The sequence below is a fragment of the Oncorhynchus mykiss genome, chromosome 10 (assembly GCF_013265735.2).
Source record: "Oncorhynchus mykiss isolate Arlee chromosome 10, USDA_OmykA_1.1, whole genome shotgun sequence".
NCBI classification, from domain to species: domain Eukaryota; kingdom Metazoa; phylum Chordata; class Actinopteri; order Salmoniformes; family Salmonidae; genus Oncorhynchus; species Oncorhynchus mykiss.
The window spans coordinates 45,954,600-46,098,778 of NC_048574.1; the positions used below are offsets into that span (position 1 = coordinate 45,954,600).

At 43.7% G+C, this 144,179-nt stretch overlaps 6 protein-coding genes, 1 long non-coding RNA gene and 2 pseudogenes across 19 annotated transcripts; 8 read left to right on the plus strand and 1 right to left on the minus strand.

Annotated features, from left to right (window-relative positions):
• Positions 1–4,892: 4,892 nt before the first annotated feature.
• Positions 4,893–18,664, plus strand: LOC110533122 (cell wall protein DAN4-like). The gene is made up of 6 exons (XM_021617213.2): positions 4,893–5,130; positions 12,035–12,135; positions 13,400–14,005; positions 14,119–14,193; positions 17,127–17,174; positions 18,579–18,664. The coding sequence occupies exons 1-6, from the start codon at positions 5,042–5,044 to the stop codon at positions 18,662–18,664; spliced, it is 1,005 nt and encodes a 334-aa protein (XP_021472888.2). The 5' UTR covers positions 4,893–5,041.
• A 102-nt stretch (positions 18,665–18,766) lies between these two features.
• Positions 18,767–19,575, plus strand: LOC118966786. Its single transcript, XR_005053678.1, has 3 exons — positions 18,767–19,167; positions 19,377–19,422; positions 19,537–19,575. It is a non-coding gene; the product is annotated as an uncharacterized LOC118966786 (long non-coding RNA).
• A 3,184-nt stretch (positions 19,576–22,759) lies between these two features.
• LOC110533123 (mucin-5AC) lies at positions 22,760–25,302 on the plus strand. The gene is made up of 6 exons (XM_021617214.2): positions 22,760–22,888; positions 23,084–23,856; positions 23,960–24,185; positions 24,453–24,606; positions 24,846–25,013; positions 25,147–25,302. The coding sequence occupies exons 2-6, from the start codon at positions 23,121–23,123 to the stop codon at positions 25,300–25,302; spliced, it is 1,440 nt and encodes a 479-aa protein (XP_021472889.2). The 5' UTR covers positions 22,760–22,888; positions 23,084–23,120.
• LOC110533124 (adhesion G-protein coupled receptor G2-like) lies at positions 25,157–31,500 on the plus strand. The gene is made up of 9 exons (XM_036989353.1): positions 25,157–25,269; positions 25,425–26,418; positions 26,526–26,650; positions 26,776–27,047; positions 27,173–27,275; positions 27,488–27,771; positions 27,903–28,004; positions 28,129–28,284; positions 30,664–31,500. Exons 3-9 carry the CDS (start codon positions 26,529–26,531, stop codon positions 30,771–30,773), a joined length of 1,149 nt encoding a protein of 382 aa, XP_036845248.1. The 5' UTR covers positions 25,157–25,269; positions 25,425–26,418; positions 26,526–26,528; the 3' UTR covers positions 30,774–31,500.
• A 1,600-nt stretch (positions 31,501–33,100) lies between these two features.
• gabrr3a (gamma-aminobutyric acid type A receptor subunit rho3a) lies at positions 33,101–55,557 on the minus strand. 3 transcript variants are annotated; one of them, XM_036990467.1, is made up of 10 exons: positions 43,353–43,486; positions 42,973–43,077; positions 42,209–42,321; positions 39,954–40,021; positions 39,043–39,266; positions 38,699–38,781; positions 37,962–38,099; positions 37,376–37,528; positions 34,947–35,140; positions 33,101–34,720 (listed from the first exon to the last, which is right to left on the minus strand). In XM_036990467.1, the coding sequence occupies exons 3-10, from the start codon at positions 42,303–42,305 to the stop codon at positions 34,409–34,411; spliced, it is 1,269 nt and encodes a 422-aa protein (XP_036846362.1). In that variant the 5' UTR covers positions 42,306–42,321; positions 42,973–43,077; positions 43,353–43,486; the 3' UTR covers positions 33,101–34,408. The 3 variants fall into 3 exon arrangements, with proteins under 3 accessions (XP_036846362.1, XP_036846361.1, XP_021474383.1); XM_036990466.1 differs by lacking the exons at positions 42,973–43,077; positions 43,353–43,486 and adding an exon at positions 54,632–55,557; XM_021618708.2 differs by lacking the exon at positions 42,973–43,077 and having other exon boundaries at positions 43,353–44,044.
• Positions 53,606–67,147, plus strand: LOC110534061 (butyrophilin-like protein 2). Of its 3 annotated transcripts, XM_036990468.1 has the most exons (8): positions 53,923–54,381; positions 56,582–56,893; positions 57,238–57,504; positions 64,448–64,786; positions 64,917–65,048; positions 65,261–65,323; positions 66,795–66,881; positions 67,044–67,147. In XM_036990468.1, exons 1-7 carry the CDS (start codon positions 54,303–54,305, stop codon positions 66,863–66,865), a joined length of 1,263 nt encoding a protein of 420 aa, XP_036846363.1. In that variant the 5' UTR covers positions 53,923–54,302; the 3' UTR covers positions 66,866–66,881; positions 67,044–67,147. The 3 variants fall into 3 exon arrangements, with proteins under 3 accessions (XP_036846364.1, XP_036846363.1, XP_021474384.2); XM_036990469.1 differs by lacking the exon at positions 53,923–54,381 and adding an exon at positions 53,606–53,815 and having other exon boundaries at positions 66,795–67,121; XM_021618709.2 differs by having other exon boundaries at positions 53,924–54,381; positions 66,795–67,121.
• Positions 67,148–71,445: 4,298 nt separating this feature from the next.
• Positions 71,446–72,292, plus strand: LOC110533125 (annotated as a pseudogene).
• A 3,418-nt stretch (positions 72,293–75,710) lies between these two features.
• Positions 75,711–87,050, plus strand: LOC110534062 (annotated as a pseudogene).
• A 26,755-nt stretch (positions 87,051–113,805) lies between these two features.
• Positions 113,806–135,214, plus strand: phldb2a (pleckstrin homology-like domain, family B, member 2a). Of its 9 annotated transcripts, none has more exons than XM_036990472.1 (17): positions 113,806–113,962; positions 116,809–116,917; positions 117,754–118,790; positions 119,432–119,773; positions 123,597–123,737; positions 124,023–124,160; positions 124,630–124,758; positions 126,934–127,200; positions 127,278–127,367; positions 127,565–127,699; positions 127,873–127,972; positions 128,636–128,834; positions 129,994–130,084; positions 130,164–130,280; positions 132,530–132,749; positions 132,972–133,057; positions 133,184–135,214. In XM_036990472.1, the coding sequence occupies exons 1-17, from the start codon at positions 113,945–113,947 to the stop codon at positions 133,322–133,324; spliced, it is 3,360 nt and encodes a 1,119-aa protein (XP_036846367.1). In that variant the 5' UTR covers positions 113,806–113,944; the 3' UTR covers positions 133,325–135,214. The 9 variants fall into 9 exon arrangements, with proteins under 9 accessions (XP_036846367.1, XP_021474386.2, XP_036846366.1 ...); XM_021618711.2 differs by having other exon boundaries at positions 113,807–113,962; positions 130,164–130,310; XM_036990471.1 differs by having other exon boundaries at positions 113,807–113,962; positions 128,639–128,834; positions 130,164–130,310.
• The last annotated feature ends 8,965 nt before the right edge of the window (positions 135,215–144,179 follow it).

The following is a 144,179-nucleotide window of genomic DNA, read 5'->3' on the forward strand; positions in this document are numbered from 1 at the left end:
TGTGTTTTGCACTGTCAACGACAGAGTGCAGCAGGTTACCGCTTCTTTTCTTTTCTTTACTGTTTGGCTCCTGTTCAGGAGTCTAAAGCTGTGTCGCTGCCATCTGGTGGTGGCTAAGGTAGTTGCTGAGGTTCCAGGTGTGTGGGTGTTCTCAGTGGACTCTACACTGCTGATTCATTTGTCGCCTGACCCATGCCGGGATAACCTCACTATCGTAGGGCTTGAGGCGGTCGTGGTGCATTATCCCTCTGTGCAGTTTTCCTTGTATCTCATACAGCACAGTGCCACTGCATACAGAGACAACGTAGGGGCTCTTCCAGGGTGCTTGGAGTATATTTTATTTTGACGCTGCTCAGAGATGCTCCCTTGAAGTTATGTGTGCTTCCTCTAGATCCAGGTTGTAGAGGAACTCTGGGACTTCCATCCTGTCAGACCTGTCCTCTGCTGCATCAGACCAGATATCCCAAGGTTGATGGGCCGCTGTTCCAAGCATCAGACTATTTGTAGTGAACCCAGTGATTGCATGCTGGGAGCTGCTGTAAGGGAACATCAGGATTGGCAACCGTTCATCCCAGTTTCACAGATTCTGGTCCATGTAGCACCGGATCATCTGGAGTAGCGTACGGTTGAACCGCTCCACCTGACCGTTGGAAGCGGGATGATAGGGAGTTTTCCTTCTCTTTGAGATCTGCAATTGCCTGAACACACTCTTGAACAGGAAACATTCAAAGTTTCAACCTTGGTCTGTGTGCAGTTCGAGTGGGGCACTGACGCAAGCGAAGTCCTATACCAGTCTCTTGGCAGTAGTTTCAGCTCCTTGGTCAGGAACAGGAAAAGCTTCAACCCACAGAGTAAACTGGTCGCTGATGAGGAGGATGTACTTGTTTCCAGAACTACACTACCAGTCCAAAGTTTTAGAACACCTACACATTCAATGGTTTTTCTTCATTTGTACCATTTTCTACATTGTATAATAATAGTGAAGACATCAAAACTATGAAATAACACATATGGAATCATGTAATAACCAAAAAAGTGTTAAACAAATCAAAATATGTTTTATATTTGAGATTCTTCAAATAGTCACCCTTTGCCTTGATGACTGCTTTGCACACTCTTGGCATTCTCTCAACCAGCTTCATGAGGTAGTCACCTGGAATGCATTTTAATTAACAGGTGTGCCTCCTTAAAAGTTAATTTATGGAATTCCTTTCCTTCTTAATGCGTTTGAGCCAATCAGTTGTGTTGTGACAAGGTAGGAGTGGTATACAGAACATAACCCTATTTGGCAAAAGACCAAGTCCATGTTATGGCAAGAACAGCTCAAATTAGCAAAGAGAAACAATGGTCCATTGTTACTTTAAGACATGAAAGTCAGTTAATCTGGAAAATGTCAAGAACTTTGAAAGTTTCTTCAAGTGCAGACACAAATACCATCAAGAACTATGATGATACTGGCTCTCATGAGGACCGCCACAGGAATGGAAGACCCAAAGTTACCTCTGCTACAGAGGATAAGTTCATTAGAGTTACCAGCCTCAGAAATTGCAGCCCAAATAAATATATATATATATTTTTTAAAGCAAGCATTCAGACAAATCAATGGGTTCTGCACACTGTAGGGTATCCGGGTGCCTATATTAGGCACATGGCTTTAATCATTTTTTGGGGTCAAACTATATTCTACCTTTTATTTCTCATGAGTGTTCATGTTGATCAATATTTAGTCTATGCTGGCCTATTGTAAATGATCAAATAAATATTAAATGATCAATACATACAATTCTGAACATATTGTCATTTATAGTGTTAATGTAGAGGCACCAATACGTTGTCGAGTACACAGTTTTTATGTACATTCCCTTATGTCTAAGCTTCTAAAGTGACTTTGGCTACTAATTCTTGTGAGGAAGTGTATTAGTGACCTGTGTTCTGTAATTAGTTACAAAACAATAGAAATGCAATTGTGTATTGCTGCTGTTTGTCTGGTATCCATAATCATCTCTGTTGACCATGAGAGCATTTTGCAGAGAAAATGGGTTGAGGCATACTATTTAGGCTCAGAATGACACGTGGCCCATTGTTTACCTTGTTACCTGGCAGCGACCACAAGGGGCCTTTCAAAGAGCTGTACGTCAAGGCGAGCTCATGAATATAAGCACCCCGCACACTCAAACTGTTCTTTCAGGTTCCTGATAGTTATAAATGAGAGAAAAGGTACAATTTCTTAAATTCGGGGGCATTTTAATAGCGTAAAATATTGTGGGTAATGTTTTGGTCATTCAAAGGCTATTTTCACTTTGGAAATAGGATGACTGAGCTGGACCTTTTTAAAGCCTGTCTTTCCCAGCACCTCTGTGGTCGGTCTTTGTTTGGTCTTCATAAAGAGGTGTGGAGACTGTACTCTATTTCAGAGGCACGAAATTCCAGTCTGAATTCCAGGACCTGTGATAACGTATAAAGTATAAAGGTGCATTCAAGTGCACACATGGACACGCAACATGGCTCTTGTTACATCAGAGGAGGATATGTTCAGAGTTGGGTCTGTATCCCATTTATCACACATAATAACACACATTACAGTTGCTGATGAGTTTGACATTACAGTAGCTGAGGAACAGTTCCATATGATTTCAACATCTTTCTGACCGCACCCCTTTTGATTTGAACAAAACCTTCCAGAAATGTTTGGCCATGGTAGAAGTGGTCAGAAGACACAAATCTGTCATCACTAGAAAAATAATGAATAAAAGGTTTAGTTTGATATCATTTGAAAGCTTACAAACAGGGTTGTCAAACTAGTTCATAATTTATTGAAATAAAAGTTCATACAAATTGTCATTTTTTTTGACACCTTTTACATCAATTATATAAATGCGTAAACCCTGATATTTTAATTAAGAATTAATTAATGTCAGAATGCTATTCCCTGCATGCTGCTGCTTCTTTCACAGCTGTGGCTCTGAAGTACTTAACATGTCATAAGTACTGTAATCTCTCATGCTGGCTGAGCCCTTGATTGAGGTGAAAGCAGTGCAGCCTCTCCCTACCTCACAGGTGAGTAAACGTTGTGCAATGGACCCTGGAAACTTTATCACAGCCAATGAGGACCGTCGATGTGGATGGGGGCGTGTTCTATCTGCTGTCTCCTGAGGTCCACGATCAGCTCCTTCGTTTTGTTGACGTTGAGGGAGAGGTTATTTTCCTGGCACCGCGACAGGAATGATGCATGTCCAACTCTGAACGTATCCCCCTCTGACGTAGCAACAGCTGACACGTCAGAGGAGGCTGGTGGGAGGAGCTATAGGGGGAAGGGCTCAGTGTAATGACTGGAATAAATGGAACGATATCAAACATATAATACTATAGGCTTTTTGTTTTATTTTGTTCTACTGTATTATTGACTGTATGTTTTGTTTATTCCATGTGTAACTGTGTTGTTGTATGTGTCGAATTGCTACGCTTTATCTTGGCCAGGTCGCAGTTGCAAATGAGAACATGTTCTCAACTAGCCTACCTGGTTAAATAAAGGTGAAATAAAATAAAATACAAAAATATGGAAATCACGTTTGACTCCGGTCCATTTTTCCATTCCATTGCAATGAACCTGTCCTCCTATAGCTCCCCCTACCAGCCTCCTCTGACACACATATGTTCAACATCATCCTCAACTTTATTTAAAGTGCATTTCAAGTTTGATTTGATTTAGTCCTATTCTTAAAATTATATTTGTGGTTGAGATGGTGAATCCAACATATCAATGATTAATTTGTAGACAAACTGGAATTAAAGCCAGACTAAGTCAGTGGCACAGACGGAACTATCCAAGCAGTAGATGCGTCTTTTAAATGTTGATATTTGGTTGTGTTGTCAACCAAACACAATTCAATATTCCTTTTGTAATATACAGTAAATTGCCTAAAGTTAAGTCTATCTTACAAACGTATGTAACGTTAAACTTTAAAACGAGTACCAGATCCATGAGCACATTTTGATTTTACTCTAACTATATAATCATTATTATTTAATCACATAAAGAATGCATGTTTAAGATGACATGCCTAGGTTGTCGCAGGTCTGTGGAGATTTTCACAATTGCTGTAGTAATCTGTACAGAATCTCAAACGGCATTGATCACTTGCACAATGTACTTTTTTAATGCAATCTCCACTACAATCCAGGTCATTTGATTCTGCTATTAGATGAAGCACAGTGATAACACGTCAATAATCGGTTGTGTACATCAAACAAAACAGCCAACTTTGTATTTCTTTTTGAACTAAATTGTGCTTTTAAATGGTTGAAAATTCAACAAACTTTTGGCTGCCTTTTTGAGTGGGCGATTATAGGTCATAATCTCATTGATCAATGTCTCAACCAAATATTACCCAATTATCCATGCTGAAATGACATAGTGTGCCCAGTGAGTTGTCTCTAACTCCACATTACTTAGATCCTGTACTTACTTCCAACTCCATTAATATAGAAATACAATTGAATACCATATCATATTAAAGTTTAACAGGCTAGTTAGTAATATGAGAACTGAAGAGACGTTAAGGGACAGATTCACTAAGCAGTTACATCCTGCAAACTTTAACACCTGTTATATTCCAGAAAGAATTATACATATAAGTTAAAACACTATCATAAAAAGTTGGGAAAAAAGTTAGCAGATTGACAATATGTAGGCTAACTTTTCTTTCTTAAAAGTTTTGTTTGTGTCTTAGCCAGGCACATATTTCAGAACAGGCTTTGGCGTTTTAGGGGCGTGTCCCACCTGCCACCTAACGATGGTGAGAAAGTCCCAGAAACTTCACATTGGCTCAACAGCCTGTACATTTTTTTCTCAACAACAGCTGGGAAACATTTGGGATTTCATTTGTGCTGTATATGCTTATTTAAGGACCATTGTTGATATTCTATTGGTCTGTAAAGGGGAAGGACAATCATAAACTTGCTTTATTTAATTATTCTCTCAGGGGGGGTCAGTGCTGAAAGTAGCTTAAATCTGGATTGTTGAATTGCCGATGAGAAACAAATGTTTTATGGAGATGAGGACAATCCCGACAAGGTTCCAGCTATGCGGTGTGGTGGAGTACGCTGTGTCCGTATGCAGTGCTTTACCAGGTAAAATCTATTCCTCACAGAATCTTTCTCTCCGTTCAGAACATAGACCTACAGTAGGCTACCTATAAGTCCAGGGGTCATTGACTTGATATTGACTGTTCAATTAGCACTGAGGGTGAATAGCATTTCTTGTTGTCCTTTATGGCAGTTTTTTTTTTACAAGGATAATTAAACGTGGATATCAAAATTATATTAGGTTGAGGTAGCCAGGATGAGATTACAGTGTTGTTCGTTTTTTCTATCACTTTGGTGCAATTTCCACAACTACATGGTACATTTTCACAACTGTAAGCACAACAATCAAAACAGATCATCAAAATGGTTTAAAAACTCGAAGCACATTTTCAATTGACTGAGTGCAACAAACCAAATCACTAAGTAACTTGTTTACTGCACTAAATCACTCTTTCAATTTGGATACATATTCAATATGCTTTTCAAAATGCAATATGCACTTTACTTTGATATGATTTCCTTGTCATTAGTTTACAATACAATTAAATATCACTTATTCAAACTGCTCAAAACTGATAACTACTGAACCAAAATGATGTAGTGCCTAGTTAACTGCTCAAAACTTTACATTTCTATATTTATACCTCATAAATGTATCCTTTTGACAAATTTATGTTGGAAGGTTAAACCAAATCATGTATGGATGTGGCTGTAAATACTACATCATTCTCCTTCAGCCAGTGTGATTCAATTGGAGAATGTGGTAAAATTCACTCTATATGCCACCATTTGGAATTATAGTATAGTCTACAATGCACTGCTGAAATACCTGGGTTGTATTTAAAAACATATTCCCCCTCATTATTTGTATTTCATTGATACACTGTAAGCTGAAGAAGCACAGACACAGGCGATACTGTATCAGTTGACAAGTCACGTAGAAAAGGTGATCTTGTACAATGTTTCATGGGGCAGAAAGGGCATACAACATCGTGCAATCCTTTTACAGAAGCCATTCGCTTTAAAATACCCATATTTCTGATTATTTGTCTTATGTACTGTATAAAGATAATGAAAGGCTAGGAGTTTTTTCCTTGCCACTGTGCTTCTACACCTGCATTGCTTGCTTTTTAGGTGTTTTAGGCTGGGTTTCTGTACAGCACTTTGTGACATCAGCTGATGTGAGAAGGGCTATATCAATACATTTGATTTGATTTGAAACTGTACTGTAAAAAGATAATGAAACTGTAAGACTGACATATTTCTCAAATAAAATAAATGTTGCATGTCAAGTTATAGTCAAATACTTTATGGAAGATGATGTTCAGCACTTAAAAAAAAAACGTGTTGAAATGTGTATCTTGTATTTTTATGCTATTGCATTAAATGGTAGTTAAAATGACTAAATGGTGAGCTTATTATTTAGCAACAAAACCGACGCGTGCACAACTATGAGGCAATACAGACTGAGTTGGCTTAGACTTGACATGTAAAATGTTGTTAGTCTCCTAATGTTTATTGAAAACATAAATACATTTGCACAATGAGCACGTGTCTCTCAAACACATAGTTACAGTTGTTGGTTAGCTAGCTAGTGTTTTGCCATATTAGCATAGACATGACATCAGTCAAAACACTTTACACACTCGTACAAATAACAGCTTGTGGCATTGTAGATTTTAATGTGTGTGTGTGTGTGCTTGCATGCATGTGAGGGATTGTGTGATCAGATTAATTGTATTAATGTTTCGGGACACTTTTGATAGTGTAAATTCAGGTGTGTCAGAACAGGCATACAGTAATGCGTTTGCTTTAGAATTATTTACGACTTACTTGTGTTACGTAACACATTAGATGAAGGCTTCCCCTATTGTGTTAAATATCCATTTGTAATGGCTACAAAGATATCACAGGTATTAAAAACAACATTTGTTTAATGCTGAGAGATCACGTCACAGTTTAGTGTGAACCCCTTTCACCTCCACCCAACACAGGGTGTAATGTTCTCCAGCACACAACACAGAAGACCAGGACAGGTAAGTATACTCAAGTAACCTCCCCTCAGGTAGGTTACCCTCCCTGACTACCTCAGGTAAATAGCGGGCAAATGTGACACTGTATTATTCGGATACAGCACTGCAACAAGATAGTTATTCTAAGGGAAGGCACTGCAACAAGATAGTTATTCTAAGAGAAGGCACTGCAAACAATATGATTAAAGGCACTACAATCTCGCTCTGGTGCTGCACACAACATGAGACCCATCCTTGGCCCGGCTCTACTCTACCCTGCCAACCCCTCTAATGGATTCTACTGCTGTGGGACAAAATAGGGAGGGGGAAAGACAGACAGAACAACATATCCAGTAGAAAGGGATGTTATAGGTTCTCGATTTCTAGGGCCCAACGAGAACCATATCCCCTCAAAATAAAATAAACGTCTCTGTATGGCGTTATCCAGATCCACACTGCTCCCTGTCCTGGAATTCACCCCGTCTGAGACTGCTTGGTGACGTCAACAATGGACCCGGCTCCACTGCAAAATGAGGGGAAGACAGACGGCAGGGAAACCTGCCAACAATAGTGGCTTTCAGTGGCGTGGCAAAAGGGCCCATAATAAGAAAGAGTGGTGTAAGGGGAACAGGAAGAATCATGTCCCTTACTTGGCGGAGCTAAAGCTCCTTGATGTGCGTTGTACCAATGTCTCTCTCGGTCCTCTGCTCTTGGATTACCACTCAGCTCCACAGCCCCAGTTCATCGTCAGCGCAGCTGCCCTCTTCCTCACTCAAATATGCAAATAAGACTTTTCGTTCCATAGACACTGGTCCAGTGCAATCACAGCAAACAACCAAACAGACAAGACATGGAAACTTGCGTAGGAGACCGATCCCCACAAAGAGAAATTCTCTGCTCAACTCCCAGCCCCAAACGCCACAAAACACAGGGCTTTTAAAGGAAATTACAGCCAATCTCCAGCTACCTGTCTGGTTAGCCAATTTGCAGGAGGTGAGTCTGATCCCCCCCAGCCCCACCACAGGTCTGTGGAGTTGCATCTGGCCGCGGTCTGAAGATCGGGTAGGGGCAAGGCCGCACATGGTTCCGATGAATTGTCCGCATTGGTCCCCCTTCCTCTGATCGGATACGAATGACTGGCAGGCAGACCAGGCCAAAGGTGTCCTAGAATGACAAAAGGCTGTGGTTGCTATCGGGTGGCTAGTTATCGGGTGGCAACCCTGATCACGTTGTCGGAAGTTCCCCAGTAACACCCGTTCACTAGCCATCAATGGAAGGTCCTTCGCCTGCTTGTTATACCAGTATTTGTCTTGCACCTGCGGGTCCTTGCATTGACCTGACTGTAGGCCCGTCATAGCTGGTCATGATGGTGCCTCACCCATCCATCTAGGCCAATCCACAGCATTGGGGCCTTCACCACTGAAATCACATCAACAGGAAGATGGGCATGCCTGCCACACATTACAAAGAATGGGGTAAGTCCGGTGCTGCTATGTTCAGTGTTGTTGTATGCCTGCAGAAGCATGGGTAACTGCTCTGGCCAACGCATCTGCTCATCTTGCCCCAGGGACCCAAGGAGAGATAACAATGTTTGATTAAACCCCTCACATGCCCCAGTGCCCTGAGGGTGGTACATAATGGTTCAGATCTCCTTGATGCAGGGGAGAGGATATGCATCCTTGTGGGTCAGGGCGTTGAGTCGGTGGTAGTCTACACAGAACCTTCAGGTCCCATCCGTTTTCTTCACCAGTACCATTGGTGTAGACAAGAGACTTGAGCTTTATGTGATTACCCCAGAATAGCATCCCTGCCATTAGGGGTCTCCGCGTACAGGCTTGGTGGAATTGATCGGTGTCATACTCGGCTATGGATGGCAGTACCTGTGGGAATGTGATGTAGGACCGAATTAGACTTACCGAAATCTTCCTCATGGGCAGAGAACACACTTGACCAATGGGCTAGGAGTGCATTGAGCCTTTGTTGCAGTGTTGACCCCAGTTCCTCTACCAGTGGGATGTTTACAGGGGGTTGGCCATCAGGCTGTAGCTGGACTGTCTGCACATCCACCTCAATATTACCTGGTGTTTGGGTGTGTAGCACCAGGTCTCGCTCTCCACAGATCTGAGAAGGTTCCAAGAGGGTCACTGTGGCCAGTGGGTGTCGCCTTGGTATCTCAAGGGGGTAAGGTTTTAAGTTCAGCAGTCGCAAGGGTAGCCTTCCTCCTTGCACTCAATACTGTGCATGCAATTCGCCTCTCAACTCCATCACCAGGTTCCTCCACCAAGGCATGACAGTCTTTGGAGGAGCTCCCTCCAACAAGTCTGGGCCACAGAAACTTCTCACTGATAGCTGGAATCCCATTGGGGTCCCCATTGGACAGGCGTTCAGTAAATGGTCCCCCCTCAGGCTCAATGGTCTGCATGACTCGTATGCATGACTCGTCTGCAGACAGCAAAAGCATTCTGACACTCTTTCCTGGCAACTGCCCCCAAGGTGGTGTTGAACCCAGTGACGCCCTGGGAGACTCCTTGGAACAACTCCTTCCAGTATTGGGCTATAACATTCATCCCAAGGATCCCTTAGTCTACCCCCAAGACAGTCGTCCTTGACAATCATAACCCCGTTGGCTGGAACTTGCACTCTCTCCCACAACAAAATAATTGACCGCATAGCTGACATAAGGCCATTGACTGCCTTCAACATGAGCCAGCGGAGGTCTGACAAATCCTGCATGGAGAGATGGCCAAGCCACTTCTGAAAAAAACTGAGACTGAACATTGTTACTTGGGACCCTGTATCCAACATATATGGTATTTTTTATTCTGCTTACCTCCACTAGCTCAGCACGCATGTTCTCCTCCCATTGCTCCTAGTCTGCATTGGTCACAGCAGCTGGGGCGCCACCTGTATTGGGAACAGTACGGCAAACCTGGCAGTCCTTTTCCGCCATCTCTCAGGCCAGCGACTCAGACCCACGACTAACCTGAGTGAATGCCATCCCTTACTGTCGCCGCGCATACCTTTGGAGCTCCTGTTTCAGAGGGCCCTCCGTTAGACCTTTAACGAATTGGTTCCGAAGAGTTGTTTCATCCTTGGCAGAGCCGTCCGGTTCTGATTGGAGCCATAGGCTAAACAGCTCCCGTGTATGCAGGAGGTAGTCTCCCATAGACTCATCTCCCCTCTGGTTACAGTCAAAGAAGTGGCACATGAGAGTGATTGTAGGGGTGAGGCTGGTCAAAAGACAAACCGGTCCTATAATGCAGCCCACGAAGAAGGTGAGATCCTCTGGGCTTGACGAAACATGGTTTGTCTTTGCACTGCCATCTAGAGCCCCCATGATGAAATCAACGTGCTGCTATCCTGCCAGTCCTTGCGAACTCAATATGGCTTCGATTTGTGCCCCCCACTCCCAAAATCTAACTCCATTACCCTCAGAAGAACTTTTGGGAACCCAGGGTGAACACATGAACCAAGGCATTGCTACAGGATAAAACTGAGGTAGTGGGCCTGCCCCTGAAGGACTAGAGCCTTCTGCCCCCTGTGCTCCATCTCCTAGCTGATCCATAGCCCCCTGTGCAAGAGAAGTGCGCTCGGAGAAATTCTGATGACAACAGCACTTAAAGAGGTGTCACAGTTTAGTGTGAACCCCTTTTTACTCCACCCAACACAATATTTAATGTTCTCCAACACAAAACTTCAACACAGAAGACCAGGACAGATAGTAAGTATGCTCAAGGTAAGTTTTATTTTAAATTCATGGGTTAACATGGATTAGATCGCATTTTCTGACCTCCCACAGCAGACTGTACGATTTCCCCAGACTGTGTCGACACAATAGCCTCCCCTCAGGTAGGTTACCCTCCCTCAGCAGAAGTTACACTACAACACACTGCACACTGAAATGTTCTGATATGGCACTGCAACAATATGGTAAAAGGCACCACAAATCTCACCCCACTGCACACAGAATTATTCTACGGCACTGCAACAAGATAGGATTGGTGGGGCCCCCATGAGACGGTTGAGCTAACGTAGGCTAATTTGATTAGCATGAGGTAAGTAACAAAAACATTTCCCAGGACATAGACATATCTGATATTGGCAGAAAGCTTAAATTCTTGTCTATCTAACTACACTGTCCAATTTACAGTAGCTATTACAGTGAAATAATACCATGCTATTGTTTGAGGAGAGTGCACAGTTATGAACTTGAACATGTATAAATAAACCAATTAGGCACATTTGGGCAGTCAACACAATTTTGAACAGAAAAGCAATGGTTCATTGGATCAGTCTAAAACGTTGCACATACACTGCTGCCATCTAGTGGCCAAAATTTAAATTGCGCCTGGGCTGGAATAATACAGTTTGGCCTTTCTCTTGCATTTCAAAGATGGTACAAAAAATATGTTTTTTTCTTTGTATTATCTTTTACCAGATCTAATGTGTTATATTCTCCTACAATAATTGAACATTTTCACAAACGTCAAAGTGTTTCCTTTCAAATGGTATCAAGAATATGCATATCCTTGCTCCAGGTCCTGAGCTACAGGCAGTTAGATTTGGGTATGTAATTGTAGGCAAAAATTGAAAAAAAGGGCAGATCCTTAAGAGGTTGGGATGGCACTGCAAGCAATATGGTGAAAGGCACAAAGGTGCAATGCCTCTCTCGGTCTTCGGCTCTCAGATCACCACTCAGCTCCACAGCCCCAGTTCATTGTCAGCACATCATATCAATCAGTTTGGTTTCACCACACCACCACTATCTCAGTAGTGCAGTCAAAGTAGTGTGATCAAATTCAATGTATTTTCTTTCATATGTGGTAAAGGATCGTCTCATCAGAGTTAATACAGAGTTTCTTTAACAATGAAGCCTCTGCATTACACACTTGATTTATGAGTAGTTAACATTGATCCTGTGATCTGTCGTTATACAGAAAGATGACCAGATCCACAGATCTCCTACACATGGGAATTAGGACACATCCAAGGCTCCTCCGGGTATCCTTCCTAGTCCTTCTTCTTCATGCAGCCATAGGTGAGGTCTTATTATAGGGTAAATCCGTTAGAATTCAATCACTTTTTGACAGCATCCCTTTTGATTTAAACAAAAGTTTCCAAATATGTCTCTGCCCATTGAAAAAATGGACAGAAAGTGACTTTTTGGACCTGAAGTTGACCCATTTTGCATACCCCATCATACCATGAGACATCCATCACTGGAAAAGATAAACGGTTAAGTTTGATATAATTTAAAAGCTTACAAACAGTGTTAAACTATTTTAGAATTTATTTGATCAAAAACTACGCAAACTCCGATTTAAAAAAAATATGTGCTTATGTTGTAGCTTAAACCCTATTTCACATAATCTGAGGTTTTTCCGTTGTGCCCGCCATTGGTTGAGCCACAATATGCTCTTGAATACGGGGTTGTCATTTCAAAAATCAACATAGAATTCATATCCCTTCAGACCACCGCAATTTAGCTGGTACACCATTGACATTTTAATTGAATTGACATTTTAACTTCTAATTACGAACACCAAGATGACCACCGGTCCACCCACTGTCAAATTTGAACTTCAATGGTCATGTCTATTCTATTAGCTATATTTATATGATGTCAATGGGTTGCCTATGGAGGATTGACAGTATCATTTAAAACAACAGATATTCACATTCAAGTCAACATTCTCTGATGTGTGGACCTCCAACCATCATTGTGGTACCATTTGTAAGTTTACATTTCAATTGTATTCCCATTTTAGTACATTTATCAGCCAAAACATGACACCCACCCTGTATTCAAGAGCATGCTGTGGCTCAACTGATGGTGGGCACAACACAAAAACCTCAGATCATGTTAAGTTCGGTCTAAGCTACAACCTATGCAATATTTTTTTTAAATCTACGTTTACAAGTTTTTAGATAATTTATGTTAAAGGTTTAAAAAAACACATAAAAAAAACAATGTTTTTTTTCAGAAATTGTAAAATCGTTTGTAAAGCTTTTAAATTGTATCAATCTCAACCGTTTATCTTTTCCAGTGATGAAGACATGGATGTCTTATGGTATGGTGGGGTATGCAAAATGGGTCAACTTTCAGCACCTTTATCTCCTGAATGACTTGGCATCCAGGTCCAAGAAGTCCCTCTCCTAGCAGCGTAGTTTCTTATGTTGTCATTAGGTTTCATGCTGAGAGATGTTGAATGATCTGTTTCTGTTGTCAGGACATTCGTTTGCACAAAGTTTTCCATCTTCACCCTCTCCACCATCATTAACACATCCTTCACTCTCTGCAGCCTCTGCCCCACCTCCTTCCCTATCTACCCCGCCATCTTTGTCCTCACCGCCATCAAATGCACAGCTTAAAACAACAACCACACCACCTACACCAAATACTACCATATCAACTAAAACTACCGCGCCTTCTACACCAAATACAACCAAAACAATAACTTCAACCACAACCTCTACACCAACTACATCCACACCAACCGTGTCAGCTACAACAACCACATCTACTACAACATCTACCACCCAAAGTACTGTAGCATCAACCATGTCACATACTAACACAGCAACTACACCCTATCCAACCACATCAGCTACAACCACGACACCTGCAGCTTCGTCAACTATACCATCCACAGCTACATTAACCACCACTTACATTCCTTCATCTAACACTCTAAACACATCAACAGTCGTGGTGCCCATGTCGAATGCAGCAGCACCAAATGCATCCACCACCCCACCCCCCACATCACATACAACCCCTCACCCATCACCACTGCACACTGCCTCATCCAACATGACTAGTGGACCAATGGCGTCCACTGTGCCATCTCCATCCACTACCTCTACGCTGCACTCAACCTCACCCATCATGTTGTCCACCGCTAACAGTAAGTTCGATCATTCTTACTACAGTAGCCTATGTTAAAATCGGATCTTTCAGCTCCACGCGTTGTATTGTACAGAGTCGGCTAGCTAATCGTCTCCTGGGTCTCCATTTCAGTGACCTCGAAAAATGACACATTTCCGGGACACTCCACGCCTTTACCAACAACAGTCACCTCTAACGTCACTACAGGTAAGTCAACAGCCTGAGTAATGGTGGAGGGGTGTAATCACAATGAGTAATCATATGATTTATGACAGATGATGTCTTAGTATAACATAGGTGTTTGTGTGGAGCTATACAGTGCTTTCAGAAAGTAGTCACACTTTTTGAATTCTTCCACATGTTGTTGTGTTACAGCCTGAATTCAATTTGTTTTTTTTCCTAACCCATCTACACACAATACCTGTAATGACAGTGAAAACATGTTTTTAGACATATTTGAAAATATGAAATGAATATGAAATGAAATACAGAAATATCACATTTACATAAATATTCAAACCCCTGAGTCAATACTACCTTTGGCAGTGATTACAGCTGTGAGCCTTTCTGCATAAGTCTATAAGAGCTTTAGACACCTGGATTGCGCAACACTTGCCCATTATTCTTTTCAGAATTATTCAAGCTCGGTCAAATTGGTTGTTGACTGTGCTTAATTTGAGCCGGATCCTGCCATAACAGGATCCCGCACCTCTCAGATTTGACTTTTGTTTGTTCCGGCACCTATTTTCCCGGACCCAGTACCTCTTGGAGCGGCAGGTAGCCTAGTGGTTACAGCGTTGGGCCAGTAACCGAAAGGTTGCTGGATCGAATCCCTGAGCTGACAAGGTGAAAATCTATTCTGCCCCCGAACAAGGCAGGTAACCCACTGTTCCCTGGTAGGCTATCATTATAAATAAGAATTTGTTCTTAACTGGCTTACCTAGTTAAATTTAAAAAACTATTGCCCCTTCCTTTATTTTGATTTATTAATTGTTTCACTGTTTATTCTAATAAAAGCGATCAGTGTTAAATGAAGTAGCCTCCTCGTTATTTCTCCCGATCCCCAAAAATACCATCACGTAAAAGCGTGGCGATCCTTCTGCGTAATCATCCTATCCTGCCACAATTCCAGACCTGCTCTCTTATTTGTACATATAGGTTATGGGGAGGTAAGATCTTGACACAGGTCTTGGTAGTGGTGGACAGCGAGTGAAGAGGTCCCTATGTAATCCTGCCATGTAGCCTAGTTTAGTCCTCTCCCTACTGAATTTGAAAAGTGGGAAAGCCCGTTCAAAAATCCAGAGAGTTCAGAAAAGTCCAGAGAATGATTGTGAATTGTGTTCTGATATTGTGATATGTGTTCTACTGCTACGTTGTTGTCTAGAAAATTAGGCTATAATAAATTCGGACTTGTGTAAGCCCCAAAGCTATCAAATCAAATCAAAAAGAATTTGATTTGTCACATACACATCACCACGCTGTCTGTGTGGGTGGACCATTTCAGTTTGTCGTTGATGTGTACACCGAGGAACTTAAAACTTACTACCCTCTCCACTACTGTCCCGTCGATGTGGATAGGGGGGGGGGGGGGGTCCCTCTGCTGTTTCCTGAAATCCACGATAATCTCCTTTGTTTTGTTGACGTTGAGTGTGAGGTTATTTTCCTGACACCACACTCCAAGGGCCCTCACCTCCTCCCTGTAGGCCGTCTCGTTGTTGTTGGTAATCAAGCCTACCACTGTAGTGTTGTCTGCAAACTTGATGATTCAGTTGGGGGCGTGCATGGCCACGCAGTCGTGGGTGAACAGGGAGTACAGGAGAGGGCTCAGAACGCACCCTTGTGGGGCCCCAGTGTTGAGGATCAGAGGGTTGTTACCTACCCTCATCACCTGGGGGCGGCCCGTCAGGAAGTCCAGTACCCAGTTGCAAAGGGTAGGGTCGAGACCCAGGGTCTCACGCTTGATGACGAGTATGGAGGGTACTATGGTGTTAAATGCTGAGCTGTAGTCGATGAACAGCATTCTCACATAGGTATTCCTCTTGTCCAGATGGGTTAGGGCAGTGTGCAGTGTGATTGTGATTGCGTCGTCTGTGGACCTATTGGGGCGGTAAGCAAATTGTAGTGGGTCTAAGGTGACAGGTAGGGTGGAGGTGATATGGCCCTTGACTAGTCTCTCAAAGCACTTCATGATGACAGAAGTGAGTGCTACGGGGCGATAGTCATTTAGTTCAGTTACCTTGGCTTTCTTGGGAACAGGAACAATGGTGGCCCTCTTGAAGCATGTGGGAACAGCAGACTGGGATAAGGCTTGATATGTCCGTAAACACGCCAGCCAGCTGGTCTGCGCATGCTCTGAGGACGCGGCTGGGGATGCCGTCTGGGCCTTGCGAGGGTTAACACGTTTAAATGTTTTACTCACGTCGGCTGCAGTGAAGGAGAGTCCTCAGGTTTTAGTAGCAGGCCGTGTCAGTGGCACCTGTATTGTCCTCAAAGTGAGCAAAGAAGTTGTTTAGTCTGTCTGGGCGCAATATACTGAAGTATGTGGGCATACTGCAGTGACGTCTAAAATGCGTTGAATGAATCAGCACCTTGGAGAGTGCTGTTCGTTTCACCACCATAGATTGTAGGCTACTTGCATTGGAAAACCTCCCTGGTCTTTGTGGTTGAATTTGTGTTTGAAATTAACTGCTCGACTGAGGGACCTTACAGATAATTGTATGTGTAGGGTACAGAAATAAGGTATTCATTAAAAAATAATTGTTAACACTATTATTACACACAGAGAGAGTCCATGCAACTTATTATGTGACTGGTTAAGCACATTTTCACTACTGAACTTATTTGGGCTTGCCATAACAAAGGGGTTGAATACTTATTGACTCAAGACATTTCAGCTTTACATTTTTAATTAAGTTGTAAAAATGTTAAAAAAACAAAAACATGATTTCACTTTAACATTATGGGGTATTGTGTGTAGGCCAGTGACAAAAATGTCAATTTAATCCATTTAAAATTCAGGCCATAACAATTTTTTTGGGGGAAAAAGTCAATGGCTGTGAATACTTTCTGAAGGCAATGTAAATGTTGCATCATGGTTATGCACTGATCCTCACCTATCTCCTCTCCCACCTCTATTTCAGAGCCAGCAAAGGTGCATTGCAATTTCTCACAGCTCTGTGCCAATCAGTGTAAGTTCAATGAATCATGCTTATAATATGAATATATGATATTGCTGCAATAGTCTCTCATGTCCACTGTTATTTTACTCTTTTTAAATGTTTTAATTTATCTCTTAATTTTATTATTGTCTATCTAAATGTTTTATTTGTCTAGAAAAGTGTTTTATTCTTTGCATTTTTTTTGTAAGAAATGTGCTATATAAATAAAGTTTGATTGATTGATTATACACTGAACAAAAATATAAACTGTCACATACGATGACGCTGGAGGAACGAAGCAGGTAAGGAATGGACATGGAACGAGACAGGAACAGCGTCAGCAAACGAGAAACACAGGCAAAAACAATCAATGCAGCAGCGGGGAACAGAGCTGGGGAACTGACAAATACAGGGGGGGGGGGGGGGGGGGGGGGCAGACATGACATAAACACAACATGTAAAGTGTTGGTCCCATATTTCATGAGCTGTAATAAAAGATCCCGAAAATGTGCCATACGTACAAAAAGCTTATTTCTCTACAATTGTTTGCACAAATTTGTTTACATCCCAGTTAGTGAACATTTCTCCTTTGCCAACATAATCCATCCACCTGACAGGTGTGGCATATCATGAAGCTGATTGAACAGCATGATCATTACACAGGTGCACCTTGTGCTGGAGAAATGTGCTCTTCGCGGATAAGTCCCGGTTTCAACTGTAATGGGTAGATGGCAGACAGCGTGTATGGCATCGTGTGGGTTTGCTGATGTCAACGTTGTGAACAGAGTGTCCTATGGTGGCGGTGGGGTTATGGTATGGGCAGGCATAAGCTACAGACAACGAACACAGTTGCATTTTATCGATGGCAATTTTAACTCACAGAGATACCGTGACAATATCGTGAGGCCCATTGTGCCATTCATCCACCGCCATCACCTCATTTTTCAGCATGATAATGCACGGCCCCATGTCGCAAGGATCTGTACACAGTTCCTGGAAGCTGAAAAGGTCCCAGTTCTTCCATGGCCTGCATACTCACCAGACATGTCACCCATTGAGCATGTTTGGGATGCTCTGGATCAATGTGTACGACAGCGTGTTCCAGTTCCAGCAACTTCGCACAGCCATTGAAGAGGAGTGGGACAACATTCCACAGGCCACATTCAACAGCCGGATCAACTCTATGCGAAGGAGATGTGTCACGCTGCATGAGGCAAATGGTGGTCACACCAGATACAGATTTTCTGATCCTCACCCCTACTTTTTTAAGGTATCTGTGACTAACAGATGCATATCTTTAAATCCATAGATCAGGGCCTAATTCATTATTTTCAATTGACTGATTTCCTTATATGAACTGTTACTCATTGATATTCAGTGTATAATATGAATTTGACATGTGCTATAATCTAATTGAATGTGTATGTCTTACAGCTGTTTACTATTGGATGGTCCTTGCTGTGGACGTGACTGGAGACCTGAAGAGTGAAACAGACATCAGTGACTGGGTAGGCTTGTGAATGATTCTTGACTGACTGATGTGTGATGAATTGTGTTGAAACTGTACATTTGCTTAGTAATACGTCAAAAGTGACAGCACTGTTTTCCTTTTTCAGTTGTGGGATCTATTTCATACTCACTTGGACACCTGCGAGCCCTACCAACCTGAACAATCAAATGGCACAAACTCGACAGACACACTGCGAACCACCTCAGTCAGTCCAGCATATCCCACCCCCTACAACGTGACCACACGGTCATACAACTTCACCGTAGCAACACCATCCCAGAACTTCACCACGACATCACAAACGCTGAACTACAGCTCGACCCCCTCGCACGACTTCAGCATGACGGCCTTGACAACAAACATGACAACCATGCTTTACAATCACAGTATTACTACTCCTTCACACAACCATGGCATGACTACCACACTCTACAACCATAGCATGACTACACCATCACACAACTACAGCACGACAACTCATTCTCCCAGCTGTACCATGTCTGCCACCACTAGGTAAAGTACTCAGTCACATGTCATTATTGTTCATTAATATCAATATTAAGTAGATATATATACAGTAGATATATAAAGTATATATATATATATACAGTAGATATATATAGTATATAGTATATATATACAGTATATACAGTAGATGTGCAGAATATGAACTAACATCTCTGTTCTAAGCTAACTCTGTTCATTAATTGTCTGTTCTGCAGTAAAGAGCACAAAGGTGGAAATATGACTGCCGCCAGCCTGTTTCAAGTAAGACTCCATCTCTCGCCAGACCAACCTGCCTTAATGTGCATGTGAACCTAAGGGGGTACTTTTTCTTTCTGTGAAAGCGTGTGAGTTGAATCAAAACTCGTATCTTTACAGGACATTGAAGTGACGTGCGTCAATAAAACGAGGATCAGGTTAGTTGAAATACTCATTTCAATACCTCGGGTCAGCATCCTCTGTCTCGCTCCACCTCTTAATACTGCCCCCCTATTCCTCCAGGAGGACTAACTGTACTGTGCTTCTGAAGCTGAGGAAGCCCACATTTCCCTGCTGTGTTCAGCGGGCCATTTGGTTGGCTGCGGAGAACAGCCCCATACGAGCCGATATTGTGGGAAACAGAGTGGGTGAGTGACATTGACCTGAATGTAAATCTGAAATCTCTCACAGAAATGTAAATATCCTTATCAGAGCCTCTCGTCTGTTGCTTGTTGATTGTAGGTAAGGGTTTGTCTCATTGCGCAGGCCAACTGCCTCCAGTCGGTTCTGCGAAGTGCAATGGCTCCCTCAATGGGACCCTCCCTCTCCCAAACACTTGTCAATTTCCAGGGTCTGTTAATATCTCATGGTAAGCTGGACAAGTACATGCAATGCTGTTGTTTCTGTGTTTGCAGAATTTCTATAGAATAAATAGGGTATCCATCTTCTCATACGAACATGTTTTTATCTTACAGTGGACATTGCGGGACTGTTTATGTTCCTCTTGGGAATCAAACCCAAATGGATGATGGCAAGCCCCCTAAACCCCCCATTGGTATAAACGGTTTTATTTACCCATGTGATAATACTCATTATCCACATTCCCTTGCCGTTTCAACCCTCAGTGGGTTTTTAAAACACACACGTATCTGTATCTTGATAAGCACCGTATTCCTGCTTTTCAGAGGCGAAGATTTTCTGCAACTGCTTCGCTTATTGCGATGGTACAGGTAAGTGAAATAGAAAAGAAATCAACTGATGAGTTCGCTGACACTGCGATGGACCCACGTTTTCATCACCCACCATGTGATAACTCTCTCTCCCTCCCTCTCTCTTTAGCTGCATGCTACACCTTGGACGTACAGATCACAGATTCTGCTCTGCACATTTCAAACATCTTCTCTCTGGTGAGCTAGTGCAAATATGCATATACAGGTAACTGCCAAAATAATGGAAACGCTTGAGTAAATGAGGGATACAAAGTATATTGAAAGTGGGTGCTGCCACACAAGTGTGGTTCCTGAGTTAATTAAGGAATCAACAACCCATCATGCTTAGGGTCATGTATAAAAATGCTGGGCAGGCCATCATTTTGGTTACCATGGCTATGCCCCCATAGGATGACGTTGTCACCATTCACAGGGCACGAGTGGTCACTGAATCTTTGTCGAGCATGAAAACGATGTAAACCATATGCCATAGCCATCTGTCACCAGATCTCAACCCAATTGAACACTCATGGGAGATTCTGGAGCGGTGCATGAGACAGTGTTTTCCACCACCATCAACAAAACACCAAATTATAGAATTTCTTGTTGGAAGAATGGGGTCACATCTCTCCAATATAGTTCCAGACACTTGTGGAATCTATACCAAGGTACATTGAAGCTGTGCTGGCTCGTGGTGGCCCAATGCCCTATTAAGACACGATGATGCTATTTCCTTTATTTTAGCAGTTACCTGTATGTGTATATATATGTGTGTGTGTGTGCATGCTTGCGCACTGTCTGTGTGCATGCATATACACTGAGTGTACAAAACATTAGGAACACTTTCCTAATATTGAGTTGCACCTGATTCTGCCCTCAAGAACAGCCTCAATTTGTTGGGGCATGGATTCTACAAGATGTTGAAAGCGTTCCACAGGGAAGCTGACTCATGTTGACTCCAATGCTTCCCACAGTTGTGTCAAGTTGGCTGGATATTCTTTAGGTTGTGGACCATTCTTACGAAACACACACGGGAAACTATTTTTGAGTGAAAAACCCAGCAGCGTTGCAGTTCTTGACACACTCAAACTGATGCGCCTGGCACCTGCTACCATGCCCCCTTCAACGGCCCTTAAATCTTTTGTCTTATCCATTTACCCTCTGAATGGCACACCTACAAATCAAGCCAAATCACATTTGTTTATATAGCCCTACATCAGCTGAAATATCAAAGTGCTGTACAGAAACCCAACCTAAAACCCCAAACAGCAAGCAATGCAGGTGTAGAAGCACGGTGGCTAGGAAAAACTCCCTAGAAAGGCCAAAACCTAGGAAGAAACCTAGAGAGGAACCAAGCTATGAGGGGTGGCCAGTCCTCTTCTGGCTGTGCCGGGTGGAGATTATAACAGAACATGGCCAAGATGTTCAAATGTTCATAGTGGATTTAACAAGTGACATCGATAAGGGCTCATAGCTTTCACCTGGGTTCACCTGGTCAGTCTATGTCATGGAAAGAGCAGGTGTCCCTAATGTTTTGTCCACTCCGTGTATATGTGTGTGTGTTTAAAACCTACCAGCCTGTATTAATTACTTCTTCCCCAGGTTAAACAGCTAAGACATCCACCACCCTGTCACAACACCTCAGCGACAGAGTATGTCCTAATTTCTTCATTCGTTTTAATACAGTTTTCCCTCTGCTTAACGTCAAATATTCTCACACTTTCTAATTCGATCATCACAGCCTTAATGAACCCCAACAGTACCTATAGCACCAAACCTCCCACACCACGTTTGATATTTTCCTGACATAATTCTCTGTTACAGTCCCCCTAGTCCTCTGCTCATCATATCGACTATCTTTCAGGTAATTTTGCATTGGGGATAATAACCCAACACCACAATGAACTCTCATTGTTTTATGTTGCTCTGTAAATAAACCATATGCTAACTTATTGTCACACACTCCTGGTGTGACGTCGTGTGTGGCCTTAAGACCTGTTCTGTGTTCTTTTCACACAGTGTGCTTACGTAAAATGCTTTAGCACGGAGACAAAGTGAGTTCCCATAAATACTTGCAGGCCCATAAACCTTTACAGTACATTCAAGACAGCTGCCCTCGATGTGCAGTGATGGTGGTCTTAATACTTATTAATAACTACACGGTTACTGTTTCCTTACCAGTCTCCAAAGCTGCAGGGTTATCGTGGGCCTTGGACATTCAGTGCCTATATGTGCAGTCAGTACTGCATTGATGACTGTGTTCAGTGATGAACATGGCATTGACTATGACGGAAAGGTGACACGATCAGGTGAGTAGCCCCACCATGGAAAGTGGAGGCAGAGAGCATCCGTGTAGTCGTTCATGTACGTTATACAATATGTGTCTGGCTGCTTGTTTGTGTCCATACATCTCACACAGGAATTTGTAGCTGGCCAGGATCCAGTGGAGATCTATTGAATTCGACTTTCAGCTCGGCGGAGAGCTGCCTCAACCACTCGGAGTTCTGGACGACTGTAGAGGAGAGCCATGACAAATTTGTCTGGTCAGTCCAATCTGGCGTTGTGTGCTTCAAAGACGGCAAAACCCTTGTTACACATTTTGTAATCATGTTAAACACTGTAAATGACGGAGAGTAAGCACGTTGCACATTGTTATATGTACATTTAAGTTGTAACACTTCACCAATTACTGGATATGGACTAAAGATGTACATTTATCGGTTCTTTTCTCTTTTTAGCAAACAAGGAGAAGTTGTGTGCGTGCTCCCAAATGAAATGTGTGACAGATACCCCACACCTCCTCTCACTTCACCCAGCCCAATAGCCAGCACTACTTTGCCTGCAACAACAACACAGTCTCCTCCACCCAACACCACTCTACAACAAAACACCACCTCCCTCCCATTGAACACAACATTACCTCCACCCAACAGCACCTCTACAGCGCCAAATACTACAACATCAGCTCCTAATACAACAACATCAGCTCCAAATACTACATCAGCAGCTCCAAATACTACAACATCAGCTCCAAATACTACATCAGCATCTCCAAATACAACAACATCAGCTCCTAATACAACAACATCAGCTCCTAATACAACAACGTCAGCTCCTAATACAACAACGTCAGCTCCTAATACAACAACGTCAGCTCCTAATACAACAACTTCAGCTCCTAATACAACAACGTCAGCTCCTAATACAACAACGTCAGCTCCTAATACTACAACATCTGCTCCTAATACAACAACGTCAGCTCCAAATACTACAACATCAGCTCCAAATACTACAACATCAGCTCCTAGCACCATTGTCACACCACAAACCAACACAATGACAACCATCCACCCCATTCATCCTTCGCTAAACACCTCCACAACCAGGACCATTGCCACAACTCCCCCGGGTAATACCACTGCAAACTCATCAACACCCGTCCTTCCACCAGTAAACACCGCAACAGCCTCCCCAAAGACCACCACGACAGCCGTGATAACAACCACCGCAGGTAACCACTGGGATTCTAACCCACTCTGACCTTTGATCTATACTGCTGTTACATTCATTTCCATTGAACATACTTGTTTTTTTATGGATCCCTTTTCCCACAGCACAAAACACCACAGAAGCCAGTAATGAAGAGCAGGCCAACCAGTTGCTGGATCTGACAAGCGACGTGTCCAAGCTCAACTCCTCCCAGGTGGACCAGCTGGTATCCCAGCTAGAGGCCCTGCTTGCTGGGCCCAATGTCAGCCTGGCTCTGGGGAAAACCTCTGTCACGATCGTTAGCAACCTGCTGGGTGTCTCCTCTGACACCCTGGCCTCCTCCTCCACCAAGTGAGCTGACTGGAGCTAAACAATGTACAGTTGTTCAGTTGTTCTGCCTGTTGTGCTGCCTGTTGAGCTGCCTGTTGAGCTGCCTGTTGTGCTGCCAGTAGTGCTGCCTGTTGAGCTGCCTGTTGTGCTGCCTGTTGAGGTGTACCTGAAAGGATTACTTATACAAAGCCTGTAAAGAGACTGTGGCTACATTTTCTTGAAACTGAAAGAAAACTTAGCAATGGCTTTGCTAGGCTGCACGTCCGTAACAGTTCATTTTTCTACCAGGATCATTGGGATTGTTGATACTGTGGGCCTGAAGCTGGTTGTTCAGGAAGACGCTACGATTTTAACCGAATCGGTCGCTCTCGCCGTCAAAACGGTGGACGGCACTGATTTCCAGCGAACATCTTTCTCCATCCGAGACCCCAACAGTGTGCAGGTATGACCTAAACCTTCTAGTAAGGAAACACTGAATAGGAAATACTGTAACCTTGGTTGCCCTCAAAATGCATGCAAATCTAATGTAAGACACCCTTCACTCTGCATGTATTATCTTTGCACAGCACAGTATGATCTGGTATGGTACTCCCTGTACAGTGTGAGGCCCTGCTGGTATGTCAACTCATAACCCCTGTTTATTGCTATGTTTTAACCATAGAGAAATGTGTCCCCTTGTAGATCCGTGGAGACAACAGAGCCAGGAGGAGTGTGAGAGCAGAGGCTTCCTCCCTCCCTCAGGGGTCCGTCACATTCCCCTCTTCCCTCACAGCGAACCTCTCCCCTGAGCAGCAGCTACAGGCCTCCAGACTCCAGTTCAACTTCTACCAGAAGAGCACTGTGTTCCAGGTACCCCAAAACCGTACCCTATTCCACTGTACGATCTGCTAGAGTAGAATTGAAGCATGACAGAGTTGAAAAACCCCTACACCCTAGTGGACTAGTGTAGTAATTGTCAGATTCTTTCCATGCTGTTTCTCAGGACCGAGCCCTGGGAGACAGCAAGCTGAATAGTGGAATCCTGGGGGCCAGTGTGGCCAACCTGTCAATCAAGTCTCTGCAGGAGGACGTGGTCATCACCCTGAGAAACACTGAACCTGTCTTAGTGAGTCCAGCAAACACCACACTGTACATTTGAGTCAAAACCGCATGCCTTGCGTCCTGGATGTGACATCTTTGAGAAAGCATTTCATGTCTGTCACTTTGTCATCCCAATGAATCCTTGACACACTGTCGTCTATTGATCATTTGTCCACACAGGCACATTTCGTGGTGGCATGTGTTTTCTGGGACTTTGGCATGAATGGTAAGCGTTCCGCTTGTGTCAAATCAACATCAACTGTTGTGGTGAACAGCAGCTGGAGACTAACAGTGAAACGCTAACTTGCGGGTCCTTTTCCACCAACGCAGAGTTAAAGGTACAAAATAGAAAATAGAAATAGTGAGACGAGAAACAAATGGACGGTGAATAACGAATCACAATCAACATTTCAAATGACATGGCTATGTACAGGGAGTACCAGTTGGTACCGAGTCAATGTGCAGGGGTACAAGGGGATTGAGGTAGCTATGTACATATAGGTAAGGGTAAAGTGACTGGGCAACAGGATTAGATAATAGACTGAGCTGTAGCAGCCGCATATGTCGAGAGTGTGAAAGTCTATATGTGTGTGAGTGTGTGTGTGTGTGTGGCATCAGTATGCATGTGCGCGCATGTTATGGATGTGCGGGTGTATGTGTGTGTTGGTGTGTTAGTGTAAGTATGTGTGAGCGTGTGGGTAGAGGCCAGTGTTGGTGCATAGGGTCAGTTCAAGAGAGTTAGTTAAAATAAGGGTCAATGCAGGTTGTTCTGGTTGCCATTTGATGAGCTATTTAGCGGCCTTGTTTAGCAGTCTTATGGCTTTGGGGGGGTAGAAGCTGTTCAGGGTCCTGTTGGTTCCAAACTCGGTGCACTAGTACCGCTTGTCTTGCGGTAGCAGAGAGAACAGTATGACTTGGGTGACTGGAGTCTTTGCAAAAAATGTTTGGCCTTCCTCTGACACCGCCTGGTATAGAGGTCCTGGATGGCAGGGAGCTCGAGCCCAGTGATGCATGAAACGAAGGCTACCTCTTAAAATGAATAGAATTGTTTTAAAAAAAAAATCTGATAGATGGCTCAGGAGGCTGGAACCGGGATGGCTGCTCTGTCAGGAACAGCACAGATAATGAGACTGTCTGTGTCTGCAACCATCTCACCTGCTTCGGTGTTCTACTGGTGAGTCCATTCTGAGATAGAGGGTTGTAATGGGATCTCTCCCATTCAGTCTTTGTCAACAGAATGATTTAATGTGTATTACATGTTTTTGGTGTTTCTTCTCACAGGACATGTCCAGAACGGGCATAACCAGTTGTCTCCAGGCCACAATCCTCACCTACATCACCTACATTGGCTGTGGTATCTCCGCCATCTTCCTCTCCATCACTCTGCTCACCTACCTGGCATTTGGGTGAGTCTGAGTGCAGGATATCCATGATGACACCCACCTGGAGGGCTGCTCTAAATACAAAGACATATAAACAAGCTCGAATCAGTGCAACATCAATCTTAATGCGTTTCAATGTGTTCCTGTAGGAAACTGCGTAAGGACATGCCATCTAAGATCCTGATCCAGCTGTGTGTGGCTCTGTTGTTTTTGAACCTGGTGTTCCTGGTGGATGGTTGGCTGGCCCTCTACCCTGACGCTGTGGGCCTCTGCATCTCCACCGCCTGGTTCCTGCACTACTTCCTGCTGGCTTCCTTCACCTGGATGGGCCTGGAGGCCGTCCACATGTACCTGGCCCTCGTCAAGGTCTTCAACACATACATACCACGTTACATGCTCAAGTTCTCGCTCCTTGGCTGGGGTAGGTGAAGAAAGGATTCTGTCTGTTTTCTTCTTCTTCTCATGTTAGTGAAGAACAGCCACCGTGTGCAAGTAAACGTGACCGTTTCTTACGGTTTCAATGCAGTCTGTTGTCTCTCAACCTAGGAACTCCACTCCTTGTGGTCATTGTCGTCATTGCTGTTGACGAGGACAACTACGGACTAGTTGGCTACGGAAAGTACGTAGATGGCTCCCGCACAGATGACTTGTGAGTCCCTTGCATTTTGTTCACTATTCAACATGCCGATTTACAGTTGGAGTCTTTGTATGAAGCGCGTGTATGTGCATCATGAAATGCATACTCACATTTGCGTAATAGGACAGCTGATAGGTCTACACCTTATTATCCATATATATATTATTTATTAATGTTATACTGTATTGTAAGCCATATATCTTCTCTCCGTTCTTCTCCCACAGCTGCTGGCTGAAGAACGACATTGCCTTCTACGTAACCGTTGTGGCTTATTTCTGTGTCATCTTCCTGATGAATCTCGTCATGTTTGCGGTAGTGATGGTTCAGCTGTGTCGGATAAAGAGGCAGAACCCCGACAACAAGAAGCACCGTAACGGGCTGCAGGACCTGCGCAGTGTGGTTGGAGTCACAGTACTCCTGGGTCTCACCTGGGGCTTTGCCTTCTTCGCCTGGGGGCCCGTCAACCTGCCCTTCATGTACCTCTTTTGCATCTTCAACTCCTTTCAAGGTGAGATTTCGAGCTCCTTCAGATCTGCCCTAAATGCTGTATTCTCAGAGAGGACAGACGGTGCGTGTGGGGTTTCATGGGGAAGTGTGTAACCAGTTGGTACTTAATCTGGAGCTTGTGTTCTTTTGCAGGGTTCTTCATCTTTGTGTTCCACTGCGCTGTGAAGGAGAACGTGAGGAGGCAGTGGAGGACTTATCTCTGCTGTGGTAGACTGAGACTGGCGGAGAACTCAGGTAAGACCTGTTGACCTACACCTTGTAATAAAACAGTGACCTACATGTGGTTAATTTATGAAATCACAGTGCTCTAGGGTAAAAGAGCAGAACGTTTCATCTCATTCGTCTTTTCTCATCACAGAGTGGAGCCGCACCGCAACACAGAAGACAGGGAAGAAGTCATTGCCAGTGACCAGAGCCACTTCCCTCCACTCCGACAACTCCTCCCAGTTCAACAATTCCTCCATCTTCTCCTTCTTGTCCAATGACTCCTCAGAGCGACCCAGTGGAGGAATAGGTAGGCATTGGGAACCAGGGAGGGGGAATCAGGGTTTGTTAACAACCAATATGAGTCAGAAAACAGTAAAGAAATATATATATTTTTTACATGCTGGTCTACTCTTGTGCCATGTCATCATATTAAAACCATTGTATGCAGAGCTGGGGATGGCTTAGCAAGCCTTCATCTCCATCTCACTAATTACCTATGTAACCCCTGAACTCTGTGACGGGCTCTGAGATGACCTTTACTTTACAGCAGTGGTGTAAAGTACCTAGGTAAAAATACTTTAAAGTACTACTTAAGTAGTTTTTTGAGTATTTGTACTTTACTTTACTATTTATATTTTGACAAGTTTTACTTTTAATTCACTACATTCCTATGAAAATAATGTACTTTTTACTCCATACATTTTCCTTAACACCCAAAAGTACTCGTTACAATTTGAATGCTTAGGAGTACAGGAAAATGGTCCAATTCACGCACTTGTCAAGAGAGCGTCCATGGTCATCCCTATTGCTTCTGATCTGGCAGACTCACTAAACACAAATACTTAGTTTGTAAATGATATCTGAGTGTTGGAGTGTGCCCCTGGCTGTATAAGGAAATAGTGCCGTCTCATTTGCTTAATATAAGGAATGCACTTATGACAATTGACTACTTTTTCTACCACTGTACTTAAGTATGTTTAAAACCAGATACTTTTAGACTTTTGCTCAAGTAGTATTTTACTGTGTGACTTTCACTTTTACTTGGGGTATCTTCACTTTTACTCAATTATGAGGATTAGGATTTAGTCAATTTAGCCAAGCCAATCAAATGGTTACTGCATCTAACTGCACCCCCACCAATACCTCTAGTTTAGTTGCTGCTTCCCTGATTCCATCGGTCATAAGTGACACTGCTCCCTTGTTGCTTGTTTTCTTTTCTTAATGAAAAAGGCCTTTCATCGGTTCTGCTGCCAGACATTGGAAAGAATGTCATACATTTAGTTATAAACAGTGAATCACCAGAATAATTTGGCCCTTGAATATAGGACACTGGAAGTCTAATCACCATAACCAGCTGACTTTATATGTGGTCCTTCAACGCAGAGGAGTTAATCTCAGAAATACACTACATGACCTATGTGGACACCTGCTCGTCAAAATCTCATTCCAAAATCATGGGCATTAATGTGGAGTTGGTCCCCCCTTTGCTGCTATAACAGCCTCCACTCTTCTGGGAAGGCTTTCCGCTCGAACATTGCTGCGGGGACTTGCCACCATTCAGCCACAAGAGCATTAGGTCGGGCACTGATGTTGGGCGATTAGGCCTGGCTCCCAGTCGGTATTCCAATTCATCCCAAAGGTGTTTGATGGGGTTGAGGTCAGGGCTCTGTGCAGGCCAGTCAAGTTCTTCCACACCGATCTCGACAAACCATTTCTGTATGGACCTCGCTTTGTCATGCTGAAACAGGAAAGGGCCCTCCCTAAACTATTGCTAAAAAGTTGGAAGCACAGAATTGTCTGGAATGTCATTGTATGCTGTAGTGTTAAGATTTCCCTTCACTGGAACTAAGGGGCCTAGCCCGAACCATAAAAAAACAGCCCCAGACCATTATTCCTCCTCCACCAAACTTTACAGTTGGCACTATGAATTCGGGCAGGTAGCGTTCTCCTGGCATCCGCCAAACCCCTATTCGTCCGTCAGACTGCCAGATGGTGAAGCGTGATTTAACACTCCAGAGAATGCGTTTCCACTGCTCCAAAGTCCAATGGTGGCGACCTTTACACCACTCCAATCAACGCTTTGCATTGCACATGGTGAGCTTAGGCTTGTGTGCGGGTGCTTGGCCATGGAAACCCATTTCATGAAGCTCCCGACTAACAGTTCTTGTGCTGACATTGCTTCCAGAGGCAGTTTGGAACTCGATAGTGAGTGTTGCAACCGAGGACAGACGATTTTTATGCGCTTCAGCACTCGGCGGTCCGTTCTATGTGCTTGTGTGTGCACAATAACCACTTTGCGACCACTTTGCGGCCGAGCCGTTGTTGCTTATAGACATTTACGCTTCACAGTAACAGCATTTACAGTTGACCAGGGCAGCTCTAGCAGGGCAGAACTCTTACGAACTGACTTGTTGTAATGGTGGCATCCTTTGACGGTGCCACATTGGCCTTACTGAAGAGCTCAGTGACTTTCATTCTACTGCCAATGTTTGTCTATGGAGATTGCATGGCTGTGTGCTCAATTTTATACACCTGTCAGCAACAGGTGCGGCTGAAATAGCCGACTCCATGAATTTGAAGGGGTGTCTACATACTTTTGTATATATACATAGTGTCCCTCTCTAATGATTTGGATATAGTAACTTGTGTGCAGGATAATCTGTAACTCTGATGTGTCCTATTGCAGGTAGTCCATTTGATGACAGATCCATCACTGCCCTGGAAGAGCCCAACTCAGACGTGGTCCTCAACGAGATAAACAGCCAGTTTAGGAGTCCGAGTTCGAGAGCACCCTGACACCTGTGAAAAACTAGGGGCTCTATTCAATCTGTATCACGAAGATCACTTTACAGATTGTGCAATAGAAATATCAAAGTCATTTCCGATTGCGCCGACATATGTTCACCGTGAATGCCGTCTTGGTTAACATGGGAACGTTGCCTTTAAATTTCAATCACGCTCTAACGCTAAACTTCTGCGATATGGATGGCGGAGGCCTCCGGGTAGGCTGGTGGGGGAGGGACACGGTGTGACACGGTGTGTTTCATAATAGTTTTGAAGAATATATGAAATAGTTGCATGTTAGTGTTACATTTTGTAGTATAACGGAAAGGTGTGACAGATCACCCTGAAGAGATGGGACATCACCAAAGAGCTTGCATGCTCATGGATTCCATCTGGTTGACCTGGCAATACTATCATGAACTCGCCTGGGCTGGCACCTATGATTGTGAATAATGCATGTACTGAAAGGGTATCTAGCACAGAGAAAACCCCCACTCATAGATCCTCATGAGGCGCATCCTTTGACCGCATTTTACATACTTAATTTTTTTCTCTGCATTCTTCAGACCCGTAAGTTAAATGAAGGTTAAATTTAAAAAATTGACAAAAATAAGCTAATACCAACACTGTGTCGCTATCTGTTTTCATCTTTTAGATTTAGCTCTTTTATACTCTATTCAGAATCAAGATATTTTCATGAGATGTACAGTACCAGTCAAAGTTTGGACACACCTACTCATTCCAGGGTTTTTCTATATTTTTACTACTTTCTACACTGTAGAATAATATTGAAGACATCACAACTATGAAATAACACGTGTAATCATGTAGCAACCAAAAAAGTGGTGAATAAATCAAAATATATTTTATATTTCAGATTCTTCAAAGTAGCCACCCTTTGCCTTGATGACAGCTTTGCACACTCTTGGCATTCTCTCAACCAGCTTCATATGGTAGTCACCTGGAATGCATTTCAATTAACAGGTGTGCCTTGTAAAAAGCTAATTTGTGGAATTTCTTTCCTTCTTAATGCGTTTGAACCAATTAGTTTTGTTGTGACAAGGTAGGGGTGTATACAGAAGATAGCCCTATTTGGTAAAAGACCAAGTCCATATTATGGCAAGAACAAGTCAAAGAAGCAAAGAGAAACGACAGTCCATCCTTACTTTAAGACATGAAGGTCAGTCAATGAGTAAAATGTAATGTTTCTTCAAGTGCAGTCGCAAAAACCATCAAGCGCTAGGATGAAACCTGCTCTCATGAGGACCGCCATAGGAAAGGAAGACCCAGAGTTACCTCTGCTGCAGAGGATAAGTTCATTAGAGTTAACTGCACCTTAAAAATTGCAGCCCAAATAAATGCTTCAAAGAGTTCAAGTAACTGACACGTCTCAACATTAACTGTTTTGAGGAGACTGCATGAATCAGGCCTTCATGGTCAAATTGATGCAAAGAAACCACTACTAAAGGACACCAATATGAAGAAGAGACTTGCTTGGGCCAAGAAACACGAGCAATGGGCATTAGACTGGTGGAAATTTGTTCTTCGGTCTGATGAGTCCAAATTTGAGATTTTTGGTTCCAACCGCCGTGTCTTTGTGAGACGCAGAGTAGGTGAACGGATGAGCTCTGCATGTGTAGTTCCCACCATGAAGCATGGAGGAGGTGGTGTGATGGTGTGGGGGTGCTTTGCTGGTGTCGTGATTTATTTACAATTCAAGACACACTTAACCAGCATGGCTACCACATCATTCTGCAGCGATTCTCCATCCCATCTGGCTTGCGCTTAGTGGGACAATCATTTGTTTTCAACAGGATAATGACCCAACACACCTCCAGGCTGTGTAAGGGGTATTTGACCAAGAAGGTGAGTGATGGAGTGCTGCATCAGATGACCTGACCTCCACAATCACCCGACCTCAACCCAATTGAGATGGTTTGAGTTGAACCTCAGAGTGAAGGAAAAGCAGCCAACAACTGCTCAGCATATGTGGGAACTCCTTCAAGACTGTTGGGAAAGCATTCCAGGTGAAGCTGGTTGAGAGAATGCCAAGAGTGTGCAAATCTGTCATCAAGGCAAAGGGTGCCTACTTTGAAGAATCTAAAATGTGAAATATTTTTTGATTTGTTTAACACTTTTTTGGTTACTACATGATATGTGTTATTTCATAGTTTTGATGTCTTCAATATTATTCTACAATGTAGAAAATAGTAAAAATAAAGAAAAACCCTTGAATGAGTAGATGTTCTAAAACCTTTGACTGGTACTGTATGTTCATTTTTTAAAGAATCACAATAATGAATGTATAATTAAATGTCATTTCACCAATAACAAATTTATAAATTAAAATAAATGTTTTATTTTAAGCTAATTTGATATAGTATTTTTTTTACTTATATTCACTGATTTGACAGACACATGCATGTATACATTCATTTTCATGCACATTTAAATTCATACTACTCACATTAACTAAATGTATAAACCAGTGGACAAAAAACAACTGTCCATTACAGTTGGGGTTGCAAACGGAGAGTATATTACTGGAAACTTTCAAAGTTGACCAGTAAACTACCACCATTTTTTTAGTAACTTTTTAAAGGATTAAATGTAATTTATCACAAGACATCTAGTGGCCCTTTTTGGGTACTTCAGATTACCACAGGTGTCTGTCATTATCTCTGGCCATCTGTGTGGCCTTATCACGTGTAAAACATTTAAAATACTCAAATAAGATGATTCTAAAATTATACAAATCTGTAAAACATTATCCTAAATATAAACCAGCAATTTAATGAATACCATTGGTGTTTAATATGAGAGTTTCAGCATCAAATATCCATTAGGTTTTCTTTACACGCTTTTATTATTTTATTATTTTACTATTTCAATATGTATTTGTAGAATTTTTTGGCACCAAACTGGTGGCAGTTGTGAAAAAAGTCAATAGTTGGAAGAGTTGCAGTGTTTCAGAGTTTATTGAAATTATTTTTTCAAAAGTTAGATTACCAAAGTTACCATTGCCATAGATGACCTGTTAATTAATCTGTCATTTTTGGTGAATTACCAGTATGCAACCTGTATTACAATAGAAACACTCCCATGAACAGTACCACCAACTTCCCATCTGAATGCAGATTTCTAATAAAAAGCAGGTTTACTCAGTAGTCTCTTTTCTTCAGTTCGGCTTGACAGTCCAGAACTCCCACAATGCACTCTGGTAGACACCAATGGTTTAGGTCATAATCCAATGGGTGGAAGAATACAACGGCTTGATGATGATGCTGTTGTCAGTGTGAATAACCTATTAGATCATGTATGGTAGTATAATTCTGCAGTATAATTCTGCAATACAGTTCTGTAGTATAGCTATGTAGTGCAGTTATGCAGTGTAGTTCTGTAGTATAGTACTGTGGTGTAGTTATCTAGTATAGTTATGGAATATAGTTCTCTAGTATGGTTCTCTAGTATGGTTCTCTAGTATGGTTATGCAGTATGGTTCTGCAGTATGGTTCTGCAGTATGGTTCTGCAGTATGGTTATTCAGAGTAGTTCTGCAGTGTAGTTCTGCAGTATAGTTCTCTAGTGTAGTTCTGCAGTGTAGTTCTGCAGTGTAGTTCTATCAATATTTATTAGTAGAGTACACACTCATGAGTACAAGCTCCAGTAGATGATGTTGAACATCAGGTAGGTCATGGGGAAGACGACTCTGGAGTAGGAGTCAATCATGTAGCTGTTACTCATAATGAAGCTGAGGTTGTGTTTGATGGATTTTTTGCGTCGTAGCCTGGTGCCCTCTGTGGGTGGGGGCTCTGCAGCAGAGTTCCTCGACGTGGCCGTCCGACTCCGCTCTGTGTTGGGGGTGCTGAGGAGCTCTGGGAAGGGTGTCAGGTCAATGTCATTGTCATGGTAACATCCGTCAAAAGCCATAGTTTGAGTGGCATTGAAATCTGCAGGGATCTGTGGAGAGAGGAGGGAGTTTACGGTATATGATTTTCTGACAGTGGAACACATTAAGACCAGTAGGGGGAGATACAGACATAGTTAGTGTCACAGCCTAATTTGGTGCCATTATCGTGGCTCTGACATTGTGGTAGCATGGGTATATTCCATGTTTTATAATACACCAATTTACAAGAACCCAACTGTGACTTATTTGACCCCACACTCTATAAGTTTCAGTGACCTTTCCCCCCTTGAGCTTCTTCATCTCCTCCACAGTGGTGAAGTAGTTGACAGCGGCGTACTCAATGACGGACAGGAAGACGAACAGAAAGCTGGCCCACAGGTAGATGTCCACAGCTTTTACATAAGACACCTGAGGCATGGAGGCTGACACGCCTGTGATGATGGTGGACATGGTCAGAACTGTTGTGATACCTGGAGGGGGAGAGAAAAAAAGGGAGATTAGTTGATTATTAAGTTGATAAGGTATACATCTTGATCAATCCGTTTTTTTTTTTTTTAAAGCCTTCTTTTACCACCACAACCTTTCGGCCTTTGATGATGAAAAGAGGGTGGGGCAAATGCATGGAAAATAATTAGCTGTGTGGGGGTTTAGCATAGATGGATGGAAAGTCAAACAAGGGCTAGAGAAAACCGTGTAGCAGCTACATCCCACTGGGCACAAACTGGTTGAATAAACGCTGTTCCAACGTCATTTGTAAATGTATCGTGACGTGGAATCTACGTTAAATATACATTGGATTGGAAAAAAAGTTATCAACTTTTGTTTTGAGGCTGATATTTAAAAATACAGGATTATGTCAACATAGACAAACCTTGTATAAAATAGGTTGAATTTGTATCTTTGAAACAACGTCAGACCTTTAACGTTAAATCCACTATAAAAAAAATACATAAACTGGGAGAATTGATCTATATCTACAGCAAACTTTTTCTCCGCAATTTCGTGATATCCAATTGGTAGTTAACGTCTTGGCCCATCACGGCAACTCCCGTACGGACTTGGGAGAGGCAAAGGTCGAGAACCATGCGTCCTCCGAAACACGACCCTGCCAAGCTGCACTGTTTCTTGACATTGCTCGCTTAACCTGGATGCCAGCCGCGCCAAAGTGTTGAAGGAAACACCGTGCAACTGGCGACCGAAGTCAGCTTGCTGGCCCACCACAAGGAGTCGCTAGAGCTTAATGGGACGAGGACATCCCGGCTGGCCAAACCCTCCCCTAACCCAGACGACGCCGGGCCAATCATGGGTCTCCTGGTCACGGCTGGCTCAGATGGAACTATCCAAGTAGTAGACACATTTAAATGTTGATATTTGGTTGTGGTGTCAACCAAAGACAATTCAATATTACTTTTCTAATAAAGTAACAACTACAAGCAATTACTTTTATTTATTGAACCTTTATTTAACCAGGCAAGTCAATTAAGAACAAAACTAATGTGACATTCAACCTTAAAATATGTTTTTGTGGACTGTAGTATACTGTAGTATTAACTGTAATGTTTTTGTGTTATTATCTTTGCCATAGAAGTGTGGACTTTCTCCTTGAGGAAACCTAATAGTGAAAGAGCACATTTTCCATAACCTGTAGGTAGGATTGGAGTCTGAACGAATAGTTCAGTGCCTCTTCTCTTTTCTATAACGTGTATGGAACACAATCTATAGTCTATACTTGGCATGTACTTATGGGTGGCACAAATTGTGATATGGCGGAGGGGAATAGGCAGGGTATATGCAAATTCAATATTGTAGTATTTACTTTAGTTAAAGAAGTGTAGTGTTTTTGAGGACATTACCGTAGTATTTAGTACAGTGTTTTTAGGGGGATAATACTGTAGTATTTACAATAGTATTCCACTACAACATTATATAGTAAGTACTAAACATGATCGAAGGATACTACTAGTATTTTACAGTATACTACAGTTTACTACATCATTCTACAGTAAGTACTGTAGTATTGAGTGTTGCAGAGTGAAATAAGGCCAGCCTTTGTTACGGCATCATGATCCTCCAGCAACCTGCCGTACTCCAAGCACACTCCCCTCCCCCCACCCCCACCCCCCTCACACACACACACACACCCTGCTGCATTAGCAAAGTCAACATCTATTCACAAATCTAAGTGCAGCATTTACTCTGTCCTTTTATCTCGCTCTCTCTTGCTCTTCCCTCTTTTTTCCCCCTTTTTCTCTTTCTTTCCGACACAATTACACAAACAAGCTCTGGCACACATGCACACACAGGGACCTTGCCTGGTGCAGGTGACTTGAGTCATGCGCAGAACTGAAATGCTTTGTCACTGTGCTCAGTTTCAGTTGTCCTCTCTCTGGGTTAATGAGTCTCTGAGCAGTTCTGCAGCAGGCTCAAAGCAGTAGGCTCACATTCACTCGCCCACATAAAATGAACACAACAGGAAATTGTTGCACAACCCTCCCCCCTTTCACCTTACAGTAATCACAGAGATGTGACATGGCTGAGGAAGGTAAATCCCCACCACCCACTTTACTTTCTGGAGATGAATCAAGTATGTTGTGCAGAAAATGATGGCTTTGTGATCCGTCTCTGCTCAGTCTTTAAGCTTTGATTATTTTACAGAGATCCCCCCCTCGAAACCCCACATACAAGTGAGAGTATCAGTACTGTACCCAGTGACACTCTGGCAGGCACAGCCCTCCTGTCAATCCAGAAGGACACCCAGGAGAGCATCACCATCAGCATGGTGGGGAAATAGGTCTGCAGCATGAAGAAGAAGATGTGCCTCCTGAGGATGAAGTTTATGTAGAGCCTGTTATACCAACCTGAGAGAGAGCGAGAGAGAGAGAGAGAGAGAGAGAGAGAGAGCGAGAGAGAGAAGGGCTCTGATATCTCATTTCTGGAGGAACAGTTTACTCACCATCCTTCTGGGTAATCAGAGGTCATTATGAGACACAGGAGGGTATCTAGTCAAAATTATAGTCACATGGGACATCACATGGCTATGATGTAATGGACACTGGAACTACTGAGAGTTGGGCAGGATTCCACACTGACACTCTGTGGAGGAAAATCTCCTAACCTCTCCCTGTCCTCAGACTGTCAGAGTGGAATCAGAAGCAGGAGGGTTTGGGGTGTTGGCTTTGGATCTTACAGAGCCGTTTTACGTAATAATAAGGAGGAGTTGGACAGCGGAGAAGGACAGAGAAACAGTACTGTAGGCCCCAAAGCACCAGGCTACAAAACAAGCACACATACCCGTGCTGCTGTAGAAGGCAAGCCCGTAGGAAGGGTGGAATTCTTCAATAAAAAACTGTGAGAGAACGATCTCATCAGTCCTTAATGAATCATTCCCGTTCTTCCAGTAGAGCATGAGGTCGTTCTCATTGTACGCATCTTCAAGAGAGGAGAGAACAGGGGGAGAAGGTGACTCCTTCATGTGGCCTCTCTTAGAAGAATCATGGGCTATGTCCCTCAGAGGAGAGGAGACACTGAGATTCACTACTACCACTACTACCACCTCTCGTCTGAGACCAGACCCATGCTTTCTGTGCGTGTGCGCGTGCGTGTTCGTTTGCCGATCATTTGTGTGTGTCCATGCGTGTCTCTGTCTGTTTGTCTGTGTGTCTGTGTTCTAATCTGGGTAAGGTGCACTGCCTCCTGAGGCTGGGTTTAACACAATCATGACAATTGCAACATCAGTGTGACAGAATGTCTCTGATGAGAAATGACCGACTTTAATTCAACTGTAGCTGCTGCTCCTTATACGGATGAATCAGGACAGGTAAATCCTGCATCAAAAAGACATGCATTACAGACACAAACTGACCTGACCCCGACTTTTGAATGTTATTTCACCTATATGAAAAGAGGAGGGTCAATGCTACCATATTGCGTGCTTATTGTGTTGCACGTAGACATATGTTAGGTATATGTGAGGACGTACATGGCATTACACCCAGGGCAACCACATAGCCTTATTGTTTTATACTCACAGCTCTCCAGTTCCAGTGAGCATTTCTGTGTGTCCAAAGGAAAACTACTGAAGTCCATGGCGCAAAGAGCAGTCACAGTGATCCTGAAACACAGGGCCTAGTTATTAATGATATAGCAGTTGCAGAAAACATACCGTGGCCACATAACGTGGTCTGCAGAGAGATCAGAACTCTCTGTGATAGGCGATGCACTTCCTCTTTTCTTGTTGATATTGTAGGCTGAAAGACACAAGATGGTCTACTCCCCCCATGTTTCTTATGTGTACAAAGCACCAATACTATAGAATAGTACACGCTAAAGGCCTTATGGTCCCTGTGTTAAAGGAGGGCCATTCTCTGTGTACCTGACACTGTAGAGAATGTTGCCGTCAGGGTACACCCTCAGCATGATGTTCTCCATGGTCGTGTCATGGATGAAGGAACGTTTGGAGTGGACAAAGAACACGTCCGGCACCCAGATCTTCTTCACCAGCCGAGCGTCAAATGTCCGGCTCTTTTTGCTGCTGGAAGGAAAGGCCAGCCGGTCGTCCTGCCAGTAGTGTCTCAGGTACAGAGTCATGGTGAAGTCCTGCACAAACACACCAAAGCTCAGGTCCAATGGACAAACTATCACATAATCAAAACGTGGGCAATTGTGCAATGATGGAAGTAAGACTCAATAACGGTTCACCCAGATTCTTTGTATATAGGGTGATGAGCGACAGGATCATGCAGGTTAATAGTGTTTACAGTGCTAGTGTTAATTGGGACCAGAACATCAATGATCCATTGAAGTTAGAGTCTAGAACATAGCGGAAACAATAACACAACAGTAAAGTGGTCATCCTGCCTCTGTTTTGGTAAAAAGCCGAGGGAGGGGCGTGGAGAAATGTGACCACTCTTAAACGGACGCAAGGACTGACCATCCGTGATATCAAAATTATAGTTTTAAACGTGTTTGGAGGCTTTGTAGTGTTTGTTTACATGCACATTGTTTACAAACATTGGAGTAAAACCATGCATTATTCTGGGTTCTGACGGTGTATGACAGTATGACTAAGCTTATGAGGCATTTATAAGTTATAATCTTCAAGAATTAACAGGTATAAAAAAAATATATGTAGCAATATAATGTAGCAATAGAGTGGAGCGGGGTTCCAGTATGAGAGAGTGCATGAGAAGTTGTCTCACTGTGAGCGAGAAAGAGAGTGAATGGCAGTGTGTTAGTCACATACACACACACACACACATCGTTTACAATGTTATAGACACTTACCATGTTGACTTCAGATATACTGTCAATGCTTTCCACCTGCACGTCTATGCCCACAGGAATAGCTGCCCCTACAGTGGTGAATAAACAGCCCGAATCAGTAAACAGCTTGAGATTTCATACGTCTACCCTGACAGGGCAAGCACATTGAATGTTAGGCTTTTGGCCGTGTCATAGTCATATAGTAGTCAACGCGCAAGGCCTTAGAATGTCTGACTCAGCCGGAAACGATCTTTTATGACCCAGTCTCACTGGTTTTGATTAGCCTAAGACCTATCATCCATATATCATCTCATCTGTCTGCATGTGGTCTTACTTACACCAGTTTTTTAAAATTGTATTTAAATATCCTCTTTAAGACCTAAATATTTGTAAATCCACCCAAACACTATAAAGTTAAGACAAACAGATAGTCAGTAAGAGAAAACCCCAAATAATGTTTTCACAGAGGATCTTGGCACTATGCTGGGCCTCAAAGGACATCCTGAAACCCTGTGGTCACACTGGAGGCTGTGGTGTTGAAGGACTACATCAGCTAAGCCCTATGTTGTGATTATCCTGTCCATTTCCGTGTAGATGCAGGGTCATGACATCACTCTTCACGCTAAACACAGCTGCAGGCTAATGGGGTCCCACACAACGTCAAAGACACACCAGTAGTCCCACGCCTCCCCTCCAGACAGACACAGCCTTCTCCTCACTCAGGGACGCAAGAGACGCCGTGTCACCAATCTCATGAAGGCCTTTTCTCTCCTTATCTCCTTTCCTTCATAAATCCTAACCGTATAATACCTGTTGCATTAATCTACAATCAAGTCACAGCTATCTATAATCACAGCCTTGTTCAGGAGGTTTTCCTGATCATGTGACCAGTCCAGAAATGGGTTCTTCGGCTGTCCTTAATTTCAATTCCAGACAAATTTACCCCACATCGCTTAGACCACACAGACACAAACACAGACAACGCACAGGGATAGTTCGGAATAGAAAATGTCCAAATGGAAACACAAATGGACAGAAATCCATAACATGTCATCACACTAGATTTACAAATATGTACCTAAACAGTCATTAGTACTGCCTACGACATAGAATGTTATGTAAATACATATTTCAATGACAGTTGATTTACAGTGGGACCCCACACACTGACACACATGCAAGCATTCAGAAACGTGATCAATAGTTTATTATAAACTGGGTGGTTTGAGCCCTGAACGCTGATTGGCTGAAAGCCATGGTATGTCAGACTGTATACCACGGGTATGACGAAACGTTCATTTTTACTGCTCTAATTACGTTGCTAACCAGTTTATAATAGCGATAAGGCACCTCGGGGTCTGTGGTATATTGCCAAAATACCACGGCTAAGGGCTATATCCACCAATAGAGTAGTGGCCTGAGGGGACACACTTAATGTGTTGTGAAAAGTGTTATGAAATGGAATGTCACGTAATATTTTGAATTGTATATAACTGCCTTAATGTTGCTGGACCCCACGAAGAGTAGATGCCTTGGCAACACCTAATGGGGATCCTTAATAATACAAATACAAAATCCAGGCACTCCAGGTTGCATCGAGCATGAGAACAGCCCTTAGCCGTGTTATATTGGCCATATACCACACCCAATCGGACCTTATTGCTTAAATCTAAGATTGTCTAATCATCACCCAATGAACACACTGCTGTAGTACTGTATGCATGGAACTCTTTGCTGTCCTGGACTTTCCAATAAGATGCAGCATTTGGTATTGTTTCAGAAAGCGTGGCTTATAATCCAGATTACTCTAGTTCTAAAAACATCTGTGTACTCGGCCGCAGGCTGTCATTGTCTGCTAGGCTCTGCAGACAATCTGGGTCAGTGACTTTTGGGGGGGGGGATGGGGTGTTATCGAAGATGACACTATAACCTACATTCTGTTCCAGGAGAGAGAATACAAGCTAGCGTCAAATGCTGCCTATTACAGAACCTAAACTCTGTGGCACGTTATGGACTATCTATAATTTTATATCTGTAACAAATTACGGTAGGTAGAGCTCTATTACCCCCCCACCCCTATCTTGCCTCTTCCCTCTCTCTGATAATGACCCTTGATTTTACCCATTCAGGCCTAATTAATGAGTCCAACCCAACACATGGTGGGAAAAAGCACACACACACCCAGTCACAACCAAACCGCACATTATCATAGTTCAACCACATGAAAATACATTGATTGCCCATCAGGCCAAAGGATATTGGGTGGGTGGTCTTACCTCCAAAGCCAGGCCTCATTGCAAAGTCATGGTCCTCGATACGGAGCAGCTGTTCAGATTTAATTAGCAGGGACTTGGTGCTGTCAGACTTTTTCATCTTAAAGTCTATTCGTCTGCGGAGCAAAGAGGACACAGATCAGCATATCAGATGTTTTATTTCCTAAGAAATACACACTCACACCAAATGGCAAGCGCACGTGCACACACACACACACACACACACACTAAAGGAAGCAACATCTGCTCTGGGGTTTTTGCTGTTGAGAATAATTAACTGCACTTTAACCATCTGATTAAAACCAAAAGTAAGAGTATACGTGACGCTCTTCACTAATGATTTAGCAGCAAACTGAGTCAGTGCTATGACGGTACAATAATTGGTCCTGGGAGATTATATAGACTTCCCAAAGCTCTCATATAACAGTTAGTCTGGGTCAAAGGACATAATGAATGTCTCCAATTTGGTTGACAACACACTCATCACTCGCAAAGTTTCTAAATAGCATCATACGATAAACTTCCGTAAACTGATACTTTCATTTTCATAATACATAAACATATCTGCTCCAACAAATCTTTCCCATACCACCCAAACACAATCATCTCCCCTATTATTGCAAATGATACTCAAGTGTACAGTCCAACCCCTTATTAACACAACTCCCCCTATCATTACCCACAAACTACTGCTTTTCTCTTACGTGGTGCCCCCACCAAAACACAGCTTCCCTGACATTACCTCTAAGCCCCTGTGGTCACCTCACCTGCCCTTTATCCAGAATGCACTGCTGTAATGTCATCCGTCCCAGCACACATTGGAGATCGCGCATGCCACCATGGTAAATTCACCATCAATATTCTATTTTTTTCTTGAATTCATAAAGATTAGATTAATACCAACAAACCACGAATAGTACTATGTGATGAACAATACATCTCCCCAAAATAACCTTTTAACCATATCAATCAGAAAACAGATCAACAGAACAGTAACATCCTGTGGTGTGTGTATTACCAAATGTAACTTTCTACCAGAACTAAACACAATCCGGTTTCAAACCAAACAGAACAGACAAGCAAACTGAACCCTTGACAAGAACATAACACAACTCCAGTGGGACCGCAACCCTAAACTCTGGCTCACCCTCCGTGTTGGTTCTTGCTGTTCTCCCCAAGGTACACGTCCTTGTGCTTCCTCTTGTTGGGTTGGTGGCTGCCGTTGTGCAGAGTGACAGGCAACAGCCAGGCCAGGCACATCAGCCTGAAGGCCAGGAGCACCAGGTTCATGTCTGAGGCTGGAAGAGCAGAAGCAACCAGGAGGTGCTCCCACTGCGTCTCGAGTCTATCTCACAGCAATCCTCCAGGTCAGTGGGACGCCACTACTGTCCCCATCCGGCGGCCCATCCATATCCCAGCAGCAACCATATACACCTCACCAAAAACACATGCAGAGCTCTGAAAGATCTGAGTTATCCAACCCTCTGTTACATGCTGCACGTTGATCCAAGCATCCAATGATCGGCTCCAGTGCCACAAACTGTTCCCCCAGCTTGTGTTTTCGCCTGCCCGTGCCCTAGTGCCAGTTCGTTCCCCTGACTCGTGTTTCTATGCTACTCAGGGCACATCCTGTTGTTCCTGCCCTCCTCTCTCCACTCCCTCTGATTAAAATCAAATATCAATATATTCATATAATGACAAAGGAATGACGTTAATTCCTCTGTAATCTTCTTATCTGTGGTCGCTGAAATCTTTCAGTAACCTACAAACTGGAGCCAGGGGAGGGCGGGGTGTGGATAATACAACCAACAGTTTCTAAACATGATTTCCCCCCCCCCCCCCCCCAGATAAAAATAAAAAGCTTGTAGCCCACATTCAGTGTATGCATCAAGGGTTTTCCATGGAATTGCACGGAGATTGTGACGGCAACAGGAATAGATTTCAACACACAGTGATCTTCAGAAGTATTGGGACAGCAACACATTTGTGTTGTTATTTTGGCTCTGTACTCCAGCAGTTTGGATTTGAACTGATACCAAAAGTATTGGGACAAATTCACTTATAGGTGTATTAAACTAGCCAAAAGTTTAGCATTTGGTCCCATATTCCTAGCATGTAATGATTACATCAAGCTTGTGACTCTACAAACTTGTTTCTAAACACTTCTACGTTAAATGTTGACTTTACAAGGATTACTGATAGTCCTGAATGAATTATGAATAATGATGAGTGAGAAAGTTGCAGACGCACAAATATCATACCATGTTTAGAAACATATTCTATTGTTATTTACAATAAAAGTGATTCCAAAATGACACAATACATTATTTACCATACATTTCTATTGGGCACAAAAGAAAAATATCTGTAACACAACCAAAACAAACAGCAAATGCATCCAACAAGTGTGTAGAGTCACAATATTGATGTAATCATTGCGTGCTAGGAATATGGGACCAAATACTACACTTTTGACTACTTAAATACACCTAGAAGTGAATTTGTCCCAATACTTTTGCTCCTAAAAATGGGGGGACGATGTATAAAAAGTGCTGTAATTTATAAACGGTTTATCCGATATGGACACAAATACCCTCAAATTAAAACTCACAGTCTGCACTTTAACCCCATAGTCCAAAGTGCTGGAGTAAAGCGACAAAACAACACAAAATGTGTCACTGTCCCAATACTTTTGGAGTTCACTGTAGGTCTGTTCCACATGCTTGTTCTGAACTGATTTGTATAAAAGCTGCTATGCTTTTTTGGATAGCTTCTATGGATTTATTTAAACCATTGATCATAAAAGAGGTTTAAAATATGCCAATATTTTCAGTTGCTTTCCTGTCTGCACAACAAAACTATTTATTGTGCTCCTGTAAACCTATCCTATTTTCCAGTGTCTCCCAAATGCCAGTGGTTTTAACCTCACTGTCATGCAATCTGCTAACTCCAAATATTTACATCATATCACTTCATCCTCCTAGATCCTCCTCTTAACATCTGCAAAGCATCAACATCCAGCTAATCTGGAAGAATGGGGATAGATTGCCAAATGCCAACCATCGAATGTTGAGCATCTGTGAGCCAAAATGAGGTGAGGGAGAGATAGAGGAGCTATATTTGAGATAATGAGCACGGATAATGAAAGAGGAACAGAGACCTCTAAATTGGTGGATTATTACAGGAATATTAATAGTAATAAGTAATAGTGTTTACAGGGGCATAGGCATGGGGGTGCCAGGCCCACCCAATCAGATTTTTTTTCTCTACTTGACAGTGTTCCAAATGGGACATAATTAGTATTTTTACTTAAACACAGTACTTTACTTGGGCAGGAGCTCACTGGAGCTGATTATCAGCACCTAAAATGTTCTTCTGCTTGAGTTCCTGCACCTCCTATAGAATACTAGCTCAAAGGTATTAAGGAGTCCCTGTTCCCAAGAACGCCAAGGTAACCTGCCTAAATGACTACCGCCCCGGAGCACTCACGTCTGTAGCCATGAAGTGCTTTGAAAGGCTGGTCATGGCTAAAATCAACACCATCATTCTGGAAACCCTAGACCCACTACAATTCACAAACTGCCCAAACAGATCCACAGATGACACAATGTCAAACTCACTCCACACGGCCCTTTCCAAACCTGAACAAAAGGAACACCTACGTGAGAATGCTGTTCATTGACTACAGCTCAGCGTTCAACACCATAGTGCCCTCAAAGCTCATCACTAAGCTAAGGACCCTGGGGCTAAACACCTCCCTCTGCAACTGGATCATGGACTTCCTGACGGGCCGCCCCCCAGGTGGTAAGGGTAGGTAACAACACATCCGCCACGCTGATCTTCAATACGGGGGCCCCTCAGGGGTGAGTGCTCAGTCTCCTCCTGTACTCCCTGTTCACTCATGATTGCATGGCCAGGCACGACTCCAACACCATCATCAAGTTTGCCGATGACACAACAGTGGTAGGCCTGATCATCAACAACGATGAGACAGCCTATATAGGGAAGAGGTCAGATACCTGGCCGTGTGGTGCCAGGACAAAAACATCTGCCTTAACGTGATCAAGAAAAAGGAGATAATTGTGGACTACAGGAAAAGGAGCACGCCCCCATTCTCATCGATGGGGCTGCAGTGGAGCAGGTTGAGAGCTTCAAGTTCCTTGGTGTCCACATCACAAACAAACTAGCATGGTCCAAACACACTGTCACGCCCTGACCATAGAGATACTTTTATTCTCTGTGTTTGTTTGGTCAGGGTGTGACTCGGGTGGGAGAGTCTATGCTTTCTGGTTCTTTGTTTTTGGCCGGGTATGATTCTCAATCAGGGACAACTGTCTATCGTTGTCTCCAATTGGGAATCACACTTAGGCAGCCTTTTTTCCTTTTCTCATTTGTGGGTTGTTGTCTTCATTTAATGCATGTATAGCCTTACGGAGCTTCACATTCGTTTTTGTTGTTTATTGTTTTGTTGGTGACATTTAAAAAATAAAGAAAAATGTACGATCACCACGCTGCACCTTGGTCCGGTCATTTTCAAGACGACGTTCGTGACAGAACAACCCACCACAAACGGACCAAGCGGCGTGGTCGGGAGGAGCAGACAGAGTGGACATGGGAAGACATTCTGGAAGGAAAGGGATCCTGGACGTGGGAGGAGATCCTGGCTGGAAAGGATCGCCTGCCATGGAAGCAGGTGGAAGCAGCGAGGAAGGCGGAGGCAGCTAGTAAAGGGGCCCAGCGTTACACAGGGTCACGGCTGGCAAGGAAGACCGGGAGGCCACTCCCCCCAAAAAATTGGGGGAGGCACATGGGGAGGTACATGGGGAGGCTGGCGGAGCTAACGCCCCGTGCTCACGGTAGGGAGCGTGGTACTGGTCAAGCACCGTGTTATGTGGTGAAGCGCACGGTCTCTCCAGTGTGCGTTCACAGCCCGCTATATTCCAGCTCCTCGCATTGGCCGGGCGAAAGTAACCATCCAGCCAGGACGGGTTGTGCCACCTCTACGCTTGAGACCTTCAGTGTGTCTCTACGGCCCAGTGTATCCGGTGCCTGCTCCACGCACCAGGCTTCCAGTGCATCTCCCCAGTCCGGTGAGACCTGTTCATGTTCCGCGTACCAGGCCTCCAGTATGTCTCCCCAGGCTGGTAAGCCCTGTGGCAGCTCCACGCACCAGGCTTCCAAGACATCTCCTCAGTCCAGTGAGACCTGTTCCAGCTCCACGTTCGAAGCCTCCAGTGATGATCCATGGCACGAAGCCTCCAGTGATGATCCATGGCACGAAGCCTCCAGTGATGATCCATGGCACGAAACCTCCAGTGATGATCCATGGCATGAAGCCTCCAGTGATGATCCATGGCACGAAGCCTCCGGTGATGATCCATGGCACGAAGCCTCCGGTGATGATCCATGGCACGGAGCCTGCAGTGAGGATACATAGCACGAAGTCTCCAGCGTTGATGCGTGGTCCGGAGCCTCTAGCGACGGTCCCCAGTACGGGGCCTGCAACGAGGGTCCCCAGTCTGGGGCCTACAACGAGGGTCCCCAGTCCGGGACCTGCGGCGAGGGTCCCCAGTCTGGAGCCTGCGGCGAGGGTCCCCAGTCCGGGGTCGGCGACGAGGGTCCCCGCACCAGAGGCGCCACCAAGATAGATACCCACCCGGACCCTCCCCTATAGTGTCAGGTTTGAGTCCGCAACTTTGGGGCACCACGCCCTGACCGTAGAGATCCTTTTCTTCTCTATGCTTGTTTGGTCAGGGTGTGACTCGGGTGGGAAGTCTATGCTTTCTGGTTCTTTTTTTTTGGCCGGGTATGATTCTCAATCAGGGACAGCTGTCTATCGTTGTCTCTGATTGGGAATCATACTTAGGCAGCCTTTTTCCTTTTCTCATTTGTGGGTTGTTGTCTTCATTTAATGCATGTATAGCCTTACGGAGCTTCACTGTCATTTTTGTTGTTTATTGTTTTGTTGGCGACATTTAAAAAGAAAGAAAAATGTACCTTCACAACGCTGCACCTTGGTCCGGTCATTTTCCAGACGATGTTCGTGACACAAACTAAGACAGTCGTGAAGAGGGCACGACAAAGCCAATTCCCCCCCAGGAGACTGAAACGATTTGGCATAGGTCCTCAGTTTATACAGCTGCACCATCGAGAGCATCCTGACTGCTCGGCCGCTGACCACAAGTCACTACAGAGGGTAGTGTGTACGGCCAAGTACATCACTGGGGCCCAGCTTCCTGCCAACCTAGTGGTTAGAGCGTTGGACTAGTAACCGGAAGGTTGCAAGTTCAAACCCCCGAGCTGACAAGGTACAAATATGTCGTTCTGCCCCTGAACAGGCAGTTAACCCACTGTTCCTAGGCCGTCATTGAAAATAAGAATTTGTTCTTAACTGACTTGCCTAGTTAAATAAAGGTAAATAAATATACCAGGCAGTGTCAGAGGAAGGCCCTAGAAATTGTCAAAGACTCCAGCCACCGTAGTCCATGGACTGTTCTCTCTACTACTTTACGGCAAGCGGTACTGGCGCGACAAGTCTTGGTCCAAAAGGTTTCTTAACAGATTCTACCTCAAGCCATAAGACTCCTGAACAGCTAATCATAGGGTTACCCTGACCCCTCTTTTACGCTGCTGTTACTCTCTGTTTACTATCTATGCATAGTCACTTTAACGCTACCTTCATGTGCATATTACCTCAATTACCTCGACAAACCGGTACCCCCTGTATATAGCCTCGTTATTGTTATTTTACTGATGCTGTTTAATTATTTGTTAATTTTATTTTACATTTTTTACTTATCTATTTTTTACTTAAAACTTAAAGCATTGTTGGTTAAGGGCTTGTATGTAAGCATTTCACTGTAAGGTCTACTACACCTGTTATATTCGGCGCATTTGACAAATACAATGCGATTAGATCTTTTTTTGATTTGATGCTGCCACCACCATGCTTTACCGTAGGGATGGTGCCAGGTTTCCTCCAGATGTGACGCTTTGCATTCAGGTCAAAGAGTTCAATATTGGTTTTATCAAACAAGAGAATCTGGTTTCTCATGGTCTGAGAGTCCTTTAGGTGCCTTTTGGCAAACTCCAGCAGGCTGTCATGTGCCTTTTACTGAGGAGTGGCTTCCGTCTGGCCACTCTACCATAAAGGCCTGTTTGGTGGAGTGCTGCAGAGATGGTTGTCCTTCTGGAATGTTCTCCCATCTCCACAGAGGAATTCTGGAGCGCTGTCAGAGTGACCATCTGGGTCTTGGTCACCTCCCTGACGAAGGCCCTTCTTCCTCGATTGCTCAGTTTGGCGGCCAGCTCTAGGAGTAGTCTTGGTGGTTCCAAACTTCTTCCTTTTAAGAATGATGGAGGCCACTGTGTTCTTGGGGACCTTCAATTCTGAAGACATTTTTTTGATACCCTTCCCCAGATCTGTGCCTCAACACAGTCCTGTCTCAGAGCTCTACAGACAATTTCTTCGACCTCATGGCTTGGTTTTGCTCTGACATGCACTGTCAACTGTGGGACCTTATATAGATAGGTGTGTGCCTTTCCAAATCATGTCCAATCAATTGAATTTACCACAGGTGGACTCCAATCAAGTTGTAGAAACATCTCAAGGATGACTAATGGAAACAGGATGCACCTGAGTCTTAAGGCTCTCTTGAAGTTTTTCAACATTTTGTTAAAAATCGCGCAACATTTCAACGTCCTGCTACTCATGCCAGGAATATAGTATATGCATATGATTAGTATGTGTGGATAGAAAACACTCTGATGGTTAAATCATGTCTGTGACTATAACAGAACGTGAACAGCAAGCAAAATCCCAAGAAAAACCTGGTCACAAAAAATATATATATATATATATTCATCCGCCAGTCTCTGAATTGTCTATGGCAAGAGAAAATAGATAGCGACCAGTTGACAGTTCCTACAGCTTCCACACTATGTCTCCAGTACTGGCAATTTCATTGGATTTAACCCTTGGTGGAATGAGAAATAGGCACTTCCTGTCATCCAGTAAACAGGAAGAGGCTTATGGGAGAGAGACAATGGACGATGATTTCAAGAGTAGCTGCTATTGAATACAGATCGCCCCGTGATCAATTTGATCGATTATTAACGTTTACAAATACCTAAAGTTGGGTTACAAAAGTAGTTTGAAGTGTTTTGTCAAAGTTTATAGGCAACTTTTTTCATTTAAAAAAATGACGTTGCGTTTTGGAAAGCTGTTTTTTCCTGGATCAGACGGGCTATATAAATGGACATTTTGGGTATACATGGACGGATTTAATCTGAAAAAATACCAAATGGTGATGTTTATGGGACATATAGGAGTGCTAACAAAGAAGCTCGTCAAAGGTAATGAATGTTTTATATTTTATTTCTGCGTTTTGTGTAGCGCCGGCTACGCTAATTATTTTGTTTTACGTCCCCTTCAGGTATTTCGGGGGGTTGCATGCTATCAGATAATAGCTTCGCATGCTTTCGCCGAAAAGCATTTAAAAAATCTGACATGTTGGCTAGATTCACAACGAGTGTAGCTTTAATTCAGTACCCTGCATGTGTGTTTTAATGAAAGTTTGAGTTTTAGCGAGTACTATTAGCATTTGGCGCTACGCATTTCCATTTCCTGTTGGCTAGGTGAGACGCTGGCGTCTCGGTGGCTGTAAGAGGATTTATTAAGAATACGGCTGTAATGTAAGAAAATGTTGAAAAAGTCATGTTAGGTGGAGCGACACAGGGGAACCCAAGAGCAGACTCAGATGAGGAAACAGGGATGAATGAACCAAGATATTTATTGTAACACAGGGAGATATGGAGTGCAGATCCAGGGAAGCTCGGATGAGTTGTAGAAAACCAGATGTGGAGACTAAGGTTAAAATGAGCTGGGTAGAACCGGGTAACCAGGTACGGAGGGGAATCCAAGGTAGTGGTGGTGAGCTAAATCCAGAACAGGGTAGAAGGGAAGGGTGGTGAGATGTGGAACGGGAGACAGGAGCCAGAGACAGAGACAGAGCGGTAAACTGCAATGAGAGGATAAACAGTGTCAGGCAGGGAAACAGGCACAGCAGAGTAACAGGATCTTGAATAATCATAAATAGCTAGAAGCATGAACTGACTGAGCAGAGATTACGATCTGGCAGAGTGGAAGTGGTAGGACTGAGTATTTGTAGAGGTCTTGATTATGGAACGAGTTGCAGCTGGTAGGGATCTGCTCTGACTCCAGCACACCTGTCTCCAACCACACAATCACACAGAGAGAGAGAGAGAGAGTGTGTACTGGGGGAGTAAGTGCAGGTCAAGAAGACACCGGATGAACACAAGAGGGCGAAGCAGGAGCAGATGTGACAAATCAAGGGGTCTGAATACTTTCCGAATGCACTGTATATACACTACCGTTCAAAAGTTTGGAGTCACTTAGAAATGTCCTTGTTTTGAAAGAAAAGCACATTTTATGTCCATTAAAATAACATCAAATTGATCAGAAATACAGTGCAGACATATATAAATGACTACTGTAGCTGGAAACGGCAGGTTTTTTATGGAATATCAACATAGGCGTTCGGAGGCCCATTATCAGCAACCATGTTCCAATGGCAATTTGTGTTAGTTAGCCCTGCTGACCCTGCCATCAATGGATTTCTGCCCATGCCACTGAATAGTATAGTAATAGTACTCTTCCATGATCATGATCATTCATAGAATACAACCGTGAATATATCCACGAAAGGAACAGAAATGTGTATGTACTCTCCATGTTTCTGTGCTGGTTGTGTGGATTATAAAGTTGAACTAAAATAGTGGTCTCATTGCTGCTTTTATATGATTAGATATTGGCTATGCAAAGTCTATAGTTCAAGGCTATCAGTGCATGTTTTCCAGTTTTTACAACAATGATTTCCTTTACTGACTAATGTAGGCCAGTCATGAATGTCAGGCCAGTTAAATGTTGGCTCTTATCAACCAGAGAGTCTGCTAATGTCACCACAAGGGGTTTTGGATTACTGCTGGTAATATGCATAGGTATAATTGCCTGGGAATGGATGGAAACAAGGTTTAGTCACTGGATTATAACCAGAATTAAACCACATTACACAGAGAGAAAAGAAAATACATTATAGTGATGACTAAACACACATTATTAGAAAATGTAAAAAAAGAATACACCAGAGGAAGTATAAAAGTGAGTCAGGAAGAGACTGGTAGAGAATCAATGATCAAATGAAAGCGCCCACAGCCTAATCCCAGTCCAGTGGCATGCTCCTTTAATCTGGGATTAGTGTTGATTGAGGGCAGAGATGAGTGCCGCCATCTTTAAGAGGCATTGACGTGGAGCTGGGGTTTCCCCTCACACGCGCCTCCTAAGGACCGCAAAGGAGAGGTGTAGCTACACATCATGGAGTAAATACATGATCATCTCTCAATCACTCGCTGTTGGTTAATCATGGCAACAGAGTGAGGCCTCCACACTAAAACATTTTTGCTATGATAGACAGATGCTCTGGCGCATTACAAACCCCAACCACTCATTATTGACACACAATTCTGCTTTGAAATGATTGTGTTTTTTCTCTGTGCTCATCTCTGTTTATCAGCTACTATGGGATAAATAGGACACTTATCATTAGTGACTCATCATAATGTGGCATTGTTATGGTTTTATTTCACCCCTTGGAGGCCAATGACACTGAACACAAGGAACTAACGTGAGAAAACACGTTGCATCATCCACCGTGAGGGCAAACTTCCTGAAAGGTTCCTGAACGTTAGGTGCCTTCAGCCACAGCAATAAATAGATTAGGATTCAGGTTTAGTGTGGTCTGTGATCGTGTGTGTATAACACAGTGGCAGTAGTGCCCAGTGGGAGGCAGACAGAAACAACAATGACTGAATATGTTCCACATTGAACTATAATTGGCCTTGTAGTTAACCTCATGCCTGCCTGCTAGTGGCAGGGCACTTTGACATCCCACTTTTCTTGTCCAAACCAGTTCTCCATGATTAATGAAGGTATTGAAGGCTTGAGAGATAAAGAACATGCCTTTCATGGAACTAGAAGATACAAGAAAATATACTGTTTCAGTGGAAACTACAATATGAAAAGAACAGTATACCTAGTCTATTGTGTGCACAGTTATTACTCAGAGAAGGTGTGAGATGTAAAATGGTGACACACAGAGTGACATGGAAAGAAATCAATCAGATGACAAGAGGTTCTATGAGGCACTGAGTGTGAGGGGTGGGGAAGGGGTGGGGAGGTTTGACAGGGAGATAAGAGGGAAAGAGACATTTCCAAGTAACACAGTGTAACCATTGATTCCACCGTGCCTCGATGCCTCTGTAGATGGGTTTGTATTTCAGGAAAGCCTGTCTGCCCTGCCGCTCCCTCCTTCTCGCTCTCTCTTCCTGTTACACACCCTCTTTTCTCACTGTGAGAGGAGCTAGTTTCTCTGACAGGGAAACTGCTTTTCTGCTCTGACACAAGTGGTTCCAGGTGGGCCCTTTCGTATGTCTGTGGCAGTGAGTTTCAGACTCATTGGCTCTCATTTGTGTTTACAAGGATATTTTCCATCTGGATCCTTTAAAGTGACAGCAAAGCAAAGTGACAGGCAGGTAAGAAGCAAAGAGGCGTTTCCAAGTAACACATTGTAACCAATGATTCCACCGTGCCTCTGCCTCTGTAGAAGGGGGTGTATTTCAAACCAGCCTGTCTGCCCTGCCGCTCCCTCCTTCTCGCTCTCCCTTCCTCTTACAGTCCCTCTCTTCTCACTGTGAGAGGAGCTAGTTTCTCTGACAGGGAAACTGCTTTTCTGCTCTGACACAAGTGGTTCCAGGTGGGCCCTTTCGTATGTCTGTGGCAGTGAGTTTCAGACTCATTGGCTCTCATTTGTGTTTACAAGGATATTTTCCATCTGGATCCTTTAACCTTTAAAGTGACAGCAAGTGATTTTGATCTACACCATCCCAGAGGCTGAAATGTGAGATATAAGAGAGACCAAGACACTAATTGTGATTCAGAGCTCCTAATTGCTTTAAGATTGCTACTGATTGGAATCAGGACGGGAGTCAACAGCAACCATACTTGTGACTTTGTGAATGAATGAGAATGGTAAAGGCACTTGCTCAAGCTTTTTTGAGGTTGCTGTGGATTCTCACCTTGGCAAAGTGTAAGATCCCAGGTAAGGATAAGACCCCTCTATCCTCTTTTAAAGGTAGTAGTGCAATAATTGTCAGGATAGGCTCATGGGTCAAGGTTTAAGGCACGGGATGTCTTTAGTGTAAGGAAACAAATAATCTGACTACTGTATGCCTTTAAACACTTACATTCGATCTAATCTTAAAATACATCTATATCTAAAAACATTTCTTACCCCAGGACACTTCAATGGGTGAGTGTCCAGGAAAATAAAGACAAGCAAACTTACTTACCTGGTTCTGATGGAGGTGATTACGGCAAAATGTAAACCTGCTTGCATGATGTGTCCCGTCAATAAATCATCAGATCTATGCAGAAACAATGTACTCCTTTTTCTTTATTTTCCTGGATAGTCACCAGTTTGAAGTGTCCTGGGGTAAGGAATGAGAGTCACCAGTTTGAAGTGTCCTGGGGTAAGGAATCATAGTCACCAGTTCAAAGTGTCCTGGGGTAAGGAATGTTTCCCTTTTTGTTCAAGCGGGGCTGAAGAGTGTTTTGGTACACTTTTTTCTTTCTACATCTCTTGTTCATGGAACAGATGCTTTTTGCATTGTGTCCCTTTCACTGCACAAGAAATCCCAGTTCTTCTGGGCAAAACTAAAACGAGACAGACATCTGAAAAAAGAACAAGAACTATAACATGTGGTCCTAAAAGGAGAGGGATTTTCCATAAGACAAATCCAGTGTAAAGTATTAGTTTAAAGATGATGTTTTGACCAGGAGTTTTATGAATACAAACAACCATTCCTATACAACAGAAATGACATGTGGTCACTGCACTGTTCCTGTAACTTGTCGATGAAGTCTCTATCCATCCTCAGCAAATCTGAGAATGTATGAAGTAAAAACCTCCTTCAAGGCAATGCTGAGCCTCTATTGCTGTGCATGTGGAAATACGTTGTCCACATCCCTGTAAATCCTTGAGAGGTGGTCAGTCAGTGGGCAGTGAGCAGGAGTCGAGATGTGTTCCCTCTGAGGAATCCAGTTGCCCATGGCGTCTGGGATAGCTGGCCCGCTGGCCCTCCGCATGCCTCTGTTTGTTCTGGTTGGGAGACTAGGGAGGCCGGGTCCCACTGCCCTGTTCAGTATTTAGACTGGCCAGACCATGCTGGGACCCAGGTCAGCTGTCTCTTCGGTTTGGAATGTTGCTGAGGAGATGAAAGACGTCTACTCTGAGGAGAAGCTCACAGTCTCACAGGGACGTCCTTGACTCTTCACACATTTGCACACATGCTAATTCTATATAGTCATGCACTCTATTTGACTCGGAGTGGGTGCCCTGTCTGTGAAGGACTTCACTGGTGTTACCACTGTTATTTTGGCAGTAAAAAGCCCATACATTCACCTGTGAACGTGGATGTTACATTTACTCATTCACAGTGCAATGTCTTGTCGCAACCACATTTAGTGCAAAACAAATGGCTGAAAAGAACGGATGTTGAGAATAGGCTGTGTGATTACCAGTTTCAAGGGTATTATCTAATACTTATCCAGTGTCAAACTCTGCATTTAACTCAAATTGTAATGTATGTATGTAATGTTTGGCTTTAGAAGTGCCACCATAACCATAGGTGCCGGCGCTCACTGTGAGTTGTGTGGTGGCTAAAATGCTGGGACTGCATGTTACAGTTGGGTAAGACTAAACATAGTGAATGTTTCAGAACCGTGAGAGTAACACAACCTATAGCAAGATGGTAAGAGGGGGAGAAAAGTTCACTCATTACCATGAGGATTCAGTACACGTCATAGGTGATATACCGGTATGGAAAGGACACACTGTGAGTAGGTGTTGTGGGCTGAAAGAAAAAGATAGGAATGGAGAGAACATTTTGTTCATTCCGCCTTCTACTGCAGTGAGCTAAATAGGGGGCCACACATAGTGTTTCTTGGTGGTCTTAAATCTACTTTGAAACAAAATTAGATACCTTAAACACATAGTTATGGGCTTTAAAAAATAATACACCTCTACCATACCAGATATGGAGTTGAAATGTATTACATTTTGAGTTTGCATCGAAATATTGCACTTTATATACGTCACAGAAGACTGAAATAAAAAATATAACAAAACCGTTTGACATAGCAACACTGGATTTTTTTGCGGGTTTTTTGAGAGAATGTTAACTAATTATTAAATGAAGGTCACATTTTCCCAAACTGTTCTCTCTCTACTTCTCCCTTAGATGCCCATTTGACATGCCTGTTCTCAGAAGACTGTGTGCTACCCTGCAGCTTCAAACCCAGCGGAAATGAGATCATCAGCTGGTACCGCCAGGAGTTACTCCTCCTCAGCCACTCCCATCAGGGTGGAGACCAGTCGGACCAGACTCCCAAGGACCACCGTACCAGGATGTACCTGCTTCAGGACCAGCTCTCCCGGGGCAACGCCTCGCTCCACCTCAGCCAGTGTGGCATCAAGGACCGAGGTCGCTACAGGTGTCTGGTCAACAGCACTCTGGGACAACAGGAGTCCTTTATCATCATGAAAGTGGAGGGTTAGTAGTACCGCTGGCGCTAGTATCGAGGCTAGAGTATGCTGCTGAGTATCCACTTCACATATCAAATTCTTTCAGCATAGCTTGTGGTAAAATACCCTCTGTTAAGAGACATGAATCATTGTTTGTCGACCAGCTACCGCTGTATTGGAGCTATTAGAGCTAGAGCCAAATTGCTAAACTGATGCCAAGCCAAGAGTCAAGTATTTGCTTTTGTTATTGGTTTTGTGACTTTGCTGTACAAAAACTTTTTGAATGGTTTTTGCTCTCAAATTCACTGTTTGTAGTGAAACCACTCAAGGCTATTACTCTCTAACCTTGGCTCTCTGTCACTGTTATTCCAGCTCCCATCAAGATGGTTACTATGGAGATAAGTAAGAACACAGAGATTCAGTGCCTGTCTAAGGATATCTTCCCTGCTCCCCGTGTGCAATGGTCCACTCTGCCACCTAAAGCCAACCTGAGATCCACCACACATATGGCACCCAACACTGAGGGCCTCTACTCTGTTCAGAGCAAACTGAGAATGTTTGGAAATACCCCCACTTACGTCTGCACCGTTAATTCCACATATGGATCACAGTCATGGAAGAGCTCACTACAAAAAGGAGGTATGGCATAATCAGCATTGTCTTTCTCTCTTTCTCATTTTGCAGATGCATAGTTTATGGTTGATAAATTATCATGAAAACAGTAATACACTGCTGGGAGTGACTGTTATTAAAAAAATAAAACGATTATTTAACCTTTATTTAACTGGGCAAGTCAGTTAAGAACAAATTCTTATTTACAATGACGGTCTACCAAAAGGCTACAGGCCTCCTGCGGGGACGGGGGCTGGGATTAAAATGAAACACTACATAAAGAGAGACCTAAGACAACAACACAGCATGGAAGCAACACAACATGACAACAACATGGTAGCAACACAACATGGCAGCAGCAAAACATGGTAGCCTCACAAAACAGGGTACAAACATTATTGGGCACAGACAACAGCACAAAGGGTAAGAAAGTAGGGACAACAATGCATCCTGCAAAGCAGCCACACCTGTCAAGATGGCCACCATTGTTCCTATAACCAAGAAGGTAAAGATAACTGAACTAAATGACTAGCACTGACTTCTGTCATCATGAAGCGCTTTGAGAGACTAGTCAAGGATTATATCACCTCCACCTTACCAGTGTCATGACGTGGCCCTTTCTGGGTGTAGATCGTGGCTCCCCCCCCTCGCTCTCCCTCTCTCTCCTAAACCCAGGTTTTGTTATCTCAGGTCATAAATTCCTGGCAGAGACTCTCTCCCCCTGGTCATGCCGAAAGAGAGGGAGAGAGCATAGGGAGAGAACAAAGGACTTCACTTGGCAAAACTCCTAAATCCCCAAAATGGGAGAATTAAACAATATTTCTACTTTTGAGAATGTGTAAATGGTCCGTGGACACTTAAGGGACAGTTATGACAAGTGTGTTTCATTTGGTGATCTCATGAAGGACAGGAAACACACATAACGGTATCTCTTAAAGTGTACATTTCCCAGCTGTCAGGTTTACATCTAAATATTGTGAAAGGTATGTGATTAAACATTAACCTATTTGTGAAAAGATGTGATGTGATATGAACATTCTAAATGAGAGTTTGGATTTTCATATGAAGATTAACTAGTCATTGGCCACACCCCCGTGAGCCCAGACATCACATTAGGCATCAAAGGATTAAACCTGCTCCTGAAGAAATTCACACATGATCATAACATGCCAGGTGACGCTAGAAGTGGTTTAAACTACAACTCTATCAAAGGACAAGACTATACCAACGTGGAGCATTGGCTACACGGCTGGAAATGATTAAACTCTGAAAATGGTTCAACTCTGGGACTATCGATTCACTACAGAAGGAGCAAATTCTAGACGACACTAATTACTAGTCTGCAGCTAGAAATGACGTAAACCTTGAACGTGAATAAAGAGAACTGCTGAAGCATCTATTCTATGAGAAGATTTCTGAATGGTACTATGAAGTTTCCATTCTAACCACCTACAACCACCTACGACTTTGATCTTCCGGGAAACACAACCAGAGACTTTTCTGTTGACTCTCTCCAGCAGATGGACCTGCGACCACAGAGAGAGACAGCAAGAAATACACCCGGAAATATGTAAATTGCAATTTATTTTCGGATGAGCGGTCGTTCATGTAAAGTATTAGCAATTTATATGAGTGTAGTAATCCTCTATGAGTTTCACGCTCTTGAACTGCCACACCCCTTTTCTTTGTCTACCAAGCCGTCATATCGGTTTCGTCCGCTAGAGACCTTTTCTTTGTATTATGTAGCAACCAATGTATGAACTAATTGTGTATTTTCATTTATTTCTATGATTAGTTAGTTAGTAAATAAATACCCAAGCCAATTTGTATATCTCTGATTCATAATTTACATAATTCATAGACTTTTGACGTTTCGAATGAGACTGACGGAAGGTAAAGATTAATAATCATTAATAGAAGACTAGATAAGCTATGAAAATATCTGAAGAGTCGATTCGGGAAATAGAGACTATAGCATTTTCCCGTTTTCCCCCGACTTCCTAGTTGATTAAAGATTACATGATTGTTTTAATCAGGTAATAATAGTTACAAATAGAGAACTGATTTGATAAAATAACAGTCTTCACATTTAATGATAGTAAAGACACGACACCGGCCACCTTAGACCCTCTTCAGTTTGCATACCGCCCTAACAGGTCCACAGACGATGCAATCGCCATCATACTGCACACTGCCCTATCCCATCTGGAGAAGAGGAATACCTATGTAAGAATTCCATTCATTGACTTCAGCTCAGCATTCAACACCATAGTACACTCCAAGCTCATCATCAAGCTGGAGGCCCTGGGCCTCAACCCCACCCTGTGCAATTGGGTCCTGGACTTTCTGATGGACCGCCCCCAGGAAGTGAAGGTAGGAAACAACATCTCCACCTCGCTGGCCCTCAACAGCGAGGTGGAGGGTGCGTGCTCAGGGTGCGTGCTCAGCCCCCTCCTGTACTCCCTGTTCACCCATGACTGTGTGGCCATACACGCCTCCAACTCAATCATCAAGTTTGCAGACGACACAACAGTAGTGGGCTTAATTACCAACAACGACGAGACAGCCTACAGGGAGGAGGTGAGGGCACTCGGAGTGTGGTGTCAGGAAAACAACCTCTCACTAAATGTCAACAAAACAAAGATGATCGTGGACTTCAGGAAAGAGCAGAGGGAGCACCCCCTATCCACTTCGAAGGGACAGCAGTGAAGAAAGTGGAAAGTTTTAAGTTCCTCGGTGTACACATCAATGACAAACTGAAATAGTCCACCAACACAGACAGTGTGGTGAAGAAGGTGCAACAGCATCTCTACAACCTCAAGAGGCTGAAGAAATTTGGCTTGTCACCCAAAACCCTGACTAACTTTTACAGATCCACAATCGAGAGCATCATGTCGGGCTGTATCACAGCCTGGTATGGCAACTGCTCTGCCCTCAACTGCAAGGCTCTCCAGAGGGTGCTGCGGTCTGCACAACGCATCCCTGGGGAAATTACCTATAGCACCTGGTGTCACAGGAAGGCAAAAGAAGATCAAAGACAACAACCACCCGAGCCACTGCCTGTTCACACCACTACCATCCAGAAGGCGAGGTCAGTACAGGTGCATCAAAGCGGGGACTGAGAAGCTGTTCTTCAGTCTCTATTTCAAGGCCATCAGACTGGTAAACAGCAATCACAAACTCAGAAAGGCTGCTGCCAACATGGAGACCCAAACACTGGCCTCTTTAACAAATAGATCACTAGTCACTTGCACTGTCGGAACCAGAAGCACAAGCATTTCGCTACACTCGCATTAACATCTTCTAACCATGTTTGTGTAACAAATAAAATTTGATTTGTCAGTGTGAGTGTCCATGATTGAGTCTGATTGAGTCTTTGAATTAAGAGCTGCTGTGAACTGAAAAGACGAGCGACCCAAGGATGTTTGTGCTTTGGGGACCTTTAACAGAATGTGACTGGCAGAACGGGTGTTTTATGTGAAGGATGATGGCTGCAGTAGATATCTCAAATGGGGGAGTGAGGCCTAAGAGGGTTTTATAAATAAGCATCAACCAGTGGGTCTAGCGACGGGCATGCAGAGATGACCAGTTTTCAGAGGAGTATAGAGTGCGGTGATGTGTCCTATAAGTGGCATTGGTGGCAAATCTGATGGCCGAATGGTAAAGAACATCTAGCCGAATGGTAAGAACATCTAACATCTAGTCATTTGAATCAGGGTTAGTTTGGCAGCTGGGGTGAAAGAGGAGCGATTACGATAGAGGAAGCCAAGTCTAGATTTAACTTTAGCCTGCAGCTTTGATATGTGCTGAGAGAAGGACAGTGCACCGTCTAGCCATACTCTCAAGTACTTGTATGAGGTGACTACCTCAAGCTCTAAACCCTCAGAGGGAGTAATCACACCAGTGGGGAGAGGGACATTCTTCTTACCAAACCACAATGTCCTTTGTTTTGGAGGTGTTCAGAACAAGGTTAAGGGTAGATAAAGCTTGTTGGACACTAAGAAAACTTTGTTGTCGAGCGTTTAACAGAAAATCTGGGGAGGGGCTAGCTGAGTATAAGATTGTATCATCTGCATATAAATGGATGCGAGAGCTTCCTACTGCCTGAGCTATGTTGTTGATGTAAATTGAGAAGAGCGTAAGGCCTAGGATTAAGCCCTGGGGTACACCCTTGGTGACAGGAAATGGCTAAGACAGCAGATGTTCTGACTTTATACACCGCACTCTTTGAGAGAGGTAGTTAATAGTAACTCCCCATCCCGGGTCCGGGAGCGTAATCATCGACTGACACTAATTAGCATAACGCAACGGACATAAATATTCCTAGAAAATATTCCTATTCATGAAAATCACAAGTGAAATGTATTGAGACACAGCTTAGCCTTTTGTTAATCACCCTGTCATCTCAGATTTTCAAAATATGCTTCACAGCCAAAGCTAGACAAGCATTTGTGTAAGTTTATCGATAGCCTAGCATAGCATTTTGTCCAGCTAGCAGCAGGTAACTTGGTCACGGAAATCAGAAAAGAAATCAAATTAAATCGTTTACCTTTGATGAGCTTCGGATGTTTTCACTCACGAGACTTCCAGTTAGATAGCCAATGTTCATTTTTTCCAAAAATATTATTTTTTGTAGGCGAAATAGCTCCGGTTTGTTCTTCACGTTCGGTTGAGAAATCGCCCGGAAAATTGCAGTCAAGAAAACGCCGAAAAATATTCAAAATTAGCTCCATAATATCGACAGAAACATGGCAAACGGACTTAGACAAGTTGTAAATGGATCATAATAGTACTCACAGCTTTCCAAGAAAAACATTTGAGACATTTCTGATCTGTTTACATACAGTACCAGTCCAAAGTTTGGACACACCTACTCATTCGTTTTTCCTTATTTTTACTATTTTCTACATTGTAGAATAATAGAGAAGTCATCAAAACTATGAAATAACACATATGGAATCATGTAGTAAGCAAAAAAAGTGTTCAACAAATCCAGGGTAGTGTCACAGGGTACGGAATAGCAGGCAGGCTCAGGGTCGGGGCAGGCAGAATGGTCAAAACTGGGAAAGCTAGAAAACAAGGACAAGAGAGAAAAACAGGAGTACAGGAAAAATGCCAGTAGGCTTGACAAGACGAACTGGCAACAGACAAACAGAAAACACAGGTATAAGTGCACAGGGGATAATGGGGGAAATGGGTGACACCTGGAGGGGGTGGAGGCAAGCACGAGACAGGTGAAACAGATCAGGGTGTGACAATGACAGCTTTGCACACTCTTTGCATTCTTTCCTTCTAAATTCTTTTGAGGCAATCAGTTGTGTTGTGACAAGGTATGGGTGGTATACAGAAGATAGCCTTAAGCAAAGAGATAGTCATAAGCAAAGGGAAATGACAGTCCATCATTACTTTAAGACATGAAGGTCAGTCAATCTGGAAAATGTCAATAACTTTGAAAGTTTCTTCCACTTGCAGTCGCAAAAACCATCAAGCACTATGATGAAACTGGCTCTCATGAGGACCGCCACAGGAAAGGAAGACCCAGAGTTACCGCTGCTGCAGAGGATAAGTTTATTCGAGTTAACTGCACCTCAGATTGCAACCCACATAATGCTTTACAGAGTTCAAATGTCTCAACATCTCAACTTCAACTGTTCAGAAGAGACTGTGTGAATCAGGCCTTCGTGGTCGAAATCCTGCAAAGAAACCACTACTAAAGGATACCAAAAATAAGAAGAGACTTGCTTGGGCCAAGAAACACGAGCAGTGGACATTTAAACCGATGGAAATTTTCCTTTGGTATGATGAGTCCAAATTTGAGCCTTTTAATTCCAACTGCCGTGTCTTTGTGAGATGCAAAGTAGGTGAACGGATGATTTCCGCATTTGTGGTTCCCACTGTGAAGCATGGAGGAGGAGGTGCGATGGTGTGGGTTGCTTTGCTGGTGACACTGTCTGTGATTTATTTAACCAGCATGGCTACCACAGCATTCTGCAGCGATATGCCATCCCATCTGGTTTGAGCTAAATAAGACTATAATTTGTTTTTCAACAGGACAATGACCCAAAACACACCTCCAGGCTGTGTAAGGGCTACAGTGCCTTGCGAAAGTATTCGGCCCCCTTGAACTTTGCGACCTTTTGCCACATTTCAGGCTTCAAACATGAAGATATAAAACTGTATTTTTTTGTGAAGAATCAAAAACAAGTGGGACACAATCATGAATTGGAACGACATTTATTGGATATTTCAAACTTTTTTAACAAATCAAAAACTGAAAAATTGGGCGTGCAAAATTATTTTGATTTGTTTAATAGTTTTGATGACCTACAATGTAGAAAATAGTTTAAAAAATAAAGAAAAACCCTTGAATGAGTAGGTGTGTCCAAACATTTGATTGGTACTGTATATTTTAGAGGCTATTTATACAGACAAACCTGTATAAACTGTATTTACAATTATTTGACAATATTTTATGTTGACAATAATTCTATTACACCATTTCTGATATATCCCATGTCTTACTTTAATTTTCCTGCAGGTGTGTTTTGAGTCAAATCTGGATTATATGCTTCTATTGCCATTCATTCCAATTAGAGTGGTTTGCATTTCGCCCTGACCAATATGGCTGCCATATTTCCACCGTTCTGGAACTTTGAGGGTTTATGAAACCCCTCTAGTAATTTAATAGGATCTCTATGGTAACACCGCCCTCTAGTGTTTAAGAGAGTGACTACAGCGGGAAGTCTGCTAAGGGACAGTGATATATACCTTTCACGTTTACATTTAGCAGACACTCTTATCGAGAGCAGCTTACATAAGTCAGTGCATTAATTTTTGTATTTTTTTGTACTGGTCCCCCGTGGGATTCAAAACCCACAAACCTGGTGTTGAAAGTGCCATGCTCTACCAACTGAGCCACAAATAACATGCTTTCCCTGGCTCACAATTCATAAACTTATTTCATCAACAGAGTTGATTGGAGAGGCAGGGCGAGAGCTGTCCATCCCTTGCATGGCTCCACAGAACTTCCAGAACTTTTTCCTCACCTGGACCTTCACTAGAACCAATGATAACTCCAAGGTCATCCTTAGCTATGTCAGCCAAACCAGACGGACCTCCAACCTTTGGGAGGGCCGGGTTGAACTGGAGCAGGACCGAGTTTTGATGGGAGATGGATCCCTCCTTCTTCACAACCCAGAGAGTCAGGAACACACTGGAACCTACACCTGTACATTCTCAGGCTTCCAGAGCAGACACATGGTTCAAACCCAGGTCGCCATCAGGTCAACATCACGGCGGTCGTTGACAGGTACACAATTATACCTTTAAATGATTTACACCCTATGTGCTTATTATGCATGCAAGGTTATTGATGCTAAGTGTTCACATCTTTCCATAATGCTGCATTTTTAACACATTTACATTGTCCAAACGTCTAGACAATATGCCAAATGCTGAAGACCAGGTTGGGCGTACAGGGGAAAGTCACTCCACGATGTGGGTTATTGCTGTAATAGTTGCAGTGGTTGCACTAGTAACAACAGCTATACTACTGTATAGAAAACAAAGAGGTAAGTATAAAAACAGGTCTTGACCCGGGCCTGCAGTGGGAGTATATCAGCGTATCAAAGAGATGTCTGCTATCCTATTGTTCAATCTACTATAACTAATGTGATGGAATACCTGAGAGTAAATGAATCACTTCTGAACACCATGCATTCTGTACTCATACTCACATGGCAATGAAGGAAGTAATGACTCATATGATTTATGAACTCCCTAGCCAACCAAGGGAAGGCTGATAGGACCACTCTGGAGGACACAGAGATGCAGCCAATGAAAACTAGTAAGTGTAGGTCTATTTTAGTAGTTGTCAGGACTCGTCATTATATGGCCTTTGTCCTATTATAATCCAATCCAGAAATCTTACACTATATATACAAAAGTATGTGGACACCCCTTCAAATGAGTGGATTCGGCTATTTCAGCCACAACCGTTGCTGACAGGTGTTTATAAAATCAAGCACAAATCCATGCAATCTCCATAGACAAATATTGGCAGTGGAATGGCCCATACTGAAGAGCTCAGTGACTTTCAACGTGGCACCTAAATAGGATGCCACATTTCCAACAAGTCAGTTTGTCAAATTTCTGCCCTGCTAGAACTGCCCCGGTCAACTGTAAGTGCTGTTATTGTGAAGTGGAAACACCTAGGTGCAACAACGGTTCAGCCGCGAAGTGGTAGGCCACACATGCTCACAGAATGGGACCGCCAAGTGCGGAAGTGTGTAGTGCATAAAAATCATCTCTCCTCGGTTGCAACATTCACTACGGAGTTCCAAACTGCCTCTGGAAATAACTGTTCGTCAGGAGTGGTGTATAGCTTGCCGCCATTGGACTCTGGAGCAGTGAAAATGTGTTCTCTGGAGTAATGAATCACGCTTCACCATCTGGCAGTCCTACGGACAAAACTTGGTTTGGCAGATGCCAGGAGAATGCAACCTGCCCCAATGCATAGTGGCAACTGTAAAGTTTGGTGGAGGAGGAATAATGGGCAGTGGCTGTTTTCATGGTTTGGGCCTTAGTTCCAGTGAAGGGAAAATATTAATGCTACAGCATATAATGAATGACATGCTAGACGATTTTGTGTTTCCAACTTTGTGGCAATAGTTTGGAGAAGGCTATTTCCTGTTTCCTCATCACAATGCCCCCGTGCACTATGCGAGGTCCATACAGAAATGGTTTGTCGAGATCGATGTGGAAGAACTTGACTGGCCTGCACAGAACCCTGACTTCAACTCCATCGAACACATTTGGGATGAATTGTAAAGCCGACTCCGAGTCAGGCCTAATCGCCTGACCTCACTAATGCTCTTGTGGCTGAATGGAAGCAAGTCCCCGGAGCAATGTTCCAACATCTAGGGGAAAGCCTTCCCAGAACAGTGGAGGCTATCATGGCAGCAAATGGGGGACCAACTCCATATTAATGCCCATGATTTTGGAATGAGATGTCCGATGAGCAGGTGTCCACATACTTATGGCCATCTAGTGTATCTGATTTTATCCCATTCTGCAAGGCCAAAACAAAAGTGACTTGTGTAGCCTTCAGCCCAGATACCTTTAGCCTTAACAACATTCATAAAACTTAAACTTTTCTATCATTTGAATGAATTTATCTGTTATACTAAAGTTCTTATTTATTCATGTTTGGTTGAAGTACACTGAAAGGAAATACTGCTGGCTTTAGAGTTATTTTTTCATTGGCTAATACCTATTGCCCTGCCTTACTAATTGGCCTTTCCATTTCTCCCTCACAGTTAAAACATCTGATGATTTGCCAATGGATAACTGCCAGCTGACAGCAGGACAAAACAACGGCCATACATAGCTCTGACTGACAAGACGTACCAGATGACAGTCATACTGTTCCTAATCACAGACCTGACATCATCAATCAACCATGCATTTGTAGCTTGACTGACAGTTAGAAAATGTGCCCATGGACAACAACCCACATGTTTTGCTCAAGGGGGGAAATTATATCATTGGAGAGTACTGTTCTACAGTGGAGCACATCTGTGTTCTAAACAACTGAATAACTGTACCGTCTTCATAATTTACATTAAAGTTTTGAATTAAGTATTCATTGTAGCAGTCATCTGTGAGTGTCTGAACAGTTGTCAACTCTGAGATACCTTCTTCTTACCCTTCTAAGGTATCTAGCTAGCTTCAGCAGGCTACCGAGACAGAAATAGACATTGCCATGCTGTTCGTAATGGAGCGTAACATTTTCGTCCTAAATTTGAACTTTCGTTTTAACAACATGACCACACAACTGTGGAATTCTATATAGGACAAAATGCGTGTTGCAGGCATATTTTGATATTTAAGATTGTGAAAATGTTGTACAGTTATTCCCTCTTAGATAAAACGGTTCCAAAAGGGTTCTTCAGCTGTCCCCATAGGAGAACACTTTTTGGTTCCTGGTAGAACCCTATTTTTGGGTTCCATGTAGAACCCTCTGTCGAAAGGGTTCTACATGGAACCAAAAGGGTTTTAACTTGGAACCCTAAAGGGTTCTACCTGGAAGCAAAAATAATTATTCAAAGGGTTCTTCTATGGGAACAGCCGAAGAACCCATTTAGGTTCTAGATAGCACCTTTCTTTTCTAAGAGTGTACACCTAGATGTGTGAGTAGAAGTATACTTGTAATGGAATAACAGGGTAATCTTGTTATTTACCATGCAACTGGCTGAAAATGTCACTACAGGTAAGAATACTAAAAATGTTGATTATCAGAAATGTTTGATTGCAATTATATAACATTACCCTCTGGAATCTACACTTCTATTAAAGAATATGTAGGCATTATTTAAAAAAAGGCCATGTCTTGTCTCTCTGGTGACCTGTCTCTACTCTGAGGACTGTGTGCTGCCATGTAGCTTCAAACAAAATGAAGACAAGGTGATTCATTGGTACAGACAGCAAACACCCGTCCATAGCTACTACGATGACATTGACTAGTTACAATTTCAGACTGAACATTTCAGTGGAAATGCATCTTTGTTTAAAGACCAGCCTTTTCATGTAAATAAATCAGTCCTACTCAGGAGTGTAGATGTTTCAGATGAGGGTATATACACTACCGTTCAAAAGTTTCGGGTCACTTAGAAATGTTCTTGTTTTTGAAAGAAATGGCAATTATTTTGCCCATTAAAAAAACATAAAATTGATCAGAAATGCAGTATAGACATTGTTAAAGTGGTAAATTACTATTGTAGTTGGAAACAGCAGATATTTAATGGAATATCTAACACTACTGTTCAAAAGTTTGGGGTCACTTAGAAATTCCCTTGTTTTTGAAAGAAAAACACATTTTTTGTTCATTAAAATATCATAAAATTGATCAGAAATGCAGTGTAGACATGGTTAATGTTATAACTGACTAATGTAGCTGGAAACGGCAGATTTTTTAATGGAATATCTACATAGGCATACAGAGGCCCATTATCAGCAACCATCACTCCTGTGTTCCAATGGAAAGTTGTGTTAGCTAATCCAAGTTTATAATTTTAAAAGGCTAATTGATCATTATAAAACCCTTTTGCAATTATGTTAGCACAGCTGAAAACTGTTGTGCTGATTAAAGAGGCAATAAAACTGGCCTTCTTTAGACTAGTTGAGTATCTGGAGCATCAGCATTTGTGGGTTCGATTACAGGCTCAAAATGGCCAACAACAAAAAACTCTTCTGAAGCTCATCAGTCTATTCTTGTTCTGAGAGATGAAGGCTATTCCATGCGAGAAATTGCCAAGAAACTGAAGATCTCGTACAACGCTGTGTACTACTACCTTCACAGAACAGCGCAAACTGGCTTTAACCAGAATAGAAAGAGGGGTGTGAGGCCCCGGTGCACAACTGAGCAAGAGGACAAGTACAATAGAGTGTCTAGTTTGAGAAACAGACACCTCTCAAGTCCTCAACTGGCAGCTTCATTAAATAAACAAAAAAAGAAACGTTCTCTCACTGCCAACTGCGTTTATTTTCATCATAAACTTAACAAGTTCCACAGACATGTGACGAACAGAAATTGAACAATGTGTCCCTGAACAAAGGGGGATGTCAAAATCAAAAGTATCAGTCAGTATCTGGTGTGGCCACCAGCTGTATTAATTGCTGCAGTGCATCTCCTCCTCATGGACTGCACCAGATTTGCCAGTTCTTGCTGTGAGATGTTACCACACTCTTCCACCAAGGCACCTGCAAGTTCCTGGAAATTTCTGGGGGGAATGGCCCTAGCCTTCATCCTCTGATCCAACAGGTCCCAGACGTGCTCAATGGGATTGAGGTCCGGGCTCTTCGCTGGCCATGACAGAACACTGACATTCCTGTCTTGCAGGAAATCATGCACAGAACGAGCAGTATAGCTGGTGGCATTGTCATGCTGGAGGGTCATGTCAGGATGAGCTTGCAGGAAGGGTAACACATGAGGGAGGAGGATGTCTTCCTTGTAATGCACAGCGTTGAGATTGCCTGCAATGACAACAAGCTCAGTCTGATGATGCTGTGACACACCGCCCCAGGCCATGATGGACCCTCCACCTCCAAATCGATCCCGCTCCAGAGTACATACAGGCCTCGGTGGGACGCTCATTCCTTCGACGATAAACGCGAATCTGACCATCACCCCTGGTGAGACAAAACCGCGACTCGTCAGTGAAGAGCCCTTTTTGCCAGTCCTGTCTGGTCCAGCGATGGTGGGTTTGTGCCCATAGGCAACGTTGTTGCTGGTTATGTCTGGTGAGGATCTGCCTAACAGGCCTACAAGCCCTCAGTCCAGCCTCTATCAGCCTGTCTGAGCACTGATGGAGGGATTGTGCATTCCTGGTGTAACTCGGGCAGTTGTTGTTGCCATCCTGTACCTGTCCCGCAGGTGTGATGTTCGGATGTACCAATCCTGTGCAGGTGTTGTTACACGTGGTCTGCCACTGCGAGGATGATAAGCTGTCCGTCCTGTCTCCCTGTCTTCGGCGTCTCACAGTACGGGCATTGTAATTTATTGCCCTGGCCACATTTGCAGTCCTCATGCCTCCTTGCAGCATGCCTAAGGCACGTTCACGCAGATGAGCAGGGACACTGGGCATCTTTCTTTTGGTGTTTTCAAAGTTTTCAATGTCAGTAGAAAGGCCTTAGTTTTCATAACTGTGACCTTAATTGCCTACCGTCTGTAAGCTGTTAGTGTCTCAACAACCGTTCCACAGGTGCATGTTAATTCATTGTTTATGGTTCATTGAACAAGCATGGGAAACTGTGTTTAAACACTTTACAATGAAGATCTGTGAAGTTATTTGGATTTTTAAGAATTACCTTTGAAAAAGGGACATTTCTTTTTGTGTAGTACCCGCAAAACACCAGTCTCAACGTCAACAGTGAAGAGGCGACTCCGGGATGCTGGCCTTCTAGGCAGAGTTGCAAAGAAAAAACGATATCTCAGACTGGCCAATAAAAAGAAAAAGATTAAGATGGGCAAAAGAAAACAGACACTGGACAGGTTAATCTAAGTTTGAGGTGTTCGGATCACAAAGAAGAACATTCGTGAGACGCAGATTTTTTTTTATGATGCTGGAGGAGTGCTTGACGACCTCTGTCAAGCATGGTGGAGGCAATGTGGTGGTCTGGGGGGGGGGGGGGGGGCTTTGGTGGTGGTAAAGTGGGACATTTGTACAGGGTAAAATGTATCTTGAAGAAGGAAGACTATCACTCCATTTTGCAATGCCATGACATACCCTGTGTACAGCGCTTATTTGGAGCCAATTTCTTCCTACAACAGGACAATGACCAAAAGCACAGCTCCAAACTATGCAATAACTATTTAGGGAAGAAGCAGTCAGCTGGTATTGTGTCTAGAATGGAGTGGCCAGCACAGTCACCGGATCTCAACCCTATTGAGCTGTTGTGGGAGCAGCTTGACCGTATGATACGTAAGAAGCGCCCATCAAACCAATCCAACTTGTGGGAGGTGCTTCAGGAAGCTTGGGGTGAAATCTCTTCAGATTACCTCAACAAACTGACAACTAGAATAGGCTGTAATTGCTGCAAATGGAGGATTCTATGACAAAAGAAAAGTTTGAAGGACACAATTGTTATTTCAATTAAAAATCATTATTTATAACCTTGTCAACGTCTTGACTATATTTCCTATTGATTTTGCAACTTTTTTCATGTATGTTTGCATGGAAAACAAGGATATTTCTAAGTGACCCCAAACGTTTGAAAGGTGGTCTATGTGTACCTTGTTTTAGAACCTGCTCTCTGCTCCATAAACCCTCCAAACAGCCAGCTGAAATGACCTATTTTACACCAGTTCCATATGTAACATATATGTTACACCAGTACCATTATGGGTAACCAGGATGTTGTGGATGTTATTAAGGTGGAAGGTTAGTTGCTGCTGTTACTGTGTGAAACATGTCTGAAGTAAGTAGTGCTTTGTTTTATCATGCTTGTAGAAACACTTTTTATTTTAGAAAATTCAACAGAGAACCCTTTTTTCTTAATCTCAGAACATCTATCCTGCCTCTCAGGTGGCATGGACCACAGAACCATGATCTGCCCCAAAAACACTACAGAACAAAAACACCATCAAAACCCTTGACTCCAAAGGTCTGTACACATTGGAGAGCAGAGTGAGGATCCTGGGTAATGTCTCTGACTACCCCTACTTCTGTTTGGTCATCTTTGCAGACAAGGCCCAGGTGTGGAGCACCTCCATAAAGCAGACAGGTATTCTGATCCTTCACCCATTTATCCACCATAACAATATTAAGACTCCAAAGGTTGGACAAAACCAGCCTGTGACACTTTGGGTGAATGTGTCTCTATTTCAGAGGAATGTATTGGAGTGGCAGGCTAAGTGCTGTCCATCCCCTGCATTACTCCACATAACCTCCAGAACTTCTCCCTCACGTGGACCTTCACCAGAACCAATGAACCTACTACGACAGCAGAACCAGACTGACCTCTAACTTCTGGGAGGGCTGGACTGGAGCAGGACCAGGTTCTGATGTGAAATGGAGCCCTCCTTCTTAACAACCCAGAGAGTCAGGAACACACAGGACATTCTCAGGCTTCCAGAGCAGACACATGGTACAAACCCAGGTCACCATCACAGCCAGATGAGCCACTGCAGGTAATATAGGATGAATATTAAAAGTACAATTGCCATGATATTTCCAATTACTGGTGTAACATGCTGTGAATGATTCCTGCAATGTCAGCAGTTCTATGGCAGTGCTTATGGTACCATATATATTAATGCAAATAAATAATATATTTTTGTACTTTGCCTTATGTGGTGTGATTTCACATGGAGGAATTCACAATTTGGGAAAGAGGTTAAATGCCAGTAACCTTTTTTAAAAGGTAAACAAAGGCCAGACACACACTTACTCTCAGGCAGTTTTTATGGCACACGCTGCATGGTTGATTGGTCTGTGAACTCAATTACTGTAGCCTGGTTTAATGGAGTAGTGTGTAATGTGTACTGAAGCAGACAGTGGTTTGGGAGGTGCACTGTAGAAAAGGACACCTTAGGTCAACCTAACAAAAAAAAAATGGTTCAACTGGTTACAAGAAAATGAGTTAGGTTTTCTCTATAAAACAAAAACAAATATATGATTCAATGTCAACTGTTATGTTTGCTTATTAATATTTCAAGTTGTAACCTATTTAATTAATAAATAACAAATACAAACAACTATTTCATGTAAATACAACCCGTTCTTTAATCTTGTTCCAGGTCACTTTTTACTTAGGAATTACCGATCCAGATTTCTTCAACTGGGTTACAAGCAATTGAATCAATTCCCTGTAAATTAAGAAATAACATTTTGTTCAATATCTTAAAATAATGTTTTCAAACATATTCTTTAAAGAAGACTTTCACATTTTGTAATCACAATATCATAACTAAGCATTGCTGCCTTAATACAGAAACCTTATCTGACTCTAATGTCACATGCGTTACCAGTGGTGATTTTAGCATGTAAATCTCAGTGGGGCAAATGCATTATTTATTTATTTTTTGTATGCCAGCAAAGCCACAACATAAAGCAACCCTATACAAAACATGAATTGCACTATAACGGTCACAAACGTTGCCCACAAACTGATAGCGCTAAATAAACTTTCCCAACAGCAGAGCTTTCTTTCCAGCACAATGGAGTGAATCCTTACCACCGCTACACCTGGCTATCAGCAGAGCCTTGTCTGGCAGTGAAACAGTTCATTCAGCCTCATTTACTGCCTTTTTTTTAAAACATAGCTGATATGACTGATTTGCATAAACAAATGTGGTTTCTACTGATAATTGAGATGTACAAACTATGGCATAAGGGAAAGATGAGTGGATAAGAGGCAATCCGTAATTTCGATTAAGACATTAAACAGCGAGCTAAGATGGACGTAGTCAATATAACTTTGTTCAGCTCTTTTGAAATGTACAGTGACAAAATTCAGAACATGAGCCGTTCTTATAGTATTCTGCCTGTACACCAAGTCAGAACCGTAGGATAAATAAAGGGGACATATAAGCAGAAATTGAAAGCTCTTACAATATTCAATGACAACATTTCTCTAAAACAGGCTATAGACTACATGTGCACCACCAAGACAGAACAGTAGGCTAAGTTATGAGGGAGAAAGGGACCAAATTATTAGAGTGAGGAAAATGGGCTACTAACAGCTTACTACACAATACATACTTAGTAATACTTTCTTAGCTACAGTATGCATATCTCCCTGGCATATTACATCATTTATGCAGCAGCATGCAATAACACATTTTGTGCTCACTTGAACAGGAAGATGGCACAGCAGTCCTTCTTGCGGGCAAATTTTGTCATCAAACTTTGTCATCAAAGTTTGGCATTCTCTGGATTTGTGGTGCTTTCAAGACAACTGGGAACTCGGAAAAAAACAAAGTTGAATCATGACGACAGTGATCTTCAGGTCAGAGCTCTAGAAAGAGGCCCGACAGATGACCAGTTGTCTTGACCTCACTGAAGTCTGAGATTTCCCAGTTTGGAGTTTCCAGTTGTTTGGAACTTAGCAGAAGTCATGCTGGATTGACAGCATGGCCAATGTATTCAACATTTTCTGGCCCATGGTGTTTACATGCGAATGTTTATCATTTAAAAAAGACTCTTAAACCCAGACTTGGACCACACACCCTCTCCAACGAAAACTGTAGCAGGCTAGTGATTGCTTTGCGATGCTTGCAGTTAGCCACTGATTCCTTCCAAACCACTCGTTGTTGAATTTGTGATTTCCAACTTGTTGTGTAATGTTTATGTCCAAAGGCCGATGAGCACCGATACGTTTTATCTATAATTTCTCTTCATATGACAAGGTTTGAAAATGATTTGCCAGTAGATTGTTGACTTGATTAAATAAGGATTTGTTCTTAACTGACCTGCCTAGTTAAATAAAGGTTAAATAAAAAATCTAATAAAAAATGTATTCATGATGATGACTGCTTCCTAACTAAGATTTTGAAAGTATGATGTTGACATGATCAGTCCAATCAAAGTTTTGTGATATAATGTGATTTTACGTCATTTTACATGTGGCCAATGACCTTGAGCCTTCTTGGAAGGACATTTCCAATGTAAATCTATGGCAGCACCAAAGGGGCTTGAACTTTCTGGCTCTCCCTGTAGATTTTGAGGCAACGTAGTGTCCCCATGAGTGACAGAACACTGAGCCAATCACGGCACATCAAGAGAACATTACCAACCCCTACGCTCTGTTTTTTCTGATGGCTGCCGCATCACCACAGAAAGCACTGAGCTAGGCTGAAACACCTGCATTTTGGAGTTGACTTACTCAAGAAAGCAAAGTAGAGACCATGTTTGTATGTGGCTTTATTAACTCAATGATTTGTTTTACATTGTTAGAAAACTGATATGTGACACGTATTAATGCCAAAATAACATGCAAAACAGGAAACAACAACTGTATTTTTTGCTAAACAGGTGAGCTCAACAGCTGCCCTGAATGACAGGTCACCACTTGTCATTACAGCTGCTGGCAGTGCTTATGTTTTGCTAATAAATAGAGTAGACCACAATAACTGGAATGACATTTACACTCACTGCTGGGCAAAAAGCCACGCCCCCAATAAGCCACACCTCCAACTCTTCTGATAAGCTGCCTCTGCTACATTGTCCTCACCACTATTCAATGCGCATGCGCATGAGGTGCTGAAAGAAATTGAGAATCTTTCATTCAATGGAAAAAATTACATTGATACTGTATGACGATTTTTTGTTATTTGATTTCAGACAAATTGAATAGAATAGGCTGGACGAACCAAAATGTAATTTTTGGTCATTCCAATCATTAAACGCACTTGAGATTAACAACAGTGCAGTCCCACCTTTTACAGTGTGCACAGGTTAATGGAACAACAGCTTGAATGGTTGCACAAAGTGCATACTCCGGAGCACTCTCAAACATAACACACACACAAGCATGCACGCACACATGCAAACACACTCCCAAAGGCACGTTGTCCTTTATATTTTAAACAATTTGAGGTTACATGTTCTGCTATCTCTCTTGAAAAGCAGTTTTATTTTATGTAATTATGTGTGCAACCACTGTGGTGTACACATCATGTCCATTCAAGGGTAGGCGGGTTAAAGTTTTACTCGCTTGGTTAATAAGACCTTGTTTTATCAAAGCAAGAGCCAATGAGACATGGATTCAAGATCTGGAAACAGACTCTCTAAGATGGCACTGACACATGGACCTGCCACTGTGTTCCTGAACTTTCTGAGGATATTGTCTATGACTGACTCTAAAGGTACAGTATGACTAAACCGCTTCTCTCTCTATCTCTCTGTTTGTAAGCGGAACAAACTCTATGGATATATTTCAGGGAAGAGCCATTGCCAAGCTGTCCCCTGCCTTTTGGTAGGCCGTCATTGTAAATAAGAATTTGTTCTTAAATGAGTTGCCTAGTTAAATAAAGGTTAAATACAATAAAATAAAATAAGTAGGTGTCACGACTTCTACCGAAGGTGGCTCCTTTCCCTGTTCGGGCGGGCTCAGCGGTCGGTGTCGCCGGTTTACTCGCTATCAACGATCCCTTTTTCCTTTTCTGTTTGTTTTGTCTTTGGTTCATTTTCACACCTGGTTTCATTTGCGTTAATTTCTGTGTGTATAATTGTAACCTGTTGCCTGCCTAAGTTTGTTCGGTTGGATTTACCGTTATTTGTTTTCACGGTTACGTAAAGTGTACAAGTGTCGGAACTTTGTTTGTTCCTCCGTGAGTTTTGTACGGGTTCTCTGTTAACGAGGGCGTTGTCCTTTTCGATTGTGCCATTCCTGTGTTGGTGGACTGTCTGGTTAAAACACGCTTCTCAGACATCCCTGCTCTCCTGCGCCTGACTCCTACACCTACCACCTAGATGCACCTTATCACAGTAGGTATCGTTACTGGGGCCCTGTGAATCTCTTTACATAAAACGTTTGAATGATCCATATCGACACAAAATGCTATAATAGCAGTTCAAATCATGATTCATTGTATTCTATTGGGACATTATAGGCGACATCTCTATCAGGAAAAAGTTTGAATGCCCATAAAATAATTTATGTACAAGTATTGGTGTCTTATTTTAGTGTCCAGTACATAGTGTTGAGTGGATAGAACTGCAGTGAAACTTTCCAAAGCAAAGATAAGAGACATTTCTTTGGGAATAATGTCTCAGGTAATGGCAGGAAAGGAACTGCATTTATTCATGAATAACTTTAATAAACTGTTTCATTGAACATCAGCAGATTAAATATCAATGCCAATATGTTGGCTCGTACTTTTATTGTACATAGTCTCAATCAGATGACATCGAAAATGTTTTTTTTTCTTCATATTTGTGCACAACAGTCTTATTATTGTGTGGGAGGAAAACCTCTATGGGGATTTGCTGTTGGCCATTGATTTCAATAAGGAAAAAGAGATCAACTGAAGATGTAACACAGTGCATACAGAAAGTTTTCAGACCCCTTTACTTTTTTGCCATTTTATTACGTTACATCTTATTCTAAAATTGATTAAATAGTTTTTTTTCCATCTTCAGTCTACACACAATACTACATAATACCACAAAGCAAAAACATGTTTTTAGACATTTTTTTGCAAACGCATTACAAATAAAAAACTGAAATATTAGATTTACATACAGTACCAGTCAAAAGTTTGGACACACCTACTCATTCCAGGGTTTTTCTTTATTTTTACTACTTTCTACATTGTAGAATAATATTGAAGACATCACAACTATGAAATAACACATATGGAATCATGTAATAACCAAAAAAGTGGTGAATAAATCAAAATATATTTTAAATTTGAAATTCTTCAATGCAGCCACCATTTGCCTTGACAGCTTTGCACACTCTTGACATTGTCTCAACCAGCTTCATGAGGTAGTCACCTGGAGCTACTAATCCAATTAACAGGTGTGCCTTGTTAAAAGTTCATTTGTGGAATTTCTTTCCTCAATGCGTTTGAGCCAATCAGTTGTGTTGTGACAAGGTAGGGCTGGTATACAGAAGATAGTATGGACTTGGTCTTTTACCAAATTAGGCTATGGCAAGAACAGCTCAAATAAGCAAAGAAAAACAACAGTCCATCATTACTTTAAAACATGAAGATAAGTCAATAAGAAACATTTCAAGAACTTTGCAGTCGCAATGCGCTATGATGAAACTGGCTCTCATTGAGGACCATCACAGGAAAGGAAGACCCAGAGTTACACCTGCTGCTGCAAAGGCTAAGTTCATTAGAGTTAACTGCACCCCAGATTGCAACCCAAATGAATGCTTCACAGAGTTAAAGTAACAGACACATCTCAACATCAACTGCTCAGAGGAGACTGCGTGAATTAGGCCTTCATGGTCGAATTGCTGAAAAGAAACCACTACCAAAGGACACCAATAAGAAGAGACTTACCGGTGGAAATCTGACTTTTGGTCTGATGAGTCCAAATGGGACATTTTTGGTTCCAACCGCGTGTCTTTGTGAGAAGCAGAGTAGGTGAACGGATGATCTCCGCATGTATGGTTTCCACCATGAAGCATGGAGGAGGAGGTGTGATGGTGTGGGGGTGCTTTGCTGGTGACACTGTCGGTGATTTATTTAGAATTCAAGGCACACTTAACCAGCATGGCTACCACAACATTCTGCAGTGATGCGCCATCCCATCTGGTTTGCGCTTAGTGGGACTATCATTTGTTTTTCAACAGGACAATGACCCAACACACCTCCAGGCTGTGCAAGGGCTATTTGACCAAGAATGAGAGTGATGGAGTGCTACATCAGATGACCTGGCCTCCACAATCACCCACCCTCAACCCAATTGTGATGGTTTGGGATGAGTTGGACCGCAGAGTGAAGGAAAAGCAGCCAACAACTGCTCAGCATATGTGGGAACTCCTTCAAGCATGTTGGAAAAGCATTCCTCATGAAAATGGTTGAGAGAATGTCAAGAGTGTGCAAAGCTGTCATCAAGGCAAAGGGTGGCTACTTTGAAGAATCTAAAATCTAAAATATATTTGGATTTGTATAACACTTTTTTGGCTACTACATTATTCCATGTGTTATTTCCTAGTTTTGATGTCTTCACTATTATTCTACAATGTAGAAATAATAAAGAAAACCCCTTGAATGAGAAGGTGTGTCCAAACTTTTGACTGGTGCTGTAAGTATTGAGACCCTTTACTCAGTACTTGGTTGAAGCACCTTTGGCAGCGATTACAGCCTTGAGTCTTCTTGGATATGATGCTACAAGTTTGGCACACTTGTATTTGGGGAGTTTCTCCCATTTTCTCTGCAGATCCTCTCAGGCTCTGTCAGGTTGGCTTAGGAGCGTCACTGCACAGCTATTTACAGGTCTCTCCAGAGATTTTCGACTGTGTTCAAGTCTGGGTTCTGGCTGGGCCACTCGATGACATTCAGAGACTTGTCCCGAAGCCACTCCTGCATTTTCTTGGCTGTTTGCTTTGGGTCGTTGTCCTGTGAACCTTCGCCCCAGTCTGAGGTCCCGAGCACTCTGGAGCAGGTTTTCATCAAAGATCTCTCTGTACTTTCCTCTGTTCATCTTTCCCTCGATACTGACTAGTCTCCCAGTCCCTGCCACTGAGAAACCTCCCAACAGCATGAGGCTGCCACCACCATGCTTCACTGTAGGGATGGTGCCATGTTTCCTCCAGACATGATGCTTGGCATTCAGGCCAAGGAGTTAAATATTGGTTTCATCAGACAAGAGAAACTTGTTTCTCATGGTCTGAGAGTCTTTTAGGTACCTTTTGGCAAACTCCAAGCAGGCTGTCATGTGCCTTTTACTGAGGAGTGGGTTCCGCCTGTCCACTCTACCATAAAGGCCTGATTGCTGGAGTGCTGCAGAAATGGTTGTCCTTCTCAAAGGATCTCCACAGAGGAACTCTGGAGCCCTGTCAGAGTGACCATCGGGTTCTTGGTCACCTCCCTGACCAAATCAAATCTATTTATATAATAGCCATTCGTACATCAGCAGATATCTCAAAGTGCTGTACAGAAACCCAGCCTAAAACCCCAAACAGCAAGCAATGCAGGTGTAGAAGCACGGTGGCTGGGAAAAACTCCCTAGAAAGGCCAAAACCTAGGAAGAAACCTAGAGAGGAACCAGGCTATGTGTGGTGGCCAGTCCTCTTCTGGCTGTGCCGGGTGGAGATTATAACAGAACAAGGCCAAGATGTTCAAATGTTCATAAATGACCAGCATGGTCAAATAATAATAATCACAGGCAGAACAGTTGAAACTGGAGCAGCAGCACAGCCAGGTGGACTGGGGACAGCAAGGAGTCATCATGTCAGGTAGTCCTGAGGCATGGTCCTAGGGCTCAGGTCCTCCGAAAGAGAGAAAGAAAGAGAGAATTAGAGAGAGCATACTTAAATTCACACAGGACACCGGATAGGACAGGATAAGTACTCCAGATATAACAAACTGACCCTAGCCCCCCGACACAAACTACTCCAGCATAAATACTGGAGGCTGAGACAGGAGGGGTCAGGAGACACTGTGGCCCCATACGATGACACCCCCGGACAGGGCCAAACAGGAAGGATATAACCCCACCCACTTTGCCAAAGCACAGCCCCCACACCACTAGAGGGATATCTTCAACCACCAACTTACCATCCTGAGCCAAGGCAGAGTATAGCCCACAAAGATCTCCGCCACGGCACAACCCAAGGGGGGGTGCCAACCCAGACAGGAAGATCACATCAGTGACTCAACCCACTCAAGTGACGCACCCCTCCTAGGGACGGTATGAAAGAGCCCTAGTAAGCCAGTGACTCGGCCCCTGGAATAGGGTTAGATGCAGAGAATCCTAGTGGAAAGAGGGGAACCGGCCAGGCAGTGACAGCAAGGGTGGTTCGTTGCTCCAGAGCCTTTCCGTTCACCTTCACACTCCTGGGCCAGACTACACTCAATCATATGACCCACTGAAGAGATTAGTCTTCAGTAAAGACTTAAAGGTTGAGACCGAGTTTGCGTCTCTCACATGGGTAGGCAGACCATTCCATAAAAATGGAGCTCTATAGGAGAAAGCCCTGCCTCCAGCTGTTTGCTTAGAAATTCTAGGGACAAATTCTAGGGCCTGCGTCTTGTGACCGTAGCGTACGTGTAGGTATGTACGGCAGGACCAAATCAGAGAGATAGGTAGGAGCAAGCCCATGTAATGCTTTGTAGGTTAGCAGTAAAACCTTGAAATCAGCCCTTGCCTTGACAGGAAGCCAGTGTAGGGAGGCTAGCACGGGAGTAATATGATCACATTTTTTGGTTCTAGTCAGGATTCTAGCAGCTGTATTTAGCACTAACTGAAGTTTATTTAGTGCTTTATCCGGGTAGCCGGAAAGTAGAGCATTGCAGTAGTCTAAACTAGAAGTGACAAAAGCATGGATTCATTTTTCTGCATCATTTTTGGACAGAAAGTTTGATTTTTGCAATGTTACATAGAAGGAAAAAAGCTGTCCTTGAAACAGTCTTGATATGTTCTTCAAAAGAGAGATCAGGGTCCAGAGTAACGGCGAGGTCCTTCACAGTTTTATTTGAGACGACTGTACAACCATTAAGATTAATTGTCAGATTCAACAGAAGATCTCTTTGTTTCTTGGGACCCAGAACAAGCATCTCTGTTTTGTCTGAGTTTAAAAGTAGAAGGTTTGCAGCCATCCACTTCCTTATGTCTGAAACACATGCTTCTAGCGAGGGCAATTTTGGGGCTTCACCGTATTTCATTGAAATATACATCTGTGTGTCATCCGGATAGCAGTGAAAGTTAACATTATGTTTTCGAATGACATCCCCAAGAGGTAAAATATATAGTGAAAACAATAGTGGTCCTAAAACGGAACCTTGAGGAACACTGAAATTTACAGTTGATTTGTCAGAGGACAAACCATTCACAGAGACAAACTGATATCTTTCCGACAGATAAGATCTAAACCAGGCCAGAACTTGTCTGTGTAGACCAATTTGGGTTTCCAATCTCTCCAAAGGAATGTGGTGATCAATGGTATCAAAAGCAGCACTAAGGTTTAGGAACACGAGGACAGATGCAGAGCCTCGGTCTGATGCCATTAAAACCTTCACGAGTGCCATTTACCACCTTCACGAGTGCAGTCTCAGTGCTATGATGGGGTCTAAAACCAGACTGAAGCATTTCGTATACATTGTGTTTTAAGGACCAAGGCCCTTCTCCCCCGATTGCTGAGTTTGGTTAGGCGGCCAGCTCTAGGAAGAGTCTTGGTGGTTCCAAACTTCTTCCATTTAAGAATGTTGGAGGCCACTGTGTTCTTGGACCTTCAAAGCTACAGACATTTTTTGTTACCCTTCACCAGTTCTGTGCCTCGACACAATCCTGTCTCGGAGCTCTCCGTACAATTCCATTGACCTCATGGCTTGGTTTTTGCCTTGACATGCACTGTCAACTGTGGGACCATATATAGACATGTGTATGCCTTTCCAAATCATGTCCAATAAATTTATTTTCCCACAGATGGAAACAGGATGAGCTCAATTTCAAGTTTCATAGCAAAGGGTCTGAATACTTTTTTATTTTTAATACATTTGCATTCACTTCATCATTATGTGGTATTCCCCTTGATCCGATACGTACACAAGTGATTGGAGGCTCGAATTTTCAAACATTGCTTTTCAGAGGCCTTTGTGACCTGTCTATTCCATGAGGACTGCATGCTGCCCTGTTTAAACCCACCGGTGCTGTAGTCATCCACTGGTACAAACAGCAGATCCCTGTCCATAACTACTCCTAGTTTATTCCTCGTTCATGCAGCATTTCTCAATAGACAGTTCACCACCTTCTTTCTGCCTTCGGTATGATTCCACATTTCAAATTCTCTCCAGACGTGTAAAGCATTAAAAAGCTGGCACCCACTGGGCACCGTTTTGATTTACATTTGGTTGAGTTGACAACTAACACAATTTCAAGGTGAAATCAACAAAAAAAATATCACCTTGTCATTGGATTTAGGTTAAAAGTTTATTACTTTTTTCAATATCACATGACAATTTTGGGGTTGAATTGACGTGGAAACAACGTTGATTCAACCTGTTCTTTCACAGTGGGCAGGCTTTGTAAGCCATGTCTACATCTGTTCCAATATCCCTATGTTAAATTTGTCTGTTTATTTGTTTTGTAACATTTGTTCTTCAAACCTCTTTAGGAGAGCCAAGCGGAGTGTGATGATCTATAGAGTTTAATAAAAGCTTGAGCCTAGTATTGAACATTACAGAGTTTTGTGGGACAGTGTTTGTTAGTGTTCCATAATTAATTATTCTACCCTCATGGTCGTGACTGCAGAGTGGAATAAAACACTCTTTTTCCACTGTAACACTTAACTGGGCCCTGCCGGCAGTAGTTTACAGGGCACACAATGTTTCCACAGGGACCGTGGTCATATTTCCATGAAAGCCGAAGTTGTCAGACTAACAATGCAAGCATCCACTCGATAAAACAAAAAACATTACTGATTTACAATAATATGCCATGATTGGCCATGGAAACTCTAGAGGGCTAGTGAACTAATGTTATCAATGTAAAAAATTTAAAAAACACTCATGGTTCATACTTTATTCAACACTATCAATAACACTTTATTTCTATTTTGCAGCTCTCATCCAGTCAGTGAGAATAGAGATGACTTGGGAGGTCGTCTCCTGTTCATCTCAGAACGTCTATCCTGTCCCTCAGGTGGCATGGACAACAGACCCAGTGTCTGCCCCAGAAACACAAAACTCCACCAGCAAACCCCAGACTCCAAAGGTCTAAACACAGTGGAGAGCGCAGTAAGGATCGTGGGTCATGTATCTGACCACACCTACTTCTGTTCTGTCATCTCTACAGACAAGGCCCAGGTGTGGACAGTCTCTATGAGGCAGCAAGGTATGGATCAACATCCTTGGAATGCAGTATTATGCTTATAAAACCAAGTCTCACGAAAATTCACTGTGAGCAAGTTGTTCTCTCCTAGATTTAGCCTGAAAAGGCATTTTACCAAGAACTGACTACGCTTGTATTTGATATGCTCCTTGGAACAGGAACTAGGAATTATTGGTCAGTCTATTTAGTGTCTTTAGAGAAAACCTTCAACCTGTCCAGAGATATAGTGACATTTAAAGGCACTTTAAATATGTGCCTCATAAAAGTGTGGTACTTATGGTTAAATATTGTGCTTTTTAGGGGTCATGAAGGTTGTTGACAAAGGAGAGAGGTATCATTGACACAGGATTTGTGATGTTTAAACTTGCAGAGAAATTGATTGGACAGTCAAGAGCTGTCCATTCCTTGCATGGCTCCACAGAACCTCCAGAACTTCTCCCTCACATGGACCTTCACCAGGACTAATGAGCCCACAGTCATCCTAAACTACGACAGCAGAACCAGTCGGACTTCCAACCTCTGGGAGGACCGGGCTAGACTGGAGCAGGACCAGGTTCTGATGGGCAACGGATCCCTCCTTCTTCGCAACCCAGAGAATCAGGAACCTACAACTGCATATTCTCAGGCTTTCAGAGCAGATACGTGGTCCAGACCCAGGTCAACATTACAGTTACTCCAATAGGTAGGTAGCATACTCGTTAAATATATAGGTTTTCTACACTATTCATATACATCGCTACAAACAACCAAAGACAAGCAGATAGAAGAAACACAATCTGTTTCTTCAGTGTTTCACAGTGGAGGATGAGCACAACAGTGAGGTCATTGTGGGGTACAGCAGCCTTTGTAGCCTTCTTTTGGCTTCACAGTTTCTAAAGACACAGAGGTAAGCGACTACAGACCTCTAAAAATAACGTGACACCTGATTGTACTTTCAGCTATCTTTCCAGTGGGATAGCAAATGATGGACAATTGTAAAGACGGGCGACCGTTGCCTCTAATAAAGACCCTCACATGCAGGTAACCGAAGACTAGAGGGTCAGAACAGTAACACGTTTTAAACCGTTCTTGAGGAGGATGACTTGCTGTTCTAAAACGCTGTATTGTTGTGGTGTAGATACAGCAATAATTATGATTGGATCAACTTTACGCCAACAAAATGGAGCAGGTCTGGATGAAATAGGATCCGCTGAACATAGACCACATACACCAACAAAATGGAGCAGGTCTGGATGAAACAGGATCCGCTGAACATAGACCACATACACCAACCAAATGGAGCAGGTCTGGATGAAACAGGATCCGCTGAACATAGACCACATACACCAACAAAATGGAGCAGGTCTGAATGAAACAGGATCCGCTGAACATAGAACACATACACCACCAAAATGGAGCAGGTCGGGATTAAACAGGATCCGCTGAACATAGACCACATACACCAACAAAATGGAGCAGGTCTGGATGAAACAGGATCCGCTGAACATAGACCACATACACCAACAAAATGGAGCAGGTCTGGATGAAACAGGATCCGTTGAACATAGACCACATACACCAACAAAATGGAGCAGGTCTGGATGGAACAGGATCCACTGAACATAGACCACATACACCTACAAAATGGAGCAGCTCTGGATGAAACAGATGCAACAATATCATACACCCAAGAAGGGGATATATCGGGACCATGTACATCAGGAGAGGATGAAGAAGTAGGACTTCGTCACCTCCACACACAAGGAGGTCCCGTCCGACCAAACACCAGAGGAGTCGATTCCTCTGGACCAGATGACTCAAAGAGGTGCACATGTCCAGGACTTAGTAGGAAGTGATGCACCAGGACCTTACATAACATGGGGTGGTCTACCAGAACTAGACAGCATATCATATTGGAATAGCGATTGAGGAGATACAGTACTTCTCACAGTGGTCACAGCTGATGGATACATGACTACATCAATATCCTCACAGAGTCCATGTCTAATGCAGACCAATGTGTCCAGACCCATGAACAAAGCTACTATAGTTGCCTGAGAAAAGTTTGGGATGGGTTGGAATAATGTTGGAAAGTAGCACAAATTCCTTGCCCCGTTTGATATTTGCCTTGAGTTACGGTAACCTACAGACATATTCTGACTAACATTTTAATACATTTATTAAAGATATCTGGGTCAAGTTGTGTATTTTCCTGACTCCTTGTTCATTGCTTGGGCAGAGTCACAGGAAATGAGACTGCAGGCTGCCCTGTGTTAAATGAGGTCAACGTGTGCATGTTTATCCTGGCCTCACACTGTGGAGGTAACACATCCCATTGGTTGCAACTTGTCCCTGAAATGTATGGAAATGATAGACTAGTCATGTTGCACTTACCCTGTGAAAGATGGAATTAAGTTCCCTCATTGCTTAGTAAACCGAATGAATATTTTGACCACAAAACACGTATCTTGCATTGACCCTGTCATATCTATTGATAACTGAAACCCCAAAGTTAATGTAAGGAGATGACAAGCCGTCTGGATGAAGAACTAATGAAAGATGCGTGTGTGACCCTTGGGTCAGCAGAAAGGGGACATTTGATCTCCCTACAGAACATACAATCTCCTGCTTTTGTTCTAACTGCACTGGGCAGTAAGGAATAAGCACTGTGTGTGTGGCTCAGGGGTATAGTGATCACATGTACTCTGTGACCATCACATGAACAGAAACAACACATGAAGTAGTCTGAGAGAATTGCTTGAAAGCATCAGGACATTAGCGCACAGAAGATACAGGGAATTTGTGATCGAAATCACGTGAGTTGAATGATCAGTTTCACTTCTCACTTATCTTCACAACACACACAGCCACATCCATTTTTCCTTAAAGGCACCTAATCACATGCACCCTCAAGCAAAACAGACACAAACTCATCCTTGCAACACTACGTAGTTATGTGCTCTCCAACAGAGCACAGCCCAATTGATCCTTTGTGGGGGTTTTGAATGCAGCTGTGACTTTTTTAGCTTCAAATCAAGTGACTCTGTTGTCCTTTTGACCCTACTGGGTTTTCACAGAAAGACTTCTGCAATTAAAGTGAGTAAACTGGCCTTTCTGGACACTGTGGCCATGATTCCAAAAGGATGGTCAGGCTAAATTGTTCCAGGACAACCCTTCCCACTGGGCAAAAACGGGTTGAAACAAAGTTGTTTGCAAGTCGTATTTTTTCTTCAATGTGATGTTGAATCAACGTGGAAAACTGATTGGATTTGCAAAACATCAACATAGGGGATTTGTCTTTTTTTACCCAACTTTGGACCTAAATCTAATAACATGGAGCAATTTTTTGGTTGATTTCACATTGAATTCACGTTAGTTGACAACTAAACCAAATGTAAATTAAAACTAGACATCGAAATGGCGTCTGTGCCCAGTGGGTTATCTCTGTGTATACACAGGAATTAGGATTCATGTACAGAACCAGTCAAAAGTGTCGACACACCTACTCATTCAAGGGTTTTTCTTTCTTTTTTGTCACGGCCGTTGAATGAGGAGGACCAAAGCGCAGCGTGGTGAGCATACATATTCCTATTTCAGATGACGCCAACAAACAAAAAACAACATACAAAACGACCATGACGCTTAAGTGCTACAAACAAAGACAACCTCCCACACAGAAAGGAGGGAAAAGGGCTACCTAAGTATGGTTCCCAATCAGAGACAACGATAGACAGCTGTCCCTGATTGAGAACCATACCAGGCCAAAACATAAAAATACAAAATCATAGAAAAACAAAAACATGGAACGCCCACCCCAAATCACACCCTGACCAAACCAAATAGAGACATTAAAATGCTCTAAGGTCAGGGTGTGACATTTTTACTATTTTCTACATTGTAGAATAATAGTGAAGACATCAAAACTATGAAATAACACATATGGAATCATGTAGTAACCAAAAAAGTGGTAAACAAATCAAAATATATTTTATATTGTAGACCAGGGGTTCTTAAACCTTTTCATCCTGGGACCCGAATGAGAAATTCTGTGTTTTCCTGGGTACATTTCATTGCCCTTATACCTCAAACAAATGCAATATAGACAAATAACAATTAAATGAAATACCCTATTCATATTTATTTTTCCCCATTAAAAACACACATATCTGTCTAGGTTGGAATTGTTGCTGTTAAAATACAATAAACAATTTTGAACTGAACTGGAATAAACTGATTGATCGTCTAACACAGATGTAGACCAGAAAACACATACATGCACACAGTCCTAATGAGAGGTGTGTGACCGGTTGAAATGTTCAACAAGCAGGTCTATTCTGGGCTCAGTTTTTGACAGTGCAATCCTGAAGTCATGCTCAGCATTGAGTTTGTGTCTGTACTTGTTTTTTTTTAAGTATGCCAGAGTTGAGAACCCTAACTCACATAGGTATGTGGTGCCAAACTGGATCAGAACATCTACTGCTTTCTCAGACAGGCAGGAGACAGCTTCCTGCTGTAGATGAGCAACCCAGAACTGTGTGAGTGTTTGCCTCAAAAAGCATCTCGCTTCAATCAGTTTATTCCAGTTCAGAATAAAACATATTACTTGTATTTTAATTAACAGCAACAGTTCAACAATAATTTATACAGCAAGATGCACAGTAGACCTGATCATGTTTCATCTTCATATGTACTGTTACTTATGGTTGCACTATCAGTAGCTAGCTAGCTTGCTTTGGCTAACGTTAGCTAGCTGGCTATTAGCTGTGTACAAGGGGATTGTTTGAAAGAGAAACTCACATCGACTACTACAAGAGATAGTAAGAATTAACACTAAACAGAGCAAACTAGAATGGTATTTGGCCTTAAGCAGAGAGTTCACAGTGGCAAAATACCTGACCACTATGACTGACAAAAAAAATAAGGAAAGCCTCGACTATGTACAGACTCAGTGAGCATAGCCTTGCTGTTGAGAAAGGCCGCCGAAGGCAGACCTGGCTCTCAAGAGAAGACAGGCTATCTGCACACTGCCCACAAAATGAGGTGGAAACATAGCTGCACTTCCTAACCTCCTGCCCAATGTATGACCATATTAGAGACACATATTTCCCTCAGATTACACAGATCCACAAAGAATTTGAAAAAAAAAATCCTATTTTTTATCAACTCCCATATCTTTTGGGTGAAATACCACATTGTGCAATCACAGCAGCAATATTTGTGACCTGTTGCCACAAGAAAAGGGCAACCAGTGAAGAACAAACAATTGTAAATACAACCCATATTTATGTTTATTTATTTTCCCTTTTGTAGTTTAACTATTTGCACATCGTTACAACACTGTATGACACATAACATAACATTTCAAATGTCTTTATTCTTTTGGAACTGTAATGTTAACTGTTCATTTTTTGTTTATTTCACTTATGTTTATTATATATTTCACTTGCTTTGGCAATGTAAACATACGTTTCCCATGCCAATAAATCCCCTTAAATTGAATAGTACTCCCTTATTTCTGCTTATGTTATAAAATGACAACAATGCCTTGCTAGCTGACTTACTCTTCCACTGTCGAAGCACTGCTTCCTGAAGCATTCTGCTTTCTCAGAGTTCTGAAAGAACTCTCTGGGTTTACCACCATACTGTGGATGTTTGGTTAGGACATGTCATTTTAATTTGTTCCGTTTTGAGAGGCTCATTACTAAGTACTTCCCCGCACAAAACACATTGTGGTTGCTCCTCGTTATTTCTCAAAGTTTGTATTAATCCGTTCACCTACTCTTCGCCTCACAAAGACACAGAGGTTGGAACCAAAAATCTAAAATTTGGAATCATCAGACTAAAGGACAGATTTCTACCGGTCTAATGTCCATTGCTTGTGTTTCTTGGCCCAAGCAAGTCTCTTCTTATTAATATGTGTCCTTTGGTATAGTGGTTTCTTTGCAGCAATTTGCACATGAAGGTCTGATTCACGTAATCTCCTCTGAACAGTTGATGTTGAGATGTGTCTGTTACTTGAACTCTGTGAAACATTTATTTGGGCTGAAATTTCTGAAGCTGGTAACTAATGACCATATCCTCTGAAGCAGAGGTAACTCTGGGTCTTTCTTTCCTGTGGCGGTCCTCACTAGCACCAGTTTCATCATAGCTCTTGATGGCTTCTTTAAATTTTCCGTATTGACTGACCTTCATGTCTTAATTAAAGTAATGAAGATGGTGCCGGAGTGGATGGCTGCCATTGTATGGGTTTTTAATTAATAACACTATTGTGTTTGTTTTTTGTACATAATGTTGCTGCTATCATCTCTTATGACCAAAAAGAGCTTCTGGACATCAGAACAGCGATTACTCACCTCAAACTGGACAAATAATTTTTCTTTAATGAGTCGGACGAGAGGGATTTACTCCAGACACCCGACTAGGCCCTCATCCCCGCCATTTGCAGAAGAAAGAGACGGAGGTATCACAGAAGGAGATCGGGGTGCCTTGTTCACTCATGACTGCATGGCCAGGCACAACTCCAACACCATCATTAAGTTTGCCGATGACACAAGTGGTAGGCCTGAACACCGACAATGATGAGACAGCCTATAGGGAGGAGGTCAGAGACCTGGCCGTGTGGTGCCAGGACAACAACCTCTCCCTCAACGTGGTCAAGACAAATTAGATGATTGTGGACTACAGGAAAAAGAGGACCAGGCACCATTCTCATCGAAGGGGCTGCAGTGGAGCAGGTTGAGAGCTTCAAGTTCCTTGGTGTCCACATCACCAACAAGCTAACAAGGTCCAAGCACACCAAGACAGTCGTGAAGAGGGCACGACAAAACCTATTCCCCCTCAGGAGACTGAAAAGATTTGTCATGGGTCCTCAAAGGTTTCAGCTGCACCATCGAGAGCATCCTTACTGTTTGCATCACTGCCTGGTATGGCAACTGCTCGGCCTCTGACTGCAACGCCCTACAGAGGATAGTGTGTACAGCCCAGTACATCATTGGGGCCAAGAATCCTGCCATCCAGGACCTCTATACCTGGCAGTGTCAGAGGAAGGCCCTAAAAATTGTCAAAGACTCCAGCCACCCTAGTCATAGACTGTTCTCTCTGCTTCTGCACGGTAAGCAGTACCGGAGCGACAAGTCTAGGTCCAAGAGGCTTCTAAACAGCTTCTCCCCTCAAGCCATAAGACTCGCTGACTAATTACACCCCGCACATTGACTCTGTACCGGTACCCCCTGTATATAGCCTCGCTATTGTTATTTTACTGCTGCTCTTTTAGTTATTTATTTATTTATTTATTTGTATTTTTCTTAAACTGCATTGTTGGCTTGTAAGTAAGCATTTAACCTGTTATATTTGGAGCATGTTACAAATGGAATTAGATTTGATTTGATTTAGTGATGGACTATTGTTTCTCTTTGCTTATTTGAGCTGTTCTTGTCATAATATGGACTTGGTCTATCTTCTGTTCACCACCCCTACATTGTCACAACACAAATGATTAGCTAAAACGCAAAAACGCATTGAGAAGGAAAGAAATTCCACAAATTAACTTTTAACAAGGCACACCTGTTACTTGAAATTTATTCCAGGTGACTACCTCATGAAGCTGGTTGAGAGAATGCCAAGAGTGTGCAAAGTTGTCATCAAGGCAAAGGGTGGCTACTTTGAAGAATCTCAAATATAAAATATATTTGTATTTTTTTTAGCACTTTTTTGGTTACTACATGATTCCATATGTGTTATTTCATAGTTTGATGTCTTCACTATTATTCTACAAAGTAGAAAATAGTAAATATAAAGAAAAACCCTTGATTGAGTAAGTGTGTCCAAAATGTTGACTGGTACTGTACATGGAAACAGTTGAGGTCACTGTTCAGGGTAACACTAGTAAAATCTAGGATGGCAACAAATTTAAGTGGTTAAATCATGTTCTTTATACTAGCTTAATTTATATCTGACTTAATGAAACAGAATTACAAAAGGGAAAGTAGGTTAAATAAGAGCTTGCACCTCATGGATCATTTATAGGCTGTAGACATTTCAAACAAACATTTCAACAAATCTAAAATACACATCTGTAGACAAATATATTTTTGGGAAGCTCACACACACATTTCCTCTTGAGTCCTGCCACTCCTCACAGAGAGGAGTAGAATAAGATGCAGGCGGCAGAGGACTTGACTGAGGAGGTGGAGATGTCTGACACCTCCTTTTTGCCAAACTTGTACCAGCCCTGTTTGATGGCGTTCTTACAGAAGGCTATGTCGTGACCACCATCCAGACCCTCATTGTGATTAGAGGTTGTACATCTTGAGCCTCTGTTTTGGGCCAATAACATACTGGGTCAGGTCCGAGTTCTCCTGAGTAAAGTCAACATTAGTCTGGAGCTTCTACCCTTGTCCGCCAATGTAGGATCATTCTATTAAGTACACCGCTATGGTTGGAACTTTTCAGATCTCCAATTTCCTCATGGCGTCTCTGCGAGCTTTGCAGTGACTGCAGAACTCCTTGTCGGGATTATCTAGCTTCTCCTCTCTACTGCACAGCTTCAGACAGTTCCACAGGGAGCACTCTTAAATGAAAGAACACATCCGCCACTTCATAACCAGTTATTATGCTGAGTATATGCACTGCTGTAAGATTTGAAAAACATTTAGATGTTTTAACGATTCCTCGTTTTTGTCATTTGAAAGCTTCTGTATTGCCCTCGTCTACAGCATATTACAATTTCTCAGTGAGTTTAGCTAGCTGGCTATCAAGCCCAGATTAATTTTAGCCTAAATATATTGGGTTGTAAATATATTATAATGCTTGCAAGAGTGTCATGCTGAATATATGTTCATATATGTTTGTCACCAATCAACTGCAGTACACAAAAAAATAATTAGACGCTAACTAGAAATGCTATAACACAGAGTTACTGTATCTAGTTAGCATGCTAGCTAGCCTGATTGCTACATCCGAAATAATAGTGCTTGCAACAATAATAGCCAAGTGTCATGTAATCATATTAAACAACAGTCCAAACAATATGTAGGCCTGTTAGAAGAGCAAAATATTTATTATGAAATGTACAGGCAAATCATTACAGAATCCTAGTCTCTCTGCATGTATCATTGGTGCTAACACTAGCAATGCTAGCTGGCTAAGTAGCTAAGACTGCTGCATCTGAAATGTTATTTTACCTTTATTTAACTAGGCAAGTCAGTTAAGAACAAATTCTTATTTTCAATGACGGCCTAGGAACAGTGGGTTAACTGCCTGTTCAGGGGCAGAACGACAGATTTGTACCTTGTCAGCTCGGGGATTTGAACATGCAACCTTCCGGTTACTAGTCCAACGCTCTAACCACTAAGTGTTTTCAACGATAACAGACAAAAAAAACACAGCCTCAGCAACTGTCCAAGCAACCATTCAACAACACTGGAGGTATATTGTAACTAATAAAATGTATGAAGAAAACAAGTAATGCAATATGAAAATATAGGCTATTTGGAAAGGAATCTGACTTGAAAACATTGCAGAGACGAAATTTCCAGTTTTGCTCATCATTAAACAGCCAATATACATGAAATCATAGAATTACACAAAAACTGTGTACGACATCATGGCTCTCTCAGCTGGGTTCTCAGTACGTTGCGCAGACAGGAATAAAGTACTCTCCGGGAAAAATAAATGCAGAGGTGTAAGTTTTTGTGATTAACGTACAGGAACTCAAATCCTTTTGTTCACCCGACCATCACAATCAAATGCAGACCGCATTTCCTCCCGAGACAGAACCCGACATCTTGCTCCCCGTATAAGCTAAACAGCTTCTTTGCCCGCTTCGAGGAAAACACACAGTGCCGCTGATGTATGCCATCACCGCTCCCGTGGACTATGAGCTCTTGTTCTCCACGAGACATTTAAGTGTATTAAGGGGGGAAAGATACCTAGTCAGTTTTATGACTGAATGCATTCAACTGAAATCAGCCCACTGAATCAGAGAGGTGCGAGGGGTTGCCATAATCGACATCCATGGTGCCTGGTGGGTTAACTGCCTTTCTCATGTGCAGAATGACAGATTTTTAGCTTCTCAGCTCGGGGATTCAATCCAGCAAACTTTCGGTTACTGGCCCAACGCTCTAACCACTAGGCTACCTGCTGCCCCCTCAGAGCATGCACAGACTAGCTGGCTGGAGTGTTTACGGACATATTCAATCTCTCCATATCCCAGTCTATTGTCCCCACTTGCTTCACGATGTTCACCATTGTTCCTGTACCCAAGAAAGTGAAGGTAACTGAGCTAAATGACTATTGCCCTTCTTTCACCATGAAGTGCTTCAAGAGGCTAGTTAAATATCATAGCACTTTCACCTTACCCGACACCCTAGACCGACTGCAATTTGCATACTGCCCCAATAGATCCATGGATGATGCGATTGCCATCGCACTGTACACTGCCCAAACCCATCTGGACAAGAGGAATACCTATGTAAGAATGCTGTTCATTGACTACAGCTCAGCCTTCAACTCCATAGTACCCTCCAAACTCATCATTAATCTCGGGGCCCTGGGTCTGAACCCCGCCCTGTGCAACTGGGTCCTGGACTTCCTGATGGATTGACCCCCCAGGTGGGGAAGTTAGGCAACAACACCTCCACTACGCTGATCCTCAAAACATGGGCTACACATGCGTGCTCAGCTCCTTCCTGTACTCACCCATGACTGCGTGGCCACGCATGTCTTCAACTCAATCATCAAGTTTGCAGACGACACAACAGTGGTAGGCCTGATTACCAACAATGACGAGACAGCCTACAGGGAGGAGGTGAGGGCCCTGGTGGAGTGGTGCCAGGAAAATGACCTGTTTATCAACGTCAACGAAATGAAGGAGCTGATCATGGACTTCAGGAGACAGCAGAGGGAGCATGCCCCCATCCACATTGACAAAGCCACAGTGGAGAAGGTGAAAAGTTTCACGTTCCTCTGCGTACACATAACTGACCATCTGAAATGGTCCACCCACACAGACAGTGTGGTGAAGAAGGCACAACATCGCCTCTTCAACCTCAGGAGGCTGAAGAAAATTGGCTTGGCCCCTAAGATCCTCACCAACTTTTACAGATGCACCATTGAGAGCTGCCTGTCAGGCTGTATCACTGCCTGGTACGGAAACTTCACCGTCCAAGGCTGTCCGGAGGGTGGTACGGTCAGTCAATGCAGTACCAGGGCCACACTGCCTGCCCTCCAGGATACTGTCATGACGTTGGCCTGTGGGTAAGGTTTATGACCTCCCCATAAATACCTTTCTCCCCTCTCTCTCTTGAATCTACTGAAGGACTCTTGAATAGCCTTTGTTAAACATAGAGAGTCTGGGAACATCAAATGGTGGGGGGAAAGGAACCATATTTCGGTAATCCAACCAGTGGAAAATATGTGTTGGTACTTAATGAATATGATGTCAGTTCAGTTGTCATCTGAGACATTATGACTGATGACAGGACAACATAAACTGTATCTGGGAAAGTCTACACATTCTAGTTATCAGATTCACATGGAATTGTTGTGCAATTTAAATGTTTAAATATGAAACTATTTGAGAAAAGATTAAATGTAATTTTAGCTTCCAAATGAGAGAATTGGGTTGTCATTAGAGCTCTGCTCAATCACTGGCCCGTCCCTGTGAAGAGACATGGGTTATAAACTATGAAACACACCATTCTCTCCCTCCACTATATAAGCCCTTGACCAAAATGTAACCTCCTGTTCAGGTTAAGGTTCAATGTCAGAAGGATTCAGATAATAACTACAGAACGAAGCAAACCTCAGCGTGAGCTTTAGTTGCGAATGGTATGAACTTTGAACTCTTATTCACTACAGAAGTGATACCTCCTAGCCGTTGAGTTAGCAGCGGCCCCTGTAAACGTGGGCTAGGAAAGGACGGATGACGTATCCAGTCTAACACACAACGACGATACTACAACGTATCCAATTTACCACCCGAGACATTCTTCCGAGGCCAGGAAGATCTCTGATGGCCAACACGGCCAGCATCTACGACCAACCTACCGAAGCGCAGCTCAGAGTAAATGTGTATTGCATTTTCATTTTCCAAATGGGCGGTAATTTAGAATGCATAAGATACTGTATTTATGATAGCATGGCTTCTCCCTTTGTTCCTCAGTCTTCCCGCTCTTTCACTCAAACTCAACCTCCTTTCCTTTGTGTAACCAGCAGTCATGTTGGCTCCGTCCACCAGGGACGTTTTCTGTATGACCTCATTTGCATTCTGTGTATATGTAATTCTGTGTGATTAGTTAGGTATTTAGTAAATAAATAATTAAACCCAAATTTTGTATTGCTGATTCAACTTGTAGCCGGGGTTTGTGAAGAATTTACAACTTTCAGATGAGACTGAAATAAGGTGACGATTAATATTGACTCCTATTGATGTAAAATATTACTAGGTCTTTAAGAGTTTAGTCGGAAGATAACAGCTCTATTAACACTCTTTCGTGGTGCCACGAATTTCTAGTTAATTACATTTACATGATTAGCTCAATCAGGTAATATTAATTACAGAGAAAGGATTTCATAGAATAGCATGTCATATCACTTAATCCGGCATAGCCAAAGACACGACAATACCTACAGCATCCAGTTTCACAGGATGGCCAAAATGATCATCAACGACCTCAGCCACCCGAGCCACGGCCTGTTCACCACACTATCATCCAGAAGGCGAGGTCAGTACACGTGCATCAAAGCTGGGACCAAGACACTGAAAAACAGCTTCTATCTCAAGGCCATCGGACTGTTAAATAGTCACCACTAGCCTGCCTCATCCCAGTACCCTGCCCTGAACTTTAGTCACTGTCACTAGCCGGCTACCACCCGGTTACTCTATCATGCACCTTAGAAGCTGCTGCCCTATGTACATAGTCATGGAACACTGGTCACTTTAATAATGTTTACATACTGTTTTACCCACTTCATATGTATATACTGTATTATAGTCAAGGCCTATCCTATTTAACTATTGCTGTACATGCACTATTCTTCAGACATACTACATATTCTATCCATATACTGTTCATATTGTCTATACATCCCATGACATATAAAGTGCATTCGGAAAGTATTCAGACCCCTTCCCTTTTGCCACATTTTGTTACATGTTACATGCCAAGTGTCACATCTGGAGGAAACCAGGCACCATCCCTACAGTGAAGCATGGTGGTGGCAGCATCATGCTTAGGGTATGTTTTTCAGTGGCAGGGACTGAAAGACTAGTCAGGTTTGAGGGGAAGATGAATGGAGCAAAGTATAGAGAGATCCTTGATGAAAACCTGCTCCAGAGAGCTCAGGACCTCAGACTGGGGCGAAGGTTCACCTTCCAACAGGACAACGACCCTAAGCACACATTCAAGACAATGCAGGACTGTCTTTGTGACAAGTCTCTGAATGTCCTTGAGTGGCCCAGCCAGGGCCCGGACTTGAACCCGATAAAACATCTATGGAGAGACCCGAAAATAGCTGTTCAGCGACGCTCCCCATCCAACCTGACAAAGCTTGAGAGGATCTACAGAGAAGAATGGGAGAAACTCCCCAAATACAGGTGTGCCAAGCTTGTAGCATCATATCCAAAGAAGACTCAAGGCTGTAATTGATGCCAAGGGTGCTTCAAGAAAATACTGAGTAAAGGGTCTGAATACTTAAAAACTTCTAAAAACCTGTTTTTTCTTTGTCATTATGGAGTATTGTGTGTAGATTGATGAGAGGGGAAAACAAAGACGATACGCTCATGTATCACTGAAAAAGTGTTATGAGTGAGTGCACCACAAACATCTTTCCAGGATGTTGATGCATCCTCTTCCCAATGAAGCCTCTTCCAACACCACGGGTAAGGAAATTGTATTCATCTGCAAAAGTGATGTTTTGCTTTGATGTCAAGTCATATTGTGCGTACGAACTTACACGTGCAACTCAACAGTGACGCTAGCATATTGACATGCCTGGAATTCAAAGACAGCAATATCATCATTCAAAATTATGTGATTAAAATATCCAGCAAATCATTAGCTATTAAAACGTTTCAGGAGAAGACCCAGATGCAGACAGTGTCGAAGTAGCAAAAGTTTATTACTAGAATACGGGGCAGGCAAAACGACAGGCAGGCAGAGGTCAGTAATCCAGATCAGAGTCCATAAGGTACAGAACGTCAGGCAGTCTCGGGGTCAGGATAGGCAGAGGTCAATAATCAAGGATTGTGTGACAAGGTACAGAACGTCAGGCAGGCTCAGGGTCAGGGCTGGCAGAATGGTGAAAAACAGAACTAGAAAAAGACAGGAAAGGGGGGAAACCCCTGGTAGGCTTGATGAACAAAACTAACTGGCAACAGACCAACAGAGAACACAGGTATAAATACACTGGGAGAAGATAGGCGACACCTGGAGGGGGGTGGAGACGAGCACAAAGACAGGTGAAACAGATCAGGGTGTGACAGCTATCACATTAAATGTGCAAAAACATGATAGCTAACGTTAGCTATCTAGCTAGTTAAGCACCTGCCACTAGCTAGCTAGCTAGTCGGTGGCACTGAAAGGTTGAAACTGATATAGCAAAGTTTCAGTTTATGAACTGATAGTTGCCTAAACAGAGAGCTCCTGTAAATATACTGAACAAAAATATCAACTCAGCGTTCAACAATTTCGAAGAGTTTACTGAGTTACAGTTCAGATAAGTAAATCAGTCAATTGAAATAAATTCCTTAGGCCCTAATCTATGGATTTCACATGACAGGGCAGGGGGGCAGCCATGGGTGGGCCTGTGAGGGCATAGGCCCACTCTCATGGCAGCCAAGCATGCCCACTTGGGAGCTAGGCCCAGCTAATCAGAATGAGTTTTTTCCCACAAAAGGCCATTATTGCAGACAAAAAAATACTCTCAGCAATGCTGTTTAATCAGCCTTTTGAGATGCCACACCTGTCAGGGATGTAAACAAATTTGTGCACAAAATTTGAGAGAAATAAGCTTTTTGTACGTATGGAACATTTCTGCAATTTTTTAATTTTACCACATGAAACATGGGACCAACACTTTACATGTTGCATTTATACTTTTGTTTCTGTTTCTTTATGGTGCCTTTTTTAAATCGGTTGTTTTTTTATAACATTGACTTTAAAATGGGCATATTTCTGGTTGTTTTGACCCACAGATTTGGCTTGGCTAGGTAGCAGCTGGCTAAGTGTTTTTGTTCCAGTGATGCATCTGGACACTCTAACAGCCTTTTTGTTTCACCTGGCTTCTGGTTCTTATGAAATCATCAATTGAAGAGGTCCTCAATGGTTACTAGTCATGGGACCGTGTTCACCAGAAACAAGTTCTCGTAAACTGTTTGCCACTAGTGGAAATACATATTGTTGCCACAGGTTTGCCACAGATTAATATAGAATGTCGAGAGAATTGTTTGCCAGAAGATAAAACTCTGGCGAACTGTTTGCCACGAGCGGCAATAAATATTATTGTTACCAAAGGTTTGTTGCAAATTCACCACTAATGGCAAACATTTGAAAACTTCTGGAAACATTTTGTAGCACACTATTGAGTTTGCAGCTAATTTGACACAAACTTGTGGGAAGTTTGCAGCAACAAATTCATTGTTGTAAGCGCTGGAATAACTTCTAATATACCGTATGTGGAGGGTGTAATGCTTTACCAATTGCCTCAATCTATAGATCAGGAGCTGACTCTTGAACAATGGACATTATGCTAAATATAGTGATATAGTGACTGTTCTGTCGGTCCCTTCCTGAGCTCATGATGAACTAACAGACATTTAGCCAACTAGAAAGACTCTGGTCCATTCCCGGAGCCTAAACACAGTAAGGGTGTTTCGACCTGCGATAACAGAGCTGAGTGAACGCACAATCTGTTTCTGCTTAGGTGGGTTTTTAACAGAGTGGCTAAGGGGTGCATAATCCAAGAGATTTAGTGTCTAAGGGGGAGACATCCTACAAGTCACAGACAGGAATGTAACTTCTTTGCAAATGTTTTCTTTTGTCAACCGCACCACAGACACTGGCCCTGGGCGGCCGTTCCGTCGATGTTATTTACTGACCCAGGGAAACGTCTCTGTTCAGCGTGGTGTCAGCCAGGGTGATCTGGAGATGTTGTATAAAGACCAGGCTCAGCTTTTGGTATAGAGGTCACTATTTTCACACTGTGACAGTGTTGCACATGCCATTCCTCACATAGATGAAAAGGGTCTCGCAATACAGCATCAAGCACCCTAATGACCTGATGTGCTCCCAGGTACAGGAATCACTTTCGTACTGTGATCCACTGTCTGATTGTCGTATTTGATCCACGTGTTTCTAACTTCTCGTAGTTTTCTGATTATCTGTGGACTTGGGTTGTAGTCTCTCCCAAACCGCACTGGAGTTTGTATTCGTATTTACAAAGGATTCCCATTAGCTGCTCTTCCTGGGGTCCAGCAACATTAAGGCAGTTAAACACAATTACAAAGTTATGAAGTAATATGACGGTATAACCAAGGACCTTTCTCTCCTGAAACACTCGCATTCCTTTTTTCCAGCATATTCTCCGTCCGTCCTGACTCTGTTCATCAATGTCTAGCAGAGTCTGTTCATCAATGTCTAGCAGAGTCTGTTCATCAATGTCTAGCAGAGTCTGTTCATCAATGTCTAGCAGAGTCTGTTCATCAATGTCTAGCAGAGTCTGTTCATCAATGTCTAGCAGAGTCTGTTCATCAATGTCTAGCAGAGTCTGTTCATCAATGTCTAGCAGAGTCTGTTCATCAGTGTCTAGCAGAGTCTGTTCATCAATGTCTAGCAGTGTCTGTTCATCAATGTCTAGTAGAGTCTGTTCATCAATGTCTAGCAGAGTCTGTTCATCAATGTCTAGCAGAGTCTGTTCATCAATGTCTAGCAGAGTCTGTTCATCAATGTCTAGCAGTGTCTGTTCATCAATGTCTAGCAGCTTCACCCATGTGTGTGTGTTTTTTAAATTTATTTTTTAGAGCTTGGGTCACAGCAGAACTCCAGGACTCTACCTCACTCTCTCTTTCCGAACAGAGGCCATCACTGGACCTGATTGAGACTGGAGGAGACCTGAAGGTGCAGACGACCGCCTCCCATGGCCTTCCTGGGCAGTGGCTGGCTCAGTGTGGCCATCACCCTTATACCCCTAAATTAAGGGATGTCCTATATACACATACACACACAAATAAATAACCCAGATGCATTTACATAAATAAAGGCCAGTTGATATCTAAAGAAGACACACAAAGTTCTGTACACTTCCTCTTACCTCCCCAAGGAATCTACTGAACTGCAAGTGGCCCGGTGTGAGTGTCTCTCTTGGCTGCTACACTCTTAGAAAAAAGGGTTCCTAAAGGGTTCTTCGGCTGTCCCCATAGTATAACCTTTTTTAGTTCCCTGTAAAAGCCTCTGTGGAAAGGTACTACATGGAACCCAAAAGGGTTCTACCTGGAAGCAAAAAGGGTTATTCAAAATGGATTGCCATAATATCAGCGCATAGTTTTGTGCCTTTTAAATGTAAAACCAGTGTTATATTTAGACGGCCAAGAATAGTACAGAATCCTACTCTATTTATGAAAGATAATGTGTTACTGTTTCTATAGAATATAATAGGGTTCTATAGAGATACCACTGCTGTAGCTTTCAAAGACCAGACTTTTCTGTCTATCAACACACACACACACACACACACACACACGTTAAGTGGTCCAGATTAAAGCATACAGCAGTAGAAATAGTTTAGGCTGATCTGAACCACTCTGGCTTTGTCTCGGGATATAATCTCCTGTAGTTAGAGGAAGGAAAACAAACTGTGAGAATGAATAGTTTCCTGTCCATGGTTACCCATCAGGCCAGGCTGTTGACATAGGCCCGCCCTATTGTGATTGGGCGAGGCTTTTGGTGGGGTGAGACATCACATACGCTGTGACTCAGACTCTGCCTAGGAGTATTACTGAAGCTGATCATACACCCACTCCTCTATTTCCTCCCCTCCTCTGATCCTTCTCACTGGGATCTCGCTAGCCTGCGTGGGGACAGGTAAATATTTACAGTAGTAGGGGGAGACAGATAGAAATACAGATGGTACAGATAATACAGATAGTAGCGATAGAGATTTCTATGCACGCCGTTCCTAGGCACACAAATATAGTAAGCAGGGTGTCTGCCTGAACCAACTCTTTATGCCTGTATTCGCTCCCCTCCTCCACAGTGCAGTGTATGAAATAACATTCCATACCGACTTGTTCACCACTCAACTACTACTCATCGTCTCTGCGTCATTGGTTGGACAGATAAAAACCAGGTTGGACTGTGTGTTGGATTGTGTTGCACTGGTATATGTTGATTAAAGTGTTGGTGTGTTCAATACTGTATACTGTCACACACAAATAGAGTGTGTGCGCCTGTGTGATGCTAATACTGTATGCATTAGTGTGTGTGTGTGTGTGTGTGTGTGTTGAGAGATTTTTAACAGACTCCAGAGCAGTGTCTGGAAGTAATCAGCTGGTCTGGGCTGTGCTCCAGAGCCCCCTCCACATGATGAAACAGGAGTTGTGAGTGTAATGGAGAGCAAAGCCTGAAGGGTTTCAGTGGGGTGAGACCCCTTCCATCCGCTAGTCTCCAAAACCTGACCGTAGGCAACAGTAGCTACACTGTCAAGCTTTTCCCTGTAAATTCAGAGCTACGAGCTTAATACTGTAACTGTGTGTTACTGTAAAATATACTACAGCATCACTTGGGTACATTTACAGCAGAGGCGTGCCTCTGAGGCGGTGAAACACACAACGGGACAGTTTGGAGAGGAGAGCTCCCAGGAGAGAGAAGTCAGTGCAGCATCAGGTGTTCATCATGGGGCTCTGTAACAATCCTCCTCAGTTCTGATTGGTCAGCTCTTCTCACCCCTAGGACAAGCATAGACAGATAAAGAGACAAGGGACATATCAAGCTGGTGTGCATGTGTGTGTGTGTGCGTGCATGCAAAGCTTTCATTCAGACTCGGTGAGAGCTATAGAAAGAATGGGGCAATGTAGGTATTGAGAACAGCTGGCTTCTTCTAGGCCACCTTGTCATCTGTACACCCATATACCCATTATCAACACAACAAAAAAATAAACGTCCTCTCACTGTCAACTGCGTTTATTTTCAGCAAACGTAACGTTTAAATATTTAAATGAACATACCTAGATTCAACAACTGAGACATAAACTTAACAAGTTCCACAGACATGTGACTAACAGAAATTGAATAATGTGTCCCTGAATAAAGGGGGAGTAAAAATCCAAAGTAACAGTCTGTATCTGGTGTGGCCACCAGCTGTATTAAGTATTGCAGTACATCTCCTCCTCATGGACTGCAACAGATTTGCCAGTTCTTGCTGTGAGATGTTACCCCACTCTTCCACTAAGGCACCTGCAAGTTCCCAGATGTTTCTGGGGGGAATGGCCCTGGCCCTCACCCTCCAATCCAACAGGTCCCAGACGTGCTCAATGGGCTTGAGGTCTGAGCTCTTCGCTGGCCATGGCAGAACACTGACATTCCTGTCTTGCAGGAAATCATGCACAGAACGAGCAGTATGGCTGGTGGCATTGTCATGCTGGGGTCTCATGTCAGGATGAGCCTGCAGGAAGGGTACCACATGAGGGAGGAGGATGTCTTCCCTGTAACAAACAGCGTTGAGATTGCCTGCAAGCTCAGTCTTATGCTGCTGTGACACACCGCCCCAGACCATGATGTCTGCACCTCCAAATCAGTCCCGCTCCAGAGTACATGCCTCGGTGTAACGCTCATTCCCTCGCCGATAAACGTCAATCCGACCATCACCCCTGGTCGGATTTCTTTTGCTGTTTTTCAGAGTCCGTAGGAAGGCCTATTTAGTGTCCTTAGTTTTCATAACTGTGACCTTGATTGCCTACCGTCTGTAAGCTGTTAAGTTTCTTAACGACCGTTCCACAGGTGCATTGTTCATTCATTGTTTACGGTTCTTTGAAAAAGCATGGGAAACAATGTTTAAATCCTTTACAATGAAGAACTGTGAAGTTATTTGGATTACGAATTATCTTTGAAAGACAGGGTCCTGAAAAAGGGCTGTTTCTTTTTTTGCTGAGTTTAGTTTATGATTTGAATTTAGGCATTGAACAAATACAGTGCCATCAGAAGGTATTCAGACTCCTAGACTTTTTTCCACATTTTGATGAGTTATAGCCTTATTCTAAAATTGATTTTTTTTAAATTCCTCATTAATCTACACACAATGCACCATGATGACAAAAAAACAAGTGAAATATCACATTTACATAAGTATTCAGACCCTTTACTCAGTACTTTGTTGAAGCACCTTTGACAGCCTCCAGTCTCCTTGGGTATAACGCTACAAGCTTGACACACCTGTATTTGAGAAGTTTCTCCCATTCTTCTCTGCATATCATCTCAAGCTCTGTTAGGTTGGATGGGGGGAGTTGCTGCACAGTTATTTTCAGGTCTCTCTTGATCGGGTTCAAGTCCAGACTCTGGCTGGGCCACACAAGGACATTTGTCCTGAAGCCACTCCTGCGTTGTCTTGGCTGTGTGCTTAGGGTAATTGTCCTGTTGGAAGGTGAACCTTCTCCCCGGTCTGAGATCCTGAGCGCTCTGGAGCAGGTTTTCATCATGGATCTCTCTGTACTTTGCCTTGTTCATATTTGCCTCGATCCTGACTAGTCTCCTAGTCTCTGCCACTGAAGAACGTCCCTATAGCATGATACTGCCACCACCATGCTACACCGTAGCGATGGTGCCAGGTTCCTTCAGACCTTGATGCTTGGCATTTAGGCCAAATAATGAAATCTTGGTTTCATCAGACCAGAGAATCCTGTCTTAGTCTTTAGGTGGCTTTTGCCAAACTCCAAGCTGGCTGTCATGCCTTTTACTTAGGAGTGGCTTCCGTCTGGCTACTCTACCATAAAGGTCTGATTGGTGGAGTGCTGCAGAGATGGTTGTACTTCTGGAAGGTTCTCCCATCTTCACAGAGGAACTCTGGAGCTCTGTCAGAGTTGCCATATGGTTCTTGGCCATATGGTTCTTGGTTCTTGGTCACCTCCTTGACCAAGGCCCTGCTAGAGACATCCCGGATCCAGCCCTCATCACTGACTTCCACCACCGACACCCCGGTCAACCAGGTATGTGCCCAGGTAGGTCGCCAGGTGGCACCCCTAGAGGGGGGCGGGGGGTATTGTCACACCCTGATCTGTTTCACCTGTCCTTGTGATTGTCTCCACCCCCTCCAGGTGTCGTTTATTATCCCCAGTGTATATATCCCTGTGTTTCCTGTCTCTCTATGCCAGTTTGTCTTGTTTGCCAAGTCAACCAGCGTTTTTCCTTGCTCCTATTTTTCCCCCAGTCTCTTTTGGTTCTAGTCCTCCTGGTTCGACCCTTGCCTGTCCTGACTCTGAACCCGCCTGCCTGACCACTCTGCCTGTTCTGTCTTCAAACCTGTCTATCCCCTTGTACTGTTTGGACTCAGATCTGGTTACTGAACCTCTGCCTGGCCTGACCTCGAGACTGCCCTTCGTCTGGTACTGTTTTGGACTCTGACCCGGTTTATGAACTCTCGCCTGTCCCCGACTTACCTTTTGCCTACCCCTTGGATTAATAAATATCAGCGCTCAACCATCTACTTCCTGTGTCTGCATTTGGGTCTCACCTTGTGTCCTTATATCTACAGTATTAATGCTTTAAAAAACCTTTACTGTATTTGCCTGTGCATTCTGTGTTTTACTGTTACAGAAAAGTTTTAAAGTGTAGGGTCTGGTTTCAATTATGAACTCTTTTGGCAAGGGTATAAGGGAACATTTTTTCCAGGGTGAGTCCTCTTCAGACAGACAACCCTCCTAACAAATCATGAGGCAGACATCCCAGAACGTAACGAATCGAAACCAAAGTTTGCAGGAAAAACCTTTGCAGTGGTTTTAGTGAAATAAAAATAACCTCTGTGATCTCTAGCTACTATTTAGTATTTTATTCAAACAGATAAGGTAGGGATGTGGGCAGTGGCGTAAGTCCACTATGCCAAAAGACTCCGTCATCGAAACCTGACCCCTGTCACTGTTGCCCTGGGTCGGGTTTTCAAGACTCGCCTTCCACTGCCTAACTTTCACTTGTACAAATACACCCCAAACACACACACACTATCCTATGGTCCACACTCTGAGAGATGAAAGTCTGTGAATGTGTTAGTTTGTCTCTGCATTGGTCAGTTCTCCTTTGTATCAGTTTACAGTTTTTCCCAATTGTTAACACACATTTGCTGAAACTACATCTCAGGTACTCCAAAACAGTTATCCAATTTCCCCAACCCCCACAAACATCTTGCAAAATGAAACACAGCAACCAAAATCATGTACCCCCTGCTCAAAATGAAACTCTGCATACAAATTGGACACACACGTCACATGAATCTAACATAGTGACAACCGAGATCACACTAACGTGTCATATTCAAAACGCTACTATCAGAACCTATTTCAGTGTAAAGACTAAGATGTTTTAAATTATATTGTATACTGTTTGTGTGTACTCAAACAAGAAAGGAACACAAACACAATGTTTTATTTTATATATTTCAGCATGACTCAATAGATGTCATACTGTAAGCACACATACAGTAAATATATTTTCAATATACAAAGGGAAAAAATAGGCCTATTTGTACTACTGTACTGTATGTTAGATCAATTTAACAGAATAGATATAGAACCTGTAAAAATACAATCAAATCAAAAACAAATACTCCATTGCGAAAACAAAATCAGCCAGGCGATATTCTCCTTGGCAAGACAGCAGGGGAAATATCTTCTGGCATGACGCATCCACCCCTGACAGGACTCTGCTGGAATGTCACCACAGGCCTCCTCCATTGCCTGGAAGGGCAGTACGTTCAAGGGGTTTGCGATCATAAACCTTCCACCGCTTTGCTGAAAACAACTCCTCAATGGGATTGAGAAATGGGTAATAATGGTGGGAGATAGAAAATTGTAAACATGGGATGGTCATGGAACCAGCTGCTGACCTGAGCAGCCCAATAGAAACATTGTCCCGAATTAGAACATACATTTGCTGCTCAGGGTCACCTGGCCCTCTCTGCTCTGGCTGAAAAAGATTGTCTTGTAAGGTGTTCAGGAAATGAACGCGATGGGCAGTGTTGTATGGTTTAATGGTGGGCAGTGGATGACCCTATTGTGGCTCATAGCTGCTCATATGGTGACATTTCCCCCGCGCTGGCCAGGTACCTCAATTGTGGCGTGTTAACCAATGATATTCCTGCCTCTCCTCTTAGTCTTCGCTAAATTGAAATCCAACCTCATCTATGAATATTTTTTACATTTTATTTCATCTTAATTTAACCAGTTAATAAAGCTGCATACAAACATGGTCTCTTTTTTGCTTTCTTGAGTAAAGCAGCCCCAAAATGAAGGTGTTTTAGCCTAGCTCAATGCATTCTGTGGTGATGGGGCAGCCATCGGAAAATATGGAGTGTAGGGGTTGGTAATGTTCTAATTGCGCCGTGATCGGCTCAGTATTCTGTCACTCATGGGGAAACCACGTCACCGCAAAATCCACGGGGAGAGGTTTAAAATTCAAGCCCTTGGGTGTTGCCATAGAGTTACATTAGAAATGCCCATCCTAGAAGGCTAAAATGACGCCAAATAATGTTATATTTACTGTAGTTTTAATTGGACTGTTCATGTCAACGTCATACTTTCAAAATCTTAGCTAGCAAACTAGCAGTTTTCATCATGAATCACGTCGACAATATACTGGCAAATCCTTTTCAATCCTTGTCATATGAAGACAAATTGTTAAGAGATTATTGATAAACCGTATCGGTGCTCATCGGCCATAAACATTCTACAACAAGTTGGAAATCGCAAATTCAACAATGAGTTGTTTGGGAGGAATCAGTGGCTAACTGCAAGCATTGCAAAGCAATCACTAGACCTGCTATTTGGGGGAGTCCGTGTGTGGTCCAAATTTGGTTTAAGGGTCTCCTTTCCATACTTAAAAGGATAAATATGTCTTCTGCTGCCTACGAAACAACTGGAAAATTGGGACTGGGAAATCTCAGACTTCAGTGAGGTCTGGCAAGTTGGAAATAAACTAGCTCAGACTGGGAAAATAAGTTGAGCGGTCATCTAACTCAGAATTCCAAGTCGGGAACTCTGCCTCTTTCTAGAGCTCCGACCCGAAGATCACTGACATCATGAGTTCCCAGTTGTCTTGAAAGGACTATAAATCCAGGGAATGCCAGACTTTGATGACAAAGTTCAATGACAAAATTTGCCACGAAAGACCGCTGCGCCACCTTCCTGTTCAAGTGAGCCCAGCACAACAAGGTGAGTCCAAAACTGTCTTGTTTGCTGCTGCATAAATTATGTAATATGCCAGGGAGTTATGTATACTGTAGCTAAGAAAGTAATACTAAGTGTATGTTGTGTAGTAAGCTGTTAGTAGCCAATGTGCCTCACCCTAATAATTTGGTCCCTTTTCCCCTCATAACTTAGCCTACTGTTTTGACTTGGCGGTGCACATTTAGCCTATATCCTGTTTTAGAGAAATATCATCATCGAATATTGTAAGAGCTTTCATTGTCTGCTTATATGCCCCCTTTATTTATCCTACGGTTCTGACTTGGTGTACAGGGAGAATACTGTAAGAATGGCCCATGTTCTGAATTATGTCGCTGTACATTTCATAAAGTGCTGAGCAAATATGTCACGCCCTGACCATTGAGAGCTGTTTATTCTCTGTTGGTTGGGGCGTGATAGTGACTAGGGTGGGTCATCTAGGTGATTAATGGTTTATGTTGGCCTGGTATGGTTCCCAATCAGAGACAGCTGTTTATCGTTGTCTCTGATTGGGGATCATATTTAGGTAGCCATTTTCCCCATTGTGATTTGTGGGATCTTGACTATGTATAGTTGCCTAGTAGCATTGTTAGCTTCACGGTTCGTTTGTGCTTTATTGTTTTGTTTTAAGTGAGTTTCGATTTATTAAAATATGTGGAACTCTATGCACTCTGCACCTTAGTCCAATCATTTCAACGAGCGTGACAAAATAGTTATATTGACTACGTCCGTCCTAGCTTGCTCATTAATGTTTTAATCAAAATTACGGATTGCCTCTTATCCGCTCATCGTCCCCTTATGCCAGTGGTTTCCAAACCTTTTTGCATTGCAATGTTGGGTTGTATTGGAGAGAGTCTCAGTCATAAATAATTTTCCACACACAGTCTGGAAAACGTGCCTGTATTTAGTTCTCATGCTAGCATGGGCCGAGAATCCACTCTCACATAGGTACGTGGTTACAAAGGGCATCAGTGTCTTAACAGCGCAATTTGCCAAGGCAGGATACTCTGAGCTGAGCCCAATCCAGAAATCTGACAGTGGCTTCTGATTAAATGAAATGTTCACAGAACCGCTTGTTGCAATTTCGATGACGCTCTCTTGTTCAGATATCGGTAAGTGGACTGGAGGCAGGGCATGAAAAGGATAACGAATCCAGTTGTTTGTGTCATCCATTTCGGGAAAGTACCTGCGTGATGGAAAGACCTGTGTGTTGTCCTTGTTAATGCAAACAGAGAAAAACTTCTTAATCATAGCCTGAAATTTGTCCTGCACATTGAATATAGTTGCGGGGAGTCCCTGTAATCCTAGATTCAGATCATTCAGGCGAGAAAAAACATCACCCAGATAGGCCAGTCATGTGAGATACTAGTCATCATGCAAGCGGTCAGACAAGTGAAAATTATGGTCAGTAAAGAAAACTTTAAGCTCATCTCTCAATTCAAAAAAACATGTCAATACTTTGCCCCTTGATAACCAGCGCACTTCTGTATGCTGTAAAAGTGTTACATGGTCGCTTCCCATATCATTGCATAGTGCAGAAAATACATGAGAGTTCCAGGACCTTGCTTCAACAAAGTAGTGTCCAAAACATCTTTCAAGCTGTCAGGCATTCCCTTGGCAGCAAGAGCCTCTCGGTGGATGCTGCAGTGTACCCAAGTGGCGTCGGGAACAACTGCTTGCACGCGCGTTACCACTCCACTATGTCTCCCTGTCATGAATTTTGCACCATCAGTACAGATACCAACATGAGCAGCAGCGACGCTTGGCTACATTCGGCTCATTAGTGGAATTCCCGCGAGAGAGAAACGGTTAATGTGATTGGATGTTAATTCTTTGACTAGGCTACCTGTATTTGACATTGTTATTTCGCTGAACACTAGATGGTTACATTTCATTTTTTGGCAGTGATGCGAGGCTACTCAGGCGAGAAAAAAACCTCACCCAAATGTATAGCCCCGTTGGAAAATATAAATGGACTGTTTGAAAATGTGAAGGGGGAACAAATGTACAGTTTGGGAATACCTGCCTTATGCCATAGTTTGCACATCTCAATTGTCAGTAGAAAACACATTTGTTTAAGCAAGTCAGATTTTTTTTAAAGCGGTGGTGGAAAACGTACCCAATTGCCATACTTGAGTAAAAGTAAAGATACCTTAATAGAAAATGACTTAATAGAAAGTCACCCAGTAAAATACTACTTGAGTAAAAGTCTAAAAGTATTTGGTTCTAAATATACCTAAGTATCAAAAGTATAAATCACATAACATTCCTATATTAAAGCAAACCAGATGGGATAATTGTATTCTTTTTTTAAGGATAGCCAGGGGTACCTGCCAACACTCAGACATAATTTACAAGTGAAGCATTTGTGTTTAGTGAGTCCGTCTGATCAGAGGCAGCAGGGATGACAAGGGATGTTCTCTTGAGAAGTGCATGAATTGGACCATTTTCCTGTCCTGCTAAGCATTCGAAAAGTATTTTCTTTAGGAATGCAGTGAAGTAAAAGTAAGTTGTCAGAAATGTAAATAGTAAAGTAAAGTGCTGATACCCCAAAAAACAACATAAGTAGAACTTGAAAGTAGTTTTACAACACTGTTTAAAAAGGCAGTAAATGAGGCTGAATGAACTGTTTCGTTGCCAGACAAGGCTCCGCTGATAGCCAGGTGTAGCAGTGGTAAGGTGTTGGGACTGCTGTTGGGACACCTTTATGTGGGCCCTAACAGTTTGTGGGCACCATTATAGTGCAATTCATGTATTGTTTAGTGCTGTGTTGCGGCTTTGCTGGCATGCATTGAAAAAACATATTGCGAGTTTGCCCCACCAAGATTTACATGCTAAAATCGCCATTGCAGATGGGACTGTAGATTTGCTTCATCCGGAGATGTTTCTTAAGGATGCGGGCTATGGTTGATAAACTCACTCTGATGTTATGGAAGATGGCTGTTCATTGACTACAGCTCGGCATTCAACACCATAGTACCCTCCAAGCTCGTCATCAAGCTCGAGACCCTGGGTCTCGACCCCGCCCTGTGCAACTGGGTACTGGACTTCCTGACGGGCCGCCCCCAGGTGGTGAGGGTAGGCAACAACATCTCCTCCCTGCTGATCCTCAACACTGGGGCCCCACAAGGGTGCGTTCTGAGCCCTCTCCTGTACTCCCTGTTCACCCACGACTGCGTGGCCACGCACGCCTCCAACTCAATCATCAAGTTTGCGGACGACACAACAGTGGTAGGCTTGATTACCAACAACGACGAGACGGCCTACAGGGAGGAGGTGAGGGCCCTCGGAGTGTGGTGTCAGGAAAATAACCTCACACTCAACGTCAACAAAACTAAGGAGATGATTGTGGACTTCAGGAAACAGCAGAGGGAACACCCCCCTATCCACATCGATGGAACAGTAGTGGAGAGGGTAGCAAGTTTTAAGTTCCTCGGCATACACATCACAGACAAACTGAATTGGTCCACACACACAGACAACATCGTGAAGAAGGCGCAGCAGCGCCTCTTCAACCTCAGGAGGCTGAAGAAATTCGGCTTGTCACCAAAAGCACTCACAAACTTCTACAGATGCACAATCGAGAGCATCCTGGCGGGCTGTATCACCGCCTGGTATGGCAACTGCACCGCCCTCAACCGTAAGGCTCTCCAGAGGGTAGTGAGGTCTGCACAACGCATCACCGGGGGCAAACTACCTGCCCTCCAGGACACCTACACCACCCGATGTCACAGGAAGGCCATAAAGATCATCAAGGACATCAACCACCCGAGCCACTGCCTGTTCACCCCGCTATCATCCAGAAGGCGAGGTCAGTACAGGTGCATCAAAGCTGGGACCGAGAGACTGAAAAACAGCTTCTATCTCAAGGCCATCAGACTGTTAAACAGCCACCACTAACACTGAGTGGCTGCTGCCAACACACTGCCACAACTCCAGCCACTTTAATAATGGGAATTGATGGGAAATGATGTAAATATATCACTAGCCACTTTAAACAATGCTACCTTATATAAATGTTACTTACCCTACATTATTAATCTCATATGCATACGTATATACTGTACTCTATATCATCGACGGTATCCTTATGTAATACATGTATCACTAGCCACTTTATACTATGCCACTTTGTTTACATACTCATCTCATTTGTACATACTGTACTCGATACCATCTACTGTATCTTGCCTATGCTGCTCTGTACCATCACTCATTCATATATCCTTATGTACATATTCTTTATCCCCTTACACTGTGTACAAGACAGTAGTTTTGGAATTGTTAGTTAGATTACTTGTTATTACTGCATTGTCGGAACTAGAAGCACAAGCATTTCGCTACACTCGCATTAACATCTGCTAACCATGTGTATGTGACAAATAAAATTTGATTTGATTTGAGATGGCAGGATTTTCAATAATCTGTTGTTGGATTTTCTGCAGTTTAATGGCATTATTTTCAACAACCATTTGCACAAACTTCCTGTTTGTCTGTAAATAGACGTGTTCTACCACCCACATGGTGGTTGTCTTTCAGTTCTACAAAAACAAAATAGCATACAGTACAGTAAACACTACAGTCATACAACATAAACATGTTACAAAGTAGAATAGCTACCAATTTCAAACACAGTAATACATGAAACATTGACTTTGTTTCTCCTTACAGTATGCATTGGGATCTACAGTCTTTACTGTGCTTTATGTTGTACAGCTGTCAAGTAGTACACGTACTAGAGAGATCCAATGTCTGATTTACATACCTATTCTCATTTTGGTACTTCCGGATGATGGATGCTACGGTGAAGCAGCTCAGATTGATTGGGCTGTACTCTCTGCTCAGCCTCTCTCAAGGTCAAACCATGGCTCAGATTGGGCTGCACTCTTTGCTCAGCCTCTCTCAAGGTCAAACCATGGTTCAGATTGGGCTGCACTCTCTGCCCAGCCTCTCTCAAGGTCAAACCATGGCTCAGATTGGGCTGCACTCTCTGCTCAGCCTCTCTCAAGGTCAAACCATGGTTCAGATTGGGCTGCACTCTCTGCTCAGCCTCTCTCAAGGACAAACCATGGTTGACCACATGGTCCACCACAGTTGCCCGAATTTCATCAGAGATCACTGTCCTTGTTCTTGTTCTTCCTCTACCTCTTCCTCTACCTATCTGTGCAAAGTTTGCTTCCATTGTTTTCCAAACACAGGAGTGGCCATTTTATCCATACCAAAGGTCTGATTGCAAAGTGAACATTTACGCAATTAGTGTTTGCACATGTGAAGAGTGAAAGTGATACATTGAGTTTAGCTCCTTGAACAGTGTTGCTTTTCATTTGCACAAGAGATTTTAGTTGTGAAGATTGTGCCAAAGGTAGAGAATTGTGTGTTGCGTTTTGCCAAATGTTTGTTATAGAATTGCAATCTGATTGTAAAGCAAGACATGTGCCAGTAGTATTGCAGATTTGGTGTCTGGTTCTGCTAAATGAGATACAGGTGTGGGTCATTGTGCCTCATGGGCCAGTTTTAGTGTGTAAACAATTGGGGGAAAAAAGAAAAAAATAGTTAGGCCTATATTATAATGTTGTAAGTAATAGTTGTTAGTGTTTGTAGTTTCAGTTTACTGTTTTCAAGCAGTCGGTTTGGAAGTTGTTTATAACAGGTTGTGGCTCTTGTTCCTATAGTTTTGAATGTCCTAGGGGGAACATACAGTGGAATGAAATTAACGCATGCACTGATTAGAGATCTGCGCAATGTAGTGATGTTTTAGACATTGCTATTGGGACGTGTTTTATCAGCATGGGTTGCGGTTACAGAACCCCCGTCACCCGGCCCCCTATTTCCCTCTTCACCGTCTCCCTATTTCCCTCTCCCCCATTTAGCGCGTCTGCGACCACCCAAATCAACCAACCAGATTTGCGCAGTCCGCGGGTTTGGGGCTTCGACTGAGAATGGGGAGGAGCGTCAGAGGAATCAGTCAAGGTAGCAGCAGGCATCGTCTCTGTCCCATTGTCATGCTAATCCGAGGTAGAGGAGTGTTGTCCATCACCGGCGCTCAACAGTTTGAATGAGACAGCACACAAAGGTCAGTTGTCGTCTTCTGAACAAAGAAATCTCAGAAGTTATCAAAAGTTTGGAGAAACCTATCGGTTGCTGCAAGAGGCAGAGTAGACGCGCATCTGTTTCACCCAGCGCCGCGTTCTATCTAATCTTTCAGGATAATAACCATTATTTTCTTCATTTTTTTACCAGTCGTTCGGTTCATCTTTCTCGAACTCCGGTTTGTTTCATTGTTCAAATATAGGCATGGTTCCGTTGGGTTACTTGTTTCTGTGAAAGAGTTGCCCGCAAAATAGGCTATATTCTTGTTTTATTTTTTAGAATAAATGTATGGATGTTTTCCAGCTGAATTGCTCGGAAAATCAGAGTGCGCTTTAAGTACTTTTCATGTGGTGGCACCGTTTCCCCGAAGTGGTTTGATAGCCTACTCTTTCGGATTTTTTTTATTTATTGTATGCTAATAGGCCTACTTAATTAGAAGAATATGCCTATCATTTGATCACTTGTGTTTACTGTTTTCTGATATGATTGGGAGATGCATGCAGAGTTTAAAGAGAAGTCGAGCTGGCTGCGCATTGGACCGCTAATTTTGACACCTCTGCTGCGGAGTAACCATGTCATTATGTGGCTAATCAACTAGACAAAAAGGTGTGCTATTCTCAGAAGGGGTTAAGAAACTGTGAGAGGGTGATTCCCTAAGCCTTGGGTGTTTGGTCATATGAGGTACAGTACCACAACACCATCCTCTGTAGTATACATATTTTAATAGAGGACTAAGTTGTTACACAAATGTTGTTGTTTTTTTAGAAAAACGTGTTAAGGTCTTATCAGGTAGTAATATACAGTGGTGTAAAAAAAACTTTCAAGTACTACTTAAGTCGTTTTTGGGATATCTGTACTTTACTTTACTATTTCTATTTTTGACAACTTTTATTTTTACTTCACTACATTCCAAAAGAAAATAATGTACTTTTTACTCCATACATTTTACTTGACACCAAAAGTACTCGTTACATTTTGAATGCTTAGTGGGACAGGAAAATGGACCAATTCACACACTTATCAAGACAACACATTGTACATTGTCATCCCTTCTGCCTCTAATCTGGTGGACTCACTAAACACACGTGCATCTTTTGTAAATGATGTCTGAGTGTTGGTGTGCCCATGGCTATCCTTATATTTTAAAACAAGAAAATTATGCCGTCTGCTTTGCTTAAAAGAAGGAATTTGAAATTGTATACTTTTACTTTTGATACTTAAGTGTATTTAGAACCGAATACTTTTACTCAAGTAGTATTTTACTTTTACTTGAGTAACTTTCTATGAAGGTATCTATATTTTTACTCAAGTATGAGTACTGGTAATATACAGCCCACTATATTATTACACAGAGTAGCCCTAGTTCCAGTGTAAGGCTAGTCGTATAACACACGCACACACACACAAACATTGAGTAGAACCCACAGGAGGCATCCTACGTGAAATGAGATTCCCTGAAGAAAGAAATCCTCTCCTGTCTGAAATCCTCTCCTGTCTGTTTTTGCTCTGGTCTGCCTTGCTGCCCTGTTGTCTGGTGTTGGTTTAAAAGCCCCCTACTCCTTGTATGAGGGAAATATGTTTTAGGTGGCCAGATCAGGGCAAACTCATGATGATGGATTGTGGGTTGTAGCTGATTGTATAAAAGGATCCACAACTTACTGAAGAACGTCCTCCAGCTAGCCAACCATCAGCCTGGCGGAGCAGGAAACCTTGGCTTATCAGACCCAAAGACTCGTGCGTGTGTACAACTGTGTGTGTTTGGGGGAGAGGGGTTGTACATCTCTGTCAGAGCCGAAGTCTCAGAGAGTAAATATAGCTGAAATCATCAAAGTGTGTACCAGACCGCTCAGTTCAATGACATTAGATAAAGGGGTCAACAGCATATTGATTCAGGGACAAAGAGCAGCCTTCTCAGCCATCCATTGTTTGCCCACAAAAGTGAGGTGAACTTTGTTTCCATCTCAGATATCATTAATACTGGAGCCTGAATTCTTTCCCTGGGATCTGTTTTCCTAGCAAGGCTGTCTCGACTCACGTGATCAGAGAGGGAGATCTGGCACACTGGTCTGAGGCTGTTGTAAATGCAGTATTCACACAGTTTATTTCTGGCTGAGTTTGATTGGTTTTCTCAGATGTTTTATTTTCCCGGGGGGTTGAGACCTCACGTTATTTGGATAAGAAAATCCAGCAGTTGTATTGGAAGGGAGGGGGGTGGCAGCGCTCGGGGGGTGGGCTCTGTGTGGCTGTCCAAGTGGGTGTTTGAGTGAGAAGGACACAGGGAAGAACCAACCAGTAAAAAAAGCACAGCACCCTTTATCAACGCATCGTGCTAACATTATCAAAACAGCTTTTCCAGACTCTGAAGTCAGGAGGACTTTGAATTAGGCGTCAGCCAGACTACTGTCCTACTCTGTAAGGTTTTCTCATTTAGCTGCTCAGCTCCAGACTGTGTTGGAGAACAGAGGGTATTTTGTAGTGTGCTCTATATACGGACTGGTCTGAGGTGTCGTGACAGTATCTTATACTGCTCTCTGCATTAAACAATGTGTTTTATTTGGATATCGATGTAATCGGCGGAAACTCAGTAAAGCTCTGCTCCAAGAAGCATTCTCGTGTGTGTGTGTGTGTGTGTTCACGGGTAGAGGAGTTGATTTGAGTTTGACAATTATTTTAATGGGAAGCTCTGAGAAGGAGTCCATTTTTACATAACCATGTAGTCATTACTGTGTGTGTGTGTGCATGGCGGTGTTCAATATATTCTACAAAGTACTCTCCTGAATCTGTGTGTATTTGTGAGAGAGTCCAGTTCTGTGTTTGTTGTTTTCCCAGGGTACACTCTGTCTAGGTGAATCCTACTTCTTCCACCCAGAGGAGGCCAGTCAAATGAAGAGCATGCTGCCCCAAAAGAGTCCTGTCACCACAATGGTCTACGGCTCAGGTAGGTCTCTCTCTCTCTCAAAGACAACACACAACCATTTCTCCTTTCCTTTCCTTATGCTAGCCTCTTACCCCCATTTCTCTACTTCCCCCATACCTACTGCAATTCTCCCCTGTTTATCCCCTTTGTCCCCTTGCATGAGGAACCTCCAGATGTGTCCGTGTGATTGATGTGTGTTTATGGAAGTGGTTCTCAGTCCAGAATGTGCTTGTTCTCTGTCTTTCTGTCCGTCTCTTTGACACTGTAGTTATACTCTTCAGCTCAATGATTATGTACACAGCCAAAGTACTTTGGTCAAACTGCCCATGTAAGGTATAAATAAATGGACGACCACCACATCCTCCGCTATGCAGTGTGAGTTTATCCGCTGAGAAAAACAAATGGCAGCATGTAAGCACAGATAAACAAAGTCTGAGGCCAGCCAGCCCAGTTGACCTTAGAGCATGCAGGGCCCGGGTTCTGTAGGAGGAAGGGGTGTGCCGACAGAGGTGCTCAGGGTCCAGGCTGTCCCTCAGTGCTAGAAAGTACAAAGGCATTCTGGCACATCTTTCTCTGCCAACATTTTTCCATTTTTAGAAGAAGTTTTCTTTAACCACAGACTCTGTTTGTGTTGGGCCCAGAACTGTCTGAGGGGAGTTCTTCGCTGGTTTTTCCCTCCTTAGTCAGCACATTACAGGGGCTGATCACTGTTTGGCTATTAGATCCCACTCAGTCCGATTGCCTCAATCTCGCTCAGCTCAGGTGTTAGGCTTGAAGTAGGGTGATTATAAGGGTGCTCCAAGACCGGATCATATATCCACATTAACGAGAGTTCTATTCGTCTGATGTTTCCGCAGACTGTGTGAAGACTGAGCACAGCAATGGCGGCTCAGTGGGTGGCACCGTGATGAGAGGCTCCCGTTCGAAGGCGGAGCTGCAGGACTTGATGGAGACTCTGCAGCGCAGGAAGAGTGCTCTGGAGGCTAGCCTCAGGGCCAGCGCAGAATCTACCCGCACCTACCTTAGCCTGCCTCCTCCCAGCCCTGTGTCTCCCACAGCCCATGGGAGCGCGATGCGCCCCCTCTCCTCCAGGGGCCTCCCCTACATGACCAGCAGCAGCATGCCCCCCTCTCCTCGCCAGGGCGAGCGTCCTCTCAGCCCCAACCCGCCATACACACGCTCACGCCACCAATCACAGGACAGCCTGCTTCTCTCTAACTCCTCTGATGGTCGCCGCCCCCCAGTAGCCAGTTCTCTGCTGTCCATGTGGAATGGTTCCTCTTCCTATGGGGAGCCTGCCCCCCGTCCACCTCGGGGCCACAGCGGGGCGGCCAGCATGCCCTCCAGCCCTCGTCTTGGCCGCAGGCTATACGCCCAGGGCCGGAACATGGACAATGGTATGGACCCTGCACCACGTCAGAGGAAGTACTCTACAGGGTCACTCAATGGCCTGGGCTCTACCCACAGTCGCTCTCTACCCCGCCTCCACCGGTCGGCTGACTCCCCGGCTCTGTCCCTGCCACCACGCCGATCCATGGGCTCCCACCGAGGGGAGAAGGTTTCTGTGTCCTTCTCCTCTAAGTCGAGGCGCAACCTGTTTTCTCTGGAGCGGCCGCCAGACGTGACTGTGCCAGCCACAGCCAGTGTACCGGGTACTCCCCGCCGGGCCAGCCTGGCCTCTCTGGGCTGTGAGCTGGAGGGAGAGGGCCTGCAGGGCTCCTCACCCTGCCTGGACCTGGGCCTGGGGGAGAGGAGGCTGTCCTTTGGGAAGGGAGGACTGGGGCCGGGATCGAGGAGGGGCAGCATCAGCTCTCTGAATGGGAAGGAGGAGCTGAGAGACTACCACATGCACCAGAGAGACGAGAGGCTCAGAGAACAGGAGGTGCAGAGACTGGTGAGAGAATCAATTATTTTACTCCTATTCATTATTATTCTGCCATGATAATATCCTGCTTTTATTATTCACTCTAGAGTTTAATCTAGAAGGTTCTGATTGTGTGGCTGAGACACCTGGTTTCATTCTGCCAGTTCATCTGGTCCCCAGTCTCTTCACTAGGGACTGTTATGAAAACATGAAAGTGTTTATGGAGCTTTGATTTCAGGTTCTGTCACTTGAGAAGACTAATTGGATTTTCTGACTAGTTCTCACCATGTTTCACAAGCTCTCTGTTTAATTGACTGAACACACACTCACTCCTGCTGTAAAGAGATGGAAGCCATTCAGACTGGTACGCCATAAAACCAGTTGGTCAGACTGGTTAAAACTCCTTTGAACGTTGCTTTCCTCGGAAAATCACTGGATACAATTTTGCACGTCAGAATCCCTTTAAAAATGTGGTTTCTCTGGTTTTATTGTGTTTTTATGCGCTGTTTTTATAGGTTGTTTGATCGTGCTTATGGGTGATCACATTGTGTTGACGAAAGACTGTAAATAGACGAAACCACCCATCTACGAAATAATTGGATCCCAGTATCACAATCTGAGTGGTATATTGGCTGTACACGTGACTGTGTTGGCCACTGGTCTGTGTGTAGGAGCGCCAACGGCTGGAGACCATCCTGAGCCTGTGTACTGAGCTGGGCCGTGTGGAGCGGGACCAGAGAGGCTTGGCCGTCTCAGACCTGCAGAAGATCAACAAGGAGCTGGAGAAGTTGCAGGTGTCTGATGATGAGTCGGTGTTCTCCGACTCCCCTGGCAGCGTCAGCGGCACTGCCCCGGAGAACTGCTTTGGCACCAGAGCCGAGGGATACCAGTTGGCAGAGGAGCGGCAGGTCCGCGAGCGCCATCACAGCGGGCACAGGGATGCCAGGGCCCAGTCACCTGCTCTCAGCCTGCGCAGCAGTGCCCCCTCACCCTCCCCTCACCATAGAGCCAAGGTAAGGCCTGGTGGACATGTCTTACATTGTCCTGAGACCGGAGATCTTTCCTTTCTAACCCTTTCAACACTCAAACAAGCACTTCAATATAAACATGTGGGGCACACATACTCACACAGTGAAAAGTGTATAGAAAAAGTATGTGTGTGTGTGTGGGGGGGGGGGGGGGGGGGGGGGACAAGGAATTCTGGGTATGGGAGTGATTTCAAAGCATCTGCATGACACAGTATTTCCTGACATAGCTGCGTGTGTTCACCTATGACAGAGTGAATGTAAATACACACATACGTTTTTTGTTATTTTAAAGTACACTACATCACGAAAGTATGTGGACTCCTGCTCGTCGAACATCTCATTGCAAAATCATGGGCATTAATATGGAGTTGGTCCCCCTTTGCTGCTATAACAGCCTCCACTCTTCTGGGAAGATGTTGGAACATTGCTAGGGGCCTTGCTTCCATTCAGCCCTAATAGCATTAGTGAGGTCGGGCTCTGATGTTGGGCGATTAGCCCTGGTTCGTAGTTGGCGTTCCAATTTATCCCAAAGGTGTTCGATGGGATTGAGGTCAAGGCTCTGTGCAGGCCAGTCAAGTACTTCCACACCGATCTCGACAAACCATTTATGTATGGACTTTGTTTGTGCACGGGGGCATTGACAGGCAAACTGTTGCAACAAAGTTAGATTTGTATTTATTGAACCTTTATTTCACTAGGCAAGTCAGTAAAGAACAAATTCTTATTTACAATGACTGCCTGCCCCGGGCAAACTTTAACGACACTGGGCCAATTGTGCACCGCCCTATGGGACACCCAATAACAACGGGTTGTGATACAGCCTGGAATCAAACCAGGGTCTGTAGTGACGCCTCTAGCACAGAGATGCAGTGCCTTAGACGACTGTGCCAATCGGGAGCCCAGAATGTTGGAAGCACAGAATCATCTAGATTGTCATTGTATGCTATAGCATTAAGATTTCCCTTCACTTGAACTAAGGGGCCTAGCCCGAACCATGAAAAACAGCCCCGGACCATTATTCCTCCTCCACCAAACATTAGTCGGCATTATGCATTAGGGCAGATAGCTTCTCCTGGCATCCGCCAAACTCAGATCCATCTGTCGGACTACCAGTTGGTGAAGCGTGATTCATCACTCCAGAGAACGCGTTACCACTGCTCCAGAGTCCAATGGCGGCAAGCTTTACACCATGCTGCTTGTGTGCGGCTGCTCAGCCATGGAAACCCATTTAATGAAGCTCCTGACGAACAGTTATTGTGCTGACGCTGCTTCCAGAGGCAGTTTAGATCTCGGTAGTGAGTGTTGCTACGCGCTTCAGCACTCGGCAGTCCCGCTCTGTGGAGGATTTGTGGCATACCACTTTGCGGCTGAGCCGTTGTTGCTCCTAGACATTTACACTTCACAATAACAGCTTTTACCGTTGAACGGGACAACTCTAGCAGGGCAGGAATTTGACACACACACACACACACAGTGGGGCAAAAAAGTATTTAGTCAGCCACCAACTGTGCAAGTTCTCCCACTTAAAAAGATGAGGCCTGTAATTTTCATCATACTTCAATTATGACAGACAAAATGAGAAAAAAAATCCAGAAAATCACTGGGATTTTTAATGAATTTATTTGCAAATTATGGTGGAAAATAAGTATTTGGTAATATACAAACAAGCAAGAATTCTGGTTCTCACAGACCTGTAACTTCTTCTTTAAGAGGCTCCTCTGTCCTCCACTCGTTACCTGTATTAATGGCACCTGTTTGAACTTGTTATCAGTATAAAAGCCACCACCCGGACAACGAAGGAGTGGCTTCGTAAGACGCATTTCAAGGTCCTGGAGTGGCCTAGCCAGTCTAGCCAGTCTCCAGATCTCAACCCCATAGAAAATCTTTGGAGGGAGTTGAAAGTCCGTGTTGCCCAGCAACAGCCCCAAAACATCACTGCTCTAGAGGAGATCTGCATGGAGGAATGGGCCAACATACCGGCAACAGTGTGTGAACCTTGTGAAGAATTACAGAAAACGTTTGACCACTGTCATTGCCAACAAAGGGTATATAACAAAGTATTGAGAAACTTTTGTTATTGACAAAATTCTTATTTTCAACCATAATTTGGAAATAAATTAATTAAAAATCCTACAATGTGATTTTCTGGATTTTTTTTCTCATTTTGTCTGTCATAGTTGAAGTATAGCTATGATGAAAATTACAGGCCTATCATCTTTTTAAGTGGGAGAACTTGCACAATTTGGTGGCTGTCTAAATACTTTTTTGCCCCACTGTATGTATATTTTTTTAAATTATCATATATATTTTTGAACTCAAACCACCTGTGGGCCGGATTAGACCGGATCGTGGGCCAAACCGGCCTGCAGGCTGTATGTTTGACACCCCAGCATTAGAGGGTATGTGAGCACACAAGGTAGTGGAAACTATGTAGCCCTGCGGGGGTTGAGGTATGCAGCAGTGTTGCTGAAGATTATAAGGAGTCCTCCTGAAATATTCTATACTTTCCCCGTAGGCCTGTATTTAAACACAAAGTACACCTCCAGTGTTTCCTCCGTCTTTCACCAGGAGCTTATTCGGACTCTGCACCTAACCCCAGTCCCAGTTTGAGTCCCAGTGCAACTATTAGAGTTATATTATCGCTGTAAAACCGTGGCATTTTTCCACTCTAGAGCAGTAACGACTTAATGCTGTGTTTGGTTTTAATGGAGTTCTCTGGGGAATAGTTCAGTTACAGCCCTAAGTCAGTTACAGCCCTATCTGAAAGGAGGGGGAGCAGGAAATGACTTTAACCCCAGTGGAATAACTGTGTATGTGTGTGCGCGCGCATATGGTGTGAGAAAAGTATTTGTCCAGATGTTTTCTTCATATTACAGTACTTACAATACCCAGTACCTGCTTTGTAGCTGATATTAATATTTATACCATTTCAATAGAAAATCATACTATCTATTTTTTTATTTGGGGGAAAAAAATATTTTGAGGGCCTACTTTATTCCCTGACTACCAGATTAGCATTATATTTCATTGCATGTAGAGAATACATTTCCGATTAACATTTGTTACGGCTGAGGCAGAGACCCATTAAAGACACAAGTTATTGAACCTCCCAATCCACTCTTCTTCCGACTCGCATTCCTAAACCCTGGCAGTGGAACAGTGGAGCAGTTAGTCAAATACCGTCTCTGAAACAGCCCATAAATCGTAGGACTGCGGTCTGCCTGCCACATGAGGTTCAGACCGCTATAGACCAGCACTCCTATGTGGAGTAGGAATCAGATATTGTAGAGGCTGTGATGGGTCAGAAACAGCATGTGGCTGAATGTGTGTGGATTAGACCTGGGGCTGATGAGAAGGAGCGGGTGTTTGATTCTGTCTGGTGGCAGCAGGCCTCTCTGACTGGTAGAGGAGATGACTAAGGCTTGTACAGTAGAGTCCTTCTGATGTAGCAGAGTATGAGTGACCCAGTCCCTATTCTGCTGAAGGACTTGTCTGTAATGTAGAGGAAACCCGAGGCAGGAGCATTAATCCACCCCACCATCACTCACAGCATTCTGCAGCAGCTCCATCTCACCGACGTACTATGGCAATAAATGAGAAGGAATTACAGGATGTGAAGAAAACATAAAAACACATTTCTTTCCCCCATACCCCTGTGTACAACAGTGGATATCTTTAAACAAGAGGCATGATCCTGGCGTGGGCCTTTATAATAATTTAGACATGACATCATCACAGTGTTGACGGTAACACATTGTGAGTAGATGCAGTAGTTTGTGGACTAATGCTGGTTCCGTAATATCACCAGCAGCAGGCTGCGGAGGATGTGCATCTGAAACAGGAAGTGAGCCGTATTGAGGAGGAGAGGATCCAGGTGCTGAACAACGTAGAGGAGGTGGAGCAGAAGATCAAAGACCTGGACAACCAGATGGAGGAGTCCATCAGAGAGGTATGCAGCGCACGCCATGGGATTGTGAACGGAGCTGCACGCATGCTGGGTGTTTGATGTTTGTGTCAGTGGGAGTTAATGTTGATATGTGTGTGTGTTTATGAGTTGGAATTCTTTGTGGAGTTAGGAAATGAATGTTTACAGTTGTGGCCGGGTAATGATACTAGTGGGGGTTAGCGCTGGTATCTGGCTTTTGGGAGCGAATTATCTAGAGTTATGGATCATTGTAATTTAAAGCTGCATCGGTCAGTGGGATAATGTTACCTGTGTGTGTGGTGTGTGCAGATGGAGGTGGAGCGGGCTCTGCTGGAGGGAGAGCAGGTCTCTGAGATGGCCCTGCTACAGAGGGAGAAGGAGGTACTGGACCAACTCAATGAGAAGATTGGCAGCACTGACAAGACTGCCCTTGCAGAGAAGTCCCAGGTAAGTGCAGCAGATGTTGTCCAGCCCTGAGTTGGAAGCCATTGCTCTCAGACACAGGGAACGTGAGGGGGAGAGACGGACAGAGAGACAGAGTATGTGGGAGTCGGGATGTCAGTGGTAAGAATCTGACTAGGCTGAATCTACAGTCCACAGGTCTGAATACAGTAGAGCAGTCCTGACCACAGGTCTGAATACAGTAGAGCAGTCCAACCCACAAGTCTGAATACAGTAGAGCAGTCTTTCCTCTTTTTTTTTCCCTCCATCCCTCCACTTTGTTTCCTTTCTCCCTTCACTAACACTCTCTTTCCTCTCTCTGTTGTCGTGTGCATGTATGCGTGCGCACTTGCGCATATGTTTTAGTGTGTGTGTGTGTGTGTGTGTGTGTGTATGCATGTGTGCGTGCCTTTGTGTCTGTGCGTATGTGCCTATGCATTTGTGTGTGTGTGTGTGTGTGTCCATGACTATGCAGGAGAAAGCCCTGCTCGATGCTGAGAGGGTAAAAGTAGAGAGGCTGTCGGAGCTTGTCTCTGAGCAGAAGACCCAGCTGGACAACTGTCCCGAGGCGCTCAAGGAGCAGCTTCAGCAGCAGCTCTCCAGGGTCAGTAAGACACAGTATCAAACTCCTACCTGGTCTCTCGTCCTCCTCGGTTATTATGACTGCCTTTCTCCCTTTTAACACGTTGCTTTCTGCTTCCCTCGTCCTCCTCGATTATTATGACTGCCTTTCTCCCTTTTAACATGTTGCTTTCTGCTTCCCTCGCTCCTCCTCCTCGTAATTCACCCTCCTCTTCCATGTGTTTGCTTTTGCGTTCTATTTCTGTGGCGCACCTAGAATCCTCCTCTTTGGCCATCCGCTCCCTTTTCCCGATGTCCTCGTATCCCACCCTGTCTCATTCGGACAGCTCCTTTTCTAGTTCTTGCTTTCACTTGGTCTCTCCCCAATGATTCAGACCGAGATAGCCAAGTAAGGAAAGTGCAGTGACTTGAATGATGTGCTCAGAGTAGATGTATGTTGTTATCCAGCTAATGCATTTAACTGGCACTGCAGGATACATGGAGTTCATTACTGTGGTCTAGTTGTCTGTAAAATGGAAATGTACACTGCTCAAAAAAATAAAGGAAACACTAAAATAACACATCCTAGATCTGACTGAATGAAATATTCTTATTAAATACTTTTTTCTTTACATAGTTGAATGTGCTGACAACAAAATCACACAAATTATCAATGGAAATCAAATTTATCAACCCATGGAGGTCTGGATTTGGAGTCACACTCAAAATTAAAGTGGAAAACCACACTACAGGCTGATCCAACTTTGATGTAATGTCCTTAAAACAAGTGAAAATGAGGCTCAGTAGTGTGTGTGGCCTCCATGTGCCTGTATGACCTCCCTACAATGCCTGGGCATGCTCCTGATGAGGTGGCGGATGGTCTCCTGAGGGATCTCCTCCCAGACCTGGACTAAAGCATCCGCCAACTCCTGGACTGTGGTGGTGTTGGTGGATGGAGCGAGACATGATGTCCCAGATGTGCTCAATTGGATTCAGGTCTGGGGAACGGGCGGGCCAGTTCATAGCATCAATGCCTTCCTCTTGCAGGAACTGCTGTCACACTCCAGCCACATGAGGTCTAGCATTGTCTTGCATTAGGAGGAACCCAGTGCCAACCGCACCAGCATATGGTCTCACAAGGGGTCTGAGGATCTCATCTCGGTACCTAATGGCAGTCAGGCTACCTCAGGCGAGCACATGGAGGGCTGTGCGCCCCCCCCACAGAAATGCCACCCCACACCATGACTGACCCACCGCCAAACCGGTCATGCTGGAGGATGCTGCAGGCAGCAGAACGTTCTCCACGGCGTCTCCAGACTGCCACGTGCTCAGTGTGAACCTGCTTTCATCTGTGAAGAGCACAGGGCGCCAGTGGCGAATTTGCCAATCTTGGTGTTCTCTGGCAAATGCCTAATGTCCTGCACGGTGTTGGGCTGTAAGCACAACCCCCACCTGTGGACATTGGGCCCGTATACCACCCTCATGGAGTCTGTTTCTGACCGTTTGAGCAGACACGTGCACATTTGTGGCCTGCTGGAGGCCATTTTGCAGGGCTCTGGCAGTGCTCCTCCTGCTCCTCCTTGCACAAAGGCGGAGGTAGCGGTCCTGCTGCTGGGTTGTTGCCCTCCTACACGTCTCCTGATGTACTGGCCTTTACTGGCCTGTCTCCTGGTAACGCCTCCATGCTCTGGACACTACGCTGACAGACACAGCAAACCTTCTTGCCACAGCTCGCATTGATGTACCATCCTGGATGAGCTGCACTACCTTAGCCACTTGTGTGGGTTGTAGACTCCTTCTCATGCTACCACTAGAGTGAAAGCACCGCCAGCATTCAAAAGTGACCAAAACATCAGCCAGTAAGCATAGGAACTGAGAAGTGGTCTGGTCACCACCTGCAGAACCACTCCTTTATTGGGGGTGTCTTGCTAATTGCCTATAATTTCCACCTGTTGTCTATTCCATTTGCACAACAGCATGTGAAACTTATTGTCAATCAGTGTTGCTTCCTAAGTGGACAGTTTGATTTCACAGACGTGTGATTGACTTGGAGTTACATTGTGGTGTTTAAGTGTTCCCTTTATTTTTTTGAGCAGTGTATTTGTATGTCTGTGTTTAAATCCTCCACACACTGACCCACTTAAAGCCTGTGCATTCTCTATCTTATATGGTTTGTGTGTGTGTGTGTGTGTGTGTGTGTGTGCGCGCTGTCTGTTAGGATGTGGAGGTACTGGAGGCTGAGAGGAAGTGGTTTGAAGACCTGGAGTTCCAGCAGCTGGAGAGAGAGAGTCGTCAGGACGAGGAGAAGGAGGGTCGGAACCATAATTTACTCAGAGAGGTAGCAGATTACCAGCGAAGTACTGTCACACGTAAGGAGAGACTCCTGACCCTGAAGAAGCAGTCCACACAGATTACCCAGCAGTCTCAGCGAGAGAAGGACAGCTTTCTGAAAGAGAAGAACAACCTGCTCCTCATGCTTCAGAGGGTAAGAAGGTTTTTGGTTACTGTTTTTTTGTATCGGACTGACTGCAGCTGTTTAACTGACAGTCTGTGTGTCTCTAGGAGAGGGAGAACCTGGCCTCGCTGGAGAGGAAGTATGCTGAAGTGACTGGAGGGCAGGCCTTCCCTAACAACCCTGTTGCCATGAAAGAGGTATATTGTACAATTCATTCACTACTCAAGTGCATACCTTATGTCTGACCAGCAGAGGGCAGCTGTGTCTGTACTAGGAGCCCTCCAGTGCATGACTGGATTTCCTAACAACAGAGGAAGTTGCCTTATAAAACCACCACTTTCAATGAATGTAAAGCGTTTATCATTTCCATATGTTTCTGTTCTGGTCTCTTCAGCACTTCCGCTCTCTGGAGGAGAGGAGGCGGGGCAGTAAGGAGAACTCCCACCTCAGTGACAATCTCCGTAAGAGGAGCCAGCAGCCCCTCAGTCACTACAGCAGCTCCACACTGGGCCGCAGCCTGTCCTCTAAGGTGAGCATGGGGGACCAACCTCCCAATTGCACGTCATTGAAATATTGATAATGACATTGAATGCCAGAGTCCCCTCATCTGATTACTGGAGCTTTGGGTTAGAGAGACACTTACCAGGTCATGATCTCTCGCTCTCTCTCTCTCTCTCTGTTGTCTGTCTGTCTACTCTGCAGTCCCACGTGCCCCTGTCCCAGACCTCCAGCTGTGGTAGTGCCATCCCCCGGGGCCTCTCTGTCTCTCCCCGAGATCTGGAATCTCAACGCCTGCTCAAGGGTGAGACAAAACATTGTTTTGTGAACACGATATCTGTGTCTACTCCAAAGTTTAAACTTAATTTGAGGTTTTCTTAGTAAGTAAATGATGCCTCTAATGAAGTACTGTCTAGAAGGAAACTGTTAGTTGAAGGAAAGGAAACTTGTTTTCATCTCGCAAAGCCATCTCTCTGTCTCTCTCTGCCCTTTTCTCTCATCATCCTTGGATTCCCCGCCTCGCTCCCTAACCCAAACCTCTACTGCCTGTTTCTCTCCGCGTGCTAGCTACATGCTGCAGGGTTAGACATTTGTATCTTTCCCTTTCTTGCGTGACCTGGTCCACATTACAGGTCAGTCTGTTAGTTAACACGGATGGCCACATCCTTTCCTCCAGTTTCTATCTGAATCGGTCTGAGCAGTAATGACATATTCAGGATCCTCTGCTCTGATGTTTCCAGCAGGAAGGAACAAGAGACTTTGGAAACAGTTCTGAGAGGGTTGAAATACCACGCCCATTTCAGTGTTATGAGGGAATATACTATTTGTGTACCAGCAATGCCCTTGGACCAACTGCAATCAAGTTGTGACAGTTAACCAGCAACAAACCTTTTTACATCTTCCATCTAATCTGATAAAAGGCTTTAGAAAGTGTGTGTCTGTCTGTGTGTGTCCGTCTGTCTCTCAGCAGGCCACAGCCACCTGTACGCGAGTGAGGACCGACAGAGACTGGTTGACCTGTGTAGCAGGACCGTCTCCGAGTCCAACGTCTTCCTGGACTCCTTCCACTACGCAGACAACGGCCATGCCTTCGACACGCTCAGCGTGGACAGCTCTGACAGCATGGAGACCAGCATCTCTGCCTGCTCCCCAGACAACATCTCCAGGTGAGAGAGAGAGCGAACTGTTCACATAGGACCGTGGTTCAAGCAGGACCATCAATGTGACATTAGTTGAAAATAGCATTTTTTTTTGTTGTTTTGTTCTAGACGAGAGCTGGGTGACATGGCCGTAAGAGACATTTTATGAATTCGAGAGATGTGACTCGGCATAATTCCATATGTATAGATATTTCCTAATTCTGTGGGGGAGGGAGGGGTGTGGCTGAGGCTGGTGCAGGAGTGTCAGGTCACAAACACATCTGTGCTCTCAGTGAATTGGCCCAACCACCTGTTAGCGCATTGTGGGAAAACATCAGTACTGTGTTACTGGGATAGTGCCAGGATGCTGAATCTAATGTGAGTAAAGGGCTTTTTCAGGTTGTCTGTTGTAGAGAGGAGGCCATGTTTGTTCAAACCAAAAGTACAGTGTTGCATCCTTTTTGGGCGAAAAATTGTGTTTGCGACTTGTGTGTTATTGTTTAATGGCAGTTCTTGTCGGCAGGGAATGAGTTAGATGAAATCAGTTCAACAGTTCAACAAAAGTTGATTATGCTCATTGGTTCCGCTTGACAACAGACACATGGTTCTGCAGAGTGTTTGGGATTTTCCATTTGATGTCACGCTCTTCCAAGCGAAACTATGCGGCTCATTCTAACTCTTCAGGATATCTTGTTACACTGGTAAATCTATGTTTATATCTATCGCTGCAGATGTTGTTTGGGTGTATCGTGATTGTACGGGACTATCTGTATGTTATACGTTTTTATCGGTGAGGAGGCTGAACAACGTGGCTTCACCCAGACGTTGTCCAGCTGTCTCACAGCCAGTTTAACAAGCAGAAGAAGTGTGCTCTCTGCATGTTACTAATCCTGTACACTACACAACAGCTCTGAGAGTTACCACTGGTTTAGTGTGTGAATGTGGTCTTGGTCAGTCCATACATTATTTACAGGACAGAAAAACGAGAGAGAATGTAGTGTCTATACTTTGTACGTAATGGGATTTTATGACTGATGCAGAGGTGCAGCATTAACTTTATCGTAAAGGCCCTAGTCTGAAATTTCACTCACACTTAAACAGTTCCAGGATGGACAGTGCTTTCCTGGTAAGAGTGTGTCCTCTTCCTTTATGTGCGTTTCTGGTTCTCTTTTTTTTTTCCCCACAGTGCCAGCACATCCAACGTAGCAAAGATTGAAGAGATGGAACGTTTGTTACGAGAGGCCCAGGCTGATAAGAATCGTCTCCTTGAGCACAGGGTAATGAAGCCTTCATAAGCAACCCTGTGTGTGTGTGTGTGTGTGTGTGTGTGTAACTATCGTTGTGTGGCGTGTGTAGGAGCGTGAGATGGAGGTGCGCAGGCAGGCCCTGGAGGAGGAGCGGCGGAGGAGGGAGGACCTGGAGAAGAGACTCCAGGAGGAGACCAGCAGGAGGCAGAAGATGATCGAGAGGGAGGTGAAGCTACGCGAGAAACAGAGGGCACAGGTGGGAGATATAGAATCAGATGGGCCAAGAATATCAATAACTTCAGATGCATGGTAATTTAAGACGAGGCACCACAGGCTGCAATGCCATTTTTCAATCAATTTAGACTTTTTGTTGTATTTTGGTCCCTTAAAGATGCATTCCGGGATCTTAAGCACAACAAATTTGTAGCATATTGCATGAATTGGATTCGTAGCATATCACACAAATTGCGAAATTCGTAACATAAAACACGAAAATCCTTGAATTTGAACCATACTCAACTGAACATAAATCCATCATTTCGAAGCTCACTACATTAAATCATACATAATTTAAAAGGCCATTTCATAGAGAATGTTACAGACAGGACTATAAGTCACCTTACTTTGAAGAGATCGTGGTTGGGTCTAAATAGGCGATTGGCAGGCAAAATTCATAGTACTTTAACTGCCATTTCCCGAAAAGTCAAGACCCTTCCCACAGACAGACACATTTCTCTCAGCTTCAGACGCATCTGCATTCCCCACATTTGGTGTAGTTATCCTTAGATATATTCTCTAGACTTGTAAAAAGGGAAATGTCGATATATAATTTTTTTAAAACGTTATTCTAGATAACATTTTCTTTGGGAAGATGCGGCAAAAATGTATTTTACAGATAGAAAGAATGAAAAAAGTATTTATCCACAATCTGCTCTGGACATGTCCGGTGCTGGAGTGTCTTAACAAAATGAAAATGAAAAAATGTAGGCTGACTTTATCCTGTGTTCAGAATAACAGATTTGCGCTATATGCAAATATGCGCATATTTAATGTATGTGTGTATGTGTATGTATAAATATGTGTGCATATAAATAATCTGTTGCATATTTTTATATTTCAGAAAAGTAGTAATATAGGGTAACCAGCCTGTCCCCAGAAATGTCCCTGCTCTTAAAAAGAGAAGCTCTTTCTCACATAGATGCACCTCTTAAATCAGGTTACAGACCAGTTAAGTACTTTAAAAATAAAGTTCCTGGAGTATCCTTATGGGGTTCTTCAAACTGTGGGGGAACCCCTAGAAGTACTTTGCATAGCCCTTTCAAAAGTGTTATTTGAAGAACCACTTTTAATGGATCCTCCAAGAACCTTTTTGAACCTTTTGGGGTAAAAATGTTTAACCACCTCCTCCCCTTTTATTATTAATAATATGCATAACAATAACACACTATTTTAGTAATGTGTTTTATTATGATTTTAGTGGCAAAGCAGAACAAAAAAATCACTGAGGTAAACTCCAAGCAGAAGCCCAAGTCCAATGGGTATATCCTCTGGCGTGTTCTCCGTATCCACAGCCAGAATGATTTTGTATGGCAATCGAACAGGTTTCCTGTTATATTCATCAGAGGTGTAGGGAGGGTGAAGTCTGTGAATCCCAAACATAGTAATTATACAGATGATTAACAAAACATGCACACAACAGTATTCATACCATGGTTTTTGTGGTGAATGTGAATGAACAAAAACAGTTTTTGATCATGTTTTTCATACACATACCTTGTCCATAAGGCCTATAGGATAATGGAGGGAAGAATGGAGGGAGGATGGTACATGTGATCTGCAATACATACCAATACCAATTTACATACCTGTTATATACCTGCAGACAGAGAAAAGTTCAGTCATCTGCACCCAATACAGCTTACAGCTAGCCTTCAACATATTCTTATAGCCTACTCCAACCTCTTTGTTGATTGATATATCCATTGAATTGCGTCCATTTTCTGTTTTAGAAAGATTTGCACAAATATGAAAAGACAGCTGGTATCATCATAAAACAATATCAATTGAGATCATACAAGGGACAAATCTTACCTTAAATTGAAGAGATCTTTACATTGTTCAGTTAAGTGTCTCCACCTGCTGTCCTTTCAAATTCAAATCTAAACGTTTCAGTTGGGCAGTTAGGTTCCTGCAAGAACCCCCTCTTATGGGGATCCCTTGTTGAACCCCACGTTTTGTTTGTGTAGTTATTGGTTTTGTCTACATTCAACTGGTAAGAGATCATTGTGATATGAATAAGGGGGGGGTGGGGGGGGGGGGGGGGGGAATATTACCCTGTTAGGTTGTGGTGCCTGGCCTTAAATAGACACGATTCAAGACAACTTGAAATAAAAATGTCTAGCAGATCTTCAACTTGATTGCAGCTTTTAACCGTTGGCTCAACACAGACTAGACACCTGTGACCCTTGTCCCCAGGCCCGGCCGATGACACGCTACCTCCCTCAGAGGAAGGATGACTTTGACCTCCATGGTCACATCGAGGCAGCTGGACACAACCCAGACAACTGCTACCACCTGGCCATCACCGATAAAACCTGCAGAGGGTTCCTGGTCAAGATGGGTGGCAAGATCAAGACCTGGAAGAAACGCTGGTTTGTCTTCGACCGGAACCGCAGGACCCTGGTCTACTACGCAGGTGATTTAGAACTTCTATTCTCTCTCTTTCTCCCTCTTCTCTGTCTGTCTGTTGCGGCTGTGATTGGTGGATCAATCAGAGCGCTGAAGGAAAAGCAGCGCCGGTATCGTCGTCAGGCTGTGCTGCTCTGCTCTGGAAATCTAGGAAGTGCTTTGATTTAATGTCATGCTTTTGTTTCACCGCCCATCAACAGTCATTCCAACGCTATGTGCTTTGTTCCAGACAAACACGAGGCCAAGATGAAAGGGGTCATCTACTTCCAAGCCATAGAAGAGGTTTACTATGATCATTTAAAGAATGCACACAAGGTAAGGTACACATTATTTACACATTTAAAGTATCTAGTATCCTTGTATTCAAGGTAAGAAGCACCATTTTTCTTAAACTAGACTTGACCTTGTTTTTTTTTTTCTCCCTCTCTTGCACCCTCACAGAGCCCGAACCCATCGCTGACGTTCAGCGTGAAGACCCATGACAGGGTGTACTACATGGTGTCTCCCTCCCCTGAGGCCATGCGTATCTGGATGGACGTCATCGTCACCGGGGCTGAAGGATACATGCATTTCATGGTCTGACAAATCAACAGGAAATATCCTCTCCTCCACTTCCATCGCTGCCTCAAAGACAAAGCAATGTGACTGGTCAGGATTGAGAATCTGTGACCCGAGCACAATACCCTCCTGGTTTTTACCTTTACAGCCACTTTCATTTCAGTCTCACTTCAGTGAGCCCACCTCTCCTCCTCCTCCTCCGGGACTGATGTGATGGTAATCTGATACTTCAGTTTGGCAGTGAATTACTTCCTCTGGAGGATTAGGTGTCCAGTGTTGCTTGTTCATTTGGAAAGGACAATCTAGGAAGATTCGAATACTTATTGTTTTATGTGTGAGAAGCCTTTTGGCACAATCACATGGTTTACCCTCATGATATTTTGAGACCGTTAATGACACTGAGTCGCTGTCTAGGGTGTTTTATGCAGTCGGATAGGCTAACAGTGTACTAGAGGTTACTGTCTGGTCCTTTCCATCATCCAAGTTGAGCCGGCTGTTGATTGGTCAACCAAAGCTCTCCATCTGTTTTCCTTCCAGCTGGACAGTCTCTTTTTTCCCCCCCCCTCATGTGCCAAACCTTCCAGGGGACTGTCTAGCATCTGCACAGACTGAGAGGACAATAGCACCCTCCATTGGAAAACCCAAGGTGATGCACATAACTGATATGCGTCTTTTGTACCTTACTGTTGCTCAGGAACGTGGGGTCAACAGGGGAAATCTTAAAACGCCGGAGACTTGAAGGGTTTGAAAAGTACCTCTCTCATCACTATGTACCAAAGACATACTTATTTGTATGTAAATCATGTAAAAGGAATACTTTCAGGGTGTGGAAGGCGTTGACGATCTGTGTGCATGTGTATATACATTTAGTATGTGCCACACAGCTAAATAAGTTGGCAAAAACATTCCAGGGCACTTAAAATACTAGTTCAAAATAAATGTCTTAATCGAACATTGTATGTTGTGCCTTTTATGTAAGTCCATCTTATGACAGGTTGTGTAATATCAGGCTATCAGTGGGCAGGGTGCAGCTCCCTACCCAATGAATGGGCTCATTAATTTCGGGAAAGCTTTAGAAGGCCTTGCATTGCTCCTATTGTAAAGCACCATGTGATGTTGGATGTCATTGATGTCCTTAGCGTTGGCCTGTTTTTAGTTTTTACACAGTCGAGACCTGTGTAGCGCTATAATAGTTATTGCTTTTAAAATGACTTTTTTGGGGGGGGGGGGGGGGGGGGGTCACAAATAATGGAACATGTATTTATATTGGTTTAATTGTATCTGCTCTTCTTTTTTTGTTGTTGACAAATGTATAAATATGTGTCAGTAGTATGTGCATGTTGAACATACAAATCAGCCATTTGTGTTCCACCAAAGAGCAAAGCAATCTCCAGTGTTCTGGAATGATTTATATTGAAGTCAAAATGGAAAAGAAAAATGTGATTTTGCTTATTTGACCCAGTTATCTTAGCTGATGTATTTTGAATTAGTGATCAAAAATGTATTATTCTTTTTAAGATCCAATGATACTGAAATGTCTCCCTCACGGTGAGCTCATAGGTAGCAAGTAGTTGCATGGTCAATGAGGTGACTGGGAGAGTGCACACGAGACCAAAGGGTGTTGAGGTGACGGTTGATTAGCTCATAGGGAATTTTTCAGTGTTATGAAGGGGACTGACTAGTTCCTTGTGACCAGTTGACATGTCAAGCAGGAACCCTCATGCTCTGCCTGTGTGACTACACAGTATGGGCACACTTCAAGTATTTTCCATATGTGTACCAAGGAAACGATCACTTTTATGCATTTAAAATATATATACATTTGGTATTTTTATATGAACAGTGGTAATTCAGATGTTATTTTTAATCCTGCATGTTTTTTTTATACAAATGTAAGAATAAATCATATGTTTACTAATTTGTTTCATGTTACTATTTCTATTCCGGTATATTTTATACTTCAATCCTAAATATATTGTAACCGGGTAAATATTAATGTTTTGTTGTATAATGTAGATTATACAGTGTAGCCGGTTAGTTATTATGGTGACATAGCAAATGCCACGGTCACGGGTGTTACATTGCTTTTACACTAGCTAACTATGCCGTTCTACTCATGCGAACGGGTGACCTAATTTGCACACTCCAACATGGCCAAGAGTATCCATCTGGTGCACACTAATTAGCCAATTTCTCTGCTTAACCACATACAGATAATACATAAGGAATTAGGGAATGATTGGCTGCTGTTTTTAATGATTGTTTTTTGAGGGGGGGTGTAGTCTGCAGAATGTACCCAGACAGAGACAACACCCATCAGACAAGACTTTTTCTTCACTGCACAAACTGGATATCCTTTTTGTTTTACATATTTTGATGTGGTTATTTAAAATGTGCAGGTACAGTTATGCAATTCATGAGTGAATTTGAGCTGACACCATTTGAAATGATAAACTAGGTGGTTTGAGCCCTGAATGCTGATTGGCTGAAAGCTGTGGAATATCAGACCTTATTCCACGGGTATGACAAAACATGTATTTTTACTGCTCTTATTGCATTGGTAACCATATTATAGTAGCAATAAGGCACCTCGGGTGTTTGGTATACTGCCAATATACCACGGCTAAAGGCTGTATAAGGGCAGGATGCGTTGCGTCGTGCCACACCCCCGCCGGATTTATTGCTTAAATATACATCCAAGCATTGTAAGATGCGTAATGTTACAGAAATCATCCTGTCCATGTGTTCATAAATGGGATGAGTGTGCACTTTGGGGCCCTTATTCACTCTTCGAGTCCTTTCATTGGTTGACCTAGTAGGGTTGGCATGGAGACACTGTAAATTAAGCACGCTGAATTAGGTTCTAAAGGAGCACATCCTTTCTCTTGAGGCAGAGGCAGACAAACACACACGGAGACGTTACTCTGAATTACCCAAGTGCATTGCGGGGGGTGGTCATTTGTGTCACATATCTGGGGCAGGAGGCGGTTTGGTTTTGCCGAAGCCCATGGCTGCATTGGCTTCAGCTGGTTGAGAATGAAATGATGACTGACGTTTAGAGAAGGCAGCGAGAGTCAGCTTTATGTTCCTGACGGTACAGCCTGATAGAATCCGCATTGTCTTCTACCAGGCTAAAACACATTGCTTATCCTCACAGTGTTCAACATGTCAGCAACGTGAGTGATAATCCGTGTTGAACAATAAGCAAGAAAGGGTATCATTTAAGAGCATTGTTTAAATGTGCAGTGTGCGCTTGCATAGACGTGCCGTATTGTATAAACATAACATGGAGTAGATTGATCTGTTTCCTGTGTAATTCTCTACAGATAATCTCATCTCCAATGTCAGGCTTTACGTCACATACATAATGCAGCTTATCACTGACATTATAAACCATCCCTCACCTTTGGTAATGTCATCCAATCAAATTGTATTTGTCACGTGCGCCGAATACAACAGGTAGACCTTACTGTGAAATGCTTACTTACAAGCCCTCAATCAACAATGCAGTTTTAAGAAAAATAAGAGTTGAGAAAATATTTACTATACAAACTAAAGTTAAAAAAAAAGAGCAACGATAAAATAACAATAACAAGGCTATATACAGGGGGTACCGGTTCCGAGTCAATGTGTAGGGGTACAGGTTAGTCGAGGTAATTGAGGTAATATGTACATGTAGGTAGGGGTAAGTGACTGCAGAGATAATAAACAGTGGCACCAGCGTAAACAGGGGGGGGGGGGGGGGGTCAATGCAAATAGTTCAGGTAGCCATTTGATTAGCTATTCAGCAGTCTTATGGCTTGCGGGTAGAAGTTGTTACGAAGCGTTTTGGACCTAGACGCGGCGCTCCGGTAACACTTGCCGTGTGGTAGCAGAGAGAACAGTCTATGACTAGGGTGTCTAGAGTGTTTGGCCATTTTTAGGGCCTTCCTCTGACACCGCCTGGTATAGAGGTCCTGGGTGGCAGGAAGCTTGGCCCAAGTGATGTACTGGGCCGGAAGCACTACCCTCTGTGACGCTTTGCGGTTGGAGGCCGAGCAGTTGCCATACCAGACGGTGATGCAACCAGTCAGGATGCTCTCGATGGTGCAGCTGTAGAACTTTTTGAGGATCTGAGGACCTATGCCAAATCTTTTCAGTCTCCTGAGGGGGAATAGGTGTGTTCGTGCCCTCTACATGACTGTCTTGGTGTGTTTGGACCATGATAGTTTGTTGGTGATACGGACACCAAGGTTACTTGAAGCTCTCAACCTGCTCCGCTACAGCCCCGTCAATGAGAACGGGGATGTACTCGGCCCTCCTTTTCCTGTAGTCCACGATAATCTCCTTTGTCTTGATCACGTTGAGGGAGAGGTTGTTGTTCTCTGACCTCCTCCCTATAGACCGTCTCATTGTTGTCGGTGATCAGTCCTACCACCGTTGTGTCGTCGGCAAACTTAATGATGGTGTTGAAGTCGTGCTTGGCCACGTAATGTCATCCAGCTGTCCTAGTGTCATGTATATATATACCTGCTGGAGAAACAGACTGGAGAAACACTACTACAGAGACGCAAAATGTACTGCTCAGTGCTCATTATAATCCTAGATTTTTCATGGCCCATATGATCCACATTTTCACACTTCTCTCCCTGCAGTGAAATCCATGATTATCCCTCAGTAATGCTTCTATTGTCTCTGTGCCTGGCCTCTAACCACCCTGCTCCACATAGCTCTACCACTATTGACTACTCCTTCCTACCCTACACCATCCCTAGTCTATCGCTACCAGTCTGCCACTGCAGAGGTTCCATGTTCCTATCTATTTTCCTGAACGACTTACAGTTAATCCCCCCCTAGCCTCCACCATGTCCTCCTGCGTGCCTCATAAATATATAGAGCCTGGGGATATTGTTCTTTCAGCAGGGAGAAATGTTTTCACAGTCCTGATGTCTAATTCAGCATCTGATGCGGTGAAGTCCTCGTGTTTTTCCTGCGCAACGACGACTGCGCTCCTCTGCTCAGGGCCTCTGGCTTCACTTAGTGAACAGAGCTGTGTTTGTGCAGCTTGCGTCGTGCTTCATCTATAAATGTCGATTACTTGCTAAACGGCCAGCCCCCCCATCACCAGCCCACCCCACTTCCCCGTGACTGAGTTGGATCAAATCAGCCCCCAAACCCTCCCCGAGTGACTCAGGTTGGCTCCTTCACCCTCACTAAGGTCTGTACAGCCTGGTTCCTCTTTTAATTTTACGCCCATGAAAGAGAAGTGCTTATATTATTTAGGATCACAGAGTAAAACGCCGGCTATTCTGCAGTGAATCTATTATACCATAAATCCAATCCGATCCCGTACGTATTGTGGCCCGTTCAACCGTGACGACGTAAACATCACAGCCGAAGATCGTGGTAAAGAACAGTATGCCCATCCAGAAGTGGTGCCGCTGAAATGACAATAGCATTACACCCCTAGAGTGGATTTCACACGGAGTACTATAAACACACAGTATCTAAACCAAAACGATTTTATACAATACATATGGGTATACACTGTACAATGCCTGTGGTAGGCTATAAACCATATTCTTGATATGACTGTGAGTTTCTGCATGCTCCTGTAGTGTGTTCTCTCACAGCTCATTAGCCAGGCTCTGCTGACATTCGTGCGTTTTTTTCATTCAGGTCAGTTGGTTTGGAGCATAGTAGAATGTTGCTCTACTGAGGACCATCCCAGTCCCAGCCCATGGTCACCATCACAATGCCTACAGTATATTTTGAGGCACCGGCCCGGGGGGTTAGTTAAATGATCGGAAGACAGGAAAACGCCCCTTTCCCATGCTGCCCTCTCTTCTTCCCTCCCCTCCTCTGTTCTAATGGTGTCAGGGCTTACGTAATGCCACTGCAGTAGAGACTGTTCTCGTGTGGAACAGTTTGTCATCACGCCATTGAGCCCTACCCTGACTGCTCATATCGTCTGTCCCACGCACACGTGCGTGAACGTGCGCGCACTATCACGACCCACATTGACTTCCCCTTCCCTGCTTCCTATACATCCAAAGAGATATCAATCAAGTAGGTGAACCCGCACATGAAATGAAGTTACACCATTTTTTTACATCTCTACTTAAGATAGGGCTAGCAAATCCCTCGGCATGTAATGTGAGAGATAGACACTGTGGGTCGAGGAGTGTGTATGCAAATCCTTATGCCATCTATAGAGATAAAGCTGACACATGTATGTCCATCAGCTGACACTGTGGTGCTGTAATGAGAAACACTGCATCACACTGTACGTGTGTGAGCAAATCCTTATGCCTTCTACTCAGATAAAGCTGATGCAGACATTGGTGTTGTTATAGGAACACTGAATCGTAGTCTCACATAACTGAAAAGAGCAGGTGCAACGTGGCTGTGTAGCATCACACTCAAAGAGAGCTATAGTGTTGTTTTCAGGTGACATACAGTGTACTCACATTATTTTATTGATTAAATAAGAAACAGAACAGCATAGGTCATGTATACACACAGATATTGTCCTCATCTGAGCATGACTATGTATAAGTGGGATTAGCAAAGGGATTGCACCCCCCCCCCCCCCCCCCCCGAAGCTGATGCTCTCGGGATCCACTCAAACTTGACAGGGTCTGTTATACAGGCTTACCCACTGTTCCAACCTTCCACAGGGGCCACCCTATCCATAATGAACTCCATCCAAAGTCTTTCCCAAAGTTCACAGTGTGATTGACAGTGTTACTTATGAGCAGGCAGGCAGGTATGATTCCACACAGTGTCAAACAAATGAATGGAGGAAAGTAGAGGAAAGGAGTCCTCTGGCTCATGTTGGCATGCCTTCTGCTACATACATCCAGGGATGTTATAGGATGTTGGTGTGGGTTGTTGCATTTTCTTCAGAGCTCTGGACCCTCTCTTGGCATGACGAAGGAAAAAAAGGACTACAGAATCACTTATCAAAAGGAATTGCAGGAAAATAAGACAGGGTTTTTAGACAGTTCTACAAAAAAGAGGGAGTAACAAAAGATAAAAAGTATTGTATAAAAAGTTGATTTTTTTTCACTCTGATAGTCTGTAGGGGGAAAAAAAGCACCTTAGAAAGATACTCTCTTCCATATGCGGTTGTCTCTGACCTTGGTATGCTACCATACCCGTGCATCCTTTAACAATACATCCCAGAATACCCTTTGTTACGACCGTCCTCCTCAATCACCGTTCTACTCCAGGTTTAGACCTGCACCTTGGTTGAATGCATCTGTCATGTTGGCACCCAGGGGAGATGTGTTGTTGCGCTTGTGTGTTGTTGTGCTTGAGCCTCAGCCTCGATGTCTGTGTTGCTCTGGAGCTGATGGTGGTGTGCTACAGCAGAAAGACGAAAACAATGTGGGATAGAGTGCCATTTGAGAGAATCATGAAGATATTTGTCTCTCCTTGTAAATATACAGTACAAAAAAAGGATGCAAAGGGTGTCCATGTGATCATATTAAAAGAGTGATTTTGGAGGAAAGCAGCCATTTCGGTGTTTGTGTTTGAAGCAGTCTCTTATCTTTATTTTTTATTTTGAGCGCTTGCAGCTGTGGTGGCTGTGGGTTTATTGCCGGTCCTGCGGACAGGAACCTTGGACAAAGGTATCTTGGAGCGTGGGGGCTCCTTAGCTCCTTGGGGGACAGTGGTGTTGGACTGGACTCCCAGCTTGACAGGGATCTTGGAGTCACGCGGTGTACTGCTGTAGACTGTAGGTTGGCGGAGCTGACGACTCTCCTCTGGGCTATGTTTTACATGACTGGCCTCAACTTCAGCTTCAGCAGAGGAGTTACTAAGTGTGTCTTTGCTGACTCCGTGGTGTATGCTGGGGCATGGACTCCCCTCTTCCTGCCCTGGAGTAGGTGGGTCCCAGCTCCCCTCGTCGTCAGTGGACTGGGACTCACGGAGTGACAGCTTGCCTGCCCTGCCTCCACCGCAGACAGGGATCTTACTGAGCCCCGCTGCCTTCACTGGGGGTGTCTTCTTCTCTGTGGGGGGGCCCTGGGGGTCCATGTGTGTCTCATTCTGTGAAGCGAGGCCTTTCTCTTCTCTATTGGGTGAATTGTTCCAGGCACCCCGCACATCCATGCCGTTTGGACTCGTCGTGTCCTCTCCTGTATCTAGAGAGGCCTTGCGCTCACCACCCTTCACCTGACCAGAGGCAAGGGGTGTACACTGCACAGGGGCAAGGAAGATAACAGGAGAGGGCATAGAAGGGAATGAGGCAGGGGTAGAGGGAGTCTTAGACATAGGGACTGTAGTTGGGGTAGGGACAGGGGTAGGAAACGGGGGAGTCTTAGACATAGGGACTGTAGTTGGGGTAGGGACAGGGGTAGGAAACGGGGGAGTCTTAGACATGGGGACTGGAGTTGGAGTAGGGACAGGGGTAGGAAACGGGGGAGTCTTAGACATAGGGACTGGAGTTGGAGTAGGGACAGGGGTAGGAAACGGGGGAGTCTTAGACATAGGGACTGGAGTTGGAGTAGGGACAGGGTTAGGAAACGGGTGAGTCTTAGACATAGGGACTGGAGTTGGGGTAGCGACAGGGGTAGGAAACGGGGGAGTCTTAGACATGGGGACTGGAGTTGGAGTAGGGACAGGGGTAGGAAACGGGTGAGTCTTAGACATAGGGACTGGAGTTGGGGTAGCGACAGGGGTAGGAAACGGGGGAGTCTTAGACATGGGGACTGGAGTTGGAGTAGGGACAGGGGTAGGAAACGGGGGAGTCTTAGACATTGGGCCTGATTTTGGAGTAGGGGCAGAGGGAGCCTTTGAGTCAGCTAGAATTGGAGACAAGGTTTGGACAGGAGCAGGGCTAGTGACTGAGGCTGGCACTGGAACTGGGATATAGGGGATTTTAAATGCTGAGCTCGGGACAGCCGTAGGATAAAAGGATGTTAGGGAGGGAGGTGCGGTAGTGGAATCCAGACATGGGACTGAGATCATTTTGGGGGGTGGGGCAGAGGTGAAAGTGGCTGGTGAAAGAGTGGCAGGGTTGGTTACAGAAGCTGGTTTGGCCACTGGGGCTGGGACAGGAGGTGGGGTAACTACTGGGGAAGGTTTGGATACAGGGGCAGCAGGTGGGGTAACTACTGGGAAAGGTTTGGATACAGGGGCAGGAGGTAGGGTAACTACTGAGGAAGGTTTGGATACAGGGGCAGAAGGTGGGGTAACTACTGGGGAAGGTTTGGATACAGGGGCAGCAGGTGGGGTAACTACTGGGGAAGGTTTGGATACAGGGGCAGCAGGTGGGGTAACTACTGGGGAAGGTTTGGATACAGGGGCAGGAGGTAGGGTAACTACTGGGGAAGGTTTGGATACAGGGGCAGCAGGTGGGGTAACTATTGGGGAAGGTTTGGATACAGGGGCAGGAGGTGGGGTAACTACTGGGGAAGGTTTGGATACAGGGGCAGGAGGTAGGGTAACTACTGGGGAAGGTTTGGATACAGGGGCAGCAGGTGGGGTAACTACTGGGGAAGGTTTGGATACAGGGGCAGGAGGTGGGGTAACTACTGGGGAAGGTTTGGATACAGGGGCAGGAGGTGGGGTAACTACTGGGGAAGGTTTGGATACAGGGGCAGGGCTTGGGGTGGATTTTGTTGTTGGTGGAGGGGAGGGTTTTGTTAAAGGGGTAGGGCTTGATTTAGTGGTAGGGCTAGTTATAGTTGTGGGGATAGTTGAGAATTTGGTTGTCACAATAGGGGAAGGTTCAGGTTTGATCGACCAGCTGGTAGGTTCAGGTTTAGTTGTAGGGGTAAAGGTGGGGGTAGGTTTAGTGGTGGGGGAAGGCGAAAGGGTAGGTTTGGTTGTAGGGGTAAAGGTGGGGGTAGGTTTAGTGATGGGGGAAGAGGAAGGGGTAGGTTTGGATTTAGAAGTAAGTGTTGGGATAGGGGTTGGACTAGATTTAGTAGTAGCAGTAGGAACAGGGGTTGGTGTAGGTGAAGGGGTAGCTTTAGTAATAGCGGTAGGTTTGGAAATAGCGGTAGGTTTAGAAATAGGGGTAGGTATAGAAATAGGGGTAGGTTTAGAAATAGGGGTAGGTTTAGAAATAGGGGTAGGTTTAGAAATAGGGGTAGGTTTTGCTGAAAGAGTAGTTGATGAGGATTTCTCTCCAGCCACAGCTCCCTTGGTCCCAGGTCCAGTCCCGACAGTAGGGCAGGCTTTGCCCCACTCCGCCTCCACTTTAGCAGAAATGTCTCCACATCCTGTCAACGAGTCGAAGCTTATCAGAGAGGAGATGTCTGCAAGCAGTGAGCTCAGACGGTCCACAGCAGGATCCAAGGGTGGTGGTTCAGTGGTGGGCAGAGGCGGCAGTACATCCTCATTAGATTCCGTGACGCTGTCTGTAGTCACTGAGGGAGCCGTCGTCTCTGATGAGCTTGAGGCTGAGCTCTCCTTCACTGTGGGGCTCTTCGATGAAACAGGGGACTCTTGTCCAGGCTCAGGCTCTGGGACATCCTGGCTGCGAGGCGCAGGTCTGGGAGTCAAAGTCATGTCTTCCTTGATGATCTCCACGCTGTTTGTACGGGACGACATGAGGAGGGGGCTCGGGGGGGTCTCGGCCTCGTCCCTGGCCTCCTTCTCTCGCTGGTTCCATGCCAGACTGTTGAAGAGACCCTTCAGGCCCCGACGCTGGCGTACCTTTGGCTGGGACTCTGTACGGAACCTCCGGTCTGGTCCTCCTCGACGGCTGCGCCGCAACTTCATCAGGAAGCTGAGGGATTTGGCAGAGGTCATAGAGGAGATGGAGGGACGGCCAGCAGAAGGGATGGAGGGATCTCCAGCATCACCCAGGGGCTCCTCCAGGGCTTCCTCCTCCTCTCTATGACTCACCTCTGGTTCCTCCTCCTTCTCGGTCTCCTTCTCC

Bases quoted from the DNA above. Each gene is read 5' to 3' on its own strand.
- LOC110533123 (XM_021617214.2), top strand. From the start codon at position 23,121: ATGTGTGACAGATACCCCACACCTCCTCTCACTTCACCCAGCCCAATA. The intron at 24,607-24,845 runs GTATGACCTAAA...GTCCCCTTGTAG, and splicing joins GAGACCCCAACAGTGTGCAG to ATCCGTGGAGACAACAGAGC. The intron at 25,014-25,146 runs GTACCCCAAAAC...GCTGTTTCTCAG, and splicing joins AGAAGAGCACTGTGTTCCAG to GACCGAGCCCTGGGAGACAG.
- LOC110534061 (XM_036990468.1), top strand. From the start codon at position 54,303: ATGAGAATGGTAAAGGCACTTGCTCAAGCTTTTTTGAGGTTGCTGTGG. The intron at 54,382-56,581 runs GTAAGGATAAGA...CTTCTCCCTTAG, and splicing joins GGCAAAGTGTAAGATCCCAG to ATGCCCATTTGACATGCCTG. The intron at 56,894-57,237 runs GTTAGTAGTACC...CTGTTATTCCAG, and splicing joins TATCATCATGAAAGTGGAGG to CTCCCATCAAGATGGTTACT.
- phldb2a (XM_021618711.2), top strand. The intron at 119,774-123,596 runs GTAAGGCCTGGT...TAATATCACCAG, and splicing joins CCCCTCACCATAGAGCCAAG to CAGCAGGCTGCGGAGGATGT. The intron at 127,368-127,564 runs GTATATTGTACA...TGGTCTCTTCAG, and splicing joins ACCCTGTTGCCATGAAAGAG to CACTTCCGCTCTCTGGAGGA.
- gabrr3a (XM_021618708.2), bottom strand. From the start codon at position 43,495: ATGAACCTGGTGCTCCTGGCCTTCAGGCTGATGTGCCTGGCCTGGCTG. The intron at 42,322-43,352 runs GTGAGCCAGAGT...TTTGCTCCGCAG, and splicing joins AGCAAGAACCAACACGGAGG to ACGAATAGACTTTAAGATGA. The intron at 38,782-39,042 runs GTACACAGAGAA...CCTGTGTTTCAG, and splicing joins AACATTCTCTACAGTGTCAG to GATCACTGTGACTGCTCTTT.
- LOC110533124 (XM_036989353.1), top strand. From the start codon at position 26,529: ATGTCCAGAACGGGCATAACCAGTTGTCTCCAGGCCACAATCCTCACC. The intron at 28,005-28,128 runs GTAAGACCTGTT...TTCTCATCACAG, and splicing joins GAGACTGGCGGAGAACTCAG to AGTGGAGCCGCACCGCAACA. The intron at 28,285-30,663 runs GTAGGCATTGGG...GTCCTATTGCAG, and splicing joins GCGACCCAGTGGAGGAATAG to GTAGTCCATTTGATGACAGA.
- LOC110533122 (XM_021617213.2), top strand. From the start codon at position 5,042: ATGTTTTATGGAGATGAGGACAATCCCGACAAGGTTCCAGCTATGCGG. The intron at 12,136-13,399 runs GTGAGGTCTTAT...CACTCTCTGCAG, and splicing joins TCTTCTTCATGCAGCCATAG to CCTCTGCCCCACCTCCTTCC. The intron at 14,006-14,118 runs GTAAGTTCGATC...TCTCCATTTCAG, and splicing joins CATGTTGTCCACCGCTAACA to TGACCTCGAAAAATGACACA.